The 125,574-nt window shown below is 42.3% G+C and overlaps 2 protein-coding genes across 2 annotated transcripts; one reads left to right on the top strand and one right to left on the bottom strand.

Moving 5' to 3' along the window:
* The first annotated feature begins 4,792 nt into the window (after positions 1–4,792).
* LOC101556878 (60S ribosomal protein L32-like) lies at positions 4,793–5,247 on the top strand. Its single transcript, XM_055119429.1, has one exon. The coding sequence runs from the start codon at positions 4,816–4,818 to the stop codon at positions 5,221–5,223; it is 408 nt and encodes a 135-aa protein (XP_054975404.1). The 5' UTR covers positions 4,793–4,815; the 3' UTR covers positions 5,224–5,247.
* A 7,603-nt stretch (positions 5,248–12,850) lies between these two features.
* FRMPD2 (FERM and PDZ domain containing 2) lies at positions 12,851–122,790 on the bottom strand. The gene is made up of 30 exons (XM_055118665.1): positions 122,702–122,790; positions 98,148–98,273; positions 96,009–96,166; positions 94,211–94,276; positions 91,202–91,393; positions 88,996–89,098; positions 88,025–88,112; positions 84,226–84,385; positions 82,352–82,423; positions 80,135–80,309; positions 76,368–76,515; positions 75,678–75,816; positions 69,208–69,363; positions 65,733–65,921; positions 57,524–57,671; positions 56,278–56,286; positions 48,042–48,252; positions 43,171–43,273; positions 41,774–41,885; positions 40,829–40,936; positions 40,618–40,734; positions 36,721–36,860; positions 34,678–34,779; positions 31,902–31,995; positions 31,104–31,189; positions 29,202–29,349; positions 26,903–27,117; positions 24,301–24,399; positions 20,312–20,655; positions 12,851–14,068 (listed from the first exon to the last, which is right to left on the bottom strand). The coding sequence occupies exons 1-30, from the start codon at positions 122,745–122,747 to the stop codon at positions 14,020–14,022; spliced, it is 3,903 nt and encodes a 1,300-aa protein (XP_054974640.1). The 5' UTR covers positions 122,748–122,790; the 3' UTR covers positions 12,851–14,019.
* Positions 122,791–125,574: the final 2,784 nt, after the last annotated feature.

The following is a 125,574-nucleotide window of genomic DNA, read 5'->3' as shown; positions in this document are numbered from 1 at the left end:
TAGCTATATAGTTTTGTATAGTACCTCTCACCCTTCGATTGCTCAGACATCAAGCTTATGTGGCTGTGTGAAGTGGAGAGGAGAAAGATGGTCACTGTTATACCTGGGTTCTAGGATTCTCATTCACAGAGAGACCAGTTCCACAAGTGAGAATGCAAAAGCAAAGGAACCTTTATGCTAGCTTGAGCTAGGCTCCAAGCTTATCCTATGCAGTGGAGTCTTGACACAGACCCCAACCCTAGTTCCAGGGAACATTATATCACATATGGTTACATAAGCAAAGTTGACAGCTTTCCCAAGAATTGCGACGAAGCAGTCACAAATCTGTGAGTTAATAGGTCATGCCCACCTGCTGTGCTCAGAGATACCCTATTTATCACAGGACTGGCTAGTGGCATCTAGGGGATTTCCAGGTTCAGCCAAGGACAGTTTCAGGGAATTATTTGGGGGAAAATAGAAAAGTAGGCCTACTGCTTATTTTGCTGAAGTGCAGCCTGTCATGCTACATATGAGGTTCATTCTTGGCCTCAGAATCACTTCCCATCTTCCTCTGCCGCCCAGGACCCAGGGTTACTGGGTTCTTGTCTGGCCTCACAAAAAAGAATTTCAGGAGTAGACAAGCAGTGAAGAAAACAGATTTTATTTGGAGGTTTTGAAGGGAAGGAGGAAGAGAAAGTGGGAGAGAGTAGAGAGTAACATGCTCGGGAGAACCTGGGCTTCTCAAGGGGCAGAGAGAACCCCTACGCACATCCCAGTATTAGACATGAAAGCATGAAAGTACACATCTCAAGAGGGGAGATGCGGGCAACACATGTGTTCGGACGACACATGTGCTCAGCCACATGGGTGCAAACAGCACAAGGCCTAGGGTAGCACATGCACACCCTTCCTTTGTTCAAGGTGGCTTTTATGGGGATTTTTCAACCTGCTCCCAGATGGGGCTTCTATCTAGGTAAAAGTCCATTGCTAAAGAGGTCACCAAGGGGGACAGGGTTGGGTTGGTGATGGTCTCCTTTGAAATTCCTTTCCTGGCCTTTTGTTTCTGCAGGAGCTTCTCTGGGTCTGTTGCTGTAGCTAGGTGAGGGTCTTATCAGGTCTTAGTTCTTGTTTTTTCCTGTTTTCTGCAGGGTAGGCTTTCACCACTGCTGTGGGGGGGAGGGGCCTTCCCTATCTGCCTGCCTGCCTACATCACTGTGACACAGACCCAACCCTCCCCAACACACACACATACACACACACAATTGTAGTAGCTACATGTCAAAACTTAAATGTTCTTTTCTAAAATGTCATTTTTTTTCCATGTTTTGGGTTTTTTGGGGGGTATGGCAGGGACCAAACCTGGCAGTGCTTAGGGGCTTGGGAAACCCTGTGTTGTTCTGGGGCCAAACTCAAGTCAGCAGCTTGCAAGGCAAGTGCCCTACATGCTGTACCATCTCTCCGACCCCTCTAAAATGTCACTTATACATACAAAGAGAAAGCACCCTTTCTCCTCTCCCCAAGGAAGGTCAACAGATGTGGAAGAGAAAAATCCGTTAAATTCTAATTACACTTTTCATAGTTGTTTTAGGAATTTTCCATTCTTCACCTACCCTTTAACTCTGACAGGCTATGTGTGGGAAGGTGACTTCCCAGGGATGCTGACTTCCCAGATGAGGATTCTCAAAGCCTGAGTGGTTATTCATTGAATGAAGAAGGGAGAGGGTGTGTGGAACACAGTGCAGTCTAAGAAGGTTTATGAAAAGCCTGGTTTATCAAGGGAATTCAAGGATCACCATATGACTGCATGAGAGAGTTTTAGGAAAGTGGGATTAAAATTGGAAAATTGATTTCCGCAGATCTCAAAGTGTTTTACTTTCAGAGTTCATACTTAGCTGTGAAGTTTGAACACTCTCCTACGGGATAGACCATTCAAGGATACTAAACAAGGACATTATTTGGTGTGCTTCTTAGCATATTATCTCTGTGTGCTATCGAGAGTGACACATTGAAAGGGGATACTTCTTTGGTGTGAGCTGAGATAGCCATAAGTGGTCACGTTCAAAGACCCTTTCAGACAACATGATCACATTTCACCTTTTTTGTTTGTTTTTCAGTCTTTCTTCTTATATAGTTTATTTAAACACAAATAAATTTACAAAATTGTGTTTACAAAGTTGTTCAAAATACAGTTGTTACAGGCTTTTGATGTTTCAACACCAATCCCCAAACCAGAGTTCCCTCCACCGTTGTTCCCTTTTTCCCAACTATCCGCTAAGCCTCCTCCCTTAGTAGGGTACATAATAATTAATTTTATATTACTTGTTACAACTAAATGGCTGAAGGAATAATGGCAAAAATACTTCATGAAAAGGAAATTTGTAAAAACCGTTATCTCTCACAGTGAGGTTATTTTAATCCTTGACTGAGGATTTACTAAGCTATTTGTTGCTAGTTGAGCTGTTTGTGTTATTTGGTTTTGGTTTCTGGGTCACACCCAGGGATTACTCCTGGCTCATGCACTCAGGAATTACTCCTGGCAGTGTGCTTGCGGGACCATATGGGATGCTAGGAATTGAACCCGAACCCGGTAGGCCACGTGCAAGGCAAGTGCCCTGCCCGCTGTGCTATGCTCCAGCCCCAAAGTCTTTTTTATACAGTCTGGAAAACCACTTTTACTCCATGGTTTGCCACATCCACTGGAAGGCATCATGATGGATTTCTAGGTTTTATTCAGTGTCACTATTTTCTTATGATCTCAGTCAATTTATTGACTCTCTTTGGGCCTGTTTCCTTAAAAAAAAATCTCTAGTTATGAAGCTCTGCTCCACACTACCTGGTTTGACTGTTTTCTGAGGGAGCACCCACCATCTCTCACATGTGATCACTCTGGCAGATAGAAAGAAGGCTCTGGAATGCCCCCATACATAAATAAATGCCATAGTCTGGAAGTAGCTCGCATTACTTGTGCTTAAACCCCTGTAGACCTGTGTGACAGTCATAGTACCTACCCCACATGGATATGGTGAAGTTTAAATATGGTTAAAAATTCAGAGTTCCTGGCACAGAGCTTGAAACCTGGCAAGTTCTGAACCAAGATATTTTATAAATAACAACCTAGACTCTACTGACTGTAGTAAGTAGTTAAGGCCCTCAGCTTTTCACCAAGAACTTTAGAGAAAAAAAATCGTATCAATAACACAGCTACCAGGTAACAGGACTTCCATTTCAAAGTCATAATCACAATATCACACAATATCCCATTAATCACCAATTTCTCGGGCAGGCTCGATAACATCTCATTTCATCCTTTCCCTGAGACCTTAAAAGTCTATCTTACTTGGCCCTCCTAATGATGTTGCACTGGGGGCTCTCCAGGGCCAGGGGAATGAGATCCAGCTTGTTACTGGATTTTGCATATGAATACACCATGGGAAGCTTGCAAAGCTGTCCCATGTGAGCAGGAAACTCTTAGAAGATTGCCAGTTTCTCCTAGAGGGAGAAGTAGGCTAAAGATATTGCTTCTGGGAGCTTGCTTTTAAGTCTCTCTCTGGATGGTGGCCGTTGATGGGATTAAACACACCTGGGTTCCTCTGCCGGTACCTTCATGCATGAGGCCTGTCTGAACGTGTAGAGAGGAGCCTCCAGCATGGCTGTAGCTAGGTTCCGGTGGTCCATTTCAAAGTGGTGAAAGAAAAGGTTTTAATTATTGTAAAACAAAGCCTAGCTGAGAAACAATTTTTTTTAATTGTGACTAAAAGATGTCCCTATCTTCACGTGTTAGACAATGTGAACTCTCCAGGATAGAGTGTATGGAAAGGTAGTTAAGCACTCTTTGTATAAGTTGAGAGGTTTTTGTCTACAAAAATATGAGTATATTTATTTCCATGAATATACAAGACCCACGGCAGGGCAGGGATCCAAATTAGTTGATTCAACAGCTTAATTATGTCATCAAGAACAAAGTTTTCCCCCATATTTTTACTCTTGCTCCACAGTATTGATTCCTGGGTCTTCATCTGAATACTGATACTACTTGAACTTTTGAAAGGGTTTTCAGAAGCTGTCCACTTGGGGAGATACATAATTTCTTTGTATAAAGAAAATTCATGGAAACTTCTTTAGAACTACCGGCATGATAGCTGTATATTTCATTGGCTTCAATTTAATCATTGGTTCCATCACTCACAAAAGTTCCAACACTTATACCAGTTGGGTCTTACCTGGGCAGGAAGGAGAAAAGAAAGCTAAACATACAACTGATACAGTCAGGAGACCAGTGTGTCCCAACTGGTGTCAACTTATTCCCAACTGAGAATATGCAGGTGTGGAACTGATTCTGAGATGGATGGTTCAAACTGCTGATTGCTCACTGGTCCTTATCAAAGAGATCGAATGTCATGGTAGGGCATTTTTGTCGACCCTTATGTAAAGAGGAGCTTAGTAAAGAAGCACAGAAGAAACTTTACACCCTTCTCCTCCCCTCATCAGCCACAGTCATGAGATGTACTCATTTGCACTGTTAAATGTTCCCTTCTTCTAATTTTCTTATAAATGGATAAACATGGAGAGTGTCATGCTTAGTGAAATGAGTCAGAAAGAGAGGAACAGACATAGAGGGATTGCACGTATTTGTGGAGTGTAGGGTAGCATCACATGAGGCTGTCACCCAAGGGCCATAGATACAAGGGCCAGGGGGATTGCCCCATAGCTGGAAGACTGCTTCATGAGCGGAGGGGAGAAGGCAGGTGGAATAGAGAAGGGATCGTTAAGAAAATGATGGCTCCCCTTCTCTTCCTCGGCCCTTCCTACAGTTGGCTGCCATCTCCCGAAGGCACCATGGCCGCCCTCAGACCCCTGGTGAAGCCCAAGATCATCAAGAAGAGGACCAAGAAGTTCATCAGGCACCAGTCTGACCGCTATGTCAAGATTAAGCGGAACTGGCGGAAGCCCAGAGGCATCGACAACAGGGTGCGCCGCAGGTTCAAGGGCCAGATCCTGATGCTCAGCATCGGTTACGGGAGCAACAAGAAGATGAAGCACATGCTGCCCAACGGCTTCCGGAAGTTCCTGGTCCACAACGTCAAGGAGCTCGAGGTGCTGCTGATGTGCAACAAATCGTACTGTGCCGAGATCGCCCACAATGTGTCCTCCAAGAACCGCAAAGCTATCGTGGAGAGGACGGCCCAGCTGGCCATCAGGGTCACCAACGCCAACGCCAGGCTGTGCAGCAAAGAGAACAAGTAGGCGGGCATGGGGCGCCTCCAGTTGTTAATAAAGTGTGTAAAAGTGCCAAAAAAAAAAAAAAAGAAAGAAAATGATGGCTGGAGGAACCAGTTGGGATGGGAGATACATGCCAAAAGTAGATAATGGACCAAACACGATGACCTCTCAGTGTCTGTGTTGCAAGCTATAATGCCCAAAAGGAGAGAGAGAGAGAGAGTATGGGGAATATTGTCTGCCTTAGAGGCAGGGGGAGGGTGTGAAAGGGGGGTATGCCCAGGATACTGGTGGTGGGGAATGTACACTGGTAGAGCGATGGGTGTTTGATCATTGTGAGATTGTAACCCAAACATGAAACTTGTAACTATCTCATGGTGATTCAATAAAATTTTAAAAATTTTTAAAAGAAAAAGTTCCCTTCTTCTGTGGCCCCTTTTGTATACTGAAGCTTCATAGCACAGCTATACTTAAGGTCCCATCTACATATTCTCTTATTAAGTTACACTATAGCATTGCTTCAAGACCTCAATAACTGTAGCTCATGCAATGGAATTCAAGATGATCCTACCTTAATGAAAATGTTTCTTGGAGTTGGCTCATATTCAGATATACAGCTTATTCAAATATGATATCCTTGATATTCCCCATCTCAGTTGATGAACGCACCATTTCTTCTGTTCCTAGATCAGCAATTTTCTCCTAACTGAAGATAAATTTTTGTCTCTCGTGGACCAATCCTCTAATTCATAAATCAGATTCATCTTCCTAATTAGATAATCTGATTATAATAAGTAACTGCTGGAAAACCAAGCTCAGTTCACAACTACTTCCACACTATCATGGATTCTTCTGCTTCTCTATCCCTTCTACACTCAATCTGTATACTGTATCTATGCGGCCTTTTTCATTATCCTTCTATGTACACGTCATTCCTCTCTGGGGTTGGGATGCTACCTCATCCCAATGCCACAATGATGACACTGGCTATACACATGGGCATTTGGAGAATTGTTGCATTTGGAGGTAGCATGTGAGGCTGAGTGTACTCACCATCAATCAATGGATGTTACATTTTGTAAAACCTGTCTTAGTCATGTGTGGAGTAACCAGTTTAGAGAATTAAACAAACCATTTTGTTCTTCCCAAAATGCTTTTCACTTAGTAATTTGTTAGAGTATAGTTAAATACTTTCTCCCACTACCCTTGTGAAACCTACTATTTCATAGGGTTAAGTCTTCTTACCTGCTGAAGAGAATCTTTCACAAAGAGAAAGATGTTTATCATTTCTTTCCTTTTATGGATTGAGTTTTTCATGTGAAATCTAAGAATTCTTTCCCTACATAGATCCCCAATATTTCTTTTTTCCCTCTAAGTTTTTTTGTTTTCCATTTAAAGCTGTGATCAGTTTTGAATTAATTTTTGAATAAGGTATAAAGTTTTGGTCAATGTTCATTTTTTGTCTATAATTGTTCAATTTTTCCAGCACAGTCCATAAAAAAACTATTCTTTCTTCTTCAAATTCCTTCTGCACCTTTGTCAAAAGATCAGTTGGAAATATTTGTGTAGGCCTATTTTTAGTTTTTTGTTCTATTCCACTAATCTATATCTCTATCCCCTTTTATAGATGACACTTCCTGATTATTATAACTATATAGTAAGCTTTAATATTGAGTGCAGTAACTTTTCTCACTTTATTTAACTTTCACAAGATTATTTTAGTTATCCTAGGGCATGTGCCTTTTCCAGTATATTTCATAACGTGCTTTTTATTTATATAACCTATGTTTAAAATTTTTTAAATTATGAAATGAATTTTGAAATAAATTGTTCTATATCTACATTATATACATTGGACTGGAGCGATACCACAGTGTTAGGGCCTTTGCCTTGCACACAGCTGACCTAGGTTTGATTCCTCTGCCCCTCATGGAGAGCCCAGCAAGCTACTGAGAGTATCTCACTTGCACGGCAGAGCCTGGCAAGCTACCCGTGGTGTATTCAATATGCCAAAAACAGTAACAACAAGTCTTATGATGGAGACGTTACTAGTGCCTGCTCAGGCAAATCGATGAGCAATGGGATCATAGTGACAATGACAGTGACATATCTACATTAGCTACCTGGAACCATGTACAAATTTTTATTAAGTCTCTGAATATTTGGAGGAGGAATAACCAACATCTTTTTCTTTTCATTTTATTTATTTATTTTTACAAAGTTGCCTATGATAATTTGTTACAGACATTAAATATTCCAACACCAATCCCACCACCGTTGCACCTTCCCACCACCATTATTTCCAGTGTTCCCAACCATCCCTTCAGCCTGCCCCCATAGCAGACTCTCAATAATTTATTTTGTATTGTTTCTTATCAGTAATTTACTAAAAGTGTGAGAAAAACGTTTCCATAGAAGAAAGTTAGTGAAGACTGTTGTCTCTAACTATGGAGCCATTAAATCCTTTTATCAGAGATTACTAAGATATTGTTATAGGTTAAGCCTTCGATGTTTATGTTTTGTTAATCAAGATTGGTTGATTTTTACATTCCATCCCATCCAATCTGGTGTGCTGCTCCTGGTTTATTCGAGTTCTAGAATTTGAGATTTCACTCCAGGAGTCCAAAATGTTTGACGGGGTGATACAGCTGGAGTTAAATTTTTATCTGGATGGCTGTTTTGGTGTGTGTGTGTGTGTGTGTGTGTGTGTGTGTGTGTGTGTGTGTGTGTGTGTGTGAGAGAGACTGCTGGAGTTTCCAAAAGCACAGGGAGATGGGGGAGATAGCCCATCCCTGACTCCGTGAAAACCTGGGGATTTTAGTCACAAAACCTGTGTATCTGAGTTTTTTGACAAATTAAACCTCTGGATGAGGCTTGTCCCAAGTTGAAGAGTCCAGCCAAGAGCCTGGTGGCAGTGTGGAGTCATGTAACTGACATCTTTTTATGTTGAGTTAGGGAGTCTACTTTTGATCTTCATTTTAGCAGTGAAAATGTATAATTTGAGTGAGAGTGTGCTGATAGATAATAGAATTTTTTAAAAAATATGGCGAAGAGGGTAATAAAAAGATTAAACAAAGTCTTAAAGAGTTAGCATCAGTGTTTCCCATATTTGGCCACATAGGCTGCTAAACTTGGTAATTATGAAATTACTGATTTCTGAACTTCACCCATCCTTGAGATTCAGTGTTCCCAGGGGTGAGGTCAGTGATACTGTTTTTAACATCATCTATAGTTGAAATTCAGTAAAAACCAAGCTTGAGATTGTATAATGTAGAAGCCAGCCATGGAAGCAATTTGTACACAGTGAGCAGAATTGTTCAAGACTGCACTGTTCTTTATGACACTTACCCTGAAATGAAGCAAGTGGCAGATACACTCAAGCTCATCTGAGGCAAGCCATGCAGTTTCTCAAGAGATGGGACCCCAGGAACTAATACACAGGCCTGGGCAGAGGGTATGCGCTATGGGAAGAGGACTAGATTCTTTGTACCTGTTGCCACCCAGGGCATTTTCAAAGAGGAAATAAGGAATCAGAATTCAGGAAAGTTTATGTAGTTCAAAAACAGTAAAAAGTGTTACTTGGCCCCTACGGTGTATACCTGATTAATTCCCTAATTTTGAGGCCCATAAAACTCTAATCATGCAGTAGGGAAGCTGGACCTATGCTGAGAGTATTTGAAACAAAACTAGTCAAATGCCTGGAAACTGATTTTTTGTTAACACGAGTACAAGAAAAATAACTTATAATATTTTTCTATTGTCTACAGAATAGGAAATTAGAAAGAAAAGCAAATAGAGAATAATTAATAAATTAGATTTTAGAGCACAGATTTTTTTTAAATTGTATTTTTTGTTTTTATTGCTTTTATGTTACTTCAATAACTTTACTTTCTATGTAAATTTTTGTTGTATAAGCAATAAGCATGCAAAGGGATTGGGGGGCATGGGTACGCTGGTCTCAGGGCCACACCTGCAGTGCTCAAGTATTCAGGTTGTGGTCCTTATATCTAGCAATTATTGGAGCTACTACTACTTTCTTTCTTTTTCTATTAGATACTTCCCTTTTATATAACCTTTAGAATCGAGTTGTATAATCCAAAAGCAAATGATTTGGGGAGCCAGAGAGGAGATATTACAGTGGGTACAACACTTGCCTTGCATGTGGCCTACTGGGATTCAATCCATGACACCACATATTGTCCCCTGTCATTGCTCAGGGGACACTTGTGTACAGAGACAGAGACAGAGACAGAGACAGAGACAGAGAGAGAGAAAGAGAGAAGGGAAAAGAGAGTGGGTGCTTTATTTACTATAAACCTTAGAATTTAAGATAGGTTGTGACTACATATCAAAATTCTCTCTGAAGTATGATCTTTTCATGTTATTTCTTAAGAATTGGGGCAGACCTCTATCCTAGACCAACTTGTCAGAGACCCGTAAGCTTCTTTCCTGGTTGTGGGACCTCTGAGTACATTCTCTAGACCAAGAACATCTGAAGACTCTTTCTTGTGATCACAGTCAAAAGGATGTTCATGCAGACATCCTCAGGCTGTACTTCTGAAAATTGTCCCACTTTCTCTGTTTACCTAAAACCAAAAAGGGGGGAAAAAAAGCATCTTTTAATGAAGGCTTTCCCATTTGACCAAGAGCCTTCTCCAAACAATAGTTCAATGGCCTTCTTAATCTAACAGAATAGGGGAGGGAGACGGGAAGTTGATTTAATTTCAAATTATAGAAATATTTTGTGAAGGAAATAATATTACTTGTGACAAAAGATGAAAAGATATTTGTATTACATCAGTTTATTTGAAAAGACACATCATAAGAAAACATGTAAAAATGTCTTAAAGTGGAAATGACAGAGGGAGAGACCAGAGAAACAGAGGTAAAGGTGCATGCTTCACATGCCACCAACCCCACTTCTAGTCCCTACACCACATGTTGTCCCACTTTACTAGATGCAGCTTTGGTGTCTCTGAGCACCACGTGGATGAGTGGGTATCTCCCAGCACTATAGAGTCCAAGCAGCACTGCTTCCTCGATTCACATAGAACCACTGGTCCAGTTAAACAAGAATCACTGAGAGGGCTTCTCTCGGCCACTTGAGCACCCTTTAAGGACCATATTTCACCCCGATATAAATTCAAACTGATATCATGAGAATCTGCCCCTCTGGGCTGTAGGATCTTGGACAAATTAAATAAATTTCCCCAGACCCTTTTATATTTGAGACATAAGAATACCTTCTACCAACCAGAGGTGGCAGAAGGACAATGGTAGGGGGCTGTCGACACCTTGATGCTGGTAGTGTGTAGTACTTTGTAAATCAATGCCATAAAATTTAATACTATTATGACCATATCATCCAAATTATGTTTTTAAATATAAATAAAATAACTAACTAAGATGTAAGGGTTGTACTAAACTACTTTATTTTTAAACTATATAAAATAATTGGTTACACAGGTCGATAAAAAGGCACGACTCTGTTCATAATTCCTCTTCACATTCTCTAGACTTCCCACTTGCTACATGAGAGAGAGAAAATATACAACAAAGCTCCTTAACCTTTTGAGAGTAGGGAATTTAGAGACTGTTAAGAGTTACTTTTTCCAAAAGCAATCTGCAAGTCAACCAGTCCACTGCAGAGGTAGATGTTTGTCCACGGACTACTCCAGGGAATCCGGGCTTAATGACTCATGCCTTGAGCACTCATCCCTTTACACCTAGCTTCTCAACAACTGTGACAAGACCTAACTGGATTGCACTGCAGTCATCATCCAGCACTGTTCGATCCATCCCGGACCTGACATTCCTTCCATGAGCTAGTTCTTCTTCCTACCAACTCATACCTCACATGAGAACAAGTCTGACTGCTGATTCCATTTGGGAAAAACCCAATGGGACTGGATTGCATCATCTTACAGCAGCCATTGCATACTAGGCATGTGCAACACTTGATGATATACTCTGTCATCAAACATTGGGATAGGAGCATGAGGTGGGTTTTTTTATTGACTATAGATTAATTAAGAATTAAATGGCTTCAGTTGACTTGCTGCCAATCATCCAGCAAGTAATGGAGGGAGGGCAAACTTCAAGCCTGAGCTGCTCCAGTCACAAAGCTCTGTCCTCGGTGCCCTACTCTCTATCAACTCCCTCTAGGGATCTGCAGACCTTGTGGGATGTTTCCAAGATACTGACACCTATGTGCCTTAATTGCTTGACAGTGAGTCCCCAGAGCATTATTGACCATATATTCTCTTTTAACTTCCCAGGCCTAAGGAGTCCTGCCTACCTATAAGCCACTCCCTATTTGCTCCACAGTTTTGTGAATTCATAATGCATCATTCCCAAAGTAACCCAAAGATCTGACTTCCCCATAAATTTTACAGACAGAAACCTGAGAAATATTATAGTGTATAAGGTGCTTGCTTTGCACACAGCTGACCTAGCACCACATATGGTCCCCTGAGTGACCTCTTTGCCAGCAGTGACCCCTGAGTGCAGAGCCCGGAGTTATCCCTCAGCACTGTAGGGCAATGAGATGTGCACAGTCTTCAAAGCTCTTGTGTCATTTCCTCCGTTAACTTGCTTTCTGTTTCAGACCAGAACCATTCCTTTTGTCATATTTGAATTGCAAATATCCACCCACTTTAACAGCTTGCCTGACACTGTCCTCTCAGAATCCACTTCAAGTGCTTGTTGTGAAAGTGTGGCTTGGACACGGTGGAATGAAAGTGAACGAATATGTTTCAATTATACCTAAATCACCATGAGCCAACAGTTCAGTAGGTTCCAGTGCATCATGAAAATGTGGTTAGATGAAAGTTTCTTGAACATTCTGCATGCTTTTTCATACTAGAATTAACTCTGTTGTAGTCATTTAAATAAATCATTGGGCATTTTATTGAACCATCAAGAGTTCAATAAAATAAGACCATCTACCCTCCCTTAGATGCCAGTTTGACAATTTTTGGACACTCTTCCTGTGTTTTTGTCTGGCCTGACCCGGCCTGATAAGCCAGTCCCAGCTTCTGGTGGTGCCTGTATTAACAGCTTGACTCTACTGAAGGTGAAAATATTCAACAAGAAAAACCGTGTTTCAGGACACCAAAATTCTTTTAAATAAGGCTTGTGCCTGGCAGGAAGGCAAAAGAACCAGCACTACATAAACAATCCACCAGAAGAGAGGCCTGAGATGAGAAGATGCTCCCAGATGGAGGTAAAAGAAGCAAAGGCACATCCTTCATGGAGGAGGGAGACCTGGATTTCCATTCTGCCTTTGGTTATCTCTCACAGTATAACCCTGGGAAATCCCAAATGTGTCATCTGTAAAGCAGATATAATAGCCCCAACATGAAGGGCTGCTGTCAAGAAACATGGACCACCATAGTCTGACCAACCCCACCACCCTAGAGGAATGTGGGGATGACTAAGGACTGTCATTCTTAGGCAGAACCTCCTCAAAGAGCTGAATGCAGCCTCTCTCCACCCAGACGGAATAACACTCACCTGAGAACACCCTCCTCTGGGTCCAGAGCCTCTTCCAGGTCTTCCCATTCACTCTCATTGTCATAGAAGTCCTCCTGAGGCAAAGGCTCTGAGAGAGCACCCCAAGAACAGAACTGCGGTAAGGGAATGGTCTCTGAATCTGCCTCCAAACATTCGCCACAGGGCAGCTGACCTTCTGATGCAGAGTAGATGGTAAGGTACATTTCATCCATCACAGTGGAAACGGGGCCTTCAGAGGGATGACACATATAACCTTCCTCATCTTCCTGGTGCAGTTCAAGACTAGAAAACAGAAAACTGTGCGTCTTTCATATTGATGATAAATTCCTTCCTCACCTTGCTGTGCCCTTGAGGATACTCACCAAGTCCAGTCTCAGGAGGACCAGCCTTTCAGATGTTCCAGACATTGGCTGCCTTGAAGGCATAGAAGGCATAGAAGGGACTATGAAGGCACAGGTGCTATTCTAGGCTCGATTTTTCTAGGTTGTTTATTTTAATGTTTTGGTTTTTTGCCAGGAGATGTGGGGGCCACACTCAGCCATGCTCGGTAGTGTTCAGGGGACCAAGCATTGTCAAAGACTGAACCCAGTTTCCTGCATGCAACGCATGTGCTCCAGTCAAGGGAGCTCTCTCTGCTGCCCCAAGATATCCAGATTTAGTTAGAAGATTGAACAGTGAATAGATAACACACTGCCGGTAGTCAATGCTGTGATAAAGGCAGCACATACTATTTCCCAAGTCCAGGAGACCAGGAGGGACTTGCATTCAAAGCAGTACTAACACCAACTACACCTGACAAGCAGAGATGATCAAAACCCAGGCAGGTTTATTAACTTCTCTGTAGCCTCAGTTTTCTCATCTGGCAAATGGGAAGGTCAAGAAACAGATTGTTCAGCTGCTTAAATTTTATAATTCTGAAATAGCCATCTTTGGCTCCTGGCACAGGATAAGTAGTAAAAGGAAAGTGCTTATTATTTCTACTGCAGTTATGATTTGTTATGGAACAAAGGAATCAGACAGGACCCAAAGAAGGAAATTGAGATGACTCAGGCTGGTGACCTTCAAATCCATCCTTTCCTGGTCATTGAAAAAGTATCTATTTGGAGAAGCAGCCAGAAAGAATGACATTTACGCCACAGGCAATGCAGGAAGCAGACAAAAGGTGAAGCTCATTGTCTGACTGAGAAGCTGCAGACACAATGGTCAAAGAATAACTCCCGGAGCTGAGTTGGCCTCCTGCTTGGTGATGAGAAAGAGCAGTCTACGCAGAAACAGTCTATTACAGGTTTCAACATGCAGAGAAGGTGCTCAGAGAATATCTCTTGGAAGTCTGGTTAGAGGGGATGAGTAGGAAAATCTAAGGGAAAAATCACAGATTTAGAATATTTTTTTTATCAAAGACACAAATTCTTCTTAATCAAACTTCTCCCACCCGAATCAGTGGATTGGCTTCATTACAGTTTCCTACCCACCACTTTGCTTCCTACACCTCCATGCCTTGTTCTCTGGAAATGACTCCAAGACTCCAAACACCCCCTGAGTTGGTACTTCGCCCCAAGAGAGTTCAAGGATCTGCTCTAATCTTTGCCTCTCAAAGAGGCATTATTTCTGCACTCAGGAGCCACAAGGCAGAAGTGAATATGCATTTTTTGCAGATATGCTCACACTAGTATCCATAAATAAGAGACTATTCATTTCAAGAAGTAAAGAGAAACATTAAAGAGTGTTTTAAAATTGCTAAGGATGGGGCTGGAGCAATACCAGAGCGGGTAAGGCATCTGCCTTGCACGCAGCCAACCCGGATTCGATTCCCATATGGTCCCCTGAGCACTGCCAGGAGTAATTCCCGAGTGCAAAGCCAAGAGTAACCCCTGTGCATTGCTAGGTGTGACCCAAAAAGCAAAAAATAAAATGAAATTGCTAAAGATTTCATGAAAGTCAGTTTCCAAATTTAAAATACTTAAGCAAGGATTTTGTAGAAAATCCAAGCTTTCCTATAAAAGTGATGGAAAGAGGGATTCCCTTGACAGGTTTATCAAAAAAGAAAACTGAGTCTGTTGCCCCAGGCACTCTGTCCCACTGCCCCTCTCCAGCAACTCCTAGTAGCAGCCCACTCCCACCCTCCTTCCCGAGGAGAGACAGGGGGCCAACAGCACTCTGCCTACCTCTCATCTTCATAGTCCTCCAACCTTTCTCATCAATTATTGTGCTCCAGCTTTGGTCCAGGGTTCAATCTACTAACCCTGCCCAGAGAGTCTCAGAGAGACCCATCAGTGTGAGAGATGAGGGAAAGAGGGTGACGTTCTAGCTCATGTCCTTCAAGACAAGCTGCCCTTGGAGCTCTGACCTGGAGTGTGATTCTGAACAGAAAAAGAAGAGTTGCAAGAAGGGCCCCTAAGTCTCTCGGTAGAGACCATTTCATGGACAGGGCAAGACTTGGAGATTTGGAACCTTTGACGAGTATGGTGCCTTTTCCTAAGAACCAGGCCAGATGTTTTGGCAGGTGGACGGACATGCCAAAAGACATGCCTCCAGAACAATTCAGGGCATCTGGGCCCGATGAACCCATCCAAAGCCTTGTGGGATGGGGGGCTCAGAGCTCTCTGCTCACCTCTAATAGTTAATGACCTCAGTTGCTCCTTACACTGATTCCCTCCCTACTAAACTGAAAAAAGAAGCCTTTCCAGACAGATGGCACTTAGAAAAGAATCTGGAGACCCACATAGGCTCACAGCCCAGCCCACCTCCCCCGTACAAGCTGGCAGGGCACAGAATCATACCCATGCCCCAATCCTGCAACGCCTCAGCAGTTATTTTTGATGAAAGAAATCCCAAATCAGCCCTGAGATCATTCAAATCATTATGGAGCCTCTTCGTGCTAAAGGGTTTTGACTAAGAATAGAAAAGACCAGGCCAGTCTGCCCTGCACAGCTGGCCTTTAGGGATCTTCCCGGCCACACGCATGCCCACCTTTCAAGAAGACAAGTCAAAAGAGTAAATAGCACTTCAGGCCTGAAAATACTAAGGGGTTATAATTGCCTCTGCTCCTGTTAGCTCTGAGTTTAGCCTTTGGCAGGCTGAGTTTTCAATGTGTCTTAAACATCAAGCGGAGACATCCAGGGAAGTGCTGGGTTTGATGCTCAGGTAATAACTCTGAGCTGGAGATCAATGTGTAGGAATTATTGGAGAGTTGTCCCTGGCTATGTGCCTATGGGCTAGGGTGGTGTCCCCGAAAGCCTACAAATATCCAGAAAGAACAGTGCTGAAGGCCGGGAGTGCCAGGTCGCTTCCTGTCCAAAGTTCTGTTCTGGCCAGACCTCTGTCTCAATTAAACTCCAACTCCAGAGAGGCTAAACCAGGGTTTACTGTGTCCATGCATATGACCAAGAGCCCTGCTCACCTGACAACCTCATTCTTCGGCCAGGTGCTCTGATGTCACAGCTGGCTTGGCAGCTGCATTTATGTTAGCTTTTAACTGTCTCATCTTCCTTGTTATTTCAGGAGCAATGAGCCCTTGAAGGTTTACTATAAGTGAAGGTTCATTCCAAGGACTGTGTTCATTTTGCATTTTAATGGCCTTTAAAGCATGTATCATTACATATACTAAATGACACTTGAAATTAATTATATCAGTTGAACTCTATGTGGTTGGCAGGATGAAAGGAGATAAGCTTCAGCTTTCCACAGTGACTAACTTTTTGTTCAATGGTTCAACCCAGAAGGGAAATGGTTGGGAATTTGAATCTGCCATCCCTTTATTCCTCTGTATGCATTTTGCAAATAGTTTCACCTACAAATGGATAGTATGACTTGTAAATTTAAGCCACCATACTTCATCTAATGCTCAACAAAGAAAAATAATGATCTACTTTCACAGCAGGAAAGCAAACTATATCACACCTTCTAAAGAGATGTTCAAGGGAAGTCAGGGCCGCTACTCATCAGAAGCAAGATGCCTTTCACATATGATACTCTAGACTTAATCCCCAGCACCACAAAAATGAAAAAAATTGGCAGTATGATATTCAGGGTAATGTGGTTGAATGTGATTTTTGTCTTATGCAGTAAGTTTAGAAACTTGCCTTGCATCAGACAACAAAGTCCCAAGTCCTCCCTCAATCAGGTACTCAAATCCAACATCCGTCCACGAATATATGCTGTACTGCTTTATTACAGCATGTTTTATTTTTTTAAATCTACTTCTGAATATAGAGTCTGCATTTATACAGTGTGATAAAAAGAAGTTCATCTCTATGAGCTCTATGTTTGCCAAGATGCAGGCACCCATTAGCTATTGGAAGTAGCCAACTGGTATATGGTAAATCCTGGCAATTTTCTGGGAAATTCAATTGTGAGACCAGTTCTTTGGCTCAGAAAAGGGAGAGAAAACAAACTTATGCTGTGTTTCTTCTGTGTGCAAGGCACTGAGACAGCATTATGATTATTCTATTTCTTTTGCCCATCACAGTTCCCAGTGGAATCATCATGGTCTGTATTTACACTTGAGACATCTCAAACTCAAGCCTATCAACTCTCCAGGCATATTAGTAAATGTTAAAGTTGAATCCAAGGATATATAATTAAGAAACATACTCCTTTGGTTTTAAACTGAAGAAAAATAATTTGACTCATAAATGCCAGAAACAGAAACAGTTGTATGAGATAACTACTTCAGAACTGAGCTGCAGATGCCTTTAAGGGGAAGAGAGTCACAATTCTACTTTGGAATCCTAATTCTCTGTCTACCCAACACCTGGGGTCAAATGGGTGGGAGCTGGGGAAATATGTTCTGAACATGGACCATGTTTTCCTTCCTGTTGGGAAATAGTCATTGCCATGTGTATATGACATGCAAACTATGCTCTATTGAAAGAGAAGACATAGTTTGAGTCCTTCTCTCAGAGGTAATGAGAAGTATTTGAGGAGGAGAGGAAAAAATATCATGAAAATGAAGCTATGATATGGCTGAACAGAGAGTACAGCAGATAAGGTGCTTGCCTTGTACACAGCTGACCCAGGTTCCATCCTTGCATGCCATATAGTCCCTTGAGCACTGCCAGGAGTGATACTCAAGTGCAGACCCAGGAGTAAACGCTGCGTATTTCTGGTTGTTGCCCCTCCCCCTAGAATGAAGCTATGAAACATGAGGAAGCAAAACATTATCACCCCTAGGACCGCAGGAAAGCAAGTGTAAGGGGGGGGGATGTGGCTATGGAGGGAGTCTGTGCAGAGAAGGAGTAAGGCTGCCCAATGTGATTCTGTGAGCCACAAAGGCCAGAGGAAGAAACACAGAGCAACAACCACAAAAGACAGAATTCTACTAAGATGTTCTAGGTAAACTGTCTTTAAAGATGGCAGGCTTGGGACATCTGTTATACCATTGCAAGTAGGAATACTAAGCCAAGTTTAATTTTACTTATAAAAATTAAAATAATGTGATGTTTCTTTAAAAACATGACAAAAAAGAAAATAAATATCAGAACTTAGATGATAATAGCAGACAGATTTCATCTGCTCGAAGGCACTTTCTGATCAACAGTACATGATGATGACCTCCTCAAGAAGTAACAAGCTCTGTATCCCTAGAGAGATTGAAGCAACACAGGCCCCCTGCTTCTGGGATCTCATAGAACTGATTCAAGCAGTGAAATGTTATATTAGATCCTTTCGTATTGAACAACCTTGAGATTTCTATAAGCCCATAATAAAATCAAGATTACCTATGTTAATAATTAGCAGAAAGACCTATGATGCATAACCATGACTAAATTAGATTTTAAAAAAACATGGTAAGGACTAAGGAGGTGGCTTAAAAGCGCTAAAGCATATGCTATGTTCAATTTCTCTTATTCTTCCCATAAGAACATACTAATAGTCCTTGAGAGCTCCGTGTTAGATTCCCCACCACTACATGGTCTACCAAACACAGGAACAAACCCCCAGGCTGGAGCAAGTAGCGGCTCTCATACACACCACACACACTTAGCAATAAGCATTATGGTTGTGGCCCAAATATAAAAACAAATAAATAACTAAAAGTACATGGCAAGTCAAACCTCAAGCTTACACTTAAATCCAGAGTCACTTAAAAATCTATTAGAAACCAGCTCTTAGGATTTCTGTCCATCTTTTCAAACTATCTAATGGTAAAGCCTTTAAAAATCCAAAAGAGCTATGCTAAACCTAGAGGAAAGTTCAATTTCTCTTATCCGTCCCACAACATCATACTAACAGTCCTTGGATCAATCTCTGTAGGTTATTTCCTTTATCACTTGATCTAGTGTATCATTCACTGTCCTGAACACCACTGTAAGAAGGAATTTGCTACTACTTCATACTTCATGCCACTTTCCAATCCCAGTGAATCTATTGTTATCAGTCCTCTTGGATGATCAGAAAATGAGAGCCATTTAATCTCAGTGAGTTTATGTAGTATCAGACCCAATCATTGTTCCTAGCTATTTGCCTGTTTTGGATCCATGCATCTCGTTTGCACATACCTAAGAGCAATATCTTACCCTCCTACCCTCCTTTAGTATTTCACCCCTCCCTCTGCCCCTAACAGGTGTCCACACAACATAGTTATATGTAACGAGTACTTTTCAGAAGGGCTTTGATGTCCATCAAAACAGGACAGAGAACTAGATACACCTCAGGGAGAACCAGGCAAAATTTCTAAGTTTAAAAATGCTAAGTAAGGGACTAGAGTGATAGCATAGCAGGTAGGGTGTTTGCCTTGCACACGGCCGACCCGGGTTTGATTTGCAGTATCCTATATGGTCCCCCGAGCACTGCCAGGAGTAATTCTTGAGTGCATAAGCCAGGAGTAACCCCTGTGCATCACCGGGTGTGACCCAAAAATAAAAATAAATAAATGAATAAGTAATTAAAATTCCAAGAAAAATGAATGCTGCTGAGCAGATTTTAAGGTGTGAATATGTTTGTTTTTTAAGTTTGTACTTATTATAAAGCATATTTTGGCAATAGAAAGAAAAACTTTCAGAAGTCATGAAGAACTTAGGATCAAAATTATGTGCTGTTGGTTGGAAGCCTGCCTCAAGGATTGGGGTAGAGGCAGTTGGGATAGAGAAGGGACCATTATGACAATGATGGTTGGAAGGGATCGCTCTGGATGGGAGATGTGTGGAAAACGTACACTGATGGAGGGATGGGTGTTGGAACATTGTGTGACTGAAACTCAACCAGGAAAGCTTTGTAACTGTATTGTAACTGTATCTCATGGTGATTCAATAAAAAATGATAATAAAAAATTTGAAATAAAAAAGATTATGTTTTGGGGTAATCTACCACCTGCCATATGCTCCAAGGAGATTCCAAATCTCCTTCCAAAAAAGGGCCTTCCAAATGGTGAGACTTTCTTCCCCAAAGCCATGTGCTGTGGTTATTAAAACTCTAGTCCTTTGAATCTCTTTTGAATCTAGTCCTTTGAATCTTTTTTCTGCCCACCATGCATCCACTCCAATGTCTAGAATAGTGTAGAGCCCAGTAAGCACCTGAGCAGAGCAATGAATTGCTAAAGTGTAATTTCTACTAGTGCGATGCATACAATTCACAAAATGTTTGTAAATGTGATTCATACCTCTCAATTCTCCTGACATCACAAGCTGAATAGCAGTTTTGCCTTATGTCCTTCTCCAAAGAGGTAGTCCGTGCTAATGTATCCATTTCTTGCTGACGCTTGCATAAATGAGGGTGGGGATCCTGAAAATGCATGAGAGAGGCAGCCCAGGGACTTCTTAGGTCTTGTTCACATTGTGCCTCTCTGGTGGCCCTTTGGAAAGACTCTGAACTGAGACCCAGGCCCTCCTCTGCATCTGGGGAGACACTGTCCCTCTGCAAGTCCTCTTGATCCAGGCTGGGGCTATGTTCTGAGTCGGTGCATGCTGCTCTGAAGAATTCTTGGTTTGCTGAGAACACGGGTGTCTATTAAAAAGAAAATAGTCATGACTCTAGGTCCATGGTGTATACTGAGCAAAATTTTAAAAGTATCCTTTTAGAAAAAAATTTTCTTCACGTGCTTATAGAAAGGAGTATTTAAGAGGTCTGAGTAGTAGCTCTGAGGTCAGTCTCTCAGATTGCCCTGGGACAATGCACTTAAATCTCTCTAAGCCCCTTAGATCGGGGACATCAGATTCCCTTGATAAACATGAGCATTGCTTATTTTTTAAGAGCAAATATTTTGAAAAACACAGAAAACATGAAAATGGAGGAAACAAGGACTTTCCAGTAAGAAAACTGTTCAGTTTCTTTGTCTTCTGTTGTCATCCACACCAGCCCTTTCCACTGCCCCCTCTTCCTGCCTAGCACGATGCCTTTTCCAGGATGTCTTCTCCAACATGACTCCAACACCAAGTTGACTCTCTTCAACTTCTCACATCCCTTTACATCCTTTTCAGTTCTTTTTTTTGGTGTGAGGGGAGGTATTTGATGCCTTAACACTGCACCACAGCATTCTGGGCTATCTTATTTTAGCTGTATTATTGCTGTGAGTCATTTTTATAACTATATGAATAAATATCTTGTTCTTTGGAATCTCTCTTGTGCTAATTTTAACTTCCACCTGGGTCCCTCATTGTGTCTGTTGAATAAAATGAACTTTCTTTTCTAGTTTTTCATACTATTTCTGTATATATGTAAGCATCAAAATTTTATCTTCTCCTAAAAATTGTCACTTGCTGTTGCCCTCATATGCCAACCTCTCTGATGCAGTAAAGCATGTGGACTTGTGAGGAAGGTGAGGTGACCCCAGTACTCACCTCACTTTTCTGACTGCCCACACCCCACAATGAGAGGGGAAATCACCCCCAAATGTTCCCTTTGATTTGATTATCATAAATAAAATGCTATTGGTAAACAATGTACATTACAAAACTTAAATTTGAAATGAATAATATTTTTAATAAAAAAAGTAGTAAAAGTGCTTTTATTTTCTCTCATACTCCTCAGGAGACCTTCTAGGCCTCGTAGCCCTGTCCCCAGCACTAGCTCCCTTCCTAGCCCTGTCCCCAGCACTAGCTCCCCAGAGGTCCTCCAGCCTCCTAAGGTCACTTGGTCCCTTGCTCTTTCACCAAAAACTTCTTTCCCTCCACCCATGTTCTCCTTTTCCTGTCATTCTGTTCTCATTCCCTGTCCTGCCTTCTTGCATCCTACCCATTACCTAACACAATCTCCCATCTCCCACCTTCTTCTCCAAACTGGCAACTTGATGATTTTCTTTCTGTTTTGTTTTGGAGCCACACCTGATGGTGCTTAGGGCTTATTCTTTTTTTTATTTTCTTTTTGGGTCACATCTGGCAATGCACAGGGGTTACTCCTGGCTCTACACTCAGGAATCACCCCTGGCGGTGCTCAGGAGACAATATGGGATGCTGGAAATCGAACCCGGATCGGCCGAGTGCAAGGCAAACACCCTACCCGCTGTGCTATTGCTCCAGCCCCAGGGCTTATTCTTGGCTCTGTATTCAGGAATCACTCCTGGCAGGGCTCAGGGAAAGTATGTGATGCCAGGGATTGAATCCGAGTCAGCTTCGTGCAAGGCAAGTGCCCTAGCTGTTGTACTGCCTCTATGGCCCAAATTTTCCAATTTCTGTTTCAAAGCTCTTTTCTTATTTTTATGTGGGGGAAATACCTGGTGGTGTTCAGACACTACTCCTGACTTTGTGCCTGAGGGTCACATCAGTACTCAGGGGACCATGCGGTGCTGGGGATCAAGCCAGGCCTCCAGCATACAAAGTCTGTGCTCAGCTTCATGAGTCATCTCTCCAGAGCTCTTCTCTCTCCAGGGTATCAGATGACCTCTGGGAGTCCAAGCGTCAGTGGGTCCAATACATGCTAGTCTAGACTGTCAGTGATTGCAAGTGGTTACCTTTATCCCTGTCTTAGAGGTAAGGACTCAGGAGGCCTGGAAAAGTTGGAATTTGGCAGGGGGGTGCGAGGGGGCAGCGGGAAGGGAATTTGGGCTACACCTAGCAATGCTCAATGGTAATTTCTGGCTATGCGCCCAGGAATCACTTCTGGCAATGCTCGGGGGACCATGGGATGCCAGAGATAGAACCCAGGTCAGCCATGTGCAAGGCAAACACTCACTGTACTATCTCTCTGGGCTGTAGGCCTGGAGAAGTTGGGCAACTGTTTTGTGTCCACACAGATCCTCCTCCAGGCTCAGGACTTCTGCTTAGCTGTCAGGGGTGCTGGCTGCTGGTGGCTCATCCTTGACCCCTTCATCCTTCTCTGAATCACTCACTGGATGGAGACGTAGGTTCTCTCCTTTGTGCAGGTTAGTACAAAAGGCACAGAATCTCAAGCCTTGATTCGCCTCAGCCCTGAGGGGCCATGCCAGCCCAGAGCTTCCTGTGGGGCAGGTAAAACCCTACACTTGCATCCCATCAGCTTCCTCTTCACAGCGCTGCCTTTCACCCCCCTCTCAAGAACTTGACCCACAAAACCTCCATATATGAATTCCTTCCCCATCTCAATCTCAGCAACCCACCAGATGGCACCACGAGGGCCAATTTTATGGGCTATCTTGACTAAGCCTCCAAACCCAGATATGTGATTGAATATTCGTTAAGCTATTTCTGTGAAATTGTTTTAAGTTAAATGTTAAAATTCATAGAGTTAGAGTAAGGCAGATTACCCTCCACGGTGTGAATGAGCTTCATTTAATTAGCTGTGAATCTTAAAATAAAAGGACCAAGGGGTCATAGCAATAGGCAGGGGTTAGGCACTTGCCTTGCATGCAGCTGACCCTAGTTTGAATCCACAGCATGAACCCCGGAGCACTGCCAGCGGTCACTCCTTAGCACAAAGCAAGGAATAGCCCCTGATCACCACTGGGTATGACCCAAAAATCCCTTCCAAAAATGAAATAAAGGAAAAAGCTGAGGTCTTAAAATAATTTCTGCCTCTAGACTGCCTTGATACATCTGACATCACATCTCCCAAGTTTCTGGCTTACCACCCTACCGGGCAGAAATTAAATTGTTCAATTCCAAATCTTACTTTCCCTGGGCTGGTCAGATAGCTCGATGGGCTGAGTGCATGCTTTGCATGTGGAAGGCTTGGGCTCCACCCCTGCACAGTTAGCAGGAGAACCATTGGGTGTAAAGTGTAGCTCCGGACCACTGCTGGGTGTGGCGTAAAAATTTAAAACTTCTTAATTTTCCTGATTGCACGCCTCCTTTCTTTGCACTGGGCCATGTATGTCTAATCCATGCTCTAGGAGGGTGAGCATACATCCATCCTGAGCAGACATCCACTTCTCTCTGCGGAATGGAATCTACTCTCGGTTTCCCTTCCTCAATATTTGGGTTGCCAGAGAGTCTGACTCCAGGAGATCCACAGCCAACATCTAAACACATGACCATGACAGAAACACTCAAACGCTGGGAGATACAGAACTTGTTACAGATCAGTTGAAGCTTGAAGGATAGCTATTTCCCTGCCAACGTGAACAAAGGTAGCTTTGCACTCTTCTTAAGGCAGGAGCAGGCTTCTCAGGACCCACGGGCAGGAAAAGGATGACTGAGCACGAGGTGGGTGGAGAGAGCAAAGGGCACCACATCTTACCTGCCATCCCGGATCCATCTCAGGCAGGACACCTGGAGGGGGGCGGCAAAGGAGCAGCGTGACTTCCTGTGAGGCCCCTCGCAGTAAATGGAGCACCTCCTAAGAGAAGCCAGAATTTGTGATTACATGCTGGCATGGCTATGAGAACTCCTCCTCTGTTCTCCCCATCTCTCACACCTCTCCCTCTCATTCTCCCGCTCTCTCCATCCTTCCATACCGTCCTCCTTCTCTCTCCTTCTCTCCCTCTTTCTTGCTCTCACTCCCCTCCCTCCCTCTTTCTCATTCTCTCTCTCTCTCTCCCTCCCTCTCTCTCCCCACAATGTAGCCAGGTCCTTCTCCTGCTGAGCCCCTCTCTCACTCACCAGTTCCCAAACACAGAACCCAAGACCTGTCCTTATCTGCCCCTTTCTCATCTACCTACCTGCTCCCTCCTGCCCCCACAGTCTGAGTTCCCACCATTCCAAATCCCTCAATCCTGCTGAAATAACCTTCTAGACCCACTAGATGGTATCGTGGATGCGGCACTTCTGCTCCAGGGTGCCACCATCAGCAAACCAAAATGTGGATAATCTTGTCCCCATCCGGTTTCCACTTGATCAGAATAGTCAGTTAATTCCCAGTGTCAGGCCATGCTTGCATATTTTCATCCCAAACACTGTTGATTTTGGCACAGCCCATAAGATATTTTTGATTTCTCTGTCCCTTAATTTTTATTCTTTATCCCCCCCCAAAAAAAAAAACTTTTTTCCAGTTATCCTAAAGACTGTCTATGAGGTGTTAAAGTTTGTTTGCATAATTTAATCATTTTTTAAAAATACACATGATCTGTCACAGAGTTTAAGGTAACCTTGAACATTCCTGTTTCCTACTGAGGCGAGAATTTCTCAGACTTTGACACTATGGACATTAAACTGGTAATTCTCTGTGGTGAAGCCTGTCTTGTGCATTGTAAGGTTTAGAACATCCTTGGTCTCTACTCACTAGACACAGACCTGTCATTTGTTGTCATCTTAATTAAACAACTCTAGAGTTTCCCAAGTGTCCTTTGAAAGGCAGAATTGCCCATACTTGAGAAATACTGACTATAGTTAAATGTTCTACCATTGAGGTATAGCCCCAAGAACTACTGAGCTGGATGCTAATTAGTCCCCTTTTAGTCAAAATGCCATCCAGGGGATGTGCTCCCTTCTTCGGGTCCCACATACACACATAGTGCAACAGGGCTTTTTTATCTCTCTTAAAATTTATTTCCATGGTGTTCTTTGCAGTTCCCCTAATTGAGTGTGCTTAGACTTTCTGACCCAGCAGAGGTTTTGGGAGAATGGTTGCTGCATAAGAAGCTGGATACTATGGATGGGACACCCGCACCTTAGCACACATTGCCATGGACACTCTTCACACCGTGGGCCACTCACTGCCTCATGCGCCTTGATAAGGGCTGGAAGCTGTACTTCACATTAAGCTACAGTCTCCTGTTGGGCCCAAGTCAGACACAGGGAGGAGAGGGAAGTGGTGTTTGTTATATGTTTGCCACCAGGCAAAATGATTAATGTCACCTCCCATCCTTTAGCTAGCTCCATAGCCAAGTCCCACAAGGTAGGGTTCATTCTGCCCAGCTCTCTCAGTTTGCTCCTTCCTTTATCCCTTTGGATCTGGGGAGATAGAACACTTTCCCCCTATCCCATTGTGTCTTGAGCTCCTGAAAGCTGGTTTATTTTATTTTTTTTTTCTTTTTGGGTCACACCTGGATCTGCACAGGGGTTACTCCTGGCTCTGCACTCAGGAATTACCCCTGGCGGTGCTCAGGGGACCATATGGGATGCTGGGATTTGAACCCGGGTCGGCCGCGTGCAAGGCAAACGCCCTACCCGCTGTGCTATCTCTCCAGCCCCTGAAAGCTGGTTTATTAATACTTCTCAAATGACCCAATTTCCTGCCCGGATCCTGACTGATACATACATTTCTTGAGATGTGATGCTCTTGTATATTGACAAGCGCCCATTTTTTTGCTTTTTAATAATTGCAATTTTTATGATGGATAACCAATGCATGAACGTGCATCCATCAAAATGTGTCATGAGGGGGGCTGGAGAGATAGCACAGTGGGTAGGGTGTTTGCCTTGCACGCGGCCCACCTGGGTTCGGTTCCCAGCATCCCATATGGTCCCCTGTGCACGGCCAGGGGTAATTCCTGAGTGCAGAGCCAGGAGTAACCCCTGTGCATCGCCAGGTGTGACCCAAAAAGCAAAAAAAATAAAAAATAAAAAATAAAAAATAAATGTGTCATGACCGTTATTTGGTAGAGCATGTTGTGTAGAGGGCACAAATAGACACCTTCAACCTTCACATCTATCTCCCCAGTGTGTTCGAAGGCTGTCAGCTAGTACAGAAGGCAGACTTATCAATTCAGTTTCATTATGATCCTAATGAAAAACAAGGCTTACCTAGGGTAAGATAGTCAATAAATAGGGTAGAAAATTAAAAGGAAGAATGTGGTCTTTTGTGTTACCAAAGTTCAGGCACCAGTTATTATTTCCGAAATACCAGAGTACTCCTCCCACTCGTGAGCTGACACTGAGATGTCTCCCTCCTGGCCTTTCACCTGGAAGACAAGGCCTTCTGTGGGCCTTCCGTTCACAGCCAGGATGATGTCCCCAGCTGCGATGGCCCCATTCTCCTCTGCCGGCTGCCCCGGAAAGAGCCTCTTAATTCTCACAAGGTAGTTCTTGAGATGGCCACAGCTCTCTCCCTCCATCTGCACGAAGCTGAATCCCAAACCACAGGCATTCTTTTTTAGTTTCACTTCAAACTTAGGACCTGTAATACGGGATGTGAATAAGATCAGCCCTTTGGGACAATACAGGTGAAATCAGCAGCCTCACAATGCAGAAAGCCCAAGATTGAAATTGTTTCTGTTTTACGTGGAAGGATTTCATTTTGCTAACTTTTAAAACAGTCTATTATACATTTTATTGATTGTTGCTATCCACTGGAAATAAGTGACTTGCATGTGTAAATTACGTGTATCATTTGAAAGTCTTCAAGTAGTTAATTTATAAAAAGAGGAAGTAGGTCAAATTAACTTACATATTTTTCCTAATCAATATCAAGAATGATATCATTTATAGATGTAATAAATATAAAGGACTGGAGCGATAGCACAGTGGTAGAGTGTTTGCTTTGCTTGAGGCCGACCCGGGATCGATTCCTCTGTTCCTCTCGGAAAGTCCGGCAAGCTACCGAGAGTATCCCGCCTGCACAGCAGAGCCTGGCAAGCTATCTGTGGCATATTCAACAAGCCAAAAACATTAACAAGTCTCACAATGGAGATGTTACTGGTGCCCGCTTAAGCAAATCGATGAACAATGGGACGATAGTGCTAGAGTGCTACAGAGCTAATAAATATAAAAAATAATAAGCTCACTTACATTCTTCTTATGAGTAAGTCTTCAAACTCCAGTATGTACACCACAATTTGCATTAACCAGTTCAAATATTTGACTACATGAGATAATTGATCACCATATAGAAGAATAGCACAATTATAGAAAATAAACAATGTTTTATGTAAAGATTAGTATACATACAAACACATTACGCCATGCACATCTAATGAAAATTGTATCACAAAGGCTCCTTTACTCCTTTAGAAGCTCAATCACTTTTTATTATGCTTGAAACAAAATTATGCATAATTAGACCATGGAGACAACAGTGGCCAATTCTATGAACATGGTTTTTCTGCTATTTTGCTTAGCTATGTGACAGAAGCTGAAAGAGAGCTGCCTTTGGGATGAATGGGCTCAGAGACAAATACCAAGCTAGTCTGAACCAATGAGGTTGAAGGGCCACCTTAGTCAGCCTTCACTAACTCAGCAAGCACATCCCAAATCAACAAGGCACAGAGCACCGATTCGTAACCACTTTTTAGCATTTAATTATTTTATTTTATAAAGAGAGCATGGGTTTACAAGAGTATAAGTGTTTTCAATGTCTTCGGGGTATGATGTTACCCCACCAGGTCAATATCTCTCCACTGCTGTGGGGCAAAAATGAAAACATCCAAAGCACCTGGGTTCCAGAGTCTAGTGAGACCAGTTTACTGCTGTTGTCATCTAACCCTCAGCTCATTGTGTGAGACTCTCAGAGACTCTCACTGTAGTGGGCGGCGGAGCTATGAAAGAGGAAACACAGTTTTGAGTCCCATGTGTTCACCCCTGCCCTACTCCTTCTTTCACTGACTACTCTAGCAACAATCTTACTTTATACCTTCTGCAACAAGCTGGAAAATCTTCCTATCGAGATTGAAAATGGGTAAGTTCCAAATCACAACATAAAGGAGGAAAAAACATCTTCCTAGCAGGAAACAAAGTTCTGTGCACGTGCAGACTGGTTGACCCGTCAGAAGATATGCAATGAAGTCCATTGTAAAGGGATCACAAGTTGCTTTTTTGCATTGATGTTAATAACTACGCTCTGATTTTTGAGCATTTTGCTATCTCAGCCTGCTTCATCATTGCTCAGATATCCTGTTACGAATGTCTTGTCCTTCAGAATGTGGATCTTAGGACATTAATGTATGCCTCTTCCACTCAATTTCATCCATAATACTCATACATCCCCATTCCCGCTGCTGATTAGAAAACGTCAGAAAACTCGGGAGCAGGAGTTTGCCTGGTAATCATTTTCAGAGCAATACTTTTTCCCCCCCAGAAACATGTTCCATTAGATTGACTTCCACTGCATCAGAAAGCTGGCTATACCAAGACTACCACTGCTCGCTTCTCTATTGAGACGCCAGAGAGAGGAAGGCTTCCTGCTTGCCCTTTTTTTGAGCCAACAATGCAAAGACAGCACAGGATGACATGACAATAGTAACACTCAAATCTCTCTCCTCTCACCATCTGTCGCTGAGATGCAGTGTGGGGGCCTGTCAGGCAAGGCTGTTGCCAGGGAAACTGCAGTGCCTTCATCTCCCATCTTGTCATTAGCCGAAGGACACTGCTGTGCAGTTCTGGGGCCTCTTCTCTCTAAGACCAGCCTTGCCACCTAGGATAGAGGGAAAGACTCGATTTACACTTCATACAGCAGTCAGGTGGTTCTCTTCCCCCATCTTCATTTCCTGATACTTCCACTAGCTGCTTCATTTGAATCTCAAATCAAAATCTCCCATCTACTAGGATCCGGAGTCACATTTACAGCATCGGTTTGGACACATGCTTCTGAAAGCAGCATCTGTATCTCTGTGTCAGTGTAGTCAAGGGCAAATTCATCTCCTTCCTCTCCTTCGCCCTCAGCACCTCTCCTCGTTCCAAACCTGTGAAATATTCCTCCCCTTGCATTTTCTCTCCCACAATTTGAAAGTGTGCCTGAACTAGCCTCCCAGTGTTCACACTTGCAGTGGCCCCGCTCTCCCCTCTGCCCTACACAGAGGCCCTGGAACTGAGAGGCGTCTGTGGAAACACTGCCCTTAGTGCCCCTAATCCTCCTCCTGCTGCCAGTGCCCTATAGCACTGACCTATGGCAGGCTTCAGCTAACTTGGCCCTGTCTGCCTCCTCTCCTCACTCCCCTCACGGCTACTGTGGATCAGTCTAAGAGATAAAGCAAACATGCACTCCTCTTAAATAAGAGTCTCAAATGTGTCCGCATGTTCCCAGCTCTCTGCCAGTCAGGCCTCCAGCATTCTTTCTGGTTTTACATCCCTTCTTTCTCCATCTTCACATATGAAACCCCTTGTTCCCCAAAGCATGCTCAAGAACCAGTGACTAGAGTGAAAATACTAGGAGCTGTGTTAGCCGTGCCAACCTTCCATCAGGGAGCTTGCTTCTGCCCACTTCCCTCTGCTGCAATTATTCAGCACCAGGACTGGGAGCTCAGAGTGACCGTTCCTAATCAGCTGAGTAGCTCCTCTAGCCAGGTTCATTAGCAAAGGTCTGAAGAACAGAGAATACTGATAAATTATGACTCTCTTCTCAAAATGTGTCAACCCAGGTCTCTAATATAAAATAAATTTTGTCATAAACCAGAAGGCTTTTTTTAGGAAATGAAGGGAAAAAAGGACCCTTGAACAACACCATTTTCTGAAAAAGTCCCTAAAAGTCCTTTTGTTCTCTACTAACTATTTAGGCACTGAGTGCCTGAAATCCCAAGTGCCAGCTGTGTGACTTGGGATTCCAGGACAAGTAAAGGCTCCCACACCCGGGATAAGGATCCAACACACACAGCCTCGTAACACCTTAGAAGCTGCCCAGGCACTGGAGAAGGAACTCAGAATTAGAGGAGACTGCTGGGGTCACCATTCTTAAATTTCAATTTCACTCAAATGCAAAGCCCCCAGGAATATTGGACGCCCTCATCAAACAAGGTGACGATTTTCAGTTAGGGTGGGGGGTGGGGATGCAGCATGTACAAAAGACACGTTGGTGAGAGGGCCTGAGCAGAGGCACGAAGCACTGGTCAGTTGGGGCTGTAGCAGAGAGCCCGAGGGACACCCAGAGTCAGGCAGGGGACTCGATTTCCCTCTACCAACTCCTGAATCCAGGCAAATGACAAGAGGCTATTGGGAGGAGGGGGGCAGAGTGGGTAGGGAGTGGGTGGAGTTTTTTTGCTGGAAACATCTGTCTGCTTCTTTCAGGCTTTCCCATTTCCATACAAAAGTGGTGGTAGGAGGAAGAATGTTGAAGGGGGGGAGGGTCGGAAACGGAAAAAGAGAAAAAAAATTTTTGCTCTGTTTTCTGCCTGCCCCCAGGAGCGGATTTTTTATGTTATCTGGGAAACCGGCCCCCTCTGACGGTGCACTCACCTGCCCAGTCCCCTTAAGGCACTGCACAGCCTGCTTGTGGGTGAGGCCACCCAGACTCACGCCGTCCACCTGCAAGAGCCGGTCACCTGGGAGAAGGACAGATGTCATATTCCAAGGCCGCGGGCACCTTACGGAGTCTGCGGGGAGGTCCCTGCCTGCACCCCTCCGTGCGGCCACAAGGGGGGGCAGGAAGCTTTGCCGTGGGGAGTCCCTGGGGTGGAGCCGGAGGAGGGGGTGCTGAGGCTCCGTATAATCCCCTCCCGGAGGGCTGGAGCACGCCCGCTCAACTCACCCTTCTCCTTCAGGCCACTTTGGAGCAAAATTAATATGTCCTGGATTTTTCTTTTTCATAAAAGGTCAGGGAGAGCTGCGTGATTGATGCAGGGACATTGGGATTCTATGGGGGGGAGATCTGATGTGTCCTTTCTGGTTCAGTTCCCGGAGAACAGGGCCAAGGACATGAGGAAGGGCACAGAGGACGCTCTGGGGAGGCATGTGCCTCCCCTACCCCCCCTCCCCGCCTTAACATGGGGGTCACCATACGCCCTTTCAAAGCACTGCTATCTCCCAGGTAGGTCCAAGAGTAACACGCTTTTAAAATAGTGTTTTTAAACCACCGGACGCTTTTGAGTGTCTCACTACACACTCTCTGTGGGTGCACCCAGTTACATGGGCCCCAGACCCAGAGAAGGAAACCAGGGGTCTTCGAGTGGGAGGAGGTAAGGCCCAGACAAACCCTCCCAGGTCAAGGTTAGCACACTATGGTACACAAGAGCCCAACGTGACCCCACACCTCACCCCACAGGATCTGTCCTTCCTTGGCCGCTGGCCCTCCAGGAACGATGGATTTCACATAGATACCACCATAGGGGACACTCGTGTTGATGCCACCCTAAAAAAAACACAATGGAAAACTCTTCACTGGCCTAACCGCGCCCCCCCCCCCAGACTCTGTAACTTACCCAAATAAGAGTCCCTGTTACTCGTTTCCTCTGCCTCATCACGTGACATCTTAAATTTCCACTTATTTGCTCAGACCATAATATCCCCATAACGGAGCTCCTAAGCGCACAGTGAAGTGAGCCTTACCCAGGCCCTACACTGGAAGGTGGCAGGCATTTGGAAATCAGTCACACGAATGACTGTGTCTCTCTCCAGGGAGTCTGCAGCCCCGGTGGTTATGGCCACGAGCCCAAAGGCTGCTTGAGGCAAGTCCTACATGCACTTGTAAATGGTCTATGACACGAAAGTAAAATACAACTGCCCGGTATTCTGTCGCTTACTTTAGAAAAACTTATACTTGGGCCAGAGAGTTCACCCAACAGGCTGAGCACAGGCAGAAGTCCTGGGTTGAATCCCTTGAAGCACATGATTCCCTGGAGCACTGGGTTGGAGTATCCACCAGCATCGCATTGGTGTTGACCCAAAACACCGAAAATCAATATAGATAGGTAGATACTTAACTAATAAATCATGAATGTCCCCATAGATAAATACATTTTTCTTTTAATTGAGTTAATGCACGTATACACACCTACGCAGGTTTTTACATCAGTGGAACACCAATATTGAAGAGTTTTTTGGACTGTCTCTCCTCTGGGATCTGCCAGATAAAACTCAGAAATGACTGGAATGCCTACATCACTTCACAATACAAACTGGTTGATATATGCTCTTCTGAATACTATACTTTGGTTTTGGGGTTACACCTGATAGTTATAAGGGGCTACTCCCATTTGCTTGGGGTGACTCCTGGTGGTGTTCAGGGACCAGATGATGCAATGGAGCAACTCAGGTCTCCCACACATGCATGTGCAGTATCTCTTTGAGCTATCTCAGACCCAGTGCAAGCTCTTGAGCAAACTCAGCATGACTGTGCTCAAACCATACAAAAAGGAAGCATTGTAACTTATTTCTAATATATGGGCTAGAGCGATAGAACAGTGGGTAGGGTGTTTGCCTTGCATGCGCTCACCCGGGTTTGATTCCTCCATCCCTCTCGGAGAGTCCAGTTAGCTACTGAGAGTATCCTGCCCACATGGTAGAGCCTGGCAAGCTACCCATGGCATATTCAATATGCCAAAACATGTAACAAGTCTCACAATGGAGACGTTACTGGTGCCCACTCGAGCAAATCAATGAGCAACAGGATGACAGTGACAGTGATACAGTTTATTATGACTGTGCTCATGGCTTTTGTTTTTTGTTTGTTTTAGGTTTTGGGTCACATGAGGTGGTACTCAAATCTCCTACCTGCTGTATTATCTCTCCAGCCCCACTAAAGTATTTTAAAAAGAGAGTTAATGGAGACATGGTAAGGCAGGTAAGGCTCTTGTGTTTAATCCCCAGCTCTTTATTTGGGTCCCCCAGGCCCCACTAGGGGGCCGAGCAATAGTTCTGTGTTATATATGAGCAGAAATAAACCCTGAGCATCACTGGGTGTGACTCCCAAACAAAACGAAATCAGAGTTAATGTTGTATAATTTACATACAGTAAATTATTGACCCCTTTTAATATATGGTACTGGTTTCACAAATGTATATGATCATGTAATTGACATCAAAATCAAGACAAATCTCATCTTTTTATTTACTCCTTTTCCTCATTTCCAGTTCCTTGCAATTGCTGATTTGATCTGTGTCCTTTTTTTTTCCTTTTTGGGTCACACCCAGAAATGCTCAGGGGTTATCCTGGCTCTGTCCTCAGGAATTACTCCTGGATGTGCTGGGAGGAACCATATGGGATGCCAGGGATTGAACCCAGGTTGGCTGTGTGCAAGGCAAATGCTTTACCTGCTGTACTATGTTTTGCTATTTCCACATTAAATTTGTAAGAATTCTGAAAAAAAAAACCTAATAAATGAAAGGCAAAATTCCTGAAAGGCCAGGAATTTTGCCTTTCAAAATTAAAAAAAAAGAGTTTCTAATCTTGAAGGTGGGAGCACTGGGAATTATTGTGACCCTATTCTGTTTTTGTACTTTGTTTTTTGTGGGTTTTTTTTTTTTTTTTGCTTTTTGGGTCACACCTGGCGATGCACAGGGGGTATTCCTGGCTCTGCATTCAGAAATTACTCCTGGCGGTGCTCAGGGGGCCATATGGGATACTGGGAATCGAACCCGGGTTGGCCGCGTGCAAGGCAAACGCCCCACCCACTGTGCCATTGCTCTAGCCCTTGTGACCCTATTCTGGATTGCTCTAATTACTCAATCCTCCTTGGGTCTGTGTCCCTGAGACCCCTCCCTGATGTCCTCTCCTGTTGTCCAGCATAGCCTGAGTCAGGGCTCATCCATCACCCAGTTCCACCCACACTGCTGGGATTTCCTGCTCATCCCTGATGTCTCCCAGTATGTGTTCAAACTCCCACCCCCACCATTGTACCCACACTCCGCCGTGTTCACTCTGACTCTGATATGCTAGGTTGGTTCATCTGCTCTGCCCATACTGCTGGTGCTCAGACAACACAGCATCAGCAGTGGTCATGAGGCGGATGTCCTCCAAAGCTCCAGAAGAACATCTTACAACTGTTTGCTTTTCTCTAGTCTTTCTTAACAAGTTTTCTATAAGTTTTCTTACAGTTACACTGAAGCCAAGAGTCCCATCTTCTTTAGCCAGTTCCACAAAGTAGATTTCATTGGCATTGACCTCTGGAAATGCTAGAGGACAGGAACCAGCACCCTGCCACCAATGAATAAATAAAGATGTAGAAAACGTGAGAACACTTTACCTACCTATGGTAGAGATGCCTCTCCACTCTCACCTGCTCTCAGGTGCAGCAGCATTGCCCACCAAAAAGAGTATGAGCTTTGGGGCTTAGCCAATGGCCGATTCATTCCTGACTTTGTTTAGCTCCTCTGTCTGACTCTGAATGGTCTCTCCAACCTTGGTTTCCCAACTCACAAAACTGGAAAGAGAGAGCTTCTACTAACTGGGATTATAAATGGTGGTCCACGGTCAACATTTAACAGGGGCTCAATAAGTATAGTTCCCCCTATTTCTAGTCCATAAATGCAGCTATTCTACTTCTATTCAATAAATGTATGTCCTCCTATTTCTACTCAATAAAGACAGTTCCTCTCATTCCTACTCAGTAAATGTAGCATCCAAGTACCTCCTGAAAGAGCCTCACATAGAATACCATCTAAGTAATGATATGCTAGATACCAGGTGACATGAAGCAGATTTTTAGAAGAAAACCTCAGGAGAACTTTCAATCATTCTTAACAAGAGTGTTACATTTGGGTATCTAAAATGATTGAATGCTTGAGGGAAGGACAGAAGAGGAGAATTATCTACAAGATGCCAGTCATTTTTCTCAGTACCATTCAGCAATGAGGCTACATCAATTGAACACCTATTACATGCCAGGCACTGTTTAAGTTGCTGAAGAGAAGGCAGTGTCATAAGACAGACCTGCCCATATTGAGCTAGATGAGTGTCCTGACCTGCATGGCTACTACCAGCTCTTGGTCCCGTCTGCCACCTCTGCTTAGCTGCCTCTTAATCCACCACATTGCAAAATACAATTAATATTTAAGTAAAATTATTAGGCTAGAGTAAGCTCAAAACTCCACGATACCTTTAATAAAACTCCCTAAATCGAAGGATTGCTGCCAGATTGGTAAAAGCACCCACCTACCAGCAAGTGGCACACCCCAACTCCGAGGGGCAGAAGTTCCCGCCCTTGGGATCCTTGCAGTCTTCACTATCACTTCATCTGGTTTTAAACATGCTTTCTAACAAAATGCATAATAGGTAAAATGTTTTTCCCAGGTTCTATGAGCTGTCCTAGGCAATAATACAACTCAAGGAGGAAGCTTTGCACACCACCAATTTGTAGCCATGTCAGAGAAGTGTGTGGCATCTCAGGGCCTAAGACTTGGAATTGACAGGTAAAGTGGGTTCTCTCTTGTAAAACTGAGCCCTTAGTATGGGATGTGGTGCTAACTGTGGACAACTGATACAAGAATTTCCTGGTGTGGAAAACTCACATCTGGCTTCAGAAAAATGGTTACAAATTCGAGAGCAAAGGGAAAACAGGGAGAAGCTTTTGTTTGTTTGTTTTTGTTTTTTTCTACGTACTGGGCTTCTCCTGGGCAAAGCTAACCAGAACTAACACAACCAAGGAACATTCAGGACACCAGAATAAAAGGGAGGAAGGTCTAAAGGAGCAAAGGAGTCCAAGGAAACAGCTGGAAGATGATGAACCTAGAGCAAATACACAGAACTCTGTGACCAGGGCTGCTTCTTCCTTGGTGTGGTTGTCAAGAGCAAAGTCATCCAGCTACAGTTTGAGAACCAGCTAGAGATCAAGACTATAAGATGCCACTGCTCTTGGCAACAGCAAATGTTATTTCTAGCAACAATTACAATTAACAAAAAAGGACCCAGACCTTGGAAGCTCAAATATAAGTCAGGCACAATGCTGGAGGGGTTTTATCTTCCTCTCTTTATATTATTCTCAACAACTAGGCATTGTTTGAGGGTCAAAGAGTTAACAAATCTCTCTAGAGGAACTTTGGAATTGAGGCGGTTGAACTCTCTTCTCTCTCTCTCTCTCTCTCTCTCTCTCTCTCTCTCTCTCTCTCAGACTCTAGGGAGGAGCCAGGGGGAGGTTACCTTTAACTGCAGGAAGGAAAGCTGGGGTCTCAGCGTGGGCATAAAGCTCTGAAGTCCAGTCCCTTCTTGCTCTCTATTACTTCGCACCTGTTCTTGCTTGTGCGGTGAAAATCTTCCCTGGTATCCATTGCTCAGGCTGTCTGTGGAGAAGACCCCAGAATTGGCTGTGCTATTCTTTTCCTCACTTGGGGATCTTTTGGAAAACATTTATAAAGACAAGCCAGAAAAAAAGTCAACAGCTTGAAAAGACTGGCATGAAGGTGGCATCTCTACATGCCAAGCACCGTTTTCCTCCATGGACAAGGCGACCTTTTATAGCTGCTGGGAACGATGTAAATTTTGCATCCCATGAAGGATGATGCATACGGAATAGAGAAAGGGGAGACTTTGAATATGATTTCAAAACTTAAATAGAGCTGCTTCAATTCAACTGTAAAAACACAGGAGTGGTAAAGAATTGATAATTAGTGGCTCTTCTTTACTAAGTTCTTGCCCTTTGATAAGCAAAACACACACACACACACGATATAAATAAGCACAAAGACATACCAATACACACACACACAAATTTGTGCTCACATACACAGCTTTTCATCTTACCTACTGGAAAGGTATTATCCCTGTCCAAACATGAAAAAGCAGAGCTGAAAGGATTAAGCATCACGACCAATATGCAATAAACAAGATGTGGTGGTTCTCTTAGACTTCACTTCTTGCAGAGCCTCTCTGAACAACCTGTTATTTCCATGTTAGCAAACACTCGTCACTTCAGGTCAGGACATTTGGGGGAACTTGACAATAATCAGACCACAAACTCCCTGTGGGTAAAAGCTGAGACACTAATTCCTATTCATCCCATATTTGAACCTTGACTTGGCACAGAACAGAAGAAAGAATTGGAGCTCTGGGATCAACAGCTAAAGCCTGGGGCAGGTACCTCTTTCCTAAAATAGAACTATCAACAATTTCATGGTTGGTAATTTATTTATTTACTTTTTTGCTTTTTGGGTCACACCCAGTGATGCTCAGGAGTCACTCCTGGCTCTGCATTTAGGAATTACTCCTGGCGGTGCTCAGGAGACCATATGGGATGCTGGGAACCGAACCCTGGTAGGCCACATGCAAGGCAAACGCCCTACCCGCTGTGCTATCGCTCCAGCCCCAGGTTGGTAATATTTATAAATAAAATATATCATCAATTACATGTATAGGAAGAGATTTAAAGATGTTATATACCATGCCAAAAGCAACCAGTAGCAATGATGGATCTCATTCCCCTGAACCCTGAAAGAGCTTCCAATGTGGCACCATTGGGAATGATGAGTAAAGAGAGGCTTCTAAAATCTCAGGGCTAAGATGAATGAAGAGGTTACTGAGCCCGCTCAGAAAATGGGTGCCTGTGTAGCTGATAAATTTCACATGGGGGGCTGAGGGGTGGGGAGGTGGGGGGAGGTTTACTCTGGTTCTTGGTGGTGGAATATGTGCATCGGTCAAGGGCTGGGTGTTCGAGCATTGTGTAACTGAGACTTAAGCCTGAAAGCTTTGTAACTTTCCACATTTTCAATAAAATAATGTGAGTCAATAAAAAAAGAAAAGAAAAAAAGAAAAATATTACTGTTACAGTGACTCAATAAAACAAAAAATTTTAAAAAAAGAAAATCGATGATCAAGGGGATGATGATGATGATGATATACTATGTACATGGTAGAATTTCACAAATGTAGTTATGTTAATATGTTTCTATTGACTGCTTAACAAATTCATGTGGAAAACACACATCATAAATTGTATTATCTTTAGATGGAGATATAAAAACTTGGAAGTGGGTTTACTCCTTTTGATACAGACTCATTAGCACTCAGAGCAATGCTCAAACTCACATTAAGGGAATTTAATTTAATTAATTAGATTTGAAGTTATTCAAACCTGAAGGTATTACTAGAGGATGGAGGGACTATCATTCTGTAATGCTTCATTCCTGGCATTCATTCATTCTCAACTCCACTGTCATTGTCCTTCTGGCAATGTTGTAAGCATCTGTTCATTTTCTTCTGCACCCTCCGCATGAGACAATGACAGGATGTAAAACTGAATTAAAAAATCAAGCTGTGCAACTTGTTTCCTGCCTAATAGAAATACAAGCTAGGAGACCTCCTGTAGGTAATTAAGACTCAATCTATTGTTGACAGTGACGGCTGCTTATGATGGGAACTTTATCTGTCCTGTCTCTGACTTCTTGTCTAGACTACCTGCTCCAACAATATAAACCTGACATAAATTCATGGTGGTCAAGGCTCCACCCAGGAGACCCAGCCAGCACACCATGGAAATGTCTTCTTCCAGCAATCGTAGCGGCTGGCTGTGTAGGGACCCCAGCTGTGATGAGGCAGTTTACTAACATATAACTGAGGACCCAGGGTGAGAGGACATGGAAGTCACAGGCCTTGTGGGAAAGCCATTGTCTCAGAGTCTAATGTGCAGCTGTGGCTTGAGTCTCAAAGGCTCTGAGTGTCTGTCACCCCCATCAGAGTCGCCCATCCATGAGCAGTATGTGTGTTGATCACAGCACAGCTGTCCAGTGTTTTCTGACAAATAAAAGGATGGTCTGAGTGCTCTGATCAAGCTCATTCCTATAGGACAGCAGAGGGAAATGTAAGGAGTGCAAAACCCAAGGAAAGAGCAGTGATGCTATGGGGGAGACTGAGGCAGTGAGCTGGACCTGATGATGTGAAGTGGCAGGGCAAGCCCCTGAGTTAACGCTACCCACAAGATGAAGCTCTGTGGCTGAAGTCCCAACTTTGTCACCTTTCTTACATGATTTCTGGAGCAGGGGCCTGGGCAACACCTGGGGAAGCCATCAGTTTGTGTGTTAGTGTGCAGCAGTGAGATGTGTTGTTTTCAGGGGCAGTGAATGTGGTACCCCCATTTCAAAGTTGAAAATACTAACTCTCATGATGTCAATTGTTTCTTTGCATAAGGGGAAACTGTGATTCATGCTTCTGGAATGTATGGACGAAATCCATGAGCTTGGATTTGCAGGGAGTCTGCTGTTAAATTATAAGATCGTTCAGCCAAAAAAAAAGCAGTAGGGTACACTTTGCCTGCATCTTCTCCATCATTAATGACAAAACCTGTAATGCAAGATGCTAGTGAATGAGATGATAATGATTCTGCAGCTCAGAGAGATTAGGTTATTCGCTTGAGATCTCACATTAATCGTCTCTGGTAACTGGGAGACATTCACCTCCACCATTACCTCCATCCACTCCCCAAACCTGCTTCAACTAAGTGCAGTAATATTACCTTTTGATGTTAAATAATTACTTTTCCCTTCTGGTTACATAAAGGCTGAATAAAAGCATTTTAAAATGCTTTTGGCTTTAAACCTTTTGGTTGATCTCTAAATGGGCACCAAATAAGAACAATGCACTGGCTATGCGAATTCAGTTGCAAAGATCAGTTTCCCTGTCTCTTTCCCACCAGACTGTCTCACCGAAGTTGAATTTTTAAGTGAAATCCAGTCACTTTCAATAAGGACTTTGATGACAAAAAAAAAAAGTCCTCAGAGTCACGCAAAAAGGGCAGGCCAAGAAACAACTAAACAGGAAAACAGCAGAACCAATATGCTGGGTACAGCAGCAATGTCTAACAAACGAATAGGGTGACTGCTTCTGTGCCACAGGGCAAGAAACAGCAGGAGCATTCTGCCCCCGATAAGCCAATACCCGCTGATCTGTGACACTACTGTTACTTCTTTGCTAGCTACTCTGCCAAAAAAAAGAAAAATAAAAAACCAAAAACCTACATGGACTTACAGACTAGTCCCCCATGGTGACAATGTCCTCTTGCAAACAAAGGAGGCCTTTTCCTGTCTGGGAAAGCCAATTAACACATACCTTTGGGCTGAGAAATGAGTAATTCTATCTTGTCTGGAGCATTCTGAATCATTTTAACAGCCATGTTGAATGTGAAGCCCTCCAGACTGATGTGATTCAAGGCTAGTATCTGCCCTCCTGGAAAAAAGAAAACATCTCAATGTCTTCAAGGAAATCGAAAAGAGCAGTTCCTATGAGGAAGAATTCCTGATGACTTAAAAGGAAGATATACCTGGTTTGAGCTTTTTTGTTTTGTCGGCTGGTCCCCCAGGTATGATACAGGATATAAAGAGGCCAGGGCGCAACTTTCCTGCGTCGTCTCCATCATTAATGACGAAACCTGTAATCCAAGATGCTAGTGAATGAGATGATAATGATTTTGCAGCTGAGAGAGGTTAGGTTGTTTGCTTGAGATCTCATGCTAGCATGCAGTGAAGAGGATCTATGTTCCTAGATCTCCTGATCCACAAACGGCTCCTATTCTGCCATGGCTCATGGAGAGAAGTTACCTCCCACCTGGAGACATAGCCAGAGCGGGGAACACAGGCCATCAATATGCTCTGGGCTTTGTTGCAGGAGATAATCAAAGATAGAAAAGAAATTTTTAAAAAATTTATATCAGCACTTTACCTCAGTGTCTTCTTTTGCATGTAACCTTTAGGGTCTTAAAATGACAAGACCAGAGAAGAGGGCCTGGGAATGGTTCAAAGGCCTGGAACACATGACTTGCACTTGAGAAGGCAAAGTCAATCCTGCCACTGCATGACCTCCTAGCACCTCTGGGAGCGGCCCTGAAGCATCGAGCCAGACAGGAGTGGCCCTGGAGCACGACCAGGTGTAGCCCTCAAGTCCCCAAATTATGTGGATAACATGGACTAGTCCAACACTAGGAATCTAGATAAACTGGGGTAGGGGGGACTTAATATGTGGTATTTGAATTTTTTAAGTCTCTTTCTGTCTTGTACTTTTTTCCCAAAAATACGCACCCCAAAACCTTACCAGTGCCAGTGTGTGTTAGGGACACTTAAAAGGGAGGGGGGAAAAAGAAGATATCCCTAAAAAAGGCTAAACCTGAAAGGCAGGAAAGGGGACCAGGGAGCAGAAAATCTCAAGGGAAGTTGAAGACACCACCTCTCTGCCCTGGAAGACACAGGGTTTCATGTCAGGAGCCTCTTACCAAAACCGTGACACGGGTCCCGGCTCAGAGTCACATGCATGATGTCTGCATCAGACACAGCGGAAAAGCTCTTTCTCCTTTCACTTTGCGACCCTAGAGGTGGAATCAAAGCCTATATTGTTGTTCCCCCAAATTATCTGAGACCTAATACAAAAGGAGAAATTATTAAACAGTCCCTCCCTCTTTCTCACACACATGTACAAATTCACACACACACATACACATACACACACACACACACACACATACACACACGCACACATGCCGCAAGGAACAGATCAGTGAACACACTTTTGATGGACCTCACTGGGTCGGTGTCGGTTGAGTTTGAATGAAGGGAGTGGAGATCAGGGCAGCTGATCCATCAGCCTTGTTTTCACAATAACTCACGATAACTCTTTATCTCTGCACTGATCTTGGGATAAGACAGTGTGAGCAGAGATTTACCTGCTAGAAGTCAAAGCAAAAACTAAAAAATTGGGGCACAGAGATGAGACATCAAAGCCTTTGCCTATCGGGCCTCTAATCATTGGAGGCAACTCAGCTCAAACTCCACGCAGGCTCCACCAGCCTGAGTTGATGGAGTCCTCTCCAACTGAACTCCTGCTGATCGGAAGTCCTAGGGTCGGGGGAAATCCCCAAATGGTGGCCTGTTGCCTAGTTCTTTCCACACTCTTCTTCCCTCTGAGACCCCACAGTTGGGCCTAGCAGTCAACCTGTTCACAATAAAGACCTACCCCCATTCTATTCCAGATGTACTTCCCAGAATCAGGCTCTCTAATCTTGAAATCCCCTTGGGTGACTTGCCTGAAGGATATAGGAAGGAGGGCAAAGATGTCTATTCAGTCTATGTTTCCTGGTAAATATGGGAGGGCATGTTCCTGGCCTGAGTGAAGAGTTGTTACTATAATGCATGATGCACCAATGTGCTGGGACATCCCCATCAGCACCAACACACTTTAGGTCCACATGCCAGGCCTAGCTCTCCCCAACCAGTGGAAGTTCATTTTGAAAATTGAACCCAGCGGGTTGGAGCAATAGCACAGCGGGTAGGGCATTTATTTGCCTTGCATGTGGCTGACCCAGGTTCAATTCCCCAGTATCCCATATGGTACCCTGAGCAACCCCAGGAGTAATTCCTGAGTGCAGAAACAAAAGTAACCCTTGTGCATCACCAGGTGAGACCCAAGAAAAATAATAATAATAATAATAATAATAATAATAATAATTTAAACACCAAAATATTATGTACATTTTTTACAAGTGTGAAAATACTCTAGATATTCTCACAAAAATGTTATAAACAGGAGGCAAAATAAAGTGGTACCCAAAGATGGAGAGCTGGTGTCATGAGCAAGATTTCCTTCAGCCAAAACCTGGTCTATGGCCTGGCATACATCTGTGCATGTGCTCTGAACAGATGGTCCAGAATCAGGGTTGATAGGTGTTAGCTTCTGGATCAAACAGATGCTCTGTGGCTGCTCCTGGCCAGTGCAGGTGCTGTGGAAGAGGCAACAAGATGAGATGAGATGAGATGAGATGAGATGAGATGAGATGAGATGAGATGAGATGAGATGAGATGAGATGAGATGAGATGAGATGAGATGAGATGAGATGAGATGAGATGAGATGAGATGAGATGAGATGAGATGTCTTAAAGGGGGACTCCTGAGCATTTCTGAGAACGGCAAGTTTCAGAAAGCCGACCTCCTGCCTCTATCCATACACAGACCTCAAGGAGATATATCTGGGTGGTAATAAAACCAGATTACTTGCGCTGTGAACTCTGCATCTTTCTGCCTTCTGGGACTCACTCTCTCTACCTCTCTCTCTCTGTTTCTCTCTCTTTCTCCTTCCCTCCTCCCTCCCTCTCCTTTGAGTGAGGTATGCAGCACTTCCAATACTACATTTCCTTAATCCCTGGTGGTGATAGTACTAAAAAAAGACACCAGTGCTTTTTGTGGCTCCTGGCTTTATTGTTTGCCTTTGATTTTAGCTGGACTACATATGCTACAGTAGCTACACCTCTGATACCCCTGAAGACTGCACAGAGAAACATAGAAACCTGATCTTGCAGCCATTTAGGTTGGCTACTAATTGATATTATACCAAAGTTATACCAAGCTGAGAGCAAAGTCATCAACTGGCCTTTGAGGGGCCTGTATATAAACAAGGAATTTAGTAAGCCCTAGGATAACAATGAGTTAAAAATACACTTAGTCTATGAGGCACTTATTCATTGGACAGTCATATTAAAGATGGTAACAAATGCAATAACAATCCTATGTAAAAAGGGAGGAGTCTGTATTTGTGGAATATAAAGAAACAGAATGGGAGACTTACACCCAAGAATAGTGGAGATGAGTACTAGGAGGTTTTCTCCATGGCTTGGAAGCCGGCCTCACATGCTGGGGGAATGGCAGCTCAGATAGAGAAGGGACCACCAAGTAAAGGGTGCTGGGAGGGCCCACTCGGGATGGGAGATGTGTACCAAAAGTAGACTATAGACCGAATAATGGCCACTCAATACCTCTATTGCAAACCACAACACCCAAAAGGAAAGAGAGAGAGAGAGAGCAAAACGAAATGCTCTGCCACAGAGGCGGGGTGGGGTGAGGAGGATGGGGTGGGCGTGGCGAGAGGGATACTGGGATCATTGGTGGTGAAGAATGGGCACTGGTGGAGGAATGGGTACTTGATCATTGCATGACTGAGACGTAAGCATGAAAGTTTTCCTAAGTCTGTAACTATACCTCATGGCAATTAATTAATTAATTAATTAATTAATTAAAAGGGAGGAGTCCTTTTGCTATCTATCCTTAAACCTGTGCCAATCTGTGAGTACAATGGCAGAGAAACACTCCGACGAGCTCCTGGCCAAGGCCGTAAGAAGATGGGTTCATCTTGAGTTCTGGAGCCCCCAGTCTTCCAGGTCAAAGTCTGACTCCCTTATTGGAGGCACCACTTGCAGAAAGCATGACCATACAAGGAGTTTAAAGGGCACAGCTAGGTTGAGCTCACATCCCAGCGATTCCCGCAAACAACCCACAGATGTGAGGGAAGCCATCTTGTAGCCTCCAAACCTGCTGAGTGCTGTCATGTGACTCAATTCATACCCATATAAAAGAATAAAAAGAGAAGATACTCCCTAATTTCTGCCTCAATTTCTAATCCAGATTTTTTTTAAATGGTGCTTGTTTTTCTGTTTCTGATGGTTTGCTTTCATTGATTACTATTTTATTGAATCACCATGAGATACACAGTTACAAAGTTTTTCATGATTGGGTTTCTGTCATACAATGTTCCATCACCCACCCCTTCACCCCTTCATTAGTGTACATTTCCCTTCTTCCACCACCCACCCCCTGCCTGCCTCTACAGCAGGCACTTCTCTCTCTCTCTCTCTCTCTCTCTCTCTCCCCCCCCACTCCCTTTTGGGCATTATGGTCTGCAATGCAGGTACTGAATAGTTATTATGTATATCCCTTTACCTACTTTCAGTACTCAGTTCTTATCTAGAGTGATCCCTTCTGTATCCTAATTGCCCCTCTCCCCAATGACAGCTGTTTTAATATATCTTATTTTGTTTATTTTAGAATAATTTGTTTTTCAGCAATTACAAATACACCGATAATTTTGTATCATCATTATTGATTTAGTTTGCCATACATGGCAATATATTTGCATCAACAGAATTTGGGGAATAATTTTTCTCATAATTACTTGAATATATACATAAATATATAGTGAATCATCCATATTCTATTTCTGAAGCAGATATATTACTCATCCCCCAAAATTACTCCTGCAGTAACCTTCTTTGGTCATGTACTGCCTCTGAATCTATGTGCAATTTATAAAGCATGCAATATAACTGTGATCAAATGTCTAGGCTATTTTTAAATTTATGTGCCACTGTGCTATAATCCAACTATGTGTTTAGAAGCCCATTATTTTCATTATGAAAAGAACACAAGGTCAAAGAGATGGTACAATGGGTAATATTTTGCCTTACATGCAACCAATCCCAGTTCAATCTCTAACACCACATATGATTCCCTCACGCACCACTAGGATTGATCCTTGAGCTAAGATCCAGGATTAAGTCTGAGAACTCTCAAGTGAGTCCCCTCCAAAGAAAACAAATAAAAAGTAATAATAAGTTACACAGCAAAGAGGCTTAAAGAACAGACTTCAGAGTGAGCTGTGCATATTTGATTCCCAAACACTCCATTTTTTCCTCTGTAGAATGGGAAATATTATGGAAACTACTTTATAACAGTATGATAAATAAATTATATGATATATACAAGCAGTCAGATTAATAACTGGCACATGATAAGACTAAATAGGTTACTATTACAACTTATTTTTCCCTTTTTTATTTCACAATATCACCTAATTATTTCTCCATCAAAAGAGAAAAGCAATGCACTTGGGGGAACAGAACGTCTGTTTTATTGCATTTTGCACAGACTTTGCTCATAGCTGGCCTTTGGTAAGTCTCTGTAAGTTTTCAATCTGCTGATAACTCAATGAATGTATCCTGCCTGAGATATCTGACACCCTTTGAACCAATTTCTTAAGGTATGGATCACTCCAGAGTGTGCAAGTCCATAGTATTTTGTAGCACTGTCTGTCACTGTCATCCCATTGTTCATTGATTTTGCTCGAGCGGGCACCAATAACTTCTCCATTGTGAGACTTGTTGTTACCAGGTAACTTGTTGTTACTTGTTTTTGGCATATGGAATATGCCATGGTTAACTTGCCAGGCTCTGCCGTGCAGTCGGGATACTCTCAGTAGATTGCCGGGCTCTCAGAGAGGAACTGAGGAATCAAACCCGGTTCAGCTGTGTGCAAGGCAAACACCCTACCCGCTGTGTTATTGCTCCAGTCCTCCCAATATTATATGTACTGTATGTACATTCATTTATTCACTGGGGCAGCGAGATAGTACAGAAGTAAAAACATGGGCCTTGAACATAGTGGAAATAATTTACTACTACCTAGGAAGAAACATGAAATATTTTCACATTCAACTTAAAGTTCTATTTTTTTAAAACAATATAAATTATAATATGTTTCTTAGGAAAAACCAAAACAATAATACTGAAGATACTACAAATTCTTAACTGAATCAATAACCAAAATGTCATTTTACTATCAAAGAGAACAATGTAATACAAGAATGGTCACTCCTTTTATTCCTCATATGACTGTTTGCAACATTATTGCACCAAGCAAAAAAATCTCCCCACCACCGAAGGCCTCAAGGACACAGGATTCAGTTCCAAAGAGCTGATCTCCCAGTTTTAGTGCAACAGACAAGCCTTGAATCCAGGGTGTGGTTCATTTATTAGCTCACTTTGGGCCATTCCTTTTATTGCCTTTACTGCATAATCACTAAATCTAAGTCTGTGACAGGACAGGATTGCATAAACAAAACTACATGAGATGTTTAGTATACTCACCAGTAGTAAAACTCAATAAATGTCATATGTAATTTGCCACAAAATGTTCCTTCCTTCACTCATTCCTCATTTATTACTATTGTCCACTAATGCTTTTTGAATACAACACAATGAAAAGATCACAGTTTTACTACAAGTCACTTAACACTTCCTGGAATTTCATTATGTTCCAAGAATAGTATTTCATCCTTGGAGCTATGTACAATTATATTAATGACTCCATTTTTCTCAGGAGAAAACTGAGTCAAAGAGAAGATAAATAATTTGCATACGGTAGTACAGAAAGTAACAACTGAGAAATCAGTCTTGGGACTGAAGAGAGCTCAAGAGGCTAAGTAAGGTACATACTCTGCATGCAGGAGACCTAGGCTAGAACAGTGTACCACATGGTAACCCCCACCTCCCTGTCTGCAACCCACCCCATCGAGATCTATGGCCCTCTACCTTAACCCCACCAAATGTGGTGTACTACTCTTGGTACATCAGTGGAGTAAATAGGGTGATACATCTGGAGATGATTTTGGGATCCCGAAACATCTCTGCAGCTTGTGGCTATGTTCTGAGATTTTATTTGTTAGTCTCTGGGCCATGGCCATTAATGAGTTTATATGGTGCCCTTTTTTTCTTATAGGCCATTCTTACTGGTGTACGGTGATAACATTTTAATTTGCATTTCACTGATAATCAGTGATGATGAACACTTCTTCATATGCCTATTTGCCTTCTGTGTGTCTATTCAGCTTTCTTCCCACTTACTGATGATAGCATTTTGTACGCATAGATTTTCAAACTCACCTGCCTCCCATTCCTCCTGTCCTCACCTCCTTGGTCGTTTCCACATTGCTTGCGTCCAGTAACTTGCATGGCAGACTTCCTGCAGAATCCTCCAGTCTGGGTTTGAACAGTATGCTTCCTGTACACGATAATTTCTGAATCCAAGTGAGAGGCTTGGATGGAGTCAGTTGTGCAAGACTTGGATTGACCATTTGCACACATTTATAGCAGCCTGAAAATTAGGAGAGATTAACATGAACACAAACAAGAGTGGCACTGACTCCATTGCTTTCGTGACAGCAAACAGAAGAGACCCAGTTTCTGTTCTCGCTTCTCTTTTGCTGCTGTTTTCCCTCATGCTAGCTCGTGAAGTTCTTGTGATCAGCCCTGCAAATACAAGTCTTCCTAATTAGCATCAGCTAATGAGAGGAATTTCAGAAACAGAAGACAGAAAAGACTAAATGCTCTCCCTCCTCAAGCCAAGAGTATTCACAGGAATGTCACAGCAATCTTTGGCTAAAATTAACTGCCACCATCCATTCTGTTCATGCCTTTACAAAACTGTCCTTGCAAACATAATAACAAGGGGTCTTCAAATTACCTAGGCTGCCAAAGTAGGCTATATCTTGTGTGGCATCTTTAATCTATTTTTTTCTCTTTGTAGCAGTGGCTCAGTTTTATTATTTTTTTATCTAATTCTAACTTTATACATACAATATTCCTACACCACTGTTCCTTCCCTCCACCAATATCTCCAGGTTCTCTCCCACTCCCCAATTCACCCCCTTAGTAGGCAAATAATTTTTTTCACATTACTTAGTCCTTAAATGAATGGCAGATAGAATTATCAGAAAATAATCAGTAAAAGCCCATTTGTGAGCATCTTTAATCTTCACAAATTTAAATTTTCCTTAGTGACACTATATTTAAGTTAGGACCTTCATTTCTAAAATATAAATACATATCAGATGATTTGACACTCCCCTTTCTCTTTTCATGTAGAAAGAAGCAATCAATGAGTGATGAAGAGCCAAATTTGAGACTATGGAGGTGAGTGGTTCTCATGACCTCATTATGACATTCATAGGAAATTGGGATTTAGTAGATAAGTTCCTTGGGCTGAAGCAATAGCACAGCAGTAGGGCATTTGCCTTGCACATGGCCGACCCAAGTTCGATTCCTCCGCTCCTCTTGGAGAGCCCAGCAAGCTACCAAGAGTATCTTGCCCGAACGGCAGAGCATGGCAAGCTATCCGTGGCATACTCAGTATGCCAAAAACAGTAACAACAAGTCTCAAAATGGAGACATTACTGGTGCCCGCTCGAGCAAATCGATGAGCAACGGGATGACAGTGACAGATAAGTTCCTTAAATTAACAAGACTTTGTGCAAACTCCAATTTGTTTTTTGTAAAAAAAAAAATGAAAAGAAATTATGACTCTATTCAGACCATCTGCTCTCTGCTAGAACCAAGAAGGGAAAAAATGCTTGGCCCCACAGTACTTCTGTAGTTCTCCATGTGGTATAGTGTGGTGTGGTGTGATATGTGTGTGTGTGTCTTTGCATGTGCTCATGAGAAGGCCATCACTGCAAATAGGTTCATGGATGCTTGTTTCCTCAAGCAGACTCCCTCCCTTTCTTATCACAGTCTCTGGTTGAATGCCAGGCAGTGCCCACTAAAAAAGGTAGTCTTTAAGGTTTGCTCTTTGAGGACTTTCTGTATACCATCACTCACCTACAGAGAGTACTTAAAAATACCACATGGAAACTTAAAATGACCTGTTCTGTCTTTACAAATTGAAGCATTTCTTATTCCAAAGCTTAAACCTGTTCCAACACATAGGTATAGCAGTAACATCAATACCAATCCCTCACATTGACTGAATGCTCACATGCAGTTCACAGTGGTAATGTCTTCACTGTCCCATTTCACCCTCACAATAATCCAGTGTCATTAATAACATTATCACTCCCATTTTATAATGAAAAACATTGAGGTAAAAAGAGTTAATCATTTGCTCAAGGTTCAGAGCTAACATGTGGTAGAGCAGAACTCACAAAAAAGTCAGCTGGTTCCATAGTTCACACCAGAAAATGCAAATGAAAGAATTCAAAGCCAAAAACAGCATGGAAGTTTTATCTGAGACATCCCTAGACTTCTGATCTCCAGGAGTCAAAGGTACCATACCATTGATCGGTGACACAAGATTAGTCGTGAGCAGTAATATCATGGGGGATATCCTAGGGAGAAATGATAGTGGTAGAACATATCAGATAGTGGCAGAATATATCAAAGAGTTTTAGCAGTATTACAGGAAGACTTTGAGGGGAAGTTGTGAAGCAGGAAGAAGGGGCTTTCCCTGAAAAGGAAGTCCCAGATGGTAGACAGAAGAGAGAGCCTCCATGGGTTCCATGAAGGGCTCTGCCTCAGCAAGGCAGAGAACATCTGTGAACTGAGGAGGAAGCCCCATTAACAGGATAGGGGCCACATGCTGATGTCAGGAGGACAAGAAAATGAGATAAGCAGTGGCGTCAGGTACTCCTCAGTATGAAGTAGTGGGCAATGCTGGGGTGGGTGGGACTTCTGTTCTTACTCCCGGGCCTCTGCTTAGAGCAGTTCAGTGGGATGTGAAAACGGAGCAGAAAGGATTGATCAGTAGGCAGTAGAGTATAAAGTGGTTAGATTTTCAGGAATAGAAGGAAAGGAGGCAGAAATATCCCAAGCCACAGACTTAGTGAGGTAAGTGGGTGGTTTCCGTCCACCTGCTGTGGCGACGCATAACAAAGTTGGCAACAAGGAAGTAGCAGGCAATGTTTGCGTCAGTCTAGACCATAAGGGCTGAAGTCTATGTTAGTCACAGATTTTATTTTTTCTTTGGGGGAGTGATGGTAAGGGGTGGCACATGGATAGCACATCTCAAGCTGTGCACAGGTTGTGTACACAGTGATATCTAGCCAACCAGACCAGATGCTTCAATGCTTGGTCCCATGATACGACACTGCTTGGGCACAGTGGCACTGGGGACCAAGCCAGAAATGCATGGCGGACCTCCGTGGATAGACCCAGCAGTGTTGAGGTGAGAAGAGGGCAAGAAGTGCAAGAATCAAACTCAGACCCTTACACACGAAGGGCCTGTGTCCCTGGCCACTGAACTACCTCCCTGGCCCCTAGACACAGTTGTTCAAAGGTACAGAACCCACCCAGAGTAAGGAGCCATAAATGAGATGAATCCAGTGTGAGATGCTGACTTCTCTCTACCCATCTACAGTATTACAGATATAAGCTCTGGTGAGTATCCCCGCCACCCAGCTACCCAGTGAAAGGGCTGGAAAAAAAAAAGCAATGGGCCACACTTCATAAAACTAAGAAATCATGTCTGATTTATTCCTGAAATTATGGACTTATAAAAGCTTAGTGGTTTTTCTCTGTCCCCAGGAAACCAAATGTGCCTTTATATAAAGTAATACACTTATCAGAGCAGTTCACAGAAGAATGACTAAGATATATTTGGAGAATGTTCAGCTTCCCAGCAATCACAAAAAAATGCCAAATGAAACAACAGTGAAAAATCCTCTTTACTTACAAATGAACAAATACAAACATAATATCTATTCTGGCAAAGAAATAACCAAACAGGAGGGACCATGCTGGGCATAGGAATGACACTCAGAAATACCACAAGAGCCTTACAAAAGAGTCCTGCCTTGGCAGGGGACTCTGGATGGCTCCATGGTGGAGTGAGGCCAAGAGTTTGAACCCCAGCACTGCCCTACGTGCCACCTGTGATCTCAGTGACACTCACTTTATGATGGACAGTACCATGCCAAAGCATGTTATCTCTGGTACAAAACCACCACAACAAAAAAGCGAATGCATACTGCAACCAAGTCTTTGAGTACCACAATTGAGGACATGTGTGTGATGTCCCATCATCACAACAACAAACCAAAGGAAGAAAAGGAAGAAAGAAATATTCTAGTCTTCAGAATAATTATACTCCCAGGATTAATTTAAAGTAATATAACTCTAAGTATTAAATTTAATTTTTAAAAGAAGCAATACAAGATACTAAAGTTCTGGCAATAATGTTTGTTGCAACACTACTGATCATAATTAAAAATATAAATAATCAAAAATAATTTAAAATATAATAAAACAGAAAAATGATTAATGCATGATTATATTTCCACACTAATCATCCAGCCATTTGTTAAATAAACACGAACAACCTCCCACTTACATATGTCTGCTCTGTGCTGAAGAATTTAAAGCCCTCCCTGATGACAAGGAGCTCCCAGTCAACTGCCAACCAGGTGGCAGTTATTTCTACAAATAATAATGATAGGGAGAAGATAGAATCTTCATTAAAGAAGAGGTGGTCAACTTTATGTATATGACAAAAGAGTCTTTGGACCTTGAGACCTTGTTTGGAGGTTCTAGCAGGGGAGCGCAGCTACTCGAATACCCTTGACCAAAGACCAGTCCGTCTCTATTCGAGGAAGACCATCCTCTTCGACCTAGTGTGCAGCTTCGGGAGGGATGCTCATGGAGTGGTGAGGGAGGAAGGGGACACCCGCCTCGCCAGCCAGATCAGCCGAATCAACCCTGGCGATCAATGGGGTGAGAGATGTCACGGCCAGATTGCCCTCACATCGAAGTGTTTGGGAAGGAGGTCTCTGTGACTTTTCCTTGAGTCACTGAGTTCATCTTCATTGCCTGAGGCTGGAAAAGGAAAAGTATTGTAGACAGGGGCGAGAGACCTTAAGATTTCCTCATAGATTCAGCAACCTGAAAACTGGCATGCAGTATAACTGGAGAATAGAGTGAAAAAAAAATCAAGGTCAGAAATAAGTGAGGGCTGGGGTCAGAATGGAAATATTCTGATATGCCATCCTATGACGTACCAGCTTGTCTCTGCAAACTGCACTGACAACATTTCAGAATGGAAAAATGTAATCAAATTGACCCTTTTGAAAAGTTACTTAACAGGATGAATTAGAGAGAATATAGTAAAGAATTGTTCAAGAGCACCTGATGACAGATGGGGTGAAAAGAGAAGGTGTAGTTCTAAATCCTCTACATATCCTTCAGAGTGAAGGTGGGTGATCTCATTTCAGCACGATGAAGATCACGGTCAAGTGAGTAGTGAAGATGAGCTCAATTATAGACATGATGAGTTTGAAATCTGTATGTGGTGGTGATAGCTAGTTCTCAACTAGATGTATCATTGTAAAATTGCATCTACAAGAGAGAGTTTCTGATATAAAGAACACTCTATAGGAAAATAAAGGGTCTAGGTTTCCTAACCAAAATACATAAAACAGGTACATAAAAATGTGCTTAGCATCATAATTCACCAGGAAAATGCCAATCAAGAATACCATATGATACCACATCATGCCTATTATCAAGAGGTAAGAAATAACAAGTACTGGTGAAAATATGGAGGAAAAGCAACCTCTATGCACTGTGGATGCGAATGTAAGTTAGCAAAATGGCAGTAGAAAACAATAAGTAGGGCCCTCAAAAAGCTAAAAATAGAAATACTATACGATTCAATAATTCTATTTTTTTATATATAACTAACAAAAGAAAATTTTAAAAAGTACAACCTCAAGAAGACATCTGCCCTCTGGAACCGGAGCAATAGCACAGCTGGTAGGCAATTTGCCTTGCACACGGCTGACCTGGGTTCGATCCCGGGCATCCCATATGGTCCCCCCCAAGTACCGCCAGGAGTAATTCCTGAGTGCAGAGCCAGGAGTAACCCCTGAGCATTGCTGGGTGTGACCCAAAAAGAAAAAAAAATAAAGACATCTGCCCTCAATGTGGACATAATTATTCACAATATCCAAGACATGGAAATTTCAGGGCCCATTATCAGTAAAGACTTTTAAAAATATGTACATACTGTCCTGCATCACTTGACAACAGGGATAAATATTCTGGAGAAATGTACTGTTGGGTGATTTTGTCATTACATGAACATCATAGTGTATAAGTGCACAAACCTAGATTATCTATCACACTCCTTAGCTATATTGTACACCCTGTTAGGGTCACTGTCTTATATGCAGTCCAACACTAACCAAAGCATTAAGTGATGCATGGCTATCTGTACAACAGAATATTACTCCATCATAAAACAGAAAGGTATCTGCCATTTGCAGCAACATACGTGGACCTTGAGAGAATTAAAAGTGAGACATGGAAACCTGAATTTATAGAAATGGAGAACAGAATGGCAGTTGCCAGAGAATGGGTACAAATGGGGAAATGCTGGCCATAAGGTCCAAACTCCCAGTTATAAGATAAATAAGTTCTGGGGATAACTGTCACTGTCACTGTATCACTGTCATCCCGTTGCTCATCGATTTGCTCGAGCGGGCACCAGTAACGTCTCCATTGTGAGACTTGTTACTGTTTTTAGCATATGGAATACACCACGGGGAGCTTGCCAGGTTCTGCCATTCGGGCAAGATACTCTCGGTAGCTTGCCAGGCTCTCCGAGAGGGGTGGAGGAATCAAACCCGGGTTGGTCTGCGTGCGAATGCCTTACCCACTGTGCTATAGCTCCAGCCCCTGGGGATAACTAGTTTCAGCATTGTGTCTGTAGTTAACAATCCTGTATTACATACTTAAAAGTTAAAAATAGATTTTAAATGTTATCAATACACATAGAAAATGGAAGTTCAGTGAAGGTAGAGTCGTTAACTGTCTTACTGTGTCATAATTTTCCAACAAAAACATGTATCAAATCATCATATTTTATATCTTAAACTCACATATGCTTCATATAATAATATGTCAATAAATCCAGAAAAAATAAAACAGCATCAACTGAGTCAAAATTTGTCTAAAATATTTTTCATGCAAATAGTAGGTTTCCGAAAACTCATATAATGGGAGAATTTGCAGTTTGGGAAAAGGGCAAATGAGGCTTAGTGGTAGCAATTTCACAAGTGAGTTCAAGGAGTTTTTATAAATATTTTATGTTCACTGATATCAGGCAATAAAAGCAATGTTGGTGATGTTTTTACACTGCATCTCAGCAATAGCAGATAGAATATAATTAATTTACATTCATTATCTCCAGTTCCCTGAAAATATCCTAATAATGTCACTCTGACATTTATATTAAATATTTATTGATTTGATTTTCCTGCAAATAATATCCACCTTCACTTTCTATTTATTTCTGCGTCAAAATTCTCAGCAATTTTATTTTCCAGTTAACCCCCTATTCTGCGACTTAAGGGTCCAGTGACACAATACCCCCATGGATTTTCTGACCCCATACAAAATCTCCAATAGCAGGAGAAGTTGCCATTACCACTTCTGTTGAGCAATAAACACTGAATGTGGAGCCAGAAACATCACACATATCCCGGTGGTGCATAGAACAAATGCACCGTTTTAACCAATATGGTCAACTGGAGACACTGAGACACAGGATAAGTGAGTTGTTCAAAGTCATGCAGCTTCTAAGTGGAATTACCCTGAACCTACTAGACTCCAAGGCTTCATTTCAACTCATTTTTTTTCAAGCTTCTTTGTGCATCTTAGTCACCTGGACCCTTCTAAATGGAGGTTCAAATTCAGCAGGTCTGGAGAGGGGGAGGGGTCTGGGATTCTACACTCCTACCAAGCTCCTAGGTGAAGCACATGAAAGACAGCTCTATAAATACAAAGAGTGAAACCACTATGTTATATGCTTATTACCAGAGAAGAGAAAATTGTAGGGATTAGAAGTAAATGTGATAAAATCAGCACTTAAAGTCAAATCTTTCTAGCTCAAATTTCAAGCTACCAGGTCTTTAAAAGGCCATATTTGGGGGACTAGAGTGATAGCACAGCGGGTGGGGCATTTGCCTTGCACGAGGTCGACCCGGGTTCAATTCCCAGCATCCCATACGGACCCCTGAGCACCACCAGAAGTATTCCTGAGTGCACAGCCAGGAGTAACCCCTGAGCACCGCCAGGTGTGACCCTAAAAGCAAAAAAAAAAAGAAAAAGAAAAGAAAAGGCCATATTTTGGGAGTGAGGTGCTTAGGAACTAGACTGAGAGTCACTGATTCAAATTCTGTCCCACCAGCGGCCATCTGACATATTACTTAATTTCTCCAAGCTTCTGTTGCTTCTCCCAGTAATGCTAGTTACCTCTCTCTGGACTTACCGACAACTGCAGTTAGAGAAGATAGTAAGTAGGAAAGAGATAATTCACATAATGACTTAGCACAATGCCCGGGAAAATCACTAAATAGCACTTCCTAAATACTCAGTAAACATTAACTAGGCTTATGTGAAGTGTGGTCACATTTTAACTAATCTAGTTTCTACTCGTATTGGTTATACAACTTCATTGTTGAAAGTTTGATAAATACTGAAAAACATACAGAAGAAAAGCAATCATACCTGCAAAGACAATAAATAAAATTTTGGAGAAGTTCATTTTCTATATTTCTCCGTGTTTTCTAGTATGTTCAAATAAGCCATGCCAGTATCAGGGTGCCCCAAACCATGCTGTATAATACTATAAGTATACATGGAAACTTACATTTAAATATATTTTAATTAAATTTGAATAGAATTTTTTTTTTTTTTTGCTTTTTGGGTCACACCTGGCAATGCACAGGGGTTACTCCTGGCTCTGCACTCAGGAATTACCCCTAGCTGTGCTCAGGGGACCATATGGGATGCTGGGATTTGAACCCGGGTCGGCCACGTGCAAGGCAAACGCCCTACCCGCTGTGCTATCTCTCCAGCCCCTGAATAGAATTTTAAAATGTAGTTTTTCGTTTGTACTTGCCACTTTTCAAGTGCTCTGTAGATACATGTTGGCTGTAACTCGCATATAGAATAGTGTAGATATTTCTGTCATCATGCTAAGTTCTATCAGACAGTTCTAGATACAGTTTCATATCTTGATTTTCTACACTTAGCACCATATCATGTCATTTTCAAATGGCATCACTCTCCCCAAAAAACTGAACTTAGCATCTAAATTAAATAGATGTGCTATGATTTCTTAAAATAGTCTTCTGCTTTTGGATATTTTCGTTTCCTTCCAAATGTTCACTGTTATAAGTAATGTTCCAGGGATCACCCGTGAGCATAAAATGTTGTGTACTTCTATATTTATTATTCTTTGGATAAACATCTATATACTACTTAAATTACATGGCCAAAAGAACCTGAAATTTTAAGGCTTAAAATATATGTGCTTCCAACACACATAGAAAGATTTTGCAATTAATGCTCCCAATATTATTTATTCTAATGTTTACCAATGTTAAGAGAAAAAGTTGTATTTCCACTTAAAATTTTGTGGTTTTGTATTATTTTCTCATTTTTATGGATTTTAAATTTTGTATTTCTTTGGTTTGGGAAGATTTAAGATATTTTGGAAGTTTCCAGGTAAATTGTATCTAATTATATAAATTATGGTTTTATGAAATAACAAGTATGCCAGATAGGAAGTAGAGAATATATTGCCTACTCACCAGTTGCAATTCCCTGAGATCTCATCTGAGCATTAAATCGGTGCTGAGCAGAGCAGAGACCCAGTAAATATTTGCAGGTCTTGGCTGAATCAGTGACAAATATGTGCTTTATCCCAGTGATGCTGCTTGTGATGGTAAACTTCTTCCGCTGAAGGAAGTAAACAGACTTTAATATATCAGTTCTCTTAACATATATTGCCAATCCATTGAAACACAACTCTCCAGACAGTGATCAAATGCTGGAGTCCTGAACTGGGGAGCAATGGATTCAGCATCCAGCGTACAGGGCCAGTATTATCATGGCTAGTGATGAGCCAGTATTTTTGCTTAAGTAAACTCCCTTCTTTTATTTTTCCTTCAATCATAAATCAAATTTTTTCAGGTATTCCTCTCTGCTAAGTAGGTACCAAGTGAAAACATGAAGTGAGTGAGATACTCAGCTGGCCTTCAGCAAAAGTAAACAGAATCCTTGGTAAACATTTTGAAAGATCATTAAATATACCTATAGTTTTCATTGTACATAGTTGACGGAGGAAGGGAAATCTCAGTTAATAAAACTGCAAAAATATAAAAAGCACCTTATGTGTTTCTTAGTTTTTGCCCTTAAGTGCGAGGTCTGTTCTAAGTGCTTTCTGAGGCATTAATTCATTGCATCTTCAAAACTACAAATAGTAGAGGTGGAGCAAGGGGTTGTCATTATCCTAATTCTACAGACGAGTAAGCATCCCAGAGTGCTAAAAATATTGTAGGAATTATGGTGACAACATCAAAATGCTTTTTCACATTTGTGCCTTCAAGAACACATATGAAGTAATAATACTCACGTAGCTCACTAAGATAAATTCAGGAGGGTTTTCTACCTGGGATTATTTATCTGGAGACTTGTGGGGAAAAATCATAACTTTTTGCTATGCATAATTCTAACAAAGCAACAGAAATTTTATTAAATATTAATTCGTCCTATAGTTTTCAAATAAAATCTCTATCTTAGTGATTCTAGCTATTTAAATAAAAACTTTAAATCAATTTTACCTTGTTAATATAGGGTATATACCTTAAAGAAATGACTGAAACTCCTAATCCTCTTTAATCTTGATCCCTTTTAATTCGTAATAATCATTTCTAAGAAATTCCACATACAAAGCAAAATTAACAAAAAGCAGGAAATTGTTGTTTCCTCTAAAAAATCTTCTTTACATGACTTGGAGACCAGCCTCACATGCTGGGGGAAAGGGCAGCTCAGATAGAGAAGGGAACACCAAGCAAAAATGTGGTGGGAGGACCTGTTCGGGATGGGAGAGGCGTGCTCGGAGCAGACTATAGACCAAACACATTGGCCACCCAAGACCTCCATTACTAACCACAATACCCAAAGAAAGGGAGAGAGGGAACAGAGGTGAATGCCCTGCCAAAGAAGCAGGGTGGGGAGGAGGATGGGGTGGGAGTGGGTGGGAGGGATGATGGGGTCATCAGCGGAGGATGAGGATGAGCACTGGTGGAGGGATAGATACTCAAGCTGTATATGACTGAAACACAAGCACGAGAATATGTAAACCTGTATCTGTACCCCCACGGTGATTCATTAATTTAAAAAAATTGAAATAAACAAATAAAAATAAAAAATTAAAAATAAATTTAAAAAAATCTTTACCATTAACCTAATTTTAAATAATCTGATTATTCTTTACATGTTCTTTTATTGACAAACATAATGTAAAGTCTCCTTATAATAATGTGAATGGATTTTAACCCAACTGATTTATATTCTTTATAGTAGTTTTAAATATTGTGTTTTGAAAATTTATAGATACTGTTCTGCAAGTCTTAATAATTCTTCCTTAGTATCCAAATTATAATAATGCTTAAACTACTTTATTGTTCATTTTATCCATGTTTCCAAAGTTGAATATTTGTTTGTAATCCAAACATTGATGTGCTTTCATACAGTGTTGATAATTTTATGTTAAGGTCACTCAGATATCAAATCTTTTTAGATAATGTGGGATATAAAGAAACATAGTAGAGGATTAATAAATAATAAATTAATAAAGGTAACAGAAGTTGAGAACTTGAGAACTGGTCCTCAACCGGAAGCTTAGTGATTTAGGATGGTGAGGGGAACATTGTAACAATGGCGGAGGGAAGTGACCTCTCTGGAGCAGGAGGTGGTGCTGGTCAGCAACAGAAAAGAAAAATCACAATGCTTAAAAAAATAAAAATGCCTGTCATGGAAGCAGGCTGGGGGTGGGAGGAAAACTGGCGACAGTGGTGGATGAAAGTGGACACTGGTGAAGAAATTGATGTTGGAACATTGTATACTTCAAATTCAATCATAAGTAACTTTATAAGTCACAATGCCTCAATAAAAAAATTAAATGAACAAATTAAAGAAGAAAGTCATTATTTAATAACTATTCCTTAAGCCTGAAAAGAGAGAATAATACACACACACACACACACACACACACCAGTCTTGTATACAATTCCAACAACTCATAAATTCTCATAGGACCAGGGATGTGACTCAGTGGTAGCACTCATGTCTTGCATGATCTATGCCTGGCACTACAAAAAAAGAAAAAGAAAAACAGTAAAAAAGGAAACTATACAAACTCTCAGCAAAACTTTTGGACAACAAGGTTATAAAGCATTAAATATGAGAGCATGAAATTTTTATTTGACTTCTTGACTGAAAGCTTAAAATAGTCTCAGCTGTAGCAGTTTGGATATTTTTTCTATTTTGATAACATCATTTAATAGAAAGTTTCTATCTGCCGGAAAGCTTTTACAGAGACAAGCTACTGCTGTTGAACTTGAACCTCATTTTTTTAATCCAACTATTACTTTCTTTATATTACTATGCTTAAATTACATGGAAAAGACAACCAGGCAGTTCTGTCCACCTCAGGAAAAGTTTCCAATCAACACCAAGTGTGTGGTGACAAATAGCTAGGAATGGTGACATCTTCCGGTCAAGATTGACAAATATGAACACACATTTAACCCCTGTCATTGCAGTACCTACAGCCACGATGCTTTCTTAAAGTCGTATTCTGTTTTTCAAAGCAAGGTTTTATCATTTTTGAATGTAGATTTTTTGATGTTGCTGTTCACTCGCAGCCTAGTTTGTTTGACTTGGCCCATCTTTCCAGAGTAGTAATATTCTTCCAAGCAGAGGTGTAATTGTCCGAGCTAACATGGCTAAGGCTCCCAGGCCCTCAAGTAGACAGCCAGTCCCAGGAGGGACCCTGCCATGTGTTAAATACCCTGATGAAGCACGAAAGTAAGATGCTTTCACCTGTTCAACACCACAAACTTTCCATGGCAACTACTACCACTTATCACCAGAGGTGGTGTTTTACAGTATGGAAACAGATTCCACAAAATAGAGGGTGAGATGTGGCATGTAGACTCTTTTGGCAATAGCTTATTGTCAGACATTCCAGAAGTGTCACCTAAAGCTTCAGAGAAGGCTGGTGACCATGTGAACTGACTGAGCTCTCCAACACCCAACAGCAAAAGTATATGGTTTGAATTTGGAGGGGAACAAGGTTTGAAATGAACAGAGCCAGAAGCCACTCTGCAGAAAAAAACTTCAGCTTAGTACTCAAAACCACCCAATCGTATATAAGGTATGTATCACTCCTCCAGGTGATGTGAGATAATTCAAAGAACTACATTGCCAGGACACTATACAATATTCATCTTCTTTATGAGAATTTATCCAATTTTCTTCACACAGAGCATAGAAATTTGAAGGAACACTATGAAAAGCCAAAATTTCTCCATGCCAACCTGCATGTTTTGTGCATGTTATCAATGATAAAAGCAACTTCCAATCAGCTGTGCTAGAAGAAAGACTGAATTATGTTTTTATCCTCTCAAGAGAAGATGATAGTATAAAGTTGTCATCATGTAGAAAAGTAATGAGTACACACCACGAAATGTGAAAAGAGATAGAAAATTAGAATTTACAGAATTAATAAAATTAATAAATTATAATATTATCTTTGGACGTTTGCGATTTTGTGGTGTTTTGTTCAACTCTTAAGATTCACAAGTGGTGGTGATTCCTAGTTCTCAATATTTATTTTCATGCTATGGCTTGTGTTTGGGACTTTGGATTCTTCTTTTCATAAAAGAATGTATCCTTGTTTGAATGTTGCCTCATTTTTATTGCCCCTGCTCTCCTCTTCAGTCATTTTAATTACTGCTAATATCCCAAAACAATTACTAATATGGTATATTCTTCAAAAGAGACATAGAAGATTGGATAATCTTCTAAACTGACTTAGTCTCTGTCATGATAGGTTTCCGATGCATCTACAAATCTTATTCTTAGGAAACAGCATTTTTCTCTATTTCCCTTGGTACATCCCTGCAGGCTCACAAAATCAATGATCTGTAATTGCTTGAAGAATTTTGGCTTCCTCCATTAATTAGGCAAATTTGAAAACAGCTTCCTGAGCTCATGCTCATATTGTTCTGGATTTCCTCATTTTGTGCTTGCAGAAGCATGAAAAGTTCAAGGCATTTTCTGTGCAAGAAAATGATGGTGACAAGCAACTTATAACTTCACTCATGCAATGACTTTTTCATAAAAAAAAGACATTAGTGCTGAATAAAAAGATGGTTCTCAAGTCATAGAGATTCCGACGAGGGGGCTGGAGTGATAGTACAGTGGGAAAGGCAAGGCATTTTCCTGTATATGATCAACCCATGTTTGATCCTCGGCATCCCAGATGGTTCCCCCAGCACCTCCAGGAATAATTCCTGAGTACAGAGCCAGGAGTAACCACTGAACATCTCTCTGGGTGTGGCCCCAAAACAAAAATAAAGCAAAATAGACATCCTAATTAGTAACAAGTTTGGTTCTTTTAAAATGTTACTGAGGGGCTGGAGCGATAATCCCAGGTAGGGAATTTGCCTTGCACACGGTCAACCCAGGTTCAATTCCCAGCATCCCATATGGTTCCCCAAGCACCTGCGTGAATAATACAGGAGTAACACCTGTGCATTGCCAGGTGTGACCCAAAAAGCAAATTTTTTAAAAAAATTTAAAATAATAATAATAATAATATGATATATACATATCTCTCAGAGAGCCCAGCAAGCTACAGAGAGTATCCCGCCCATATGGCAGAGCCTGGCAATCTCCCCGTGGCATATTCGATATGCCAAAAACAGTAACAGTAGGTCTCATTTCCCTGACCCTGAAAGAGCCTCCAATTGTTGGGAAAGACGAGTAAAGGAGGCTGCTAAAATCTCAGGGCTGAATGCAATAGAGACGTAACTGGTGCCCACTCAAGTAAATCGACGAACAAGGGGATGACAGTGATACAGTGAATAATAATAAAATGCTACTGAGTTTACCATGGGAACCTAATTTCTTTCCAGTTTTAATCAAAAAATAGTTTCTGGTTGGGGGTGATAATCTATAAAAACTAAACCTACTTAAATATAAAGAATTTACTTAAAGGGATTATTTAATTTTGTGACTCCAAGTAGTTCTATTTTTCAAAATTACTCTTTTCTGGAGGAAAGTTAGCAGTGGGAGAGGAGTCCCAAACAGTGCTTGATCCAGGAATCCCACCAGTAATTCTCTGCCAACCTGGCAGGCAATTCAATGCAAGGGCCTAAGGATGTAATACTGTTTATGCCCTATGGTGTAAAAATACCAGAGCCACCCCAGAGGTGCAGAGGGCCTCTTGGGCCACATTCATTTGTGCTCGAGGACCATATGGAACTGGGAATCAAACCCAAGAAGAGTGCCTTAACCATAGTACTAACTCTTTGCCTCCCAAAATTCCTTTTTGAGCTATCTATTTCTATGCACGTTTTAAAGCAAATCACAATAAAATTTCTGAAGAGTTAATGATAGAAGTTATATTTTTGAACAACCAAACTTGACATAAAGAAACTAAGGAGGACTGGAGAAATACTACAATGGGTAAGCCATTTATTTACTCTGCATGTGCTGACCTGGGTATCATCCTCAGCACCATATATGGTCCTCTGAGCCCTGCCAGGAGTGATCCCTAACTGCAGAGCTAGAAGAAAGCCCTTAGCATTGTAGAGTATGGCCCCCCAAAGAGGAAAAAAATTAGGGAGTAAAACAATAATATAAATTATTTAAATGCTCTTTCAGTTAAGGTATAGTAATTCAAAGCCATTAAAATTCTAAATACTTCAAAAATGTAAATATTATTTACTTTAGTTATGGTAAAAAATATTTAGAGAAAAGTCCGTTTTATGATAGTATAAAGGTCATATTAATGAGTTGAGATAAATTATGCTCAATTATTATTTGTTTTTAGGTGTAAATTTTTTCCCTAAGTGCAAAGAAATCACTAATTTTTTAGTCCACCAAGAATCACATCTTCACAATACGTTAATTTCAACAGCCATGACAAAAAAATATGATAAAATTTTTGAGAAAATGAGTAAAAATCAATTCTAGTCTACTTTGGAAACCCTAACACCATAGGATAATTTTTATTTTAAACACAAAAGATTTCATGATTAAAACTTAAAACCATAAGAGATTATAAAAAAACAAATAGAAAAACTAAATTATTTCACAGATCACATTATAATTTATAATGAAATCATCTCTAAAGTAAGAGCGCAGTGAGTGACAGAGCTGCCCCCAGCGAGGCAAATAGGTCAGCAGCCTGCTGTGGGAGCATTTTCTTTTTTTTTAAATTCTTTTCTTTTTACCTCAGTATACATTTTTTAAATTTTATTGACTCACTGTGAGATACAGTTACAAGCTTTCATGTCTGAGTTACAATCACACAATGATCCAACACCCATCCCTCCATTAGTGCACATTCCCCACCACCAATATCCCCAGTATACGCCACCTTTTCCACCTCCCCCTGCCTCCATGGCAGACAATATTCCCCATACTTTCTCTCTACTTTTGGACATTATTGTTTGCAATACAGATACTGACAGGTAATCATGTTTGGTCCTTTATCTACTTTCAGCACACATCTCCCACTCCGACCAATTCCTCCAACCATCATTTTCTTAGTGATCCCTTCTCTATTAAAGCTGCCTTCTCCCCGCGCCTTCCCCCTCCCACCTTGTTCTTGAGGAAGGCTTCCAACTATGGAGTAATCTTCCTGGGCCTTTTATCTACTGTCATTGGGTGACAGCCTCATGTTATGTTATTTTATACTCCACAAATGAGTGCAGTCCCTCTATATCTGTCCCTCTCTTTCTGACTCATTTCACTTAGCATGATACTCTCCATGTCTATCCACTTATAAGCAAATTTCATGAATTCATCTCTGCTAACAGCTGCATAGTATTCCATGGTGTAGATGTACCAAAGTTTCTTTAACCAGTCGTCTGTTCTTGAGCACTTGCCTTGTTTCCAGATTTTGGCTATTGTGAATAGTGCTGCAATGAACATATAGGTACAGATGTCATTTCTACTGTGCTTCTTTGCACTCTTGAGATATATTCCCAGAAGTAGTATTGTGGGGTCATACGGAAGCTCAATTTCTAGTTTTTGGAGGAATGGCCATATTGTTTTCCAGAAAGGCTGGACCAGTCGGCATTCCCACCAACAGTGAAAGGGCGTCAGTGGTGACATTTTCAATGCAAAAAAAGTACCTAAATTCAAAAATAGAAATGCTCATGCTCATTGTGTTTTGTAGGATTTCAAATGTGCTTAATTAGGCACTTTATTTAAAGACTTTTTAAAACTTTCAATGTTTCCCAAAAGTTTGCCATCCTCAAGGTGCCATATCATACCTGAACTAATAGAAGACAGGTCAGTTGCTTTTGGTATACTGTACATCCAGGGAAAATTAAAACAAGGAAAAAATTTCAAACCCTTGCAAATTCCCCTTTAAGCACAATGCCTATTCCTCTCCTATCTCCCGTCCTTGACCTAGATCTCCACATGGATGGATTCTTTGCCCACAGGGGAAGTGTGGTCCTACAGATGGATGGCTGTTCAGTGGGAGTGAGAGGGAGATGCCACGAGAGAGAAGGCAGGGGAGTAGCAGCCTCCCACTACTCACATCCCTGCAGCCTTCTTCCAAACAGGCTACTGTGCCTCAGGGTCACCAGTAGAGAACAGGCTGTGGCTTTTCAGGTCAGGAGCAGATCGCCCACACCACTGCTCTCTCCAACGGACAGCAGATCAAAGGAAAGTGAAGGATGGGCCATTCATCAACCGAGAGACACTCACGTAAGTCGAAATCTTCCCGATTTCTCTCCACGGAAACCGTATAGTTGCAATTCTGCTATCGTTTTTCTCTTCATAGACTATGACACCCTCGGCACAGATTCCCAAGGCCATCTTCACCCCTTCAGGCCTCGCCTTGTCTGGGAGAACTCGGTGAATCAGCACTCCATATTCAGGGAGCTGCTGAGTGACCTGGATGGAAAACCAATTAGAAGCCCAGCTAGAAAAGACAGGCACACCAAGATAAAAGATTTCAAACAATTCCATAAACACGTGGAACATAGCTATTCTGAAAATAGTACAATAAAGTAATAATCTTATAAACACGGCTTTAGGATTTAGAGTCTTCCAGACCATCAGAAGGTAAGGGATTCCTTTACCAATTATGCTCATCAAGGTCTACTCCAGTATTAGCTGCCCTGATCCTTTCATTTTACAGATGGGAAAACTGAGACCCAGTCAGATAAACCTATCTTCCATATGGTAATCACAAATTGACTCTTACTGATTTATTTGATCATTCTATTTTTATTCCTTAAAGTTTTATTGGGATAAGTAATAACTAACTTTATTGTGTGCCTAACGGGACAGATTGAGATTGGGAGGCAAATTGAGAATATTGGTGGAGGGAAGGTCACACTGGTGGTGACTGGACACTAAATGCTTGAAACAACTGTATAATGAACAACTTTTTAAATCACCATGTTTTTAACAAAAAGTAATTTTAAAAAACGTTTTGCATATCCCCATGGGTTAAGGGAACAAGGTTTTAAAGCTTAATGATTCCAAAATGGCTATATCAGCTTCAAAATAATTATCAGCCTTTATAAATAATGTTTATAAAGTAATTATAACTATCTAAAAAAACATAAGTTATACTATTAAGTGAAAAAAATACAAGATGTTATCGGTATGATTTCAACAGCATAATTTTTAAAGACAAGAAAGATTTTAGCAGAAAATAACCTTTAGTTATGTAGAAAAATGTTTAATGGCTTTGAAAGTTTGAAAAACGTCGAGTTAATTGTAAACAGGTTGTTATGGGACTAATATGTTAATATAGTTGTGAATCTTGCAGACAAGGTATTCTATTCAGTGTTATCCAATCTGGAATTCTGCCAAGACTTCTAGCATGAGATGATGAACTAGCAGAATTAGTTATCAGTGAATTGGAGGCCAACAGGCGCCATCTGATCATGAAAAAGCAGAACTACAGGGAGCTGTAATTAAATCATCCAATGTCTGTTCATGGAGTAAAGGTCTCTAAGATGTATTCTCAAGAGTCAGGGTCCTCTGGACACTTACACCCTGCAGAGCAGACAAGAAACATGCAGGAATGACTGCAACACAGAAAGTCTTCACATTATATATCAATAGTATGCAAAATGCTTATAACCTTTGGTCTTGCAGTTCCTCCCCAAAAAGTCTATCCCTAAGGAATTAAGTAGAAACGCAGCTAAATGTTAATCTCAGTATTCTTTATATAATCCCATATTTAAAAACAATGGGATATTAAGGGGGGAAAAAAAACAGGGTGCACCATGTGTTGCTTTAAAAGCGTCAAGATTTTAGTGATTTGTGATTATAAAAATGTACAAGACTGCATGTATAATATAAATCCAATTTTAAATATATATGCATGTACACATGGGAATGCATATAATAAAGAGTGAAGGATGAATACATCAAAATATAATTGAATTCTCTGCTCAAGGCACAGTCTCAGGCACATATTTACTTTTACAAATGACAGGCAAATTAAGAGACATTTGTTGTATGATCACAAGAGGTACACCCAGAGGTCACCAAGTCCCTCTTGATCAAGACTGCGCCAGGGACAACACATAGAAAACCAGCAAAACCAGTGGCCAAGGGAAACCATCGAAGATCAGTGCTCCTTGAAACTGATAAGATCCTATGCAAATAAAATCAAAACTATTCAGTATTTTTATCAAATACTAAAGAAAAAATTGCTTATATTTTTGCTACAGAGAGAGGAGTTTCCTTTGCCTCTCTCATCATCCAACCAGGGAAGGGAGGAGCACAGTGAGGTCTGTCTCCTTGGCCTCTCCTTGCCTGGGATTCTGTGGCTACTCTCCATCACAAACACATTGATGACTTGGAAGTCCCTGTGTGTCCATTGTCAAGGGAATGTTGTCTCCTCTTGACAGGGAACACTTTCCAAGCCTGGATTATGGAGTGTAATGAATGCATTTCTCCCATAAATTCTCATATAAAATGCTCACTTGTTCACACTGCGCTAAGTGTCTGAACAATTTTACTAAGTAATCACTACTACCTCCGAAAAGACTAGCCCTCACCTGGAAAGCTCTGCTTTCAAAAGTCCATCTCTACTTAAAGCAATAAAACACATATAATATCTATCCATGTTTAGATACTCTTATAGAAAAATGTGTAAATCCTGGATCTTCCTTTTGAATCTTCTCCCCAACTTTAATGCTCCATCTAAGCTTCCTGCCATGTGTAATCTGGGGGGCTCTTCCCATACACCCCATCTTCATCCATATTAGCAGAGCAGCCACTCCCTCCCATCTTGAGTAACTGGTACTGTTATCATGGCACAGATATGCAATGCTGCATCTTCTAAGTACCTGTATGCCTCCCCATGAGACTTGAGACTCCCTAGAAGCAACGATCATCTCCTTCCTACCTCCATTCTCAGTACATGGTCCAACAAAGGTCTATGTCTTTTTTTTTTTTTTTGCTTTTTGGGTCACACCCAGCGATTCACAGGGGTTATTCCTGGCTCTGCACTCAGGAATTACTCCTGGTGGTGCTCAGGGGACCATATGGGATGCTGGGAATCGAACCCGGGTCAGCTGCATACAAGGCAAACGCTCTACCCGCTGTGCTATTGCTCCAGCCCCAGGTCTATGTCTCAACGTGAGCAAAGCCTATTCATTGGAGGCTTACTTTGTCCCCAAAAGCATGGTAACAGATTTTTCTCCAAAAATAAGGTCACACATCTTGCTCCAGAGATGTTTTGTAGGATTAAAATATGGTGGAGCAATGTTTACCTGAATGCATGAACCACATCATGTACTATGCAGAGGAAAGAACCTGGAGGGCTCCATATTTGGGGTCTTACAATGTTGTGCAGTAGACTCACACCTCAATTTTCACTTTAGCTCTCTCTCCCCCATGTCATCTGAGAAATGTGTTCTTCTTGCTCGCAGAAAGGTGACTGGGAGTTCTATGGTACAAGAAAGGTCCTGCCATAACCACTCCAATCCACTAAACCACATTTTGGGACCATTTACAATGCCATCTGCTTGCAGCAGCCTCTTAGCCCCACGAGGTGATGTGTAATCCTTTGCTGCTGGAGCCGTTAGTTCCTTGCTCAAACCTCAGATATGAGTCTGAGCCACACATCTGGGCCCCAGAGAAATCTCCCCTAGAGGGTCTGGACTGTGCTCCCTGAACATCAGCATCCACCTCCCAGGTATGGAAGCCTCACCCTCAAGAACTCCAGCTCAGCGTCTTCTCCCCAGAGCACAGGACTGAGACGGTGCATCTCTGACACTTGGACTTGCACCCGATTCATGGTCATCCTCTCAATCAGACTGGCTGGGATATAATCTTCAGCTCGAAAATAGGCTTTACTCTCTACCTGCTGGAAATAAGATGCAAAAGATAAGGGCTGCCTTTTCAGGGACTCGTATCACAATAGAAGTCTGTCTGCAGGCTAGATTAGGCTCCTTATCAAGGGCACAGGGCAAAGATGCTCCTTTGAATGACCCATCCCGTATCACTTTTTGACTCCAATATTCAAATTGGAGTCAATTTGCATGACATGAATAGAGGAGAAAAGGATAAGATACCCATTTTTGAGCCCCTTTTGAATTCCAAGTTCTCCTCAGACCACAAAGCACTTCTCATCCTCATCGACTGAGTAGAACTGAGATTTTAAGAGGGGGACATTACTACTACCATATGGACAAAATGGATGGGAGCACAGGTGGAAATTATTTAACAGGATCAATTTCAAACCATCTAGTTTTTACCTGCATGTGGCAAAAACTGGATGGTTCACCCAAAGTCCTCACATATTCCTTATCCCATGCCATTTCCCAACAGGTACAGAAAATCCCTGGCCCTAAAATTTGGTTTTCACACATTTAGCATTTTGATCTGCCTATGCCCCTCATCCACTGTCTCCACTTATACAAGAGGTCTTGACTGGGACAACATCTCTCTACAAGAAGACAATCGACAGATGGCTCCCTGAATGAGGGGGGATCTGACACTGGAACCCTGCCCTGAATCTGAACTGTCATTAATTATTACTCTTTAAGGAGACTAAGCTTACACCCTTCATCACTCACTTCTAGGTGCTGGGTTCCCTGATACAGACTCTGAAGCAGAAATCTCTGCACAAGGCATCTCAGTGTCCTCTGCCCATAATGAAGAAAGTAGGGAATGCAGAACAAGAAATAAATCTAGGGGCTGGAGCAATAGCACAGCAGGTAGGGAGTTTGCCTTGCACACGGCTGACCCGGGTTCGATTCCCAGCATCCCATATGGTCCCCTGAGCACCGCCAGGAGTAATTCCTGAGTGTAGAGCCAGGAGTAACCCCTGTGCATCGCCAGGTATGACCCAAAAAGCAAAAAAAAAAAAAAAGAAATTAATCTAGCCCTCATATTTCTCATTCAGTCAGGTCTCAGGCATTTTGAGCAAGACATTTTCCCATAGGTGACTGCAATGAACCTTGAGGAAGGCAGCTAAAAGGTGGGCGAATATGGCCATCTTAGGATAAGCAATTGAGTCTGTTAGGGATTTGGAAGAAACAGCCAGATTCCCAAGTTTTCAACATGGCACAGGACTATTCCTATGTGGACAGAACTGAGGATTCTCCAGCACAAGCCTGGCCCGTGGTGGTCCTGATCTCATCTCAGAAAAACAAAAGAAATATTTCAGCCATCTAGCGTATTAAAAAGTTATCAAGAATGTCTGTAATAATGGTCAAAGTCAGAACACTGATACCACCAGTAATGGAGAGGACACGGAGCAACAGGAACTCACATTCACTGCTGACAGAAATGCAAAATGGAAGCCAACTGGCAATTTCTTACAAAACTAAACATACTACTACCATACTATCCAGCAATTGGACTCCTTGGGATTTATCAAAATTAGCTGAAAATATATATTCACATAAAAACCTGCACATAAATGTGTATAGTGGCTTTACTTATAATTGCCCAAACTTAGGAGAAAAAGATGTCCTTCAGTGGGTAAATAGATATTTTTTTAAAACTGTGGTACACCACATATTCAATGAAATGTTCTTTAGTATACTGAAAAGCAATTAACTATCAAGCCATGGAAATATAAGCCATGGTGGAAGATATATGTAACTAAGCAAAGAAGGCTCTCTTAGTGCCAAAGAGATAGTACAGTGGCTAAGGCATTTGCCTTGCATTCGTCGACCCAAGTTCAATCCCCACCATCCCATATGGTCCCCAAAGCACTGCCAGGGGTAATTCCTGAGTACAGAGCCAGGAGTAACCCCTGAGCATCGCTGGGTGTGACCCAGAAAGAAAACCAAAAAAAGTTAGAGCCAGAAAAGCATATTTTAAAAAAAGAAGAAAAAGGCTCTCTTAAGAAGACTATATGCTGGGGCTGGAGCGATAGCACAGCGGGTAGAGCGTTTGCCTTTCACACGCGCAACCCAGGCTCAATACCCAGAATTCCATATGGTCCCCTGAACACCGCCAGGGGTAATTCCTGAGTGCAGAGCCAAGAGTAACCCCTGTGCATCTCTGGGTGTGACCCAAAAAGCAAAAAAGAAAAAAAAAGAAGAAGGCTATATGCTGTATGACTCCAATTATTATATGACATTCTGGAAAATAAAACTATGAAAAAAGTAATATTAGTCAGTGGTTGTAAGGAGTTGAGAAGGAGTTAGGGACAAATAGGTGGAGTACAAAGGATTTTTCAGACAGTGAAACTATTACATTTGTTAAATTTGTCTGAACCCACATGTACAAAACAAAGACTGACTCCCCTAATACTATGGACTTTGGGTGACAAGAATGTATCTAGGTTCATGAATCATAAATAAGTGTGTTTTCTGTTGGGGAATGTTGATAGCAAGGAAGACATGTATGAGTGAGTGGATTAAAGAGGATATCAGGCTCTCTCTCTCTCTCTCTCTCTCTCTCTCTCTCTCTCTCTCTCTCTCTCTCTCTCTCTCTCTCTCTCTCTCTCTGTACCATCTAATCAACCCTACTGTGAACATAAAATGTCTTGAGAAAGATTAGGTCAATCAAATACACTCTTATTATTAGAAATATGTACCAAAAAAAAGCCAACACAAACTAGAAGCCCCAGAACAAACATTTGTTTCTACATCATTTGTTTTAAAAAAACAAGATCAGAAGCAAGTGGAATGTTAACAGTAGTTACCACTTATTCGGCACTTTTTAGGTTATGCTCAGCATTGAACAATCATAGCTAAGGAATAGCCATCCCAAATGGTCAGTAGAAAGGTCACAGGAAGGCATATACCATTTAGGGAGAATGCAGGATGCATATCTAATGCAGTGAGGTTTACAACAGTTTAAAAATTCCTGCATGTGATCAAAAGCTGAAAAAGAATGTGCCCAAAGGAAAGTTGTTAGGATGCAATGATGTAATTAAGCAGATTTATTTTTATGCCAAATTGTCTTTGTCTCCCTTTTAAAATGCAAATGTAATCATGTCACTTCCCTGCTTAGAATTCTTCAGTGGATCCCAGTCTTCACTACAATGGTTTCTAAATTATTTCTTTTTCCAGCACCAGAACCAGTTAGCAAACAAAATATAAGCCCCATAGGAAGGCTCCCTGTGTTTCTTCCACATCCCACTGGCAGCGACCCCCACAGTTGATTAAGCTACGGCTGTAGTGAGATATCTTCAGTGTGCTAAATGGGCCAGCTTCCTCCTGCCCACCTAAAGACACAGGCTGTGGGAGGGCCTCTCCTCTTGCCCATTCTCCCCGCCTTCGACATGCCCACACAGCCCTGGATTTAGCCCAGCAAGACCCTAGAAATGAGTCCTGGCTGTGCACTTATTAGTTTCCCTATCCTCACAGAGAAGCAATTTCTCACAACTGCAAATGGAAATCACAATGTCTTTACAGCACTGACACTAGGCTTAGATGATGCCAAGCATGGATCAGACCTTCCATAAATTAGGACCGGGTGAGTGCATACACAAATGAAGAGATTTGTATAACCTATTGCCTTCATGTACTGAAGAAAGCGGAAGCCAGGGAGGTGATGGGGTGTATGGGAGCTGCAGAGAGAACTTCAGAACCTCCATGGTTCCCAGCACAGTGGGAAAGGTTGAAGCTGATCAGGAGCTAGGGAGGAGCTGGGGCGGAGGAGTGGAGAATGGGATGGAGGTGGGAGCTGAGTAGTCAGTAAAAGCTGGTCAGGTGCTCAGGGTTGCTAAAAGGGGGCACTGAGAGATGGATACAGACTCCTGGAGCCTGTGGAGCAAATGACTCTATGGGAAAGATGTGGGCCTGTATCCGGGTCTTCCTCAGAAGCTCTGGATGCCTTTAGTAGACCTATCTGCAGTTTTCAAGTAAAACTAGGGCCTCAGGTTGGATATTATGTGTCTGAGTCACAGGCTACAAGGTAGTCTCTGTGTCTCTCTATAATAAAGCACTTCTAGTTCTGCAGGAAGAGGAAGGGTTGCTTGCAAATAGCAGTTACTACATGCCAGGTACCCTATATGTGCATTTTCACAATCTGTCCTTACAGCCCCTCTGCAGTCTCAATAGTAAAATGCTGTTGTTGACTTTTTGCAATTGAAACACCCAGGGATCTAAAAGGTGTGCTCAGGATTGTGTAGCTACTAACTGAAAGAAGCAAAGTTTAGGTTCAGTTTATGTGAGTCCAATCCCAGGTTTACTCCTCTGCTCCATGGAACTTGCTCCTAAGGCCGAACAATTCTTCTGGGAGCCACCTCCCTCCCCAAACTATTTGCAAAATTAAACTAGAAGCTGCAAGAAGGGGATTGACTAATTCACCGGAGTACCTCTGGCTTAGAGTACCCTCCAAAGGTCTGGGCCCTTCTCCTCTCAAGATGCCCAAATGTAGCATTGCAAGCAAGAGGAAACTGGTCCTAATGACTAAGGACCCCAGCAGTGGTAAATGTGGACACAGTGTAAGCAGTGACTGAGCTGGACACATGTCAAGGGATGTGCAATGTTAAGAAGTTTAGGAAACAATTCTAAAAGACTGGTCCACCCAGGCAGCTTCATTTTAACTCAACCACTTCTTAATAGACCATAACACCAAATACACTCACATTCTGAAGTTCTGGGTATTAGGGACTGACCATGTGAATTTGGGGAGACCACAATTTAACCTATAATACAAGGTTAAACCCAGTGACTCAGCACTCAGAACTTCAGCCAACCTTGGCAAACATGACTCGTCAGGGATGTCACATTCTGACCGCTAAGTATACAGTGGTGGTGGAAAGAACATATTTGGCCATGTACAACCATTTCCCTTCTTTTGGGAAATGGGAGCCTTTCTCCTCTCTATTGTAGGTGTGCATGCTATAAGTGCAATTGTGTGTCTGTGTGACTTGAGTCAAACTTATCAGAATATGGCATCTCTCTGCACAGCGATTGGCACATGATCCTATCAGAAGTAGCAAGAACCCACAGGATTCCCATGGCATTTTCCACTTGATATTGCGTTGCCCCCAAAGGGGTAGAATCAGGAAATGACTGAAGATGAACCTGAGGGGAACAGACCCCAGAGATTCAGGAAATCCAAACCCAGCTGACCTAATTTGAGGCCTGCTCCTCGAAAGCCCTCAGCAGTGGTTAGGTCTCCAGTGCTGAGGGCAGAGCCAATATCATCTGTGATATGACCAGAGATTTATCAAAGAGGCAGGAGGACCTGGGCACTTCAGTTTTAAGAGGCAATGAATTGCATATTTTGAAATTGCATGTTTCAAATTACTCAGCTTTATTTTCTGTCATTTGCTATCATGAACACATTGAGTAATCACCTCTGCAAGATAAAGGATGAAAGGAAGATGCAGAGAAGAGCATAGAGCATGGAAACAGGGTTTTCTTATATTAGGGCTCTAGAGACCAGGAGCCCTGTGGGATGTTATTTTGAATCTTAATTAAGTAAATAAATATATTAGTATCATCCATCCCTACTTTGATGCATCAGCAAAATAAATAAACAATAGCCTCTAATAACTCCTAAGAACTCAGCAGTATCGGAGACAAACTAAATCAAAGAAAACTTATATGTTCTTTTGATGCAGAGAAATATCTTGCCTAAAGAAATTAGAGGTTCCATTTGAGAAGCAATATGTCCCGCAGAGTTAGCACTGCTCTTGCAGTTATCTGGCATATCTAAACGCAGATGTAGACTTTGCCATTTTTAGCCACTCTCTTAGTAAATATGAGTGATAGGCTCTACTTTGTAATGTTGCTGTGAGAGTGAATTAATGCTTGGGAAAACATCTAGTGGGTCACTGGTAGGTACATAATAATCTTTTAATAAAGGTTGGCAGTACTGAGGATTATGATGATGATGACCGAAACTCAGTCAATACTGTTTTTAAGATGGACCTTAGGCTGTAGGTTTAAGAGTCTTTGACTGGAACTATCTGGCAATGTATAAAATTAACTTTTTCATCACTGTAGTTTGGGGCTTAGAAAAGAGCACTCATGAAAATTTGGATGGACAAGTCTATGCAGTGGTGGTTAAATAGGCGCATACATGCATGGATGCATGCCTTGACAGGTAAAGGAAGTTTGCCCCATTCTCAGAGGTAGATGATAACAACTGGTCTCAAAGGCACAGTCTCTGCATTAGTAACAGTCCCTGCCCCCCCCACATTGTCCTGTAACTAGTTTTCTAGTGACCTACACCCCAAGATCCCCATTTTCCACCCCCTACCTCTGTGGGGTAACTGCCAAACTCAGCCTGCAAAGCGAGAGCTGCCAGCCGCAACAACATCTCTTCCTCACAGTGTAGCTTGTCTTCCAGGATGTCTCTCCGCAGCTGCAGGTAAAACTGATGTCTGGTCTGACTCTGCCTGGGAATAAAATGCGGGAATGAAGGTGACGGAGCTGCTCAGAAGCAAGGGAAGCACTAAAACCAGAGGGTTTTCTCTCAGACTGAGAAGCTAGGAAAGAGAAGAGGCCGGGATAGAAGCCAGTGCCCATGCTTCTTGCCAGCAGTTGAGGGTGGTTCTGTGAGAAGTTCAAGTGTGAAAACCGACATTCAGTTAGATAGTGCTTCCAGAATGCTGAAGAATAAAGGGACAGCAACGCAACTCCAGTGCCCATATGCCTTCCTTTTTTCCTCCCCCCCTCTGGACTCGGGGAAAGTTAGATCTAATCAGGAGAGATCTTCGACCTTAAATGGAAGGATGTTTAAAACAAAAGGGTGGGTCTTCATTTAGACTGAAACACTAATTTCTCATTTTTCTGCCATATTGGAATCCATTCAACAGAGATTCAATTATTATAAGAGTTAATTACATATACTTTACACTTTGCAAGCTGACTTCTCCATTGTTTCACACATCAACCTGTACACATATCAGTTCCTGAAGAATGAAAGGAAAGAGCTTGCAGCACTCACTGGATCAGCCCACAATCATGGACAAAGAACTTTATCCTCAGGAAGAGAGTGAAGGTATTCCAGGTCTTCTTGGGGGGCTGCTCATTCCAGTCCTCAGGGGCTATTTTGCACAATCTGGTCTCATTGTCTAAGAAGAAGAACTCTTTGTCTGAAACAGAAGTGGAGAGAGTGTAGAGGTGAACCGGTGGAGAAAACACAATGGCCTGAGCCCAGGCCAAAAGGCAAAAGTAAACACAGGGCCCAGTGCACCTGCTACCACAGGATGCTTGCTGGGACCATAACCTTCTGAGAACAGGAGATACCGAGGAAGGGGACCCAGAAAGGAAACCCAGTGAAGTTTCATCATCAAAGAGGATATGACTCTACTTATATTAAAGAAGATAGTACTTAATATCTGCATTCTAACTCCCATCTTATGAAGATTAAATGAAAAGCTGAGGAATGATCCTTTGCTCTATTCCTGACCCGAGCCTTGTTTTCTGCATCAGATGGCCCACCCTCAAATCATTGTTGTATTAAGTGGGGGGAGGGTTGTGTAACTGTCTGTGTCTCCCAAAAATTAAATCTCTAACTTCAATATGATGGGTTTGGGACAAGGTACCATTTGGGAGGTAATCAGATTTACCTTTGAGCTCCTGCTATTGGATTAGTGTATTAAGAGGAATAGTTCAACTTAAGGACAGTAGAGACAAGGGTCAGGAAGACGGCTCCATGGTTGGAAGCCTGCCTCATGAACTGGGGGAGAAGGCATCTGGGATAGAGAAGAGATCACTAAGTCAATGATGACTGGAGGGATCATTCAGGATGGGAGATATTTGCTGAAAGTAGACAAAGAACCAAACATGATGGCCTCTCAGTATCTGTATTGCAAACCATAGTGCTCAAAAGTAGAGAGAGAGAGAGAAAGAGGGAAATTGTTGGCCATAGAGATGGGAGAGGGGTAGTGCAGAATACTGAGGACGTTGGTGGTAGAAAATGTCACTGGTGGAGGGGTGGGTGTTCCATCATTGTATGACTGAAACTCAAACATGAAAGCCTTGTAAATAACACGATAGTACAGAGCGATAGCACAGAGGGTAGGGCGTTTGCCTTGCACGCGGCCAATCCAGGTTCGATTCCCAGCATCCCATATGGTCCCCTGAGCACTGCCAGGAGTAATTCCTGAGTGCAGAGCCATGAGTAACCCCTGTGCATTGTCGGGTATGGCCCAAAAAGCAAAATTAAAAATAAAATAAAATTTAATAAATAAATAAATAAATAAATAAGCATAATAGTTCACTCTCTGCTAGGTAAGAAAGCAGCTCCCTGCAAACCAGGAGTAGAGCCTTCACCAAGAACCTGATCATGCACTGAGAACAAATCTCAGGCTTCTCGACGTCCAGACAGTGAGAACTAAATGTGATTTATGCCACTCAGTCTATCGCATTTTGAGACAGGAGTTGGACCTGACTAAGACAGGACTAAACACATTGACCTTTACCTTCTGACTTTAAACAAATAAAAACCTTTTTTAAAAAATGGTCTAACCAAATAATCCTACAACCCAAGCCAAGATTTCTATTCCTACTGAAATTGTCCTCTAGCATGTCTGGAGGGAGGCTGGAGGCTGAATCCTGCTCCACCCTGCCCACTTCCCTGGCCCCTATAAGTAGGTTCCACACCTTGTTCCATACTCCATACTCTCAGCCCAGAGGCAGCCAATAACAGATGACCTGGACACAGGGGTTGTGTCAAGTTTTTATCCATCGCTTTAAGCTGGATTACCAGCTCTTCCTTCTAAAGACTTGTGCAGTAAGAAGAAGCTCAGACGTGGCCCTAAATGGTACCCAGTTCTCTGCTCCATGCCCCTAACCCCTGACTCCCCACACCAACTCTTTGGTATGATAGGGTCACTCCTCACCATTATAGTTTGACTGACAAACCCTCCCAAGGGGTTTATGTCCAAACCCCTAACAGGTCAGTTTTGTGTGACTTGCCCAGAAGGCTTCAGCTAAGCAGTTCCCGAATATCTGATGGGGAGAGATCAGAGGTAGACACCCAATAGGCGAGAAATGGCATAGGATTGTCCTGGGAGGTAAGGGTGTCCTGGAAGACCAAGCACACTTGTTTGCGGGTTACTGGTCAAACACACACACAAACACACACACACACACACACACACACACACACTTTTTCCTAACAAGACTTTCATTCACACTTTTAAAAAGATTTAACAATCTTCTATTGATCAAAATGCATAATAGTTGTTCTTTTTATTTGGGAGAGATTTTTCAGAGGTTTTCTAAAAATAATGGGGAGATAAGGACACCCCTTCTGCCCCATGGCACATTGGGTGACCCCACAACAAGCTCTTGATCTTCTCAAAATGGGAGAACAGAGGAACAAGCACATAAATCAGGACTTAACCTGAAGGTCCACTGAATCAGCTCTGCCTCCTTCTCATTAACATACTTAAACAACCTCATAGTAGCTAACTGGCTTCTTCTATAGTCAAGTGATACATGTGTTAGATGTAAATTACGTTTTTATTGGAAGTAAAAGGAGGGGAAAGCTTTATAGAAAACTTTGCCTTTGGAATTTTAATAACCATCTTTGTTAGTTATTTTGTTGTTTGTTCATTTGGGGGTCACACCTGGCATTGCTCAGGGCTTTCTCCTGGCTCAGAGCTCAGGGATCATTCATGGTAGGCTTGGGAGACCATATCAGGGTATTGGGGATTGAACCCAGATTGACTACATGCAAGGCAAATGCCCTACATGCTGGCCCTACACGCCCATCACTCTGGCCAGTTAAGCTGAATTCTTAACTCCTGAGATGAGGTCTAATTTCCTGTTAATACTATATAATTGATAAATTATTTTATTTTAGTATCATAAACCGGACACAGCAAAACATTTAACATCTCCACCTTAGGTAAACAGTTTAGTGATGTTAAGGACAGTCACATGTTTGTACCTCAGCATCTTTCATGTCAGAACTCTTTTTATCTTGCAAAATTAAAACTCTGTTAAACACCAACTCCTGTTCCCAGACCCGTCAAATAGCACTCTATTTTCTGTCTCTGTGGTTTAAACTACTATAGGTGCCTCACATATGTGGAATCAAACAGTATTGGTCTCTTGCCAACTGGTAAATTTCAGTTAGCACAATGTCTCAAGTTCATCCATATTGGAGCAATGTTTGGGTATTTTCTTTTTAAGGCTGAATAAAACTCTACTGTGTGTATAGACCAATTTTGCTTTTGCTCTCACCCATTGAAGGATATTTGGGTTGTTCCCTGCCACTTTACTTCTGTAAAAAAATAATGCTATTATGAACACAGTGTACAAATTTCTTCCCATGTCCATGCTCTCAATTCTTCTGACCTATATATAATTCCTAAGGTGGAATTTCTAGGTAATCTGGCAAATCTGTGTTTATTTTCTTGAGGACTCCAAGAGACGGCACCATTTTCTATTTCCACCTCATGGAAACATTAACAGTGTTCTCATCTCTCTTCAATTTATTAATACAGACTAACAAGATCCAGCAAATCATAGAAACTTACTTGCATGCACTGTTCCATCACTACCTTCTGCATGTGACATGTGGTACCTATATCTCTTAAACTCTCACCAGGCATACAACATCTAAGTGTGCAAAGTAAGGGCTACCAATCGCAAGCAGTGTTTTGTCTCATATTGTTTTTAGAAGGGATGTTCTAAGATACCTGTTACCCGACCACCCCCCCACCCCAGGACTACTGTGGCTGTGGAGGAGACATTTACCTTTCATGTAGGCCAAGCCAAAGTAGGTGAGTTCCACAAGATTGGCAAAGGCTGTGACGGCGTTGAAGATGGCTCCCACTGTGGATGTGCCGTCACATTTCACCTCCAAACACTGCCCACTCAGCAGCACCACACAGATGTCCTTGAGGGCCAAATATGACTTTCCCTTTTTTGTCTGCAAATATTAAAAGAATCCATCGCAACATAATGGTGAGACACAGACTCAATACTGAACTATTACTGTGCTAAGCACTTCCCATGCAATATCTCATTTATTTGACAAACAACCCTATAAATTTACCATGTTTATGATTCCTATTCATAAACTCTCACCAGGCATACAATATCTAAGTGTGCAAAGTAGGGGCTCCCAGTCTCAAGCAGTATTTTGTTTTATTTTGTTATTCAGCAGAAGAGAAAGGAGGCTCAGAGATGGTTAAGAATTTGCCCATGGTTGCAGTTACTCAGTCTCAGACTTGTACCTTCTGTCAGGCTCTATGGGATCAGGAGGGATCTGAAGGCCTAACTACTAGGTCTCCCTCACATAAATCTCAGAAGCCTCCTGGGTTCTGCTTCCCAAGGATATTGTTAAAGGTCTTTGTCAAGAAAACATATGCCCCTGAGAGTGTCAGTCAGCTTTCAGGTCCCCACAGAGAACAGCAGAATGAATGTATAATTCCCATAGGAGAAAACACTGGATGGAATTAAGGGAGTTACATAGAATGAAGATGGTCAGCAGAGACACATCCAAAGATGCATGTAGACTTAGCCTCCTGTCTCTTCCCCTTGCTCAGATTCACTGTATCACTGTCATCCCGTTGCCCATCGATTTGCACAAGTGGGCACCAGTAGCATCTCCATTGTGAGACTTGTTGTTACTGTTTTTGGCATATTGACTACGCCACGGGGAGCTTGCCAGGCTCTGCCATACGGGCGAGATACTATCGGTAGGTAGCTTGGCGGGCTCTCTGAGAGGGTAGAATTTGCCCATAATCTTGCTCAGATTATGGCAGATATCTCCCCCACCAAGTCCCACCTGAGCACAGTCACCTCCAGACAGCCACACAGAAAACTCCTTCACTCTCCATCACATGGACTTACTGGCATGTGCCTCTGTACACAGAGTCCTAGCTTGCAGGGTTCTCCTCTTCCCCATGGCATTCCAGGCCCCGCTCAGGACCCCCCATGGCTGCAACTGGGAGTGATCAAAACCACTTGTGCAGATCCGCAGACTCTAAGAGGGAAGTCCCTAGTCCCAAGTGGGACAGATCACACACTCCAGAAGGGTTCTGTGTTGTCAACATCACATTCTGCATGGCCCTTTTGAGATTCTTCACTATGATCTTTTATTGTGTGTGTTTCCAAAAGGACAACAGCGAATGTGCACAGATGCTCTGTGTCCACTGTCCTGCCTCCCCACTCTCGGTATGGGTCCTGGTTGCCAGTTCCTCTGCTTTTTGGTATCCACCCCTGCCCTTCTCCAGCAGCCCACTACTCAGCTCCCCCCTTCCCCTAACCCTCTGCCACCTTTTACCCAGGGCAGCCACAGGCTCACAGTCTGTCATCGCTCTCTTACTCTCAGAGCGCTAGCTCAGAACAGGTCCCAGTTAGACGTGCACACTCCAAGCTTTCTCAGCAGCACCTCTGAGCATCTCTCTTTCTGCGAGACCAGGCAAGGGCAAGCCTTTCGCTCAAGCCCTATCCAGGAATCGCATGCCAGGCACCACAGTCTGCCTGGGCTGAGCTGCAGAGTCCAGGGAAAGGAGATGGACTTGCAAGCCCAGAAAACAATACAAATACGCACATGCTAAAAGATACAATATGACTGTGGTCTTATTGACTTCAGAGGTCTGTGGGCTTGGGCTTGGCATCTGTTGTTAGGCAGATGCTTAAACAATATCTGCTCATTGAAGGAGGTGATGAGGTAGAGGTCATTTGGGAGATCAAGCAGAACTTACACAAGAGTTTCAGAGAGCTCCCCTTCCAGGGAAGAAGCACTAAAGGGAATGATCCAGGAATAGGAGGGACCGATGGCTAATACTGGGGGAGAAAATGAGCTCACACAATACAATTTATCTCCACCCAGCAGGGCCCTCCAGCCTGAGAGTCCAGTTATGAGTCCAGCCGCCCAGTACTTTCACCAGCACACAGATTGGTCTGCTTGTACAGCCAGGGTCCCCTTCACCCTCCACCTCGGCCCAGTCAAACCAAAGTTACCACAATTGATCCAGGCAGGTGCAAAGTCACCGGGGCCTCTCTAGCCAGCAGGAGGAACTCGGGTCTGGAAAACTGGAGGAGACAAAGAGTCACTCACCATAGAGAAGTCATGTTTCATGGGGATGGCCCTTCAGTCTCAGAACTAGGCTTCCTCCATGAGTTCACTGCCTCACATACCGTCCCGGCACCCTTCTTCAGAGCCCACAGGAAACAGGTTTTGATGAGATGGGGGCTCGACTAGTTGAGGACCCAGTCAGGCTGGGTACTATAAGCAGAAATCAGCCAGGTGACTAGAATGGGCTTGGTGATCAAGTCAGATACCCACTTCTTTGTAGGTTTCAAAATTCATGCATGATTCTGTCACCTTTTTGCATGTGACACATTTATAAAGCAAATTATATAGTACAAATAAGTATTAGATGCACAAAGGTTGTGTGTAAACAAAAATACCTCAGGTTTACAGCAAATAAAACACATTTTTACTTTCACTGATGAATCAATGACCAGCATATTTTATGTTAGTATCACACATCATGAGATTAGGAGCAATCAGCCTAAGAGCATTCAGTGCCCATCAATGTTTGGATTCAGTTATCATTCCCTGGATACACATTCTTAATCCCTTTTTCAGGAACTTAAGAATCTTGCTCAAATTTAATACCAGCTAGTGATGGGATTTGGATGGGATTTGGATGTCTCAAAACAACTCAAAGGGATTCCCATCTCAAGAGGCCACAATTCAAGCCAAGAGGTGACTTGTATCCTGAGAGAATCACCAATAGAATCACTTTATTGAGTGATTAGGAAGAAAAGTCAGAAAAGGTGAATGAGGTCCTCCAAACCCACCTTCATCCCAACACCTCACACTCATGAGCACCTGGGAGTGACTTTGGAGGCAACAAGGACTGGGAGGGAAGTGTGAGAACCAGGGTCAGACAGGAGGAGGAATATTCTTCCTTGTCACTTCCTTTGCTCACTAGCTTTAAGCAAACGTTTATGACAAATAGACAAAGGCCTTGTGAGCGTCTGTTTTGATGTACCCAAAGGGCTCCGGATGCTCAGACAGAAGGCCTGGCAGAGGAGGCCTCCTCAGACAACAGCCTTCCCAGAAGGGGCTTGTCACAGTTGCCAGGGTGGGGGTGACAGTGAGGAGATGCTGATTCTTTCTTAGTCACTGCAGAACTGTGTTCTTATTAAAATTAGCATTTCAGCAAAAGGCAGTATGTTGTATTTAAAGAAGGGCTACTTTTTTTCCTAAACACCAGAAGTGGGTGTAAGCATTGGTGCCAGACTGGTGATGGCAGAAGGTGCCTCCTGGCACCGCTCCTCTCCCCAGATTTCCCCTTTACCACAGAGTTAGCAAGTTGACCCCTCAGCAGAGACCTGTCTTCCTGTGAGGAGTTGGGAGTAACACAGGAACCAGCCAACATCTCTTCAGCCAGCCAGCCTAGACTTCATGGTCCAGTCAGGATGACCCTGCTCTCAACTCTTACCTGCTAACATTCACCAAACCCTAGGACCCTGTTTACTAACCAAAGGGAGCATTTCTCATCTCTGAGGACAAACCCAGACCCTTTTCCCTGTGTTGTGCTCATTCAGAAGGCTTTTGTTGTTCTTTCTTATTGTGAACCTGTTTTTATCTCCCATACTGAAGGCCAACAGCTTCCTGGAGGTGGAATCTTTTTCAACATTATCACCCACCTAGGAGCTATTAAAGCATCGTTAAACAGCCATTGGCCTGAATTACCAGTTTTAGGCTACTTTTAGTCTAATTCCATAAATCACAACCCAGACATCCCAGTCCCAGAAGAAAACCTTAACCATTTTCAGCTACCCACAGCTCACACGCAAACCTCCCAAACTTTTTTGCTCACCTTTCCCTTTCTTTGCAGGAAATCTCTTTGAGAAGGACTTGCAGGCAGGGAGTTATCTGCAGCCATGGAGAGAGCACATTCGGACTCTGAGCTGAACTGCCGGTCTTTCTGGCCTTCCTGGCTTTCCCCAAGGTCCTGGGGAACTTCAGCTGGAAGAGCACTGACCCCATCCAAGCAAGAGGAAGAGCAATTAGCAATAGCAAAGGTTTCTGTCTAGTCAAAGCCCACCCCATCAGGTTCTCAACTGGGCAGAGAGTATTTCCCACTTTCTTTTCATCCCTTGCCTATGGAGGAAGTCTTCCACTTTCAAATGGGGTTGCTGAAGCTGCACAGTCTTGGGGGTATGTGGGGTTTGAGGTGCACAGTTTGTGTTCCTCCGATCCTAAGGCCCTGCCTCTTCTCAAGTGGGGCTGAGAGCTATCATGTCCTTGTCTCTCCAGACCCTGAATGCTTTGGAGCAGGCATTAGACTTACTGGGGATTTTGGCTTTCTTCCTTGGGTTTTTTTGTGAGGTTCAAAATGCTTGGACAATAAACATATATTGCTTAAAGGGTCAGAAAATTATATTTTTTTCATTAAAATGCTATGACATTCTTCAAAGAAATGGATCAAGCAATCCTAAAATTCATATGGAACAACAAACGTCTACGGATAGCTAAAACAATTCTTGGGAAAAAGACGAAGGGAGGCATCACCCTCCCCAACCTCAAACTTTACTACAAAGGAGTAACAATTAAAACAGCATGGTACTGGAACAAAGGCAGAGCCGTAGACCAATGGAACAGGGTGGAATATCCCTACACACAGTCCCAAATGTATGATCATCTAATCTTTGATAAGGGAGCAAGAGATGTGAAGTGGAGCAAGGAAAGCCTCTTTAACAAATGGTGCTGGCACAACTGGACAACCACATGCAAAAAAAATGGGCTTAGACCTTGACCTGACACCATGCACAAAAGTCAGATCAAAATGGATTAAAGACCTCAGCATTAGACCACAAACCATAAGGTACATTGAAGACAAGGTCGGCAAAACCCTCCACGATATTGAAGATAAAGGTATCTTCAAAGGTGACACTGAACTAAGCAATCTAGTAAAAACAGAGATCAACAAATGGGACTAGATTAAACTAAAAAGCTTCTGCACCGCAAAAGATACAGTGACCAGAATACAAAGACTATCCACAGAATGGGAAAGGATATTTACACAATACCCATCAGATAAGGGGTTGATATCAACGGTATATAAAGCACTGGTTGAACTCTACAAGAAGAAAACATCCAATCCCATCAAAAAATGGGGCAAAGAAATGAACAGAAACTTTACCAAGGAAGAAATACAAATGGCCAAAAGGCACATGAAAAAGTGCTCTACATCACTAATCATCAGAGAGATGCAGATCAAAACAACCACGAGATACCACCTCACACCACAGAGACTAGCACACATCCAAAAGAACAAAAGCAACCGCTGTTGGAGAGGATGTGGGGAGAAAGGGACCTTTCTACACTGCTGGTGGGAATGCCGACTGGTTCAGCCCTTGTGGAAAACAATATGGACGATTCTCAAAAAATTAGATATTGAGCTCCCATTTGACCCAGCAATACCACTGCTGGGAATATATCCCAGAGAGGCAAAAAAGTATGGTTGAAACGACATCTGCACTTATATGTTCATCGCAGCACTGTTTACAATAGCCAGAATCTGGAAAAAACCTGAATGCCCTAGAATGGATGACTGGTTGAGGAAACTTTGGTACATCTATACAATGGAATACTATGCAGCTGTTAGAAAAAAGGAGGTCATGAATTTTGCATATAAGTGGATCGGCATGGAAAGTTTCATGCTGAGTGAAATGAGTCAGAAGGAGAAAGACAGACATAGAAAGATTGCACTCATCTGTGGTATATTGAATAACAGAATGGGAGACTAACACCCAAGACTAGTAGAAATAAGTACCAGGAGGTTGACTCCATGGTTTGGAGGCTGGCCTCACATTCTGGGGAAAGGGCAACTCAGAAAAGGGATCACCAACTATAATGTAGTCGAAGGCCATGCGGGGGGAAGGGTGTTGTGGGCTGAATGAGGGCTAGAGACTGAGCACAGTGGCCTCTCAACACCTTTATTGCAAACCACAACAGCTAATTAGAGAGAGAGAACAGAAGGGAATGCCCTGCCACAGTGGCAGGGTGGGGGAGATGGGATTGGGGAGGGTGGGAGGGATGCTGGGTTTACGGGTGGTGGAGAATGGGCACTGGTGAAGGGATGGGTTCCCGAACTTTGTATGAGGGAAGCATGAGCACAAAAGTGTATAAATCTGTAACTGTACCCTCACGGTGATTCACTAATTAAAAATAAATAAATTTTTTTAAAAATCACTCTATAATCCCAGGTTAAAAAAAAAAAAGAAAAGAAAATGCTAAGTGGCAGGGGAAGTCCTCATGAAGGTCACCTTTACAGCACTGAGTCAAGGATTCACTATACATTTAACATCAAGGGTGACCACAACCCTTGGCAAACCAGGTACTGTCACTTTTCTTCACAAAACAACACATAGGAAACTATCCACATTTCAGTGTGCCCAGATCTCAGGGACAGAGAGATACGAGCCCTATAGTAGGTTTTGAGAAAATTTATTTGTTTTAGTTTGATTTTCTGGGCCACTCCCAGTGGTGCTCAGGGGCTATTCCCAGTTCACTGCTGGCAGGAATTACTCCCAGCAGTGTTCATTTGGCATGAAAAACATGCACACTAGCCCTTTGGGCTAACTCCCTGGTCTCAACTTGGGTTTTATTTGTTCATTTTTATAACTTGCTGTGATATAGAAACCTATTTATGACATAATTTCAGGCATTCAATGTTTTAACTCCAACCCACCAGCAGTGTTAGTGTTCCTTCACCAATAACCCATCTTCCTTCCTCTCCCATCCCTCCCTGTTCCCATTTGAAGAATATTCAAACATCAACTATAGACAGATTGCAAATTAACCACAATTATTCTCCCTGATCCTTTGCATTATGGTCCTGTCCCAGCTCTCATTAGGAGGTGGAATCTATTCCCCATCCCCTTGATTCTGGTCTTGAGGATTGGTTTGGCCAACAGAATGAGGTGGAAGTGATGGAGGAAAAGTTCTGGAATTCTGGACACCTCTCTCTCTCTCTCTTTTTTTCTCTTTCTCCTTCCTTCGCACCCCTCTCTCTTTCTCTTCCCCTGTTTTTCTCCCTCTCTCTTCTGTCTTCATCTCTCTCAGCTTCTATTTTTCAGAAGAGCCCAGTTCAGTCTGCTGAAGGAGAAGAGGAACCACTTCCCAAACACCAGCCAGTCCCTAAGAGAGGCCTCCTAGTCAAGCCACTGGGAGGGGAGTGTGAGAACCAGGGTCAGACAGGAGGAGACACAAATCACAGATGCGCAAGAACAGAGTCCAGAAGAACCTCCAAGCTGAGCATAACATAGACCCCTAGGTCACAGACTTGGGAAGTAAATAACTCGTGGCTTCGAACCACTGTGTTTTGGAGTTGCTTGTTAGGCAGCTCTCATAGTTGAGATCGTCACAACAATTTGATAATACGTTGTTGATTGAGTTCCTAAGCTTGAATTCTCCCAGAGGAGACTGTCCTAACAGCACAGTTTCCCTATCTTCTTGGCTTTATGCTTAAGTGTCATTTTTTCACCTACCCTTTCCCTTTTTTTTTCTGGAAAAATAAGTATTTTCTCACCAGTAGTAAGCAAAGGGACAGAAAATAGTGGCCACACATCAAAGTCCCAGACCAAGTTCATTTTGTGCACCTTGCCTCTTACCTGTTGACAAAGACACCGCAGTGACTGTGTGTGGAGAAACTTGGAGCCGGCTTCAGGGAGCTCTGGGTCTCTGTGTTTCTCTCTGAAACTAACAAAATGATGTGATGAAGGTCATGGGCAGAGAAAGAACACTGGGTAGCTGGGAGTGCTACACCACAACTTGCTGGTGGCATGACCTTGACAAAATTACTTATCTGAGTCTGTTTTCTCAAGTGGAAAATGAAAAAGAAAATGACAGTACAGAGAGTTGGGGCAGTATCAGGGAGAAGATAAAGCCCAAGGACTAAGGGTATCTTGTTTGAAAAGAAACAACAAAAACTTCCATTACAAATAAGAGCTCAGATTCAGTAGGAAAACAGATAATAGTGGAATATTTGAAGATTGTTCTAACAGCCATTCTTTGAACACAGCTAATACAGCAACAAACTATTTTATACAAATTATTTTTTCTTTCACTCCACCTTGAAAAAATTAAGCAAAAATTTCTTTTGTGTTATTTTCATTTGTCTTATCAGATTGGATAGTTGGGACTCAGTAAGAGTGTACACTGGATATAAATTACTTTAAATTATATCTCATAATAAAGTTTTTCTGAACAGATGAACCCTAAATTGAGTTCCTTTTATTTTTTTCTCTTTTTGGGTCACACCCGGCGATGCACAGGGGTTATTCCTGGCTTTGCACTCAGGAATTACTCCTGTCAGTGCTCAGGGGACCATATGGGATGCTGGAAATTGAACCTGGGTCAGCTGCGTGCAAGGCAAACGCCCTTCCTGCTGTGCTATTGCTCCAGCCCCATCAGTTCCTTTTCTTGCAGGGCTTCCTGGAGCAGTGCAGTTTTTTAAGAGCTGATCTACCCTGCAGTAGGGACATTTGGTCCATGTGGCACAAGAAGCAAGAGAGTGGGTACAACTCAGGGGATGCTCAGGACACAGGACCTAATTCCACAAGGATGTCGACACTTCGGGTACCTGCAGGTGGCCTCTCACAGCTTGCTTGATGCAGCCTGGCTCTGAGTAGATAACTTCTGTCCTGCTGCACAAAGGACTTTTCTTCCACAACTCTCTTCTCCACCTGAAAGTCAAGTGCATTTCCCATCTGCATCCCAAGGTCAAGATGAGGTCATTAATATAGACACATATAGTCTGGCTAGCAGTTGAAGTTGGTGAGTCTGTCCACCACAGTGGGAGACTCACAACATATTTTCTGGAAATCAGAACCCACCATCCACAGTCACCCTAGAGGTATTCGTATACACTTCAACCTATGAACATCTGTGCTTTGCCTGGGCACACACTGAGTGAGTGGGGCCTTCCTGCCAGGATCCAAGAGTCAGAGCTCGGTCTTCTCAATTTCAGTCCTCGATCCACATCTGCCCTAGAACAGATGTAGGTGTCCTCTCACTTCCTTTCTTGACCACTTTGCTCACATTTTTCCCCATCAGACTAGTGCAGTCACCATTTCTTGCTTATCTGTTCCCCCAAACTCATTGTGGTTTTTATAGGTCACTCAGTCCAGTGCCCCAGTGAATGTTGAATACATGGCTCAAATATGCCTGATGGGTCCCTGAGAGAAGCACTACAGGACACTCCAGCATCCATCAGAGGAAAAGGACACCCCAAGGACTAATAGCTTCTAACCATCTTTCATTCAAAAAGAATGTTATTCCTGCCAAATTCCATCACTCAACTAAAGGAACAAGATTATTGCATGCAGAAAAAGGATGGCAAGATGAGAGAAGCATTTCTGGCTGATAGATGTCCCCTCTAGCTATCTCCTCCCCTCCATCTACATGACCCTGTCATTTGTCCTGGTCTCAGTTCTCCAACCTGCCCCTGTGCATTGCAGCACATGGCATGTCTCCAGCCTTACCTCCCTGGTTCCTCTACAGTACAAACCTCCATACAGAGAGCCATGGGCACCTCACTTCCCTCAGCCATCCCAACCAAGCCCTGGCATCCAGGAGGACAAATCATAGTGCAATTACTGGTGTGTATTCCAGTGAATATCAGGCTGACAATGCTTCTGGCTGAACAATTCCTTGTACAACTTGCCCCCATTTAGCCCCCTTATATCACTGTCCCAATCCCGAGGGCACATGAATAACTTCCCTAAGAATCCTGACTCTGGTTTTGCTCTGTTGAAACTGACCTAAGCCCGGTGAGTACATGTGCCAGGCCTCTTGCTGGGCATTATGGAGCTGCACAGTGTGGCAAATGTAGGAGGAAGGCTCCCTACAGGTGCAAGGGAGGGGCCAGAAAGATTAGACAGCAGCAAGGTGCTTGTCTTGCATACAGTCAACCCAGGGTCTATCCCTGACATGCGTATGGGCCCTCTGATCCCACTAGGAGTAATCCCTGAGCACAGAGCCAGGGGTAACCATCAAGTGTGGCCCAAAATCCAATTTACATATGTATATATATATATGCATCTGAAGGAAATGGAAATGGAAAAATCCAGGATCCATGCAATCCAGAGCAATGAAGACCTTTTATAGAGTTGATTGGGGGTCTTAAAGGTGGGACTCCCAAGGAATGCTCAAGAGACTCAGTGACACCATCAGCAATTCTAGGCCAACTGCCAGCAGTTCAATGCAAGGGCCTGAGGATTCAATGCTGCTCTAGACCTATGGTATCAGGGATCACCCAGTCACCCAGAAGTGCTTGGGACCTCCAGGGCTACCTCATGGTCCCTGGGGACCTCTGGGGCGATCTATTGAAGTGCTCAGGACCTCCTGGGATGCATCTGGTGACTTTTGGGAACCATGTGGTGCCACAAATTGAACCCAGGTCAGGAACATGCTAGGAATATGCATAAACTGCTTCACTATCTCCCCACCCACAGAGCTGAGTTTTGTAAGTGCACTGATTTCCAAGTTAAAAGTATGATTCTGCTCATTGAAGCAACACTTTCAAAGATCCCTAAGGGTCTTAGACACATTAGGAATTTGGGCTTACCCAAAGGTCTTTGCCAAAACATCCCAAAAAGGACTATGATAATGGGAATGTTCTAAATTTGCCCTGTCCAATATGGCGATCACCAGCTGCTAAGCACATAAAGTGTGGTAAGTGTTCCCGAGGAACTGAATTTTTATTATATCTTAATTAGCAGTCATTTCACTTAAATGTCAACAGTCACACAGAGTTCCTGCGTGGGAAAGCACTGACTGAGACCAACCTGAGAGATGGTATCCAAAACCAAAGTGACCAGCTGGCTGACATGGAGACCGGCAGAGGCCGGGGATCCAGCCACTTCCTGCCGATGAGCCCAACAGGCTTCCAGAACCGACTGCAATGGCAGTCGCCTTCGAGGTTGGTCTTCACACATGGTCAGCAGAAGAGAATGCAAGGTCTCACCGAGCTGCAGGGGCTGAAAAGCAGGGGCTGCATGAGAGATGTGGAGCACACAGAGAGCCCACAGTCTTGGCAGCCACAAGCAGGGACTAATAGTGGGAACTCACAGGGAGGACACAGATGCTCTCATTATCATTAGACAGATGCTTGCTCCTTCTGGAAAGACCAGGGACGGACGCAGATAGATCCCATGGCCGCAATGTGCTGAGCCATTATCTCTGAGCCTGGCGTGGGTGCTTTCTCATCTGGAACATCCTCCCTTGCACAGAGGATGTGCTTGGAATACTTAGGGGAATGATGGATTTCCACTCACCCAGAACCCAGATAACACCAGGCTCAGCCTTTAATCGCATCCTCTCGGGAAACCCATCATTTCCACAAATTAATGAGGGGGGTCTCCTGGGGCCTTTCCCCTGGACTCTGTGCACCAGAGTCATAATGACTGTGGGTTTCCTCCCTCTTGGGACTCCCCCAGGGTCAGCACAAGACCTCGAGAGCTGGTTAAAATGTATGTCACGTGTATACAAAGAGCAAAGGACAGAACAAGATATTTTAGTAATCCCTTCCCCCCTGCATTTAAGTATACCTACTGCTTAGATGGAAAAAGCCTCCAACTTAGACTCAAAATCAGGCTTTTCTCCACATTCAAACACTACTATAAGTCATTTTCCAGACTCAGACTGCACTACCATTTCTTCTCATGGAGAGTAGCTGTGTTCATCCATCTTCATCTGCGGCCAGGCCACAGAGCCTGACATTCTGCACATCAACATGACTCTACACCCCTGGCCCTGAGAACCACGAAGATACAGAGTGGGAGTCATTCTCTGCCTCAAGACATTCACAGCAGCCTTGCATGTGGTCAACCTGGATTCGATCCCCTGCGCCCCATATGGTCCCCAGGTCCCACTAGGAATGATCCCTGAATGCAGATCCAGGAGTAAGCCCTGAACACTCCTGGGCATAGCCCAAAAATCAAAATATAAATAGAAAAGAAGTTCACAGTCTGACTACAATGGTCATTACTTATGGAACTGAGTGTACAGTGTGATGTCATGGGTCTCAGCATGAAAAAAAAGCATGTCAGAAACACGGGGGAAAGGGTCCAAAAAAAAGGAGGAAATGTTACACTAAGGGGAAATGTTACACTAAGCCTCAAAATTTATCTGGGGTTAACCAGAAGAAAAGTGGAGGAGTGAGCTACAGGCATAAAGAACAATTCTTTGCAAAAGTTAGCAGCTATTTCTGAGAAGCAATTAGTTAAGGACAGAACTAATTGTATGGGGGCAGGGGAGGTCAGCCAGGGCACAATGATACTTGTGGGAAGGGCTCCTGTTCAACATTATTGAAGATGGTGATTAAAAAAAAATGTTGTATCAAGCACCTGAGTCCTACAAATGCAGGTTACTGTATTACTGCCTGGCCCACAGCCCCACAAAGTCAACACTAATTGCAGCAAGGTATCAGAGGTCCCGATTGTGGCTCCATATAACCTCTGGTAGAGGACTATGAAAGATTTCCCATGGGGGACAGACTCAAACGCATCTCTGCTTCAGAAAGAACACAGGGGTACACTGGAGTGCTGGATTGGAGAAGTCAAGGGTAAAAAAGGAAGAGAGGCGGGAAGAAGGGAGTAAGGGAGTTCTTCAGCTGATGCTGTGTTACACTGGTCTCTAAAGAATTCTTACAGAACCTAATGAAAATTTACACACAACACACACATTTTGTAATCAAAAATGTTCTGAAATGCTATGATAAGAAATTTCCATGCCTGAGCTGGAGAAACAGTTAAGGTGTTTGCCTTGCTCATGGTCAACCCCAGTTCAAAATCCCAGTCCTGTGTATGGTCTGCAGAACAATGCCAGGGAGTGACTCCTGAGCACAGAACTGGAAGCAGGTCTGAATATTGACAGACATGGCACAAAAACTAAAATTTAAAGATAAAAATTCTGAGGCTAGAGCAATAGTAAAGCTGGTAGAGCGTTTGTCTTGCATGTAGCTGACCTAAGTTTCCCCAAGCCTGCCAGGAGTGAACCCTGAGTGCAGAGCCCTGAGCACTCCTGGGTGTGACCCAAAAAACAAACAAAAAAAATAGTGTAATTCTAAGTCTTGAGTCTTCTCAGGGTCTTTAATAAATTATTCCCCATCCAAAAAAAAAGAAGAAAGAATAGAAAAGGAAAAGAAGAGAAAAGAAAGGTAAAGAAAAGAAAGGGAAAAGAAAAGAAAAGAAAAGAAAAGAAAAGAAAAGAAAAGAAAAGAAAAGAAAAGAAAAGAAAAGAAAAGAAAAATCTTATGGGGTTTAGGAGTGTCATACAGAGCCCAGGCTCAAACCCAGAGCCTCAAATATAATAGGCACATGCTGTACTACTTCAGCTATCTCCCCAGGCCTTTAGCAAGTTATTCTGGAAAAAAATCTTCAAGAGAAAGATATTGTAGGGAGTATTTTCCCAAATCAATTGAGCATAGAACCCTTTTTTTCAGGAAGCCTCTCACTTCAAAAAGGACTACTTTAAAGCCTGTTTTATAAGTAGCTTTAGTATCTATAAAAGACTCTAGCTTGCTACTTCTAAGCAACGTGGGGGTGGGGGATATTCTTATCTCACTTATCAACCCCCAAACTGAGGCTGCCTGGAGTGCCAGTGTTGAGAGGAGTGCTGAAGTTATTTCTGGAGCCAGCAGGAGCAGTTCTGTAATCAGTTGGCAATGCCTTCCTAGAATCTAGGAGCACAGAATGGTGGCAAACAGCACAATGAATGTGGTCCCTGTTTTGGAGGAAAGCACCAGATAAATCCAAAGAAATTACCTGGTGAGACTGCATATTTTACTTACAGACCTGTTTTGGTGGAACACGAAATTCTGCTGACCAGTAGAGGGTCATTCCTAAAGAATACACATGCCACTGCCCAAAAGAAAAAAGGACAGGGTTAGATTTAGGTTGCCAATTAAGTCCCACAGTCATACAAGAAAAATCCCATCTAATTTTAATTGGAAGGCACTGTTGACTGGTGAGCCCAGGAGACACAAGCAGCTACTTGAATTGTTGCTGAGACTGAAATCCATGCTGATCGTGACACTGTTTTAGTGACTGGACCAGAGAGATAGCTCAATGGACAGGGCAGAGCCAAAAACACAAGAGACAAGGTTGTCTACCTCGGTACTTCTTCAGAAGGCTCGCAAGATTTGCTGGTCTTAAATCAGTCCAGAAGGAAAGAAAAGGGGAGAATTTGTCTTCTCTGTTCCCTCCCAACTTTTATTGACCACTAGTTACATTCACCCCATTGAAAAATTTCCTGCATTTTCAATTTACATCAGAAGGCTTCTACAGAGATCACTCAGGAAATCAGATCATGGCTCAGAATATAGCATCATCACTAAGTCCTGAGACTTGGACGCAACTTGGACTTTGCAGACAGACCATTGTCAAAAAGCCCCAAAGGGAATCTGAGAGATTCCCAAGTCCATCTACTACACAGGAGTTCAGGGTTTTACTCCAATACCCGTGAAAGTTTAAGAAAAGGGGCAAATGGCCTGGAACATGAGGCCATGGCAGCATGACGGAGTCAGCATGACAGAGTCACTGCCCTGGGGACTCTGATGCTTCCACTGCTGTAACCCAACTTAAAGACACATAGACAAGGCAAACCAACCCTGGAAGCCAGCAATGACCTTCTCACTAAGCCTGAAGGAAAAGCAGCCCCAGTTCCAGGTCACCTCCCACAAGGATCAGAATTTCTAGTTCTGCACTTTTTTCATGAGAGGGCCAGAAAGGAGAAATGGAAGTCATTGATTAAATGGCGGTTGTGCTGTGCCCAGAGTTGTGTGACCACTGGTGTCATTGTCTCCCAGGAATTTCTTCTCTTTAAATTGCAGATTATTGCTAAAAGTTTATGTTATTTAGAATCAAAGCACATCCACAGAAAAACAAAAAGCACCACTGATTTTGTCATCCAGAAATAATCACTGCAGACACCTTGCTGTGTGTGGTTTTTAAACTTTTTCCTTCTCTCCTTGTCTGTGTGTGTGCTCGTACAGCTATAATCAAAATAACATGCATCTATTTAATGTCAAGTCACTTAAATAAGAACCAACAGTCTCATTTTTAATGTTGTCTTATTTCAGTGAACATTTAGTTTGTTTCCAATTTATCACAAATGTCAACAAGACAACAATAAGCATTGCTGCATGCAGTTAAATCAATCTTTGCTCAAACCTTAAGGTAATTTCTTAGTTGAGGACCAGTGGGTTCTTTACAATGTTTTTGTTGCATCCTGCCAATGGTACCAATGTGTCAGAACATGCACACTGTTCAAAAACTTGTCTCTTAATATTTATAATAAGCTAGTGGATTTGGTAAAATTTATCCCACTGTAGAACCCAGATATTTTATATGCTGCTTCCAGATGTAAAAATTGGGGTCAAAGTCAATTTTTTTCCAATAACTCATAGATGTCTGGTTGGAAAAATGGGGGAGAGAATTACTTAAGCCCATTTTTCCTTAGTGTTCCTTGGGGTTGAACTTAAGGTGGAGGAATGATGCCTTTAGTATTGATTTGGGTTCCCAGAACAAGGCTTTTTCCAGTGGACAGGCCCCAGGGTGCTACAAAGACACTCCCCTTTTCCCCATGCTTTACCTGTGATGCATCAGGTTGTTCACCATCACTCTGTCCATGCAGCAGTTCAGGAGCCTTGAAAGGAGCCGCCTCAATGAGAGAAATACGGTTGTGGAAAGAAATACTTCCGGTCACAGAAAGCAAAGTTGACCAGGGGCAGACCACATAAGTTGAGGCATCTGAAACCAAGCGGTATGGGGACAGGGCTTCAACATGAAGAGCTAGCTGCAGGACTGTGGCCAGCAGTAAGCATCTGCTCTGGAATCAAGCATGAGCAATACCAGAGAACATGTTGACAATCAAACCAACCCTACTGCATGGGTGCACAGGACCTCATCTAAGAAAGGTGTCTGGGGGCAGGGACAGCACTCAACTAGCTAGAGCACCACAGGGTATAGTCCTAGTAGCCCCCAGGCACCACTGAGTGAGGCCTGGTCCCCCTCAACTGTGTTGGACCTGAACAGCACCACGTTCCCAGGACTGACAATTGAACCAGGCCAAATATCACAGTACTTCTCCCTCTCCCCCTCCCCCTCGAAAAGAAAAGTGCCTACAGCTATGTCTAGAAAACTAACACCTACATTCAAATTCATTAGCAACCCCCAGAATCTCAAGGTGAACGGAGAGAGGAGAGAATGGATCTCCCTGAAAGTTGGAGAATGGAGAAGCAATCATTTTCTGGGGTCTCAATAGGGATCGAGCAGCTAGTCTTCTGGGCATAATGGAGTTGATCAGAACCTCTAGATCACCAAAGAGGGAGGGACACTCAGGGAGAAGCTGTTGTGCATATGTGTGATCTCAGGTGTGCTAAGCCTCCCCTGCAGGCTTGCAACACGTCTGCACCTAAGACTTCCGAGTTGGCGTTGCAGCATGGTTTTTGGTTCTGGTTACTAATTCAGTGTTTTGCCGCTTAATCTACTTACCCATACCTGTTATTCTTGGCATCCCTCTCTCCACCAAAGGCATAGTGCACCTTCTTAATACAGGGCACTGGAGAGACATTGCAGGAGCCAGCTCTGCTGCTTCTGAGGATCTTCAGGGCCAAGTGTGCAAGGGAAGGTACCCCACGATCCCTGTTCCAGCACGCATGATACCACCACCACCACCACCACCACCACCTCTCATCCCAACCTGGCCCTGAGATAACATTTCCTGAACCTCCAAGCCTGCTCCACACATGCCCCTCTGCCTCTGTGGTACTCCTATACCCTCCTCCACTCAAAGGGTCACCGCTCCCAGGTTGGCAGTTGCCTCTGCCCCAGGGATTACTATTAACTATCAAAAGCTAGGCAAGGTGCCAACTTCATTGCCATCATGGACTCCTCCAACAGATTTGAACCCCAGCCTTGGAGAAAGAGAGATTTCCTTCCAAGTCTGCCCCTCACTGGGTACTCCTCTCAACCCTAGAGTACCACATGGAGCTGTCTTATCTGTCAGTTACTCTCGTACCGGGCTGGAACGATAGCACAGAGGGTAAGGCGTTGCCTTGCATGCGGCTGACCTGGGTTCGATTCCTCTGCCCCTCTCAGAGAGCCCGAAAATCTACTGAGAGTATCTTGCCCACACAGCAGAGCCTGGAAAGCTACCCTGGTGTATTTGATATGCCAAAAACAGTAACAAGAATTCTCACAATGGAGACATTACTAGTGCCTGCTCAAGCAAATCGATGAGCAACAGGATGACAGTGATACAGTGATACTCTCATACCAGAGTTCAAGAATCCTCTATACTAACCTTTATATTTAGACAAACTGGGGCGAGGGTCCCTCCTTCTTCTGGGACACTAGTCAATGTAATATGTCAAAAATGTCAGGGATTGGTATTGCAGTGTCAGACCATACCAATGACTGCCCCTGTCTCCTAACTCTGGTTATGCCTAGCCTGCCCAGGGGCCAGGAGAGGCCCAGAGAGCAGCAGCTGCCCTTTCCCAAGGCCGAATCCCTGGAAGAACTGCAACACCGAGGCAGAAGTCAGGCCTTTTGTTTAACTCTGCCACCTGCCACAGGTCTAAGAGTTGGGTTTATCCTTCCAGGGAAGCTCCATAGGCAAGTACCATTGCCTAAGCGGTCCAGCGTCTAGAACTCAGGGCACGTTCAGAAGTCACAACCAGAAACACGTTTGTGAAGTTTCACATTCTACTTCCCAAACACTCTTTCTTACCATCACGGAGGTCTTCCAGGAGCCTCTCAGCAGCCAGTGACAAGAGAGACCAGATTTCTTCCTCTGACAGAGCTCCACCCCTGACCTGCAGGGCACTGGCCAGAGTCACAGGTGCTGGACTCATGCCTGCAAAGACACATGTGACAAAAGCCCTGCAATGTCTCAGAGCACACCTGCGCCAGCTTGTGCCATATTGGTCCATATAGTTTGGTCCCATCTTCAGCTGGACTGTACTATGTCTTTATCGCTTGTGTTCAGGGCTAGGTACAGGGTCAGGCACAAAGGAAAAGCTAAAGAAATCATTCAGGGGGTGCTGGGGCTGGTGGGTTCTTAGTGAATGGCCACAAAAATAAATTCCCAGGTGAAGGAATAAGTGAATGAATAAATGAATAAACAAGTGATCCTTGAGAATGGCCCGTCCTCCCAGGGGCTGTATGCTGCTACAGAGAGCTCCCTATGTCCAGGCTCTGTCTGACGCCTCCTCTTCTCCTGCCTGCAAATGTGGTTAACAACCTTTTCTGCCTCCAAAGTATGATTCATGTCTTTTCGTCTCTGGCTGTCTCACATGCAGAGCTGGATGCAGTGCCAGCAACTGGCCCTGTCTCTAAGCATTGCCAACGCCTTTCTGAAGAGCCAAATTCACTCAAAGGAATGAGACCAGTGCTTTGAAATAGTGCAGACTAGGAGGGAAGCACAGGACTGATTTGCTGCAGGAGGGGTAAGGGACGCTGGTCTTCTCTGTACTCTTAACCAAAGCTGACATTTAAATATCCCTAACGCCCCTCTAATCTCGGGCACTGAAGGATACAGGTGCAGGGGTGGCAGAAATAGGCCAGGCAGGCTTTTCCTAATCCATTCACGTGACTGATTTTTGCTATAGCCAGAGCTCATGAACAGTGTGCTGAACTCCACTGGATGGTTGGAAAGCACACTTACACACCCCATCCCTCCATGCCACCTGCTAACCCCAAACTTTGCACTCAACAGCTGCTCAATGCTCTATTTCCACCTCAAAGACCAGCCTCCTTTGCCATAAGAACAGGAGGAAAAGCCTTGCTCTTTCATTTATCCCCTGGAGGCCAGAAGGGTCCACAGCAGGACCTGAAATGCTGCTTCCCCCAGGACCTGCCTGTGAAGAATGAACTATTATTTCCATTTGCAGATAGGAAAGTAGCCTAAGGCAAGCCAGGTAAAATGATGTAAGCAAAGTTAGAGATAGTCTAACAGGTAGGAAACATGCCAGGCACCCAGGTTTGATCCTCCACACCATATATAGGAGCCCAAACAACAGCAGTAGTGATCACTGAACACAGAGTAAGCGCTGAGCATGAGTGGGTGTGCTTCCCAAACAAATACATAAAGCTGAAGATTTAATTAAAGGGCCCTCTCTTGTGTAGATATACTGAAGTTACTGAAGTTTCTTTAACCAGTCATCTATTCTCGGGCACACGGGTTTTTTCCAGATTCTGGCAATTGTAAACAGTGCTGCGATAAACATACAAGTGCAGATGTTATTTCTACTGTGCTTTTTTTGCATCTCTGGGATATATTCCCAGAAGTGGTATTGCTGGGTCAAATGGAAACTCAATTTCTAGTTTTTTGAGAAAAGTCCATATTGTTTTCCAGAAAGGCTGGACGATGCGGCATTCTCACAAGCAGTGAAGGAGAATCCCCTTCTCTCCACATCCACGCCAACACCAGTTGCTATTGTTTTTTCAGATACGTGCCAGTCTCTGTGGTGTGAGATGATAATCTCATTATTTTTTTGATCTACACAATGAAGATGAAACCGTGAAATTTAGTGGATCAACATGGAGAGTATGATGCTAAGTGAAATGAGTCAGAAAGAGCAGAGCAGACACAGAATGATTACACCCATTTGTGGACAATAAAGTAACATAATAGGAGGATAACACCTAAGAATAGTAGAGATAAGGCCAGGATGGTGGCCCCATGGCTTGGAAACTGATCTAATGTGGTGGTGGAAAAGGCAGATGGGATGGAGAAGAGACCACTAAGCAAATGATGGTTGGAGGGATCACTGGGGATGGTAGACTCGTGCTGAAAGTAGGCTACAGACCAAACATGATGGCTGCTTAGTGCCTACATTGCAGACCATAACACCCAAAAGGAGAGAGAGAGTAAGAGGGAATGTGTCTGCCACAGAGGCAGGGAGTAGGAAGAGGTGAGGGTGGCAGAAGGGACATTGGTGGTGGAGAATGGGCACTGGTGGAGGGATAGTTATTCAAACATTGTTTGATTGAAATGTAATCACAAAATTTGTAAGTTTGTAACTGTATCTCCGATGATTCATTAAAATATAAACAAGTAAATAAATAAATAAATAATAAAGGGCCTCCTCTTTCCTTTCTTGTTGATTTCTCCTTTTACTGTTTTGTTTTGTTTGGGGGACACACCCAGCACTGCCCAAAGCTCGCTCTAGGCACTGCTTGGGTGATCATGTAGAGTGGGGATTGGATGTGGGTGGAAGATCTGAAAGACAAGCACCCTGACAGCTAGACTATCTTTCGAAAATTCTCCTATTTCTTTTTGAAACTGCCACATATTTCTGTGTTGGAAAATAAGTGAAATACTGCTTATGAAAGAAAAAAACAGAGGAGAGAAATACGAGTTTCAAATAGGAAACCTCTGAATCTCAAGACAAACTGTCTCAGAAATATCAAATGTGGTTTAGTCTTTTTTTCTGATCACATTATGACTAGGAAATAAATGTATTAGCAGTCTTTTAAGGTAGCCATGGCTAGTTAAGAACATCATTTCTTTGCTGAAAGTAGATAATGGAACAAACATGATGACCTCTCAATGTCTGTGTTGCAAGCCATAATGCCCAAAAGTAGAGAGAGAGTATGGGGAATACTGTCTGCCATGGAGGCAGGGGGAGTGTGGGAAATGGGAGGTATACCTGGGATATTGGTGGTGGGGAATGTGCACTGGTGGAGGGATGGGTGTTTGAACTTTGTGAGATTGTAACCCAAACATGAAAGCTTGTAACTATCTCATGGTGATTTAATAAAATTAAAAAAAATAAAAATAAAAAAAGTTTTTAAAAAAGAACATCATTTCTAGAAGTGTCCTGGCGGGTACCACAACACTGGAGAATTCTCTGGGCCCCATACCAAGCCGATATCACCAAGAGGCCCCAGATGGAGCAGGTGCAGTCTCCCCGCCTTCTCCAGAAGGAATCCCGGCGACCATAAGCTTCTACAAGCATGGCTCTGGTATTTGGGTACCAGGACTATTCCTCTGAAGCGTGTGGCCGCATAAGCAACCACATGACCTTACCTGATATGCAAAGCGAACAATGGAAAATGAATGATCTAGCATCTGCCCCTGGAAGGCAGGCTTGAATGGTGGTGGAAATATCTGAGCAAAATTTAATGCCCAAAACTAGAGAGAGAGTATCTGAGCAATTGTCTGCCATAGAGGCAGGGTAAGGACTGGGATGGAAGTGGAAGGAATAATGGGGATATTGGTGGTGGAAAGTTTTCACTAGTGGAGGGATGAGTGATCGATCATTGTATAGCTGAATATAAAACATGAAAACTTTGTAACTATCTCACGGTGGCTCAATAAATTTTTTTTAAAAAGAATATCATTTCTAGATAGTAATTCAATGGAGAAAGAACCACTCTTTGAACAAACAGATCAAACATGAAAAAAATGCACATCTTCTATAAAATTAATACAAATAGATCAGAGATATATAGTGAGTACATGAAATTATGTTTTGGTTTTCAAAAATTACACAGGTGAAAATGTTCAGGAGCTAGGTCTAGGCAAAGGATTCTTAAATTTAACACCAGCAGTACCGTACATAAAAGGGGAAATTGCTAAAATTAGACCTTATTGAGACTAATAAGCTTTTGCTTTGAGAAAGATACTGTTGATAAGATGAAAAAAAAGCTACAGACTGGGAGAAAATATTTGAAAACCACATATCTGACAAAGTGCATATTAATAGACTGACTATATAAAGAATTCTCAAAAGTCATCAACAGGAAAACAAATTAAAAAATGGGCAAGATCACACAGAGCCATTTCATCAGAGAATATAGAAATGACAAAGAACTACAAGAAAAGCTGTTTAAGATCACTTACCATTATAGAAATGCAAATTAAAATCATGATGTTCCTACACACCTACCAGGATGACTAAAATAAAAATTCGTGACAATACCAAATGCTGGTGAGGATGCAGAGAAACTGGATCATTCACACATTCCTGATGGGAGTAGCAATGGTAAAGCTACCCTCTAGAGCACTTGGGTAGTTTCTTCTGAATTCCATATGCAATTACCACTCAACTAAAACATTGCACTCAGATATCTATCCCAAAAGAAATTAATTTGGCACAAAATACAGATATTTATATCAGCTTTAATTGTAAATAGAAACAAATCAGATGTCCTTCAATGGATGAACAATTAAACAAACTTTGGTATCATAACATACCATTAGGTCATTTAAAAGGATGAACTATTGACACATGCCACTTTATGAGCATCAAGAGAACTAGCCCTGTGAAAATTCCAATATCTATGATTCCATTTACATAACATTTTTTTTTTTGCTTTTTGGGTCACACCCAGCGATGCTCAGGGGTTACTCCTGGCTTTGCACTCCTGGTGCAAATTACTCCTGGTGGTGCTTGAGGGACCATATGGGATGCTGGAAATTGAACCCAGGTTGGCAGTGTACAAGGAAAATACCCTACCCACTGTGCTATCGCTCCAGCCCCTACATAACATTCTTAAATACAGAAAAAGCAAATTGGAGGTTGCCAGGACTCAAGGTTAGGAGGAATAAATGTGAATGGATGGAATGTTTGTGGTGATGAAAATGTATTATATCTTGAATGTGGCATTAGATACACAAACCTAAACTATAGCACTATGGCACTGTCATCCCGTTGTTCATCGATTTGTTCGAGCAGGCCCCAGTAATGTCTCCATCATGAGACTTGTTGTTACTGTTTTTGGCATATCGAATATGCCACGGGTAGCTTGCCAGGCTCTGCCGCATGGGTGAGCTACTCTTGGTAGCTTGCTGGGCTCTCTGAGAGGGACGTAGGAATCAAACCCGGGTTGGCCACTGTGCAAGGCAAAAAACTGCTGTGCTATCATTCTAGTCCGCAAACCTAAACATACAATAAAATTACATGAAACCAATCATGCACGGACAGACACACACACCACAAATGAGTACAAGTTATAAATGAAAAATCTTATATCCATGTCATTCTCCTAAATTCAGTATTTTAACTATAGTTTTGCTATAGTTATCATGAGGGGAAACTAGCTAGGGATTAATGGAATCTTGCTATCTTTTCTACTATTGGGTATTGTTAGGTAGTTAAATAGCTAATCAGATGGGTGAGGTCATGAGAGTATGGGAAAAGACTTGAAGAAGCAAAGAGGGGATCTAGTATTTGAACCAAATGTCAGTTGAGTAACACCATGGCCAAAGTTAAGGTAAGAAGAAAATTCCACTCAGTTCAATGTTCTCCTGCAAGGTTGCCCTTTGTTATAACTCAGGGAGACAAATACAGATGAGCCTTAAGTGACCACTACAGAACTCTAGCTCATTATGTAGCACTGTAGCACTGTCGTCCCATTGTGCATTGGTTTGCTCGAGCGAGCACCGGTAAGATCTCCATTGTGAGACTTGTTGGCATATCGAATATGCCACGGGTAGCTTGCCAGGCTCTACCATGCGGGCGGGAACTCTCAGTAACTTGCTGGGCTCTCCAAGAGGGACAAAGGACTTGAACCTGGGTCACTGCATGCAAGGCAAACACCTTACCCGCTGTGCTATCGCTCCAGCCTGGTACAAGAGTAACTGACAGATAAGACAGCTCCAAGTGGTCCCCACACACAAATCACATGTTTCACTTTTTGAGCCATCTTGCCACCACAGTATAGCTCATTCAAAAATCTATTCCAAGATTATTAACACCATTTGACTTGTCTGTCTTAAAGTTCTCTGTAAATCCCCTTTCACAACGCATTGTTTGATCTTTATTTTGATTTTGTTTGCCTGTGTAAATAGCCTTTTATCTAGGGAACTTTCTAAAAAAAATCAATAAAATTGTTTAACATTGTAGTTGCTTGAGGTGGTAATAACAATGGAGCAAATTGCAAGCTAATGAAAAAGATAAACTTGAAAGAACTGGAAAATACTGTGTTCATGGATTTTTTTTTCCTTACTTTTCTTTATTCCTCCATCCTTCTCCATGCAGGCAAGATATTCCCTTTTGGGGACAGCAAATGTGACAAGAATGAACTGAAAGATTTTTTTTTAATGGAAATCCAATTTTTTTCCAAAGGAAGAAAATTAGTTTTGTAATTAAACAATAACTGTCATCCCGTTGCTCATTGATTTGTTTGAGCGGGCACCAGTAACGTCTCTCATTGAGAGACTCATTGTTACTGTTTTTGGCATATCCAATATGCACGGATAGCTTGCCAGACTCTGCCATGCGGAGCATAGGAATATGCCATACTCTCGGTAGTTTGCCGGGCTCTCCGAGAGGGGCGGAGGAATCGAACTTGGGTCGGCCGCGTGAAAGGCGAACGCCCAACCGCTGTGCTATCGCTCCAGCCCTCGAATTAAACAATAAAAATGCAAAATTATTTAAAAGAATTTGCGACTCCTCTGCCCCTCTCGGAGAGCCCAGCAAGCTACGGAGAATATCTTGCCTGCACGACAGTCTGGCAAGCTACCTGTTGCATATTCAATATGCCAAAAATCAATAACAACAATTCTCACAATGGAGACGTTACTGGCGCCCGCTCAAGCAATTCGGTGAACAATGGGAGGACAGTGACAGTGACTTTTCTTTATTTATTTTGGTTTGGGGGCCACACCCAGCAGTGTTCAGGGCTTACTCTTCCCTCTGTGCTAAGGATCACTCCTGGAGCGACCATATATAGTGTCTTGGATCAAACCAGAGTCAGCCAAGAAAGCAAGCACCTAAACCCATGTATTATCTCTATGACCCTTCAAAGATGCTATTTAAAGACTATTAAATATTCTAAGAATTCACATACATGTATAAGAATTCTTAAGTGTATATGCCCAGGATTATACAAATACCCAGAATAAACACGAAAGGGCTCTAAACCTTTACTTCTGGATAACCAGGAGACCCTGAACTAGTATGAAGTAAAGACTAAGAGTTATTAAGTACTTGGCAGAGTGCTGAACCCATGGCACATCATACAAAGTCCCCCAATAAATACTGAAAACAGTCCCTGTCCAATTGATGTAGGCAGGTAGATAGGGAAAGGCCCTGAACAATGAAACAGGTCGGCAAAAGTTCTGGGAGGAAAATTCCAAGGCTGATCCACTTTGTGAATACAGACAAGACCTTGAGCAGTGGACCCTAAGGAGATTGCACCCCTCCCCAAGAAGGAAATTCCTCGAGTTCCCTCGGACCTCTCCCTCAATCTGATTAATTCAACCCAAAGAAGACCATCACCACTTCCAACCTCCTTAGCAACGAACTTTTACCTGGGAAGAAGCCCCACTCGAGGACTGGTTGGAAAAACCCTATAAAGGTCACACTGAATAAAGGAAGGGCGCGCATATGCTGCCAGAGACCATGTGCTGCTTGTGCCCACGTGGCTGAGCACATGTGGCTCCTGAGCACATGTGTCACGTGCATCTCCCCTCTTGAGATTTGTACTTTCATGCTTCCATGTCTAATACTAGGAAGTGTGTAGGGGCTCTCTCCACCCCTGGAGAAGCCCGTGTTCTCTCTTGAATGCATCTCTCTTCTCTCTCTCTCTCTCTCTCTCTCTCTCTCTCTCTCTCTCTCTCTCTCTCTCTCTCTCTCTCTCACTTTCACGCTCTCATCCCGTGTTCTCTCTTGAATGCATCTCTCTTCTCTCTCTCTCTCTCTCTCACTTTCACGCTCTCATCCTCCACCCCTTAAAAACCCTCCAAATAAAATATATTTATTTCACTGCTTGTCTGATCCTGAAATTCCTTTCTGCGAGGCAAAACAAGAACCCAGTAACCCTGGGTCCCAGGTGGCAGAGGTGGTTGGGGAGAAAGTGACCGTCTTTCTCCTTGCCACTTCACATAAGTCACCCCTGGAGCCCACCGACATCACAATCACTCGATATCCTCTGGCCAAGTAGAGACTTCAGCATTCATACAGGAAAAAGAATAAAGATTTCACAAAATCATTTCATGTAACTAAATTAACAGCAGCAACAACAAACCCTCGGGAGGGAATAAAATCTGATATCCAAAACTGTTATTTAAATTTTCTAATTTTCAACAGAAGAGTATAGTTCATTGGCAAAGGGGGAAATGCAGGAGTCATCAATCCTAAAGAAACTTAGATATTGGACTTATTAAACAAAGACTATTTGCATCAACTATTTAAATATAGCTAAATTGCTAAAGATCATTATGTTTAAGGAACTAAAGGAAAGATCCTGGGATGCCTCAGAGGTAAAAAGTGTTTGCTTTGCAAGTCTAAGGTCATGTGGTTTGTTTTTTTTTTTTTTGTCTGGGACCCTTGGTGTCAGAACAGTCTTTGATCTCCACATGCAGCAGGTGTGTGAGAAAAACACAACTAAAGGTGTAAGAACACAGTCATGATTCCAACTCCCAGTGAGCATGTGTGTGAATATCTCAGCAATCTCCAGCAAATAGAGATTGATGCAATATTCACACACACTACAACTAAACTATGCACAAGCACCAAAACTAAGAGTGTGACTGCTGGTGAGCACATGTGCATAACCACAACTAAAGTGTTTGACCACCCACAAGCATTACAGCAGAGTTTTCAAGTACGACAACAGGATGTAAAACTAGCAGTCCTCGAGAGCAAGAAGGAAAGTGCCTCCCATGGAGGGAGGCTGGGAGTAGGGGGTGGAGGGTTGGGGGATGATGGAGGGGAAACAGGGGACATTAGTGGTGGGAAATGTGCTCTGGTAAAGGGATGGATGGGTGCTGGATCATTGTGTGACCGAAAACCAATTATGAACAGCGTTTTGATGGTCTATCTCGTGGGTATCCAATTTAAAAAAAAAATTTAAGTAATGTAGAGTTCATGATCAGTTCAATCAAATTAATCAATGGCTGAGTAAATAGTAATACTCTTACATTTAAAAAACCTAGCCCTCATCACAACAACAAAGGGATGAAAAAGGCTGCAGAGGAGAATACAAAAATGATGCTTCACAGAATAAAGAATATTAATGAGATCAAAAATAAAAGGAAATAATCAAAGAGAAAAGCACAATAACTTCAAAAATCAATTAAAAAAGCAGGGAAATAATTGAATAATAGAGCATGTACTTTGTACATATAAAGTTCTGGGTATAATTTTTGAGCAAAGATTATTTTTTAATGCACCAAAAATTTTTTAAATCACTAGAGAAGCTGAATATCCAAGATCCTGAAGACCATCAACTAGTATTATCCAATCTGAAAAATAAAAAGAAAAACTGACAGAGAAAAACTGACAGAGGACAAGGAGATGGTTCAAGGGCTAAAGAAAAAACTTTGCATATATGGAAGCCCCCATTTGATTCTGGTACCTACATCATATGGCCCCAAGTACCACACAAAAAGTATCCCCTAAGAATCACCATATGTGGGAAAACCTTCCCACAAAAAGAATTAACAGTCTCAGAGTTCAGTGAGATCATCAGTCTTATTGACAAAATAGATAGCCCAGAAGATAAGGGAGAAAGAGAGGGATAGGAAAAATATTTGAAGAACTAATCATCAAAACATTCCAAATTTAGGCATGGAGAGATACTGCAACACGCTGGAGCATATGTTTTGCGTGCAGGAGGTCCGTGTATGATCGTCAGCACCTCGTGGTCCCCCATGCACCACTAAGGGGTGATCCCTGGTAAGAGTCAGGAGTAGCCCTTGAGTGTTGCCAGCTGTGGCTCAAAAACAAAAAACAATTACAAATTGGACTAAAAACATTGACACATATATCTAAGAAACTCAAAAATTCCACTCTAGTAAGCTGAAAGATGTCTGAAGTTGGCCAAATTATAATCAAATTGTCAGAAACAAAGACAGAGAGCTCCAGTCAATGAACTGGATCACGTGCTTTGGATGCAGGAGGCACAGATTTGATGACCAGCACTGCATAGTTCTCTAAGCGCTGCCAGGAGCAACCCCAAAGCAAACACCAAGACAGGAGTAGCCCCTGAGCACTGCCAGATGTAGCACAAAAGCACACAATCAAAATAGGGGGTAAAAAAGAAAAGAAAAAAAAGAGAAAAAAACTCAAAGCAGCACCACAAACCAGAAATCCTCAATAAAATTAGCAACTATTATCCCATCAGAAAAGCACAAAGGTAATTGAGCTCTCCATTCCTGAGAGACATTTCTCTGGCCCCAAATGCAAAAAATGTACTATTGCTTCAATCTATTAAATGAATCCAGGAATAATATTCATTAATAATTAATAGAATAAAAATAAAACACACAATAATTTCAATAGATGCCAAAAAAGGAACTTGAAAATTTCTACATTCTTTTATAATTAAAAATAAAATCAAGAGGGAATTTTTTTCTACTTGGTCTATATACATTACATATTTAATTAAATATCTGTTTAAATAACAACATAAAGTTTCCCCCTTAAAGTCAGGAATCAAAACCTTTCACCACAAATATATTCAATATAGTACAGGAGGTTCTAACCAATATGATTTGTCAAGAATGCCTTAAATTAAAGAAATTTATATAAAAAAGAAAGAAGTAAACTATCTTTATTCACTAATGACATGATCCTGTAGATGAGAAAATTCTAAAGAATCCACATAAACACTATCTAATAAATGTGTTCAGGATATATAATAAACAAAGTTCAATTGTATTTGCACACATTTACAATGAACAACATGAAAATGAACTTAAGAAAACAATTTCTTACAATAACCTCAAAATAATAAAATAGTTGGGATAAGCTTTAAAAAACAAATATAAGACTTGTACACTATGGATCTCAAAACCCCGTCAAAATAGATAGAGAAGGCCTACGTAAGTGAAACACCTGTTCTCATGGTGTGGTATAATTAAGTTGGCAATACTTTCCAGACAGATCCAGATTCATCACAATCCCTACCAAAATATCAGTTTCTTATTTTGTATAAATTAACAAACTGACCCTACAATTCTTATGTTAGGTATAAAAATGGCAAGCCAGATGGAGAGAATAAAACTGGAGGAATTGTGCTTCCCAGTTCAAAACTGTGATATAAAACTATAATCAAGACTGTGAAAAAACATAAGCATAGCAATGTAGACCAATGGGCAGTAACAGAGTTCAAAAATAAGCTCTCATGTTATAAACTGCTAATTTTCAACAAGTGTGTGATGAGGCAAATCAATGGGCAAATAGTCTTCAACAAATTATGCTGAATAAGTAGTTACCTATATGCAAAATAATGGGGGCCAGATAAATAGTATTGGGGTTTAGGCACTTGCCTTGCTTGGTGCCAACTTTGGTTCATTTTCCAACACCACACATGGTATCCTGAGTACCATGAGGTGTCATCCTTGAGCACTGAGCCAAGAGTAGACCCTGAGTAGAGCTGGGTGTGCCCTCCTTCAAAATAAAATTTTTAAAGCTAAAAAGGAAATTGGACTGCTCTCTACATCACATACAAAAATTAACCCAAAAGGAGTTCAAGACCTAAATAAAGAAGTAAAAGATGCAAATACCTTAGAAGAAAACAGAGGCGTAAACATACAAGTTCTTCGATTTGGCAATGGAATGTTAAAGATAATACCAAAAAACATGATCAACAACAACAAAAATATATACATTGAACATCATCAAAACTAGGAATTTCTTAGCCTCAAAGACACTATCAAGAAGTTAAGGGGCTGGGGGCTGGAGCTATGATAGCACAGCGGGTAGGGTGTTTGCCTTGCACGTGGCCAACCCAGATTCAATTCCCAGCATCCCGTATGTTCCCCCGAGTACCACCAGGACTAATTCCTGAGTGCATGAGCCAGGAGTAATCCCTGTGCAATGCTGAGTGTGACCCAAAGAAAAGCAAAAAAAAAAAAAAATTTAAGAAAAGAAATTAAGGGGCTGGGATGATAGCGCAGTGAATAAGGTACTTGCTTTGTACATGATCAACCAAGGTTCGATCCCCAATGTCCTATATGATCTCTTGAGCATTTACAAAAGTAATTCCTAAGTCAGAACTAGGAGTTACCCCTAGCACCACCAGGTGTGGCCCAAAAAAACAAAAACAAAACAACGACAACAAAAAAAGATGCAGTTAAAAAGAGGTCAACAGAATGACAAAATATATGTCAGCCATCCAACTGTTATATGATAGTATCAGGATCTATGAAGACCTTTTGTAATTCAAGAATAAAAAGACAAATAATTCCATTTTGAATGGACAAAAATATTAATAGGCACATTTTATTCATATTTGAAGAAAAAAATTTTTTGCTTTTTTTGGGGGTCACACCTGGCGATGCACAGGGGTTACTCCTGGCTTTGCACTCAGGAATTACTCCTGGCGGTGCTCAGGGGACCATATGGAATGCTGGAAATCAACCTGGGTCGGCCGCATGCAAGGCAAATGCCCTACCTGCTGTGCTATCATCTCTCCAGCCCCATATTTGAAGAAATTTTGAATATTTTCCAAAGAAAGTATGAATCTCCAATGAGCAAATGAAAAAATACTCAGAATAATTAGTCATTAGGGAGATGCAGATCAAAGCCATAGTGAAAAGTGACTGCACATGGGTCAGATGGTTTATACATCCTACAATGCACAAAAAGAGGAATAATGGATGCTGGTAAAAATAGAAAAAGTGGAAGCTAATACTTTTCTATAAAACCATAAATAATGTTAACAATTTGGAAAATAGTTCATGTGACTCAGCACTTTAACTCCTAAGTAAATGAATGAAAAAAATACATAGGTTGACACAAAAACTTGTACCCAAAGACCAGCATTAACATTATTGATTATACCTTCTAAAATGGAAACAACCTAAATGTACATTTACAGAACGGTTATACAGAAGTAGTATATACATTCAATGAATATTGTTCAGGCACTAAAATAAATGAACTACTGCTGCATGCTAGGAGATGGCTCAATCTTTTAAAAACACAATTTATTAAGGTGTTTCTGATAAAATAAAAACTGAACACACTGAATACAACTTAATGAATTTGGATATAAGTATACTGCCATGAACTCATTGATCCCTGCCATCTTGTGGTCCTATAAGCCAGAATCAATATCCAAGTATCAGATCATAAGTAGTCCCTGAACACTACCAGATATGGTCTAAAAACCAAAGAAAGAAAGGAAAGAAGCAAGTCACTAAAGCCCACAAACTATGATTGCATTTATGTGAAATGTCCAGAATAAGCTAATCAATAGAAATAGGAGATTAGTGATTAGCGGAGCTTGAGGGAGGGAGGAATGGAAAGCAAATGCTAGTGGCTGTAGGATTTATTTGGGATTTTAAAATTAGTGGTGATGGTTATAAAATGCCATAAACATAATGAAAACTTCCAACTCTATACTGTAAAAAAAGATTAGTTTTATGGGTTTATGAATTATATCTCAGTAGTTCACAGAAAGAGAGGAATGAAGGGAACCTCTAATTAAAAGACATATCAATTTTTTTAATGACCCTAGAGATGCATCTTTGAAAGAAAACTATAAAGAAGCAAAAGGAAGTGGTAACTGTAAAAGTCAGGATGATAATCTCTGGAGAAGTAGAAGGACTGTGATTAAAACAAAGCAATTGGGGGAGGGTTCTGAGGTGGGTGATAAAATCTATTTCTCACCATAGAGATGGTTACAAAAGTATTATAATAGCAGTTTAAGCTACACCTTTGTTGTAATGTTCTATCTGCCCTTTTATAATACCAACTTTGAACAAATTCAGGCACTGCTCTACTAAAAACACTTTTAAGCAAAATTTTTAAAATATTTAATTTCCAGCTCCTTCCCTGAAATATGAATCCAACAACTTTCATCAGTTGTGCTAAGCTTGTCTGAAAATAGTTATTTTTCTGAAATTCTGCCAACAAATGTTAACCAGCTAAGGTCCAACCAGTTTTTCCTTCCACCTAGGGCAGATAATTTTTAACTTCCATCCAGCAGCTAGAAAACAACATAGCTGAGGAGGATGGCCAGTAAAGAAACTCTTGGCTGTTAGAGTGGTGCTCTTTGAGGCTTGAAGTAGCCATTGACATTGTTGGAAGTGTCAGCCTCACAACTTCCACATCAATGCCATCCTGAAACCAAGAGTAAATGTTAGTGACCTAGTTAACATCCCTGCCATTAACGGTAATGACAGAGCAAGAGCAAAACTGATGTACTTGTTCTAACACAGAGAGGACCCACTACAGAAGCAGATGTGTTCATTCTGTTTTCTATACAACCCCCTGTCAGGCTCCAGCGTCACCACTGAATGCCATTCGGCCCACAGAGACAAGTTGGTGCCCAGAGAGTGTGCCTATGCCTGGGAACTATATGGACTTTTGAATTTTCCAGGGCAACCTTCACTACATCACACCACTCCAGCGAGGAGTAGTCTACTAGGCTAAGCTCTAGGAACTCTTCTCCAGCCCACAGGGATTCATATTAACATCATTATCTCTATGTAATCTTACAAATTAGATTTCAGAGCCAACTGATACTTCCTCCAATAACACAAGTTGACACTGTGTAGAGCTTGCTGTGGGCTAGAGCAAGGTTCTGCACACTGGATGTGTGTTAATCTTGGACCACCAAACACTCATCACCAGCCTTTTACCAGCTGTGATGCTTCTGGGCTTCTCTCCAAATTTCTCTAAATGGTCTGGTGAGTGAGCTTCTGCTATTCTTTGGACTAAAAAGAGGAACACTATCAGAAGGATAGAAGGATCCCACAAAGCCCAGACCTCTTGGCAAGAAGGAGGCTCAGGGAAAGAGTTAAGCCAATGAGCACACCTCGGGGGCCGCTCCATTGCCCCACCCTCTCCGTTCCATTACCCTTTTGGATCTCACTTCCTCTGTATTGATTCTGATCCCTGGAAGGTTTTGTGATGATCTAACAGTCCAGAAGTCTCCTTTACGACCCAACTGGCCACTCAGCAATTTCCTTGGGCTCTCGACCCTAAATTCCCTTGCTTTGGTGCATCCAGTCTGCCAGGAATTCTATCTTATTGGCCTCTGCGTTCGAGCAACCTTTCACCCCATCTGGCTTGACCAAGAAACTCAGCCAGGCCTTGTTCTGAATATTCTGCTTTAGCCACCCTCCCTCATGGACCATAGTGGCAATGGCCCTGAGTTACATCAGTAAAGTTATCCCCACACCCTCTACCTCAACTAACCCTTATTTAACAATTCTTGTCAAGAAATTGTATATTTTAAGCTTTGTGATACAAACAGAATCACCAACAATATAACATCTTACCTCTAAGAGTCTGAGGTTCTAGTGGGATAAACACTCTGCTAAGAAGAGAAAGTAGACAAGGCAATACCCAACAGTGCACACTTGGGCTGGCGTGGCCAGGAAGGGTGCCTTAGGCAGGTGATATTTGAGCTGAGACTTGAGTTGAAAAAATGCCAGTGTAGAAGGGAAACTTTCCAGGCTCCGGGAACCACTAAAAATAATATTCTAGGACTTCGGAGATCCCAAGAATAGAGAGAACTGGACATAGCAGGAGCGTGGAGAGGGAAGGGAGCAAAGGTACACAGCGATGTGTAAAGAGTCACAGACAAGTCCAGGCCCACTTGCTCCACTGTGCCTAAGAGCAATAGGAAAGTTGGCACATCTGCTGACTTTCAGAAGAGATGCATGCTTCATCCAGCCATGCCAGAGGCTGTCTGACACTCTTGCTGCTGAGTATTTGACTAGACAAAGAAGAAAGTAGTAGTGCCTCAGGGCAACTGTCTACCACCTTATCCCCTTTCAGCCCTCACCGGTCTTGAAGAGGGCGTGGTCTTTATGAAGTGCAAAACTCACTCATGTTTATGTCCTGTCCCCTGAGGAAGAAACATGCTCCAATCTTCCAAACTGCTGTTGAGTTACAGTGACTGTCAGCTAGGAGATCAGGCTTTCTACTCCAGGCATACCACGCACATTTGTTAGCATGCTGCTTGACAGTGTCTTTAAAATGCTGGCTTCTAAAGTGAAGTTCTCTGCCAACCCTAATCACCTCTTGACTGACTGTGTAATAGTTTTTCAATTGTGAGATTTTATTCGATATGCCAAAAACAGTAACAATAACAGGTCTCATTCTCCTGACCCTGAAAGAAGCCTCCAATTACTGGGAAAGACGAGTAAGGAGAGGCTGCTAAAATCTCAAGGCTGGGACGAATGGAGACGTTACTGGCACCCACTGGAGTAAATCGATGAACAACGGGATGAAGTGATACAGTGAGGTTTTAGTCAGATTTCAGTTCTCTACCCTCATGGATCTCTTTCCCCGTCTCTCCACCAAAGCTCCATGGATGACCTGCGTGTGTTTTGTGTGATTTGTAACCCACTAAAATGCCCGAGGATATATATCTCTACATTGAAATAGAAATTAGACACAGATCTCTGGAGCCTCCAAAGCCCTTTCACGCTCAGGAGTTTTCAAAATATCACTGCCCAGGAATCGCAGGGATAAATGTGGATGCAAAGGAGCCAAGCAGGGAGGGAAGATGCAGATAATCGCCCGTCTCATGGGGCAGACCATTGGCAAGCTGCTCTCTGAAACCCTCCTTTTTCCTTCTGATGCCTGGTTCTCCCTAAAGTTCTCAGTATTCTCTGTCCCTCTCACTATCCCTGAACCATCATCCTCAGGGTTCTGTCTCAAACTCTGTATTAGGTTCTCATAGCTGTCGTCACAAATGTGGTGTCTTTGGACAATAGAAATATTATCTCACAGTCCAGAAATCCCTTTCTATGGGTTGAAATCAGGATGTGGGTGAGATAGCATCCCCTCCAGAGACGCTAGGGAAAATCCAGTTTCAGCTGGCTGCCAAATTTCCTTCGTATGTGGTCACATCACTGCAACTCTACCTCTAAATCATATTCCTCTCTTCTCTGTATTAAATCTCCCTCTACATCCATCTTATAAGGATTCTATTTAAGGACATAGGTAATCTAGTACCACTTATCCCTCTCAATACCCTTTGACTTTACCACACAATGCACTCTCTTTTCAAGATAATATAGTATTCATAGATTGTACAAATCATGACTTGTCTATTTGGAGTGGCATTATGCAGCCTATTGTGGACCCCATTTAAGAATAATATTCACTCCCTGTTGCCTTAAAAAATATAATAAGGCACAGAGCTTAGGACATGATTCCCCAGCTCCCTCAGTTGCTGGCCATGTGAAGTTGGGCACAGGGTATATACTTCTCTCTGAGTCTCCACTTTGTCAACTGGGAAATCTAATGAACCATAGCAGCTACGTCAGGAAATTGTGAGGGAAGATTCCACTGAAGTGCTCAAGTATGTCAAAGGTGTTAAGTGTATCTGACTTCTTTTATTTTCCCATCACTGGTCCAGCCACCCCAAGAGGAATTTCAAGCATCAGGGCTGCTGAGCAGCTTTCCAACTATGAGATTTTTAAGATAGGGTGTTAATTGTTTCCATCTGTCTGCCAGGATTGAGGTGCTATAAACATCCCATTTTCAACCTTAACAAAATGCCTAAAATATCTCAATGTCTCCAAAATAGAATGCTAGAGAGGAACTAGGGAAGGATGTGGGACTCCCAGGGAGTCAAATATCTCAGAATGATTCTTCTCCGTCTTGCTTTTTGTTCCTTTCATCTCCCTTTATTCCTCTTCCTTTCGACACTCATTAGAAACCATCTGCCCATACTCAGCAATCCGAACAAAACTTTGCAAAAACACAAATGGCGTTTTTTTTTTTCTCTCTCCCAAAGGAAAGATTAACTTCTGCCTCTAACCAGGGTAGGACTCCTCCCTTTTAGTTTCTTCTAGAATTCTTCCACTGAGCCCTTGACTCCTAACCTCAAATAGTAATGGATGAAATTATATTAAAACTAAACACTGTACACAGATTTGGCCACATTCTCTGATTTAAAGATGTTGGCTGCAGCACGATGTATATGACCTTATAAGAGGATAGTTTCAACATTTCATGTCTCCCATCTAGAAAATGAAAATATAGATTTTTCTATATTTTCTATATTTGTATTTCTATATTTCTATATTTATTTTCTACAAATACTTATATATTGATATTTCTGCCAAAAACAGTAACAACAAGTCTCACAATGGAGATGTTACTGCTGCCTGCTCAAACAAATCGATGAACAACGGGACGACAGTGCTACAGTGCATATTTCTATATTTTCATATTTTTATATTTATATTTTCATCTATAAAATGAAAATAATACTTTCGATCTTATTTGATGTCAGAGAAAAACAGAACAAGTTAACGGAAAAAGAGTTCTAGCAAATGCCCTACCTTTATTGGCAGATGGGGCAGGGAGAGGCTGGTGTTTGGGCCACAACTGTCAGTGCTCAGTGCTTTCTCAGTATTTGTGAGGCTTTCTGCTCAGGGGTCATTCCTGGTGGCTCCCAGAGGACCACATGTGGTGCTGGAAATTGAACTGGGGTCAGTAGTATGCAAAGCAAGCACCTTAATGCTTGCACTACCTCTTTGGCCCATGCCTTACCGTTCCTCAGTCCTCCCACATATCTTGCATTTCTTCATAAAAGAAAAATATACTACTATGTAGGAAAACATGTAGAGAATTTTAGAATACTGTTTCTCCCACTTTTTGTTGTTCACATATCATTTTTCCAAAATTTGCTATACTCATATTATCTGTGCTGATGATCTGAAATTTTGGGGTGCATTTATTTTTTAAAAAGAAATTATTTATCATTAGAGCGAAAGAAAAAAACAACATTACTGATCCTTAAAAAGCCATTATAACTAATTTTCTAATTATTGAATTCTTTCAGAACGAGATTGCTTTCCAAGACTCTGAGCCTCAGGTCAGATCTTTCACTGTGAAAGGAGCAATTAATTTGAGAAATGTATAAGGTTTATGCTTCTGAACATATTTTATCCTTGAGATAATCTAAAGAATTTAAATTAAATATCAGGAACATAGTTCAATATTATTAATGCAGTCATTGTTCCACCTGTATTCCTTGGTTTTGCCTGTCCTTTGAAAAGTAATTTTTCATTTTATCTTTAGTCCTTAGGACCCAGTTATGATGTCACCTGTACTTGGAATGGATTCAATACCCTGCACACTTATATTTTAAGGTAATGGTTTCTAAGAAAAATATGTTATTACAGATTATAGTCTTTACAATTTTTTGTAGTTTTCACCCAAAAAAAGTCCCTCAAAGTAGTCAAGGAAAAAATAATCCTCCTTTCTATGTGAGAAGGTTGAGAATTTGACCAATTTAAATTCACAAGTCACATGACTGGTAAGTACAATTTAAGTTTCTAAAGAGAGGAAGGACAGTGTCATAGCTAACAAGGCAATTAAAGTCTTGTGTGTTTAGTGCTTAACTCATTAAAGTTGTGAATTTTTTAAAGTCTTGTCTTTAGCCTTTAAATTCAGCTTTAAATTCAGCTCTGTTAATACCTAAATATGTAAGTTTTAACTAATCATCAGGACTCATCACAGAAACAGGACCAGTAGTGTCCATGTATGTGTTTTGAGCATGTGTGTATGTGTAGAATGTTAATGTGATTGTCACAGCTACAAGTTTGTAACCTATAGGACCACTGTGGATATGGACACACTGAAGGAATGAAGGAAGATATAAGGAGCTAAAGAAGGAAGAATAATAGAATCATTCTGAACGTTTTGGCTCCTGATATGTCCCACATCCTTCCCTGGTTCCTCCCTCAAAAGTCTATGTTGAATACAAAGAGATTATTTTAGGAATTTTGCTAAAATTAAGAATGGATATTTATAGTGCCTCAATCATGGCAGGCAGATGGAAACAATTAACACTGTATTTCAGTACAGTATCTTAGGGGTCTGGAAACTCTTGGGTAAGAACGATGCTGTCCTGATCCAGAGACACAGCAACGAGTCCCAGAAGATACCACAAAGCCAGAGATCTCTTCAGGCCCCATACCGAGCCAATTTCACTGGGGCACCCCAGATGGAGCAGGTGCAGTCTCCCTGCCCACTCCAAATGGAATGAATCCAGGTGACCAAGAGCTTCCACAAGCAAGGCCCAGGTATGTGGGTTCCAGAATTAAATCTCTATGCTGCATGGTGGTAGAGGCCCCGGGCTGTCTTTCCCTGGCTCCCTGCCTGCTAGTTAGCCTGGCTGTCATACCCACAATTTGCCTCCGGGAGTCATCTTAGTGACCAGCAGCCCTGGTCCAGAGATGCCCAGTTGAATACCAAAATGGATTGGTGCCCTACAGAAATGTCTCTGGAACCCAACCATTTAAAATCTAGGATTCCAGAAGCGTGCAGCCACGGCACCCAAGATTTTCAAAATGAGTAATGGACAATAAATGATCTAGCATCTGCCCCTGGAAGGCAGGCTTGAATAGTGGTGGGAAATTTTTTTTTTTTTTTTTTGGTTTTTGGGTCACACCCGGCGATGCACAGGGGTTACTCCTGGCTCATGCACTCAGGAATTACTCCTGGCGGTGCTCGGGGGACCATATGGGATGCTGGGATTCGAACCTGGGTCTGCCGCGTGCAAGGCAAATGCCCTACCCGCTGTGCTATCACTCCAGCCCCCAAGTGGTGGGAAATTTTGAGCAAAACATAATGCCTCAAAATAGAGAGTATTGGGGGAATTGCCTGCCAAGGAGGCAGGGTGAGGACTGGTTTGGGGGGGATATTACTTGGGATTCTGGTGGTGGAAAGTGTGCACTGGTGGAGGGATGTTTGATCATTGTACGGCTGAATCTCAAACATTAAAGCTTTGTAACTGTATCTCACGGTGATTAAAAAAAAAAGGAATGTGGATTTCATGCCCAATTCAATCAGATTAATTAATGGCTGAATAAATAGCAGTATTCCTGTCACTATCACTGTATCAATGTCATCCTGTTGCTCATCAATTTGTTCAAGCAGGCGCCAGTAATGTCTCCATTGTGAAACTTGCAGTTACTGTTTTTGGCATATCGAATATGCCATGGGTAGCTTGCCAGGCTCTGCCGTGCGGGTGAGATACTCTTGGTAGCTTGCCGGGCTCTCCGAGAAGGGCGGAGGAATCGAACCCTGGTCCGCCTCATGCAAAGCAAATATCTAACCCGTTGTGCTACTGATCCAACCCACCAGTATTCCTACATTTAAAAAAAAGAAAGAAAGAATTGATGCTATAATCTTAAGGTAAAATTCCTTCTTCCTCAGGTAAATCTCAACAGTGTCCTTAAGGCCTTACAACAGATTAAATGAGACCTATTCATATTACCAGAAAAAAATCTCCTTTCTTTAACATGACAAGTGATTGTAGATGTTAACCCTCTGTACCAAATACCTTCATAACAACATTTGGATTAGTGTTTCCTTAAATGACTATTATTATAATAGAGTCAAGTTGACATATGAAGCTAACCACTGGAGTCCACACCTTGTCAACTCAGCACCCAGCACATTTCCTTAACGCAGATGAAGACAATGTTGTCTCCAGATGAAGAAAATATAACAGCAGATTTTCATCTAACTACCACAACTGAAACCATGCTGACCCTATACCCAGAGGAGGATACAAAGTCCTTGAGTTCACTATTCTTGATAGATTAAAACTTAAATTTTAAGATGTAAGGTGAACTATTATTAGTATACTCTGTTATCTGACACAAAAGGATAAGAGAAAAGAAAATACCCATGTTTATTGCAAACATATTCACAGTAAATTAAGAAAGAAATATTTATACCAGTCACGATCCTCATTTCTATAGCTAATTATGTGTTCAACCCATCAATTCCATAGTCTTCTCTCTACCTCAGACTTTTCTCTTGAGTTCCTGCTAGATGTTCCTAGCTATCAAGATTGACAATCCCACTTGGATGGCCAAGATTGAAGTCGTTTTCCCTTTAATTGCTCTTCCTTTAATTTCTTTTCCAAATTAGTGGCACCATCACCTATCTAAGTGCTCACTCCAATGAAACCTTCAGACATCATTCTTTTGTCTTCCCTGTTCTTTGTAACCCCATCTACTTTCTTACACCATACCCAAATCTATTTCAAATACATCTATTTTACTTCAACCCTATCGCCACTAACCAGGTCAAAACTACAATTAAAAAAAATAATAATAAAAGCAAGTACCCTACCTACTGTACTATCTCCCTGACCTCTAAAATAGTTTCTTCACACCCAGTTTCCATGTTGTCTCCAATCCATTTCTCCATCCAGCAGACTTCTTAAAGCAAATTTCTAACCATATGTTTGTCTATTTTAAGGCTTTATGGAGGCCTTTTAAGTCTCTATAAAATCATTTCCAGGGGCAGAGGCAACAGAACAGTGGGTAAGCCTTGCATACAACTCAACCCGAGTTCAATCCCCGGCTTTCCATATGGTCATCTGAGCCTGCCATGTGTGATTTTTGAGTGCAGAGCCAGGAGTAACCCCTGAGCATTGCCAGGTGTGTTTCCCCTGTACCCCAAAATAAAATATATATTATTTCCAATTCCATACTTTTAACAGACACTCCAGACGGATCTCTATGGTCCTTTTCCACCCTCAGATGCACAGCACAGCCCTCTCACCACTGTTTCCCAAGCACATTTCCCACTAAGGTCTCCTTTTCTCCCACACACTGAATGAATAAATCATTGACTAAGTTAGAACTGCCTGTACTATGTGAATCAGCACCTTACACAAATGATACTGATGCATGAAATAGTGAAATGACTTCTTTCAAATTCCCTATGCATTTCCTTGCCAGACACTTAACACCTCTTTAAACTACAGAAGAGTAAGTTCTGACAGCTTACTCTCAAAATCTACCACTTGACTGACAGCAGCCCACAATGAACTGTTTTTTTTTTTTCCCACTGTTCTGATGATTTTCTTGTTTTCACTATCTACTCTATTTCCAAGATTGTTGAGCTGCTGACACTATTCTATTTTGAGAAAATATATGGAGAAGGAGTTCTACATGCACAGCAAGGGGTAAGGGGAAGGATAATTAGCAGGTGAGTGATCAGCTAATTATCATGGAACATGGATCGCAGAGCCAATAAAACTGGGAAAGTAAAGTACCATAAAGGACAACTTCTGAAATCAAAATTGAGCTGACCCTGTTCAATCACTTGAACAAGTGATTTTTTCCCTTCTTCATCTGTTACATCAGTTATTGTGTTTGTCATACAGTGGGTTATCAATGAATATAAACTATCTCTTAATTACTTAACTATTCAGATAATTAACATTGGGTATATGGTGAGACAAAGCATAAAAGATAATCTGAAAAATATAGGAAACAAAAATGACTTTATCAGGGCTGGAGCAATAACACAGTGGGTACAGCATTTGCCTTGCACGTGGCTGACTCGGGTTCAATTCCCAGTATCCCATATAGTCCCCCAAGCACCTCCAGGAGTAATTCCTGAGTGCATGAGCCAGAAGTAACCCCTGTGCATCGTCTGGTATGACCCAAAAAGAAAAACAAAAAAGGCTTTATCAATGGTCTATGCTGTATAACCTGTTTCAAACAAAAATGGACTTTATCAATGATCTCTGCTGTATGCCCTCTTCCTTGCTACTCAGTATATTGGTTCCCCAGATTAGTCAGACTGGCATCATTTGACAGCTTCTTATAACTGCAGACTCAAGCCTTCTCAGGCTTCCTGATCCAAAACTGCATTTTAAAACCATCACTGAGTTATCAACTACATGTCACAAATATATACACTTTATTTCCGATTCCATTTTAATATTCTTTAGAAAAGGTGGTTGAAACTGTTGCAAAACTCAACTAAGTTTTCCTTTCCTTTAAGCTAACTTAAGTGCAAAATCCTATCAATCTGACTTTTTTCTTTTTTTCCATTGTTTTTCAGAAGTCAGCTAGGCATGGCCTAACACTCTTCCTCTTAATCCACTGACTTTCTCTAAGCAATAATCAAAACTTTTTTTTCTGAGAGCGTCAACTTTCCTTGATTGGGCTTCTCGTGTTCAGTGCATATACTAAGTGCCTTACATATGTCACCTTAAGTATTTCCTACAATGTAAATATTATTTCCATTTCACAGATAAGGAAAATGTGTCTCAGGAAAGTTAAAACACTTACATGGACTTAGATACCACATCAAATAGCAAAATCATAATTCAAATAAGGGCCTTGACCCCAAGCCCCATGTTTTCTCTACTGAGCTCACTCTGGACTGCTAACAAACAAACACACCATCTGAATCTGCTCTACTTGTAGCCTGGAACAAATCATACTTCAATAATACTGTAAAGAGTCATTAACACAAAGCTGAGAACCACTGTGTTATCCTAATTCTCAATACTGAAACCCATTGAGTGGGTTCACCCTACCCTTGATGCAGACAGATTTACTAGGAAAAAGTGAATGATATCAAAGAGTACCTGTGTCCTGTGTCCTGTGTTCAGGGATGCATCCGAAAGTCTCCATGACCTAGGTCTTCATCATGGACAGCTTTTCAACAATGACCCGGGGATTCTTGCTCCCCTTCGCTGAGCTGACTCTACAGCCAGAGATGCTGCCTTTGTTTACTGTTTGTTACTAAGCACTTGGCTGCCCAGTGAGTAAGTCAACAAGGGCCTTTCTCTTTCCTGCCTCTTACTCTGGGGCCTGAGCCCTATGCAGTTTCTAGCTGCTAACAGGCAGCGCTACCACAACAGCCTGCCTGCGCAAAGCCAGTGACCCGTGAAAGAGCCTATAAGAGCTCAACTGGATTAGGCACCACTAAAGCAATGGGATTGCAGCTCAGCAGGGCTTTTACCCTGAGGTCATTATCTTCTGGTCCAATCAAAACAAAGAGTCCTGCAAGGGACTTGGGGTTGACCAGGAGCTGAACCTCCACTCAATTACCTAATAGCCCTCCAAACCCTCAAACGGAATTAGGCTGTGTATCTACACCCAAAAGAGAGAAGTATACAAGACCAAAGAACTGTGATTGGACTGGCCATTAGAAAGGAAAGCAGAATGTAATTGTGATGATTTCATGCACACACACACACACACACACACAAACACACACACATCATTAATAATGCTAATAATGATAATACAAGTGCAAAAGAAAACTTTGGAGAGGGAGGGGGGAATTACACTCTGTGGGACTCAGGGCTTACTCCTAGCTCTGTGCTCAGGGAACCAGACGCAGTACTGGGGATCAAACTGGGGTTGGCAGAGTGCAAGGCAAGTGATTTAACCATGGTACTATCTCTCTAGTCTGCAAAAACTTTTCAAGGTAATGGATATGTTTAAGGCATAAGTATATCCTCTGTCATATGTTTTAAAATATCAAACACTACATAGTGTTTTACAAAAACTTATCTTTTTTTTTTTTTTTCTTTTTGGTTACACCCAGCAATGCATAGGGGTTACCTCCTGACTTTGCACTCAGGAATTACTCCTGGCGGTGCTCAGGGGACCATGTGGGATGCTGGGAATCGAACCCGGGTTGGCCCGTGCAAGGCAAACGCCCTACCCACTGTGCTATTCCAGCCACCCTCTCAAAAAAAGTATCCTTTTATCCTGCTTAAAACTAACTTTTCACATTAGCAACTGAAGTATTTCACAGTATTTGCAACCATCAGGTGCTATTTATCCCAAATCTGTCTACTCATATTCAGATAGGGACTTGATCAAATGTAGATTCCTTAATACTACCCCAAGCCACCGGCCGGCCGGGTTTTCGGCCCGGGCGCCCATGCCCCTGCAGAGCCGGTGGATGTGGAACAAGCGGGAACCAGAGACAGCTTTAGGAATTGGGGTTCCAGCAAGTGCCTGCACCCATGTATGGAGACTGTGAATTAAGCCTTTGCCCCACGCCGGCTAACGGAGGAAATATGTAATTTCTGGCAGAATTTTCCCAGGACTTTATACAGAAATCCAAAACCGCGCGGACGCTGCCGCGTCCGCGCGACTTAACATTTATAATTGTCATCAATGTGAAAGGGTTCCATTTGAACAGGTCAGACTTGGGGGGGGAAACTCCAAATAATAACAGTAAGTTTTTGTTGAAATATTGAAGGTTCTTAATGTAACAGCCACCTCTGGACTATGAGCTAAGCAAAAGCCCCACGCTGGCCAACGTGGCGTGGAGTACACCATACTATGAGGCGCAGGAAGGGGGATGAGGGGGAAAAATTAAAAAAAAAAAATGGAAAAGGAAAAAGAGAAAAAAAAAAAGAGAGAGAGAGAGTTATGTCAACTATAGTGAGTTTTGTGTTGAATTATGGAATGTAATCAAGGTAAAGAAAAAATGAAGTGAAATTCATTAGTTATACAGTAGGGGGTAGGGGTGGGGGCGGGGGGTAAACTGGGGTTTCTGGTGGTGGAATTTGGGCACTGGTGAAGGGATGGGTGTTTGAATATTGTATAACTGACATATAAACCTGAGAACTTTGTAACTTTCCACATGGTGATTTAATAAAAATTAAAAAAAATAAAATAAAATAAAATAAAAAAAAAAAAAAAAAAAAAAAGCTCGGCCCAGATAAACCCGGAGCTGCTGAGCGCGAATCGGACCCTCTGCGGCGCTTAAAGACTTTGACTCCAAAGATGTAACACATTCGGGCATCCAGCGCAGCACCTGAGAGCAATGCATTGGGACACCAAACTGGGCTACAACTCGGTGCTGCTGGGGGTGGATTTTTTTCCCCCCCCACCCTGTCTTCCTGCATGGAAAGCGGCGGGCTGGCGGCACCATGTGGCAGGCGCCATCTTCTGATTCCAGACCCACAGGTATTCGGATTTTACTTTGGGGGCTCCCAGGAACTCATGGGAAGGGGGCGTAACCGGCACGCCCTCGGCCCAGATAAACCCGGAGCTGCTGAGCGCGAATCGGACCCTCTGCGCCTAAAGACTTTGAATTCAGAGACTTCTTACAGCAATGCACTGGGACTGTGAGCTGGGCTATGTAATTTCTGGCAGAATTCTCCCTGGACTTTATACAGAAACCCAAAACCGCGCGGACGCTGCTGCGTCCGCGCGACTTAACATTTATAATTGTCAGCAATGTGAATTGGTTCCATTTGAACAGGTCTGACTTGGGGGGAAACTCCAAATAATAACAGTAAGTTTTTGTTGAAAGTATTGAAGTTTTTTAATGTAGCAGCCACCTCTGGACTGTGAACTAAGCAAAAGCCCCACGCTGGCCGACGTGGCGTGGAGTACACCATACTATGAGGCGCAGGAAGGGGGATGAGGGGGAAAAAGAAAAAAAAAAAAAAGGGAAAAGGAAAAAGAGAAAAAAAAAGAGAGAGAGAGA

This window comes from Sorex araneus, chromosome 11 (assembly GCF_027595985.1).
Source record: "Sorex araneus isolate mSorAra2 chromosome 11, mSorAra2.pri, whole genome shotgun sequence".
Taxonomy (NCBI): domain Eukaryota; kingdom Metazoa; phylum Chordata; class Mammalia; order Eulipotyphla; family Soricidae; genus Sorex; species Sorex araneus.
This window is presented reverse-complemented; position numbering and strand designations above follow the sequence as displayed.

What these genes read in the sequence shown, in the direction of transcription:
- FRMPD2 (XM_055118665.1), bottom strand. Translation starts at nt 122,747, where the DNA reads ATGGAGACTTTCGGATGCATCCCTGAACACAGGACACAGGACACAG. An exon ending in CTGAGCTGGAGTTCTTGAGG is followed by an intron (nt 65,922 to 69,207) that starts GTGAGGCTTCCA and finishes TTTTCCATCCAG; the next exon opens with GTCACTCAGCAGCTCCCTGA. An exon ending in GGAAGGACAGATCCTGTGGG is followed by an intron (nt 31,190 to 31,901) that starts GTGAGGTGTGGG and finishes TCCTTCTCCCAG; the next exon opens with GTGACCGGCTCTTGCAGGTG.
- LOC101556878 (XM_055119429.1), top strand. Translation starts at nt 4,816, where the DNA reads ATGGCCGCCCTCAGACCCCTGGTGAAGCCCAAGATCATCAAGAAGAGG.